Source organism: Ambystoma mexicanum, chromosome 9 (assembly GCF_040938575.1).
Source record: "Ambystoma mexicanum isolate Mex_15411 chromosome 9, UKY_AmexF1_1, whole genome shotgun sequence".
NCBI lineage: Eukaryota > Metazoa > Chordata > Amphibia > Caudata > Ambystomatidae > Ambystoma > Ambystoma mexicanum.
Genome location: NC_090931.1, coordinates 1,379,954,300 through 1,380,098,478, shown reverse-complemented (window position 1 = coordinate 1,380,098,478; position 144,179 = coordinate 1,379,954,300).

Here is a 144,179-nt window from a genome sequence, read left to right as displayed (position 1 = left end):
GGTGGAGCTGGCGGGATATCCCGAGTGACAGTGCCATTCAAGATGGTAAAGTTACAAGATTCCATGAGAACAAACCGCCAAGCAAGTCCGCTGTGATAATGTTTTCATTCGTTGGGGATGCATTTAATATTCAAATCACCTAATATCAAAGTTACAGCAAAGCAGGTTTCCAGCAAGACTCGGTCTAAAACCTGTTCTAATATAATTTGATAATTGATTGATACAACAGCGGCTTGATAAATAATGTAAACCTCTTGATCACTCCATAATGTCATGACAGTGTTCTCTGGAAGATGTCCCTTGAATAACACTTATGAGCCAAAACTCATACATAACTGTTTCCTATTACCCCAAAATTACACCGGGGCAGAAAGGGATAGGTAGACTGCAGAAAGAAGAAATTAGTCTAAAAGAAAACAAACAAATACAAGCATTCATGTGTCTAAATTCCAAAACAGTAGAGGCAAAGGCGTGAAATGTTAAAGAGAAAGTGCACACAAAAAACTTGATCAAGTACCCTTTGACTGGTCCTAAGGCCTGATTAGATTCTCTGCAGCGAACGACAACGCTTGGGAACACCAAAAGGTGAGGGCCGAAGGTTTTGAATCAATCATAACCACCGGCACAGCTCTGGGCAACCCTGCATGCCATCGTGTTTCAGCGTGGCAAGCCATTACTGAAGGGGAAAGACTATGTGCAACTCATGATTAGTCTCATCCCAGTCCTAAAAGTTGGGAATGGTCAGCTAATTTGCATTCATTTGATATTTTGGTCCAGGGTTAAAACATTTACAAAAGTCAATATTCCACATGTGATATGAATGTTTTTTTAATTGTTTTTATTATCTACTAAATGTTAGTAGAACGCAAGTATGCATTTAAAGAAACAGCACAATAATTTAAAATAAACACAGTGACAAGTGGCACAAGTCTACATTACAGTTAACCATGTGCATTATTGCTATGCACATAACAATAATGGGGAAAAGTAAAGCAGGCATGCAATTTTGCGGAAACAGGTTGTTTTGGACCACCAGGTGTCATTTATGCAACCTGGTCATATCACCTAAAACAGTGTGTTCCCTCCTAATTGGCTTACCCTCGTAGGTGGCATAGTTCAGCATAGTGCAGCAGCAGAAGGCAAAGGCTTTGAAAGGAAGAGGTGGCACCAGGAAGTCTGACCCACAGCACTTCCACAGCCATTGCATTGTGTCTCCCACCTACTATCCTGAAGTTCTAGTCTAAATCACGCCCATCGCATACGAAATTCCTCTGGTCTTAGTGGAGTCAATTAGCAGTTATACGTGTTTTGAAGGTTTTCTTTGACGGTATCAAGTTTGTGTGTGCAGTTTTGCCGAACCGACCAATTGCATATACATAAACTACGTAGCTGTATGTAGGTGGGAAGGGGTTGGTGGTGCGAGGGTGGCGACGTGAGTAGGGGTATGGGTTTGGAGAGGGCCCCTCATAACAAAAACACAAACAACTGGTCGATTTCAAGTCCACCACAATTGCACGAAAAACAAATCATAATGTATTTCAAAACAGTAGAACCCAATCAGCTTCAGCTTGCACAGGCTTGCCCTAATCAGAGTCTCTCACGGGAGGCCTGAATTGCATGGTATCAATGTTAGCCCGGCACTTTTAGAGTGCTGCAGATTATCTATTGCAGCACCACGTGACATGCTTCTGAAGGTTATGGGTACTATTGTGCAACTGTCTGGTTGCACCACAGCTCCTTTCTGCTGCTGGGAATTGGGCGGAAGAGCCTGACAGCTTTAGGATGCCATGCAGCACACACATACCAGCGTGACGATAAGTAGATGTCGGTTGGGTTACTTTGTGTGGGGTTGTGAGGATAAGTGAGTGTTTAGCAGATGGCTGAGATGTTACAGTTACAGTTACAGCCTCTAAGTGCATGGAAGGCCCAGAAGTAGTGCAGGGGTGACTGATCAAGAGAGAGCCTGGTACCCAGTGAGACTCTGAGGGTAGCCAAGCAACCGGTCGGTGTGGTAGACAGATAAGTCAGGTAGGTCAGCAGGGGATGGAGAGAGAGAAAGCAGAGGAGAAGAGGAAAGTTTTGAGATGCTTCTGGAACTTCAAGCGGTCCGGTTAAAGTTTGAGACGGGCAGGAATGCCATTTCAGAGGGAGGCAACTGCAGAGGAGAGAGATCTACCCCCACTCTCTGCCTGGGGAATCATCTGACCCATAGAGAATTGGAGATAGTGGAGCGAAGGGCTGGAGAACTAAGGTATTTAGGAATAGAGCATTGGATGTAGTGTGACCCCTGGCCCCAGAAAGCCTTGTGGACAATGCAAAGGGTCTTGAAGTTGATCCTTGCAGCCACCGGGAGCCAGTGGAGAGATTTCAGGGCTTGAGGGGTATGGTCCCTGGGCTTGAGGCCAAGGATAAGTGTCACAGTCCTGTCCGAGAGTAGTTGCAGAAGGCGTAGAGTAGTGGAAGGCAGATTGAGAAGGAGGCTGTTGCAATAGTCCACCAGAGACAGAACCAGGGCTCTGGAGACAGTGAGCTTCTGGGAGGAGGTGATAAAGGAGAGTACCTTTGGGGGGGTACAGCTGGTAGTGGGTCTTCTTTGCGATGTCCGAGATGTGAGGAGAGAAAGAGAGAGTGCTGTCGAAGATGACACCAAGGTTTTTTGCCTCACAGGAAGCCAAAGGAAGAGGGCCCAAGGAGGGCGGCCAGAGTGAGCGAGGGAAAGCGCTAGCAGGAGTCCCAATGAGAAGGATCTCAGTCTTACTGGCATTAAGGCAGAGATCGTTGGAAGCACACACATCCTGAATCGCAGATAGAGAGTCAGGAATGAGTGAGAGAGGAGAGGAGGCTAAGGGGAGTCTGGAGGAGAGCTGAGTGTCATCTGCATGACCTTGAAAGTTAGAGGAGAAGGTAGAGAGCAAAGGGGTCAAGTAGAGGATGAAAAACCAGGGTGAGAGGCTAGAGTCCTGGGAAATGCCACAGGTGTAGAGAGACGTGGCAGAGAGAAAGGAACCAAGTTGGACCTGGGAGGGGCAGTCCAAGAGGAAGGAGGTCAACCACTGCAGGGAATGATTCGTGATGCCCAGGTTCTCAGAGTCAATTGATCAGGATGGCATGGTTGACTGTGTCAAAGGCAGATGAAAGATCAAGGAGGGTGAGGACAGAAAGAAAGCTGGAATCAAGGTTAGAGATCAGGTCTTCAAGGGTGTTCAGAAAAGCAGTTTCTGTGCCTCTGGCAGCTCTAAAGCCAGACTGACGGTAATGAAGACAAGAAGCAGATTCAGTGTGGAGAGTATGCTAGGAGATGGCCAGCTTTTCCAGGAGTTTGCCCAGGAAAGGGGAGACAGAGATCATGTGATAGTTTGCTGGACAGCTAGAATCATCAGAAGTTTCTTGAGGATGGGATGCACAAGGGAGTGCTTGAACAGAAAGTGGAAAGTTCCAGTGGCGAAAGAGTAATTACAGAAATTGGTTAAGGCTGGAGACAGGATGTCAATATGATCATTGGTGATTCTGGAGGAGCAGAGGAGAACCTGTTTGAATGACACTTTCATTGATTGGACTTGTCTAGAAAGCTTATCAGGTGTTGTCAAAGAGAAAGAGGAGCAAGTAGGAGGAGTGGGAGAGTTGGCCAAACGGGGGACAAGAGAGGGAGAGGAAGAGGAGAGGGAGGACACAATGTCCTGAGCTTTAGTGGTGAAGTTAGAGGCCAGAGCCATACAGAGGGCCTGAGAGGGAACAGGAGAGCTGAAGGTAAAGACTGCAGCAGGATTGGCCAGTTCCTTACAGATTTTAAAGAGCTCAGCAGTGTTGCTAGAAGCCACAGAGATATACTCTTGAATGTGGGCTTCCTTCTTGGATTGGATAGACAGTCTGTATTGCCTTTGGAGCAGGCCGCAAGCCACTTTGTCAGAGGCTGTGCCTGAAGCCCTCCACTTCCTCTCAGTTATACCAAGATTTGCACTTGGGGTTAGGCTTCAGCCGGATTCTCATGACAGGGGAAAGGATGTCCAGAGTGTTGGAGATAGAAAGATGCAGATTTGAGAGGGTAGTGTCAGAATCTGAATCAGCTTCAGGAGTAGGAGGAGCAGAGAAAGTAGAGGCAAAGGAATCAACTGACATACACTTCAGGGGCCGAATGACCGTGGAGGTTGTGTTGTGTATGGCTTGCCTAGGCAAGAAGGAATGTTGTGATGTCATGTAGTGTTGATGCTTGAATGATGTAATGTTTGGGTGAAGGTTCTAGCCTGGTCAGTTGGTTAGCCCCCTGCCTGGGTGATGGGCATCCAGTGTTATATGTCCTACTTGTAACTTATATGTAACCTGATTGACTGCTTATAAAGATACCTATGAAGCATGTAATACACCTAGCGAGTCAACCTAAGAAGGCTGGGAGCTGCTTCATTTCATTGGCGACAAGGATGGTCTTTAAAATAAGAATCCACATATGGAAAGTTTGGTGAACCTGCTGTGGGGGGTGCAGGAAGATGGAGAAGGACAACACTGCCCCCAATACAAGTAAGGCCCATCATCCAGGGCAGCAAAAGGGGGACGAAGCGATCCCCTAGTGGAAGGATGGACTGTCTTTAAGAAAAGGTGAGAGCCCCATCATTGGAAGCATAGATAAGCTGCCCATAATGAGGGGGACGGCAAGATGTGCCCAGGGGCTGGAGAGGGGCCGTCCAAGGGTCCAAGAAATTGATGGAACATGCGCCCATAATAAGGAGGAAGGTGTCCCCACAAGCTGTGGAAAGGAGTTGTATTGCTTAGAGGAAGCTGTACCCGCTTGCTAGGAAGAGACTTGTGGAGTTTGACTGTCACTTTTGTGCGTTAATGCAGCAGGGAAGGATTGTCTAAGCTGGGCTTCACCGGAGATGTATGTATATGCGTAGGCAGTCAGGGGCATAATACAATGAGACCGCTGTGTAGAAAGCTAGTATACCTGCCGTGGTACAATTGGCAGTTGATGGCAGAGCTCTGCACTGCGTAGCTGTTTCGGACAAAGTGATGATGTTGCTATCGAGTGCAGGGAGTAGGCGGAGCCGCGGAACACTCAGGGACTGTGTAACAAACTGAACGCTTGGCTGTTGGTGATCCGTCATTGTGGATGACATGGAGCTGGGGAATGCTCAGAGTTCGTGAATATGAGATGGATGCTTTGCTGCTAGTGATCCGTCGATATGGAAACGTACCGTCCGCATCCAATTACGGAGCGGCTTGGGTGTTTAAGGAAAGGAACCTACAGTGTACACAATGTGACCAGGAAGTGCAATCGTAGTGCAGCGGTCTGCTTTGGTGTGGGAAACAGCCAGGTCAGGGATGTGGTACTCTGCGGTCGTAAGGACTGCAGCATAATAGAACTGGTTCCTGGTCACTGCTGGTATATTTTAGTGGAGGATGGATTGTGAATGCTACGCGGTCTGGCAAGGGGGTTTCTGTCATCTGCACGACGGACCTGTTTGGACATGGTCTGGACATGGTATGTCTGAGAGGCATATGGCAGTTTTAAGGAAATGGATCAATGGTCGTACAGCATGGGACAGATCCTTTTGGTTTGGTCTGAACAAGACATTGTCAGATTACTTCTCCTGAGGATACGAGCAGAGTAATTTTTGAGATTACCTGTGTTTTTTCTTACCTTTTGGGCACATATGGCTTTTAGTGGTGTCTATTGTGTAAGTGTGAATGGTTGCTGGTATAGTTTGGAAATGGTGTGAAGGGCCTAGGCTTAATTATTTTGAGGGTTTTTCAGTTTAGGGTCACGTGAGTGACATGGACTTCTAGCATTTATGTATTGGGATCTTTAGTACGATTACCAACTATGTGTTGCTCGGATGTATGGATTCTGCTGGATGGGTGAAGTTATAGAGTTAACACTCTTTGAGGATTTTCAGCGTTTAGGTGACTGAGTTGCGACATGAACTTGTAGTATTGGATTTGGTTTGGGTTTCATGTTATGGGGTGCGTATACATTAATTCACAGCTGTGCAGAATGTACAGAGCATTAACATGAACTGCATTTAGTGAGTGTGGTGAAGTATGGTGTATAGTATGGAATCCCCACATGAGTGTGGGGGTGAGGGAGGTTGGGTGTAGCGCCTTCAATCCTGTGTTATGGGTGTGGACTCTCACCTGTTTATTGCGGGGGTAGCGCCTCCAATTTATCTGGTGAGCTTGGAAAAAGCTTCTATGCCAAATGTGCAAGTGTAGATTGCTGATGGTGTGAGAGTGCCAGGTAAGCATGTTCGCCTCCAAATGTGGTCACTGGGTGCAGCGCCTTCATTCCTCTTTCTATTATGGATGGGGATGAGTTTGCCACAGGGGCATTTGGCAGGTAGCGTCTCAAATTGTGGTGTCTGGGGTAGTGCCTCCAGTACAGTAAGGGCGTTATCGAGGAAACTGTCAGGGATGGTAATTACATATGTTGTTTGTGGTGGTAGCGCCACCAGTGCAGTGTGGGTGTGACTGTAATGGAAGTTATGCATGGTTATATTATGTACATATGCTTGTGGTGGTAGAGGCACCTGTTCAGTGAGGGTGTGGCTGTGGTAGGAGTCATGCAGGGTTAATAGCTATTTTTGCTGGGTGGTAGCACCTCCAGTCAGTCGGGGTATGACTGCGAAAGTAGTCATAAATGGTTTAAAGAGGTATGTGTGTCGGGTGGTAGTGACCTGGTTTTGGTAAGGGCATGTCTGCGGAGATGGGCATGCAAGGTCACACATGTACTTCTATCTTCTGGTCATGTACCACTTCTATTTTCTTCTGTTGCACGCAGGCAGATGTTTTTGAGTGCACTGCGTGCTCATTTAAGACTTGTTCCACCTTTCAGGGTTCAGAGGGTGTCAGTGATATCTGTTGTTGGTCCCAGTGTGCCTGGCCAGTGCATCGGGAATGCTGTGAGTGGTAGTGTGGAGTGCACATGTGTGCTTCCATGGTCATGCGAGTCGGTGTGGATGGGGTGTGTAGGTGTGAGTGGAGGTGTGTCTTGTGGTGTCCGTGTGTGTTGAGAGTCAATGCAAAGAGGAGAAGTGTGTTATGTAGTGCTTTGTGTGTGTGGTGTGCTAATGTAAAGGGGGGAGATGTGTTGTGTATGGCTTGCCTGGGCAAGAAGGAATGTTGTGATGTCATGTGGAGTGCTGATGCTTGAGTGTTGGAATGTGTGGGTCAAGGTTCTAGCCTGGTCAGTTGGTTAGCCCTCTGCCTGGGTGATGGGCGGCCAGTGTTATATAACCTGATTGACTGCATAGTAAGATACCCATGAAGCATGTAATAAACCTAGCGAGTCAAACTAAGAAGGCTGGGAGCTGCTTCATTTCAGTGAAGGTAAGTGACAGTGCTGGGGTGGGCTTTACCTGAGGGATAGAGAGTTTCAGGTGAGAGGAAAGTAGAAAGTGGTCAGTCCAAGAAAGAGGAATGGCAAGAGGGTTAGAGAGGGGAATGTCTGAGGAGATGAGAACATCCAAGATATGTCCGACAGAGTGTGTCGGAACAAAGGGAAGAATGGAGAGAGAGCGCGTGTCAGAGAGGTTGCAGAAAAGCCCACAGGAGGGATTATACGCATCCAGGTGGATGTTGAGGTCTCTGAGGAGGAAAAGTTGAAAGGTAGAGGCAAGGAGAGAAGAAGAGAGGTCAGCCCATTTTGAGAGGAAGAGGGCAACCTGGCCAGGTGGCCTAGAGATAGTGGCCACAAGAGAGACTGCATGAGAGATAGAAAGCCTGCAGACCGGGCATTCAAAGGAGGAGTAGGTCTGCGTAGGAATGAAAAAAGCAGGGAGCCACTCAGGAACGATCAGAGCTACTACACCTCTGGGTCGGTTGTTTCTGGGCTCGGAGTGGATCTTGTAGCCATCAGGGAGGAGAGTGTCAAAGCTTGTGACAGAGTTATCCGTGAACCATGTCTCGGTAAGAGTCAGATCATCCAGGTCAAGTTCTTCGAGGAGGTGAAAGTGTTTGACAGCAGAGCCAGAGTTGAGAGTAGCAACGTGGATCAGGTTGCCAAATTTGAAGGACTTTGGGATGGCTACAGGCTTGAGGTGCACTCAACAGAAGTGGAAGAGGGGGCCGAGAGTGGGCAGAGGTGGAAGCAAGAGGTGGCAGAGAAGCCATCGTGGTTCTTGTAGGAGTCTTGGGAGGAGGAAGGAAGTTGATGAGGGGCACAAGGCACCTATCAAACAGGAGGAGATTGGGCTCTGGGCCCTGGACCAAGACAGTGCCATTCAGATAGACATCAATGATGACCTTGGAGGAGTGGAAGGAGGCCAAGAACACCTCCCACAGAGTGCCACCATTATTGGAAGAAAAAGAGATAAGGGGGAGAGACAAGACAATATGAAGGGTCCATAGGTCTGGTAAAGGAACGACAAAGAGGATGTTGTTGAGAGTCTGTCTGGAGGATCACTGATGTAGGTATCGGCTATAGGGGGGCCTGTGTAGAAGACCAGGATGTCCCTCTTAAACTTCTCACTTCCAGACTTAGTGAGATTATAGGAGATGGAGTAGCAGTTAGACAAGATGGGAGAAATAGAGAGCACCATAGAGGGAGTGATGGAGGAAGGTGTGAGGAGAAGGGAGCAAGAGAAGAGAGAGAGAGACACACAGCCCAGTACCACACAATGCAGAATGTGCAAAGAGGTGGGGGGAGTGTGCCAGGGTCACAATCAAAAGGGGAAGACACAGGAGCAGAAAACAAGTGACTCACAATAGTACAACGACACCCCTTGCGGTGAAAACAGGCCTAGTTTTTAAACACAGCAGCAATGTAAAACATGAAGATTCGACTTTCCTGATTTATCGCAGCAGGTTGACACTGCAGGCTCCCTGCTTCCCTAGCGGACATTGGCAGACATCATCTGGAGCTGCTTCCGAGGGAGCTGCCCTTAGCCATGGGGCCCTTTTCCGCATGTGTCTTCCTTCATTGGATCAATGAAAACCAATTCAACTATTTGAACTGGTTTTGATTTGTCCATTAAAATGCATGTTTTGTATATAACATGATTGGACCTGGTTTTCCATGGCTGATGGGACATCTATTATTTCCAGTCATTTCAATATGATAGTGAGCTGAACCTCCTCAGTTCATCAAGGCCACTGCCACCACTGCCAGACTCAACCTCCTTAACATTAGAACAATCTGCCAACACCTCACACATCACTCAGCTGAAATACCTAGGTCTAATCTTGTGCTCATCAAACATCTACTACTGTGGAGCATACTTCTTGGTCTACCCCTCTAGTCCTTAGCACCCTCCAACAAATCTCTCAACTTTGGACATGTATCATTTTCAACCTAAAAAGATCCTTCTAAAGCTATTTACCATCACCATGCTGGTCGGATCTGCATGCAAAATCACTGCTACTTGTCGAAAATCAATCCATGACCTTGCCTCACACTACCATGCTTACCCCATATCACCAGGGGCGCCTAGTACGCGGGTGCTCCAGGGCCCGCGCACCCATCGGCAGAATGAAGTGAGGGCTCTAGCCCCCACCCATGCCGCAGAGAAGAGACTCAGTATGGATGGCCCTTTGTTCCATCCATTCTGTGTCTCTCTCTGGCGAACCGGGTAAAAGCCGGGTAAAAAACAATGTTTAAAAATTGAGGGACAGATGCAAAGCAAGAGGTTGCATCTGTGCCTCCATTTATAAAAATCGTTTTGGGTGTATTTGTACATCTGTGCACCCCTCTTGACAAGAGTGGTGAACATATGTAGAGGTACACCCAAGCCAACACGATTTTTAGAAATTGAGGCACAGATGCAAAGCAAGTCTGTCTCTCAATTTCTAAAAATCGTTTTGGGTTTGGTGTATTTGTAAATCTGTGCACCCCTCTTGACAAGAGTGGTGCAAAGATGTAGAGGTACACCCAACCCAAAACGATTTTTAGAAATTGAGGGACAGAGGCTCTTGCTTTGCATTTGTCCCTCAATTTCTAAAAATCGTTTTGGGATGGGTGTATTTGTAAATCTGTGTACCCCTATTGTCAAGAGTAGTGCACAGATGTAGAGGTATACAAATCCCAAAACAATTTTTAGAAAATGAGGCAGAAATGCAAAGCAAGTCTGTCCCTCAATTTCTAAAAATCGTTTTCGGTTGGGTGTATTTGTACATCTGTGCACCTCTCTTGGCAAGAGTGGAGCACAGATGTAGAGATACACCCAACACAAAAGGATTTTTAGAAAATGAGGCAGAGATGCAAAGCAAGTCTGTCCCTCAATTCCTAAAAATTGTTTTCAGTTGCGGGTATTTGTACATCTGTGCACCCCTCTTGGCAAGAGTGGAGCACAGATGTAGAGGTACACCCAACCCAAAACGATTTTTATAAATTGAGGGACAGAGGGACAGAGGATCTTGCTTTGCATCTGTCCCTCAAGTTCGAAAAATTGTTTTGTTTTGGGTTGGGTGTACCTCTACATCTGTGTTCCCCTCTTGCATTGCATCCATTGCATCTGCGGAGGGAAGGGGCAGGGAGAGAGTAAATTAGACTGTTTGCATGTCTCTGAGTGTGCAGGTGGTGAGGGTGAATGCTATGGGTGGGGAACAATAGCGTTTTAGGGAGGGAACTCCCCTGAATTCTAAGGAGGGAAACAGCATGGGGGGGGTGGGGTTAGGTGGATCACCTTCTTGGGGTGGGGGGTTTAGCAGGGTTTGGTTATCCTGTTATCCTTGTTTAGTGTAATACCATTCAATGGGACAGTACTTGCAGGCTGCTGCAACTCTAATGGTGCAGAGCTATTGGGCTTCTATAGAGACAGAAACAGCACTTCTCAGCAGGGATGTGTAATCTATATGAGCCAGCACTTTCAAGTAGAGCTGCCATATTTGAAATGAAATTTCATGAAATTTGAAACTCCTCAGTTAGCTCGCTATACTGTTGATGGGGTAGTACTGCTGATTCCCAACAGGGCTTCTATAATTGTTGAATCCTCTCAGCAGTAATACTATGCTTTTTTTGAGGCAATGCTAGTTCATCTTAGTGAGGCTGCTATACTTTTGATGGGACAACATCAGCACTTCTCAGTTGAGCTGCTACACTCTTACAAGGCTTAGCACTTCTCAAGGGATTTATTTATTTTTATTGGTTAATTATAATGCGCGTAATACGCAGAGGTTCCTAAGCGCGGACCGAGGGATTTAACCTGTGTTGCGCGAACTGAGGGATTGAACCTGTGTTGCTCCGTGTCATCTTGCTTCCAAGGCAAGCACATTGCCCCTGAGTTATCCTCCTGAAGATCTGAAGTACATTTAATAATACAGAACCAGAACTAATGAGCAAGTCTGATTTCATCTTCATCAGAATAACTCAACACTGTCGTGGTTATACAAGAGCTAAAATATTTAAAGGGATGGAATTATTCAGAATGTAGCAGCACTATTCAATAATCCAAGGGTTTAAGCATAGTTAATATGAAAATACTACACTTCTCACCGTTGGCACAGTACTGCCACTTCTCACAGAGGCTTCTACACCTTTTATGGGGCAGCACTGATCGCGTCTACTGGACAGCTTCACTTTTAATGGCACTTCTCAATAGGGCTGCTATACTTCAATTGGAAATGACAAACACTACCCGGCAGGGAATAGCATTCACTTGATGGCACCGAAGCAGCACTTCCACCCACCACAGCTGCTTTATTTTTAATGGCACAGTGCATGTAATTCTCAGCCACTCTGCTTTACATTTAAACGGACCAAATTATCATTTCTCAGCAGGACTGCAACACTATATCATTGTGTTCTGTATGTTGAGTACTTCTTCATCACAAATGTGGATTCATGGCACTCTCCCAGTGTCTAAATAGTAGATCTGGCTCCATTATATTGGCATCAGGCATGTCCCGAGCTGCCTGCTGTCCATAAGCTGTGGCTCAGGATGTTGGAAGCCGTCATGGGGCAAGAGATAGAAGGCTTGTGCCTGTAAAATATCAGAATATATAATTGTCTTCCCAGATGGGAGACTGACTCCATCAATATACATGGGGTCACTGAGATGACCAAGAGTGAAGCTCTACATTCAATTGTGAGATTATCAGCAACAGGTTATACTATGCTCCAAGGAGTGAGGTGCCCACTCAATATATCACACTGTTTAAAGGTGTGAGACCCATCCTAAATCTTGCCCAAAGAGCCTTGGCCAGAATTACACACTGAAGAAGTGAGCATGTGATCCGAGGTCTGCAGCCCACACACGCAGGGGATTCTCATGCTCCCACTTGCAAGATTTGCACCAAATAAGTGATATTGGGCTCCAAGGTAGGAGGCACATGCACAGTTTTTGCTCTGAGGTTTGACACACTCACAGGATGGGCTGGCATTTCGTTCTCCCATCCTACTTGTGTTGCTCTGCCTTTTGAGGGCTACTACAACCTGGATGATCATAGAGGGGTGGAGTAGGGGCAGTGTTAGCCTCCTGGAATGCAACTGGGAGGTTTAAAACTCCTTCTTACTTGACTTTAGTATATGCACTACAAGCTAACCAATGTTTCCACTATCTGTGCCCGACCCCCTTGCACCACGTTGGCGACTACGTACAAATGCGGTCACATAACTGCTGGTGATGTCACTTCCTACATTTGGGCACCCCCCGGGAAATTCAAAAGTCGGCTCCCCTGCATATCACTATACTGTCCCTCTTCAACTCTCTGCTCCTTGTATCTCTACCACCTTGCAGTCCTCTGAACAGTATTTGCCTCATCTCTCTTTCCTTTCCATACTTGTACTATTCTAATGGGAAGCTGTCCACCAGAACATCAAGGCCATCACTTTGTATAGAGCCTTTTACCATTGGTATCCCAGTCCTCCTATCCTAAGTTATTCCCAAATCCCGCCCCTCTTGCAGCCGGTCCCAATGACTTCTGTTTATAAATTGTTTATAAATTGCCGATATGTAAATACCAGCCTCAGGCCCCCTACATTATAAATGTTGTTATGTCCTTTTGTCCCTGTTCCTAGTATATTTTCCCGGTTTTACCCCCTCACCAGTCGGTTTCATCATTCTATCCATCAGTGCTCCTTTGTTAGGTCACACTGTCCAAGGATTGACACTGTTCTCTGTTATTGCCTATGTTGTAAGTTATCTGGAACCTCCATGTTCTTCAATAAATAATAAATACAGTGGGCCTCATTACAAGTTTGCTGGTCTGGGAACTACGGTACTGGTAAGCTTCCCGGGACCGTAGTTCGCGGACCAGCAAACTACGAGTTGTGCTCGCGGGTGGCTTTCTGCCCGCCAGGTCGGACCTGGCGGGCAGAGCGGCACCCATGAGCACAGCATGTCGGATGCACCGGCTCCGTTCTTAACGGTGGCGGTGCATCCGGCTTCCCCATTCCCATTAGCGCTCAAATGGGAATGGGGAAGAATGTTTCCTGGTGCCCAGGAATGGGCAAATACTGGGTCCGGCATGGCCGTAATGACCTGGTAATTCCCTATTTCTAGACGCCGGAAAAAATAAAATACCGGTGGCAGTCTCGTTATGAGGCCCAAATTTCTGATGTTTCATGTTAGCGGAATATAGAATTTGCTGGCTGCATTATTCATACCAATGAGCCAAGAAGTAGAAACCAGTCCCCCATGATGGACTTTTCGCCCCCATAAAAGAACAACTCATATACTAATACATGAATACATATAGAAATTCTTTGCAAACTTTTCAGACTATCTCGCACATTTAAAAACACATGCTTACAGTTTACTACAAAATCTAGAATTCATTTATATTCATCACCAATTAATTCAACTTCTTTAGATAAGATTTTTGTTCTTATAGTCTAAATCTGAATGTCTTTTACAAACCATACACTGAAGCCAGAAGCCCTGACTTTCACAGATCTATACTCATACTTATGTCAGTATACCTTCCCATCAACAATTAAGTCACCTCACATATAATCATCAGGAAAGCTATAACTCTGATCTTTAAGGAAATGTCAGAACCATGAAGCATTTCATACCATATCTGTTCTCTTATCACATACGATATGTCATGAACAAATTCAGAAAAATATGCAATCCTCTCATTAATCATTATTGGGCACACTAGCAGCAGGTGTAGCAGCGTTTCGGTAGACCCCACAGTAGCACAGAATCTACATATATTCTGGTTCACAGGGATTCATTTCCGAATAAAGCGAATCTCAGTAGTATTCATTACATTAAACATGAACCACATTACATTATTGTGTAATTGACATGAGGGGTACTTTACAAGATATTTCTCTGAATCAGGAAACCATTTACAAACAGATACAACTTGAGAGTAAAGCTTAGAATTCATAATAATGGCATTGTTAGCTACCCAGTCAAACACTTTAATTAACAGTTTAACCTTCGCTATGAGACATTTGATTGTCACTCCAATATTTAACAGAATTTTTTCAACCTCAATTTTCAAGTTAATCATATAATCCCCTGAGGCATCATCATTCAATAATTTATACAAGGAATTTTTTTCAGCTATAACACACTTTCTGTATAACAATGTTTTTTTACATTCCATAATGCCTTTCAAAGAACAAAGACCAAACTCATACCTTATGATTTCCATTGGTATGCACTTCAGTAAATACAAAAATACCTTTTTCCAGATAGAGGCATCAATGATTTTTACAAATGGAGTGAGTTTTTCTGGGATAAATTCGAGACCATATGCCAATCTCGGAATCACCTTCAACATGTAGAAATCCCTACAAACAGTCATAGAAAATTTCCCGAATTTCCTTTCAATCACTCTCATTTGCTCGCCTGCTTCAATAGCCTTCGTTTCTAAGCAATTTTTCAAGAAACTTTGCGTCATGGTACTCGCAAAGGAATAACCCAGATACCTGAGTGCTTTCTGCAGACAAATCCCTGTTCCTTCAACAAACCACATTGGCTTCGAGCATTTCCTGTTAGTTTGTCATAGATTTATGAAAACCATTATTTGAGGATTAATTTTCAATTTCAATTCACTTATACATTTAAAAAATACATCAATAAGTCTTTGTAAAGCAATTTTTGTTTGGTCAAAGAGCAAAAAATCGTCCGCATAGGCAACCCATTTTATGTCGATCCGACCCACCTTTGGAGATAGCAGACCAGAGGATTCCAACACTTCTTTTGCTCCTGACACATAAAGATTGAATAAAATCGCTGCCAGGGCACATCCCTGCTTGAGGCCATTCCTAGACCTTATTTCTCTCTGCATCAATCCCTCATTATTAAGTCTGACCTTCAATACTGTATTGGAATAGAGATGTATAAGCATTGCAAGTAGACCTTTTTCAATATTCAATGCTGCAAGCCTTTGCTATAGTATCGGTCTATCAACCATGTTGAAGTCTGCAGACAGATCCATTGATGCAGCATACAATGGTAAGTTCCCTGGTTTCGATGCTTTCCTTTGCAAGATGGAAACAAGAAGGCCACCCACATCAGTCCCTAATCCTTTTCTAAACCCAAACTGCCGTATATCAAGGATTTAATTCTCATCCATCCACCTTATCAAATTTTCCAATACAATTGATGAGAAGATCTTGGTCTCAATGTTAATCAGTGATATAGGCCTATAGTTCATAGGTGTCTGACGGTTTCCTTTTTTAAAGATGAGGAGCACATACAATATTTTCCATGAATCTGGAATAGTCTGTGTCTTAATCACATCATTAAAGATAAAGCAGAGTATCCTGGCCCACAAGACTTCATTCTGTTTAATCATGGCACAAGACAAGTTATTTGGACCAGGAGTAGCACAAGATTTCATCGTCCTTATGGTTCGCCTAATTTTTTCAACTGATACATCTAGTACCCATTTATCATGCTCGTAAACAGGTATTGTTCCATCATGGCCCGAAGGCGCATATAGATTTTCAAAATAATCACACCACACTGTTTCGCTTATAGGGTTGATATTCATTTGAACTTGGGAAGCCTCAGTGCTGTTAATAAGGGCCCAATAATTCCTAGAGTTTGTTGTCTCTTTTATTGCCTTTAGCATGGACTCACCATCATTCTGTGATTGGGAGGCGCGATGTTGAATCCTGCAATTCTTATAACACTGCCGACTTATTCTACACAATTCATTATAAATTGCGGGGGATAGACTTTGCCTTTTGATTACACGTAGTTCTTTGTTCAACTGGGCTCTATGTTGCTTAATATCTAAGTCAAAAACGTGTTTATGTACTTTTTCTGTAATCCTCCACCTAAATTTGGTTTCACAAACCTAGACTTGATTGTAACCAATGATCCCTCAAAGGAATCAACTGAGTGTGTTTCTTTTTTGGATTCCATAGATCTTTTCTCAAAATCATGCATCATGAGGTTATTGAATTTGGCTGTCTTTGTCGGGTTCCATTTCACTCTGTTACCCCTAGTATTCACAACAGTTAGAGCAAAATGAGCATTCCAATGAGTAGTCCATTTCGTCAAACTCAGGTTTATTGCTAACATGGCATGATCACGGAACAAATTGGGTTGCACAATCATATTTTCACCTCCCTCAAGTAAATATTCACTAGAGAAAATGAAATCAATGATGGAAGGCTCACCACAAGGATTCCAAGTAGGTTTATCATTAAACACGAGTGTCAAACCCCAAGATCTTGCAAAAGTAAGCCATGCAGCACCTCTATATTTTAATAGCCAATCAATCTCACTGCTTGAAAGGTTGCAATCGGCTTTCAAGTCACCAGACATTATTATAAGACCGCCTGGCATAGATATTACCCAATCCTCTATCATAATGTTCAGTTCGTTAAACATCTTTGTCAGCATTAGATCATCATAGTCAGCACTATTCCAGTAAATATTAATCACCATTCGATCTACAGGGCAATTCATAGTTCTAATACGAAAGGTGGCGACTATACTGGACGTATTCAAATATTTTTTGGACAGCATTTTAGTGTCTTGATTATTACGAAATGCAAGAGCTAATCCTCCCTTGGGGCGCCCTCTCGGACCACAGCTCTCAAAGAGAGACACAATAACGTACCCTTCCCATAACAACGGTCCACAAGCCCATGTTTCCTGTAAGAGCACAAAATCAAAAACCTCTAGCATATTACAAACTTTCTTGTTTGCAGCTAAATGTATGTGTCCTCTTGAATTCCATGTCACAAGCTTAAAAGGGTCCCCTTCGCTAAAGGGGCTTACCCATATTCTTCAATTGATCCATTGCTTCCTTGAGTGACACAGCCAGCGTTCTCCATTCTTTCATTTCCTTTAAGGTCATTACATCATCTTGACCCTGTGAAATGACCTCTGCCCTATCGGGTTTAACAACATTTTGTGGTAATAGATCTGTGTGGTTTAGCACCTCCTTTTTACCCTGGTCATTATAATTATAGATATCAAAACCCCTCTTCTGGAGAAATCCAGCCGCTTTTAGGATAAGTGAACAAACTAAAGGTGACAGAATCACCAATCGTACAAAGTCAAACCTACGAGGATGAATGTAGTCCACCAGTTGTATGTCTGATGATGTCATAAGTGACAATTCTGGTATGTCCTTGAACAGGCTCAGAATATATGGTGTATTCAGGGTGGGAGAACCATCATCATCCAATACATGATACAGAATCAAGCTTGGCTCATTAGGAAAATGTGGCTGTCGTAAATTTACATTGGGACCACCATTGGGAACAGTATTCTGAGCCTTTCGCTCATGCATAAATTCAGTGCTATGCCCCACTCCCTGAGTCTATTGGGTGTTAAACCGATTCCTCGCTTCAGTCTCTGGGTCAACATTTCCTCCCAAATACTTCTACTTTCATGATATGCACTGATGCGTGTTCTTTCCGCAGGCTCAATATTAACAGTATCAGCTGAGATTTCGCCAATCCTCCGGGGGTAAATCATCGGCAACAGGTGTTTTCTCATCTTTCTACATTAGTATGTCCTTAATAATGGTTCGCACAAAATCCTCTGTGAGAAAATTACCTGTTGCGGCTGATTCATGTCCTTTTCTAGTGTTAGCATTATAAATATTACCAAATCCTCCATTGCGAGGTTGGACTATGCTAGCTGAGGATATCTGAAGGCCAGCTCTACTTTCGGCCGTCCCCTCGGGCATCAGAGTATTACAGCTTCCTTTTGCATTAGAACATAATTCTTTATTTTGTTCTTGCACCCCCAATGTTACCTGAACTGCCCACTTTGCCTCATCGTTGTTCCTTTCAGCAATAAAATCTGGTCCCAATTGGATAGGACTTATATTACGCCCCTCATCAGCCCTGGGCGTGATTTTTATTCGAAGCAGGGCAGCAGGATTCTTAAATAGATCAAATATATCCATCATTTCCAGTTCAAGAATTTTTAAATTCATATCAATTCGTTCGGTTACTATTTTATTTTTTAGGGCGTCTGACAAATTGTTTACAGCGTCAGAATAACCAGGCCGCAACGTCAAATTATCATGATCCACGCCTGCATCCTGCAGCGGGACCTCACATATTCTCATTTTCGCTAGCTTTTTAACGGGGGAGTCCGTTACCAAGATTGCATCACTTACCAATTGATTTCCCTGCGGTGCTGCTCACAAATTACTATCCCTCAAGAACTTGCAAGAGGATAGATTCAAAGCCCTTTGCGCTTGCGCTTGTTTACGCCTGTTTTTTTAATTTTTTGGAAATGTTTATATTAAACTGTTCATCTACATTATTAGGATCATTGCCAACTGTCGGGAGCTGTAGATCCAGTGTATTCGCTCCTGAGACCAGTGGGTCAGTTAGTTCAATCACGCTGTGGTCCTTCAGCTCTTTAACGAGCATTCCCGTCGGAATATCAGCTACCATCTGATTTAGCACATTGGGAATAGCTGTTGATTGCTGATTTTGTACATTAACGCCATCCCCTATTACTGGAGGAAACATCTTTAGAATATTTTTTGAAAACATCTCAGGCCAGGCAATTAACGCATGCATAATTTCATTTAGAATTCTGGTCTGCGTTTTGATTTCTCTTCATAACTGTGAGTCACCATCATCTTACCCCTATCATCACATGTGCAAATTCTATTATTAGTATCACCTGTTGCTGTTTCGAGATCAATGTATACATTGGGCTCAGAAATCTGTGTAATGCATCAAAGTGCTCTAATCAACCAAGCAACGTTTTTTCCCCAGACGCAAATATTGGTGGGGGGGTGTCCATAAAAGATAGACCAAGATTGATACTTATCGCTTTATTAGGGCCAGACAATCCCACAATCAGGCTATTCCTCATTATCTGTCTCTTATCTTCATTAAATAAAGATTGTGAGCCCTCTATAATGTTATGTTCTACCATTTCCTCACTTATTTGTTTGAAGGAATTTTGGGCACATTCCAATAAGTCCTCATCAGTGTCCGAGGATTCGAGGAGTGGTAGCACAACAGCATGAGCCATGCTCATCCGTCGTGTTTTAATAAAGATGGGAGGCATTGCACATTCACGTTTGCCTTCTGGTATTTTTCTTTTTTTATGTTCACGTGGCGCATACACTAAAGGTCAACATGAGATAACACCCTCATTTTCTTTCACAAAAACCTCTTAGTCAGAATCAGACACTTAATAAAATATCGTCTATTTTTTACGGGCGAACACACAAACACATGAGATTCACATGCAAATTACTTAACTGCTCGTGCCCCTTGCGTTGACCTCTGTCACTGAACCACGACGCCGGTGAAACAGCGTCGTACAGATTACCCAAAAAGCCTCTTGGGGTAATTCATAGAATTCAGCGCCCAAGTGGCGCACGCGGCTGGCGCACAGTGTGCACGTGCGAATTTCTGCGCCAGCAGCGTGCGCTAAAGTCCATTTCCGCGCACAGCGTATTCATGGATTTTAGTTTCCAAAACCAGCCGTGGCACAGAGTGGTGCAGTGACCCTTCAGCAGCGCCAGTTACGCCCCAACCCCTCCCCGTGCGCCATGCACAGCGCACAAATCCCGTACATGGTGCACAGGCCCCCAACCACGAAAACACCTGTAAAACTCCCCGCACACCCCTCCGAGTACACGTACCCCACTGCACGGGGAGTGTCACACGCGATTGGAGCAGGTACGTGTATAACAGGGGTTTGCGAGAAGTTTCACACGCGAAATGCCCTGTGGGAGTGGGGTATGTGTATTCCTGGGGTGCGCGGGAAGTTCCACATGCGATTGGAGCGGGGTACGTGTATTTCGGGCGTGCGCGGGAAGTTTCACACGCAAAATGCCCTGTGAAAGTGGGGTACATGTATTCCTGGGGTGCGTGGGAAGTTTCACACGCGATAGGCCCTGTGGAGTGGACTACATGTATTGCTGGGGCACGTGGGAAGTTTCACACGCGATAGGCCCTTTGTGAGTGGGGTACGTGTATTCCTGGGGTGCGTGGGAAGTTTCTCATGCGATAGGCCCTGTGCGAGTGGGGTACGTGTATTCCTGGGGTGCGCGGAAAAGATTCACACGCGATAGGCCTTGTGCGAGAGGGTTACGTGTATTTCTGGGGTGCGCAGGAAGTTTCAAATGCGATAGGCCCTGTGCGAGTGGGGTATGTGTATTCCTGGGGTGCGCGGGAAGTTTCACACACGATTGGAGAGGGGAATGTGTATTTCGGGGTTGCACGGGAAGTTTCACATGCGATAGGCCCTGTGCGAGTGGGGTATGTGTATTCATGGGGTGCGCAGGAAGTTTCACACGCAATAGGGCCTGTGCGAGTGGGATACCTGTATTCCTGGGGTGCGCGGGAAGTTTCACACATGATTGGAGAGGGGAATGTGTATTTCGGGGTTGCACGGGAAGTTTCACACGCGATAGGCCCTGTGCGAGTGGAGTATGTGTATTCCTGGGGTGCGCGGGAAGTTTCACACGTGATAGTCCCTGTGCGAGTGGGGTATGTGTATTCCTGGGGTGCGCGGGAAGTTTCATAGCAATTTTGCTGTCAGAGCGGGGTACGTGATTTTCGGGGGTGTGCGGGGAGTCCTACACATGAATTGGCAGTGTGGGTCCTCCCAGTTGTTCCCTCTACACCCTCCAAGGCCCCTGCAGGTAGCCCACAACACAGGGCATGCCCCCCAGCCAAGCCACATGCCACCTTGCACTACTGATCACCAACTCATGTCCTCCAGTACTCCCACCCGCCAGCAGTCAGGGGCACCTGTCAGCAGGCCCCCACTCATGTCCCCCCACACCCCCCAGTCAGGGGCACCTGCCAGCAGGCCCCCACTCATGTCCCACACATATCCCACAGCACCCCCACCCCCCAGCAGTCTGGGGTACCTGCCAGCAGGCCCCCACGCATGTCCCACACATGTCCCCAGCACCCCCAATCCCCAGCAGTCAGGGGCACCTGTCAGCAGGCCCCCACTCATGTCCCCCCACACCCCCCAGTCAGGGGCACCTGCCAGCAGGCCCCCACTCATGTCCCACACATATCCCACAGCACCCCCACCCCCAGCAGTCTGGGGCACCTGCCAGCAGGCCCCCACTCATGTCCCCCAGCACCCCCACCCCCCAGCAGTCAGGGGCACCTGCCAGCAGGCCCCCACTCATGTCCCACTCATGTCCCCCTGCACCCCCAGCCCCCAGCAGTCAGAGGCACCTGCCAGCAGGCCCCCACCCATGTCCCCCAGCACCCCCACCCCCCAGCAGTCAGGGGCTCCTGCCAGCAGGCCCCCACTCATGTCCCCCAGCACCCCCACCCCCCAGCAGTCAGGGGCACCTGCCAGCAGGCCCCCACTCATGTCCCCCAGCACCCCCACCCCCCAGCAGTCAAGGGCACCTGCCAGCAGGCCCCCACTCATGTCCCACACATGTCCCACAGCACCCCCACCCCCCAGCAGTCAGGGGCACCTGCCAGCAGGCCCCCACTCATGTCCCCCAGCACCCCCACCCCCCAGCAGTCAGGGGCACCTGCCAGCAGGCCCCCACTCATGTCCCCCAGCACCCCCACCCCCCAGCAGTCAGGGGCACCTGCCAGCAGGCCCCCACACATGTCCCCCTGCCCCCACGTCATGACGACCCTCAATCATGGGCCTAATTGCCAGCCACATCACACCCCACACCACCCCAGCCCAAAGACCCAACCAAGTATTGCATCCACCCACATAGAAATGCCCATTACATGATACAACCGGAATGGCAAGTATGTAAATGAAAACATGTCCGTCACACACACACAATGGGTGCAAGTGAATGTGAAAACCCACATCATGACATGCATGAAATCAATGAGAGAATACCACACATCGAAGTATGAAACAAAAATGTATTGAACACAAAATGAATGTAATGAAAAGAAAACACACAATAATGTGAAGAAGAAATAAAATGCAGCATGTCCAGAAAATAATCAAAAATATGAAATCAGAATCCAAAGAAATCCAAATGAAAATGTGTCAAAAGTCTCAGTCCAACAAAGCAAATCCAAGGAAAAAAAATAAGTGAAATCCATTGCTCCATGGTGAAATAAAAAAAAATAATAATAAATCCACTGTTCAACTATATACAAATCACCAATCCAGGGTCCATGAGCCCAACAAATGAAATGAAACCTACAATAAAAGACTACCTAACTATATACAAAAACGTGGTGCATTGTTCAATCACCCCAAAATAAACAAAAACAGAAAGGAAACCTAACACTATCTAACTATTTGCAATGGCAGCGGGCTAGTCCGACGGCTCACTTATTGATGTCCCGGGCCAGGGCATCATCGAACTCCTGCTCAATGTCCTGGAGGCGGTCCTCTTCCATGGCCCCAAGGGTTTGCAGGGACGACGACATGTTCACCTCCAACTCCCTGTGAATTGCCTCGAGGCACTCGGCCCATCTCAGGGCTCTCCACATGGAGTTCTCTGCCCTGACCATTGTGAGCCGTGCCTCTTCCGCCCGCTGCCGCTCCGCATCTATGGCATGGCCCAACCGCTGCCACATGGAAGACACTTCAAATCTGGGGTTCTCCTGCCCTATGGCCGATGCCTGCCCCTCCGATGTTGAAGGCCCAGAGCCATCATTGCTCCCACCATGTTGCTGCTGCTATGCCTGTGCCTGTGCCTGTGCCTGCGCCCTGGCTCTTGCTGCCTGCACGTCCTCCTCCGGCTGGGGTGCTTTTGTCGTGGTGGCCACCCCTGCTGGACGTCTGACTCCCAACTGTGGCAGGGATTTGTCCTCCACCAGCCTGGCCGCTGGATCAGGGGCAGCTCCACAGGGTACCCAGGTGACATGGAGGACGACTGGCGCGTAGGGGGTTCAGGTGAGGAGGGGGTCGCAAGAAGGTCCAGCACACAGAGGAATCCAGCACCGGTGACCCGTCCCAGTAGGTCAACGTGGTCAAAGAGGCATGTGAGACGACGTGCAGTCTCTCCACGAAAAGACTGCAGGTCACCTCGCATGCCCCATTGACGCAACGCTATCCCACTCAGGACAGGCTCAACACGGTCCCGGATAGCCACATCAGCAGGTAGAGGAAGGCCCGTTGTCGTGCACTCATCCCCTCTCTGAAAACGGGTCTGGATGTAGGCATCCCTGCTGGTGCCAGATGATGCAGTGACAGGATCAGGGACAGGATTACACACAGGCACCTCCGCGGCAGCCTGTGCTGCCTCCTGTCCCTGCACTGCACCACTAGCACCAGTGGAATCCCCACCTCCAGACCACGTGTATCCCTTCCGTGGCCTCCTCCTCCACCAAACCCCCCACCAACGTGGATGACTCCATGCCATCTTCCTCCGTTGGACCCTGTTGCCGAGGAGTCCACCTCCGACCTCTACCTCTTGGACCTACCCTCGGCAGCTGCGGCCTGGGATGTGGCACCAGACTCCTCACTCCCCGACGAGATGACAATCTGGGAGGGGAGCCGGGCCTGCGTCTCCGGCTGGTGGTGCGATCCCTGCCACTGTGCTGAACGGCACCCTCTCTGCCCTCTTCATCAGTTGATGCTGCTGACAGGGAGAGATAAAACACAGACATCAGGGCACTGTACAATGGACTGATACATACATGACAGTTTCAATGAGTGGCAGTGTCAAACTTCAGACATGGCATCACACTCCACGACACACATGTCATTTCAACTCACACACATGAGCATTTCCACAGCAATATTGCACCAGACAGCAACATCCATACACATACAACAGCATGAACAGCCGAAGGTGAGCCTGACATCACATGAAACACAGGGAGTACACTAGACATGCACACGCCACCACACTTACATGCATGTCTACATCTCCTCCAACTGTCGCAGTGATGCGATTGCCATACATGTCACATCAGGCATTCAGCCTTCTACATATCTGTGTCACATGCATCCATGTTGAATCACAGTTCCACACTTGTCAAATACACACACATGCACATGTACACAGTGCAGATACATGCAGCAGGAACCACCATCCATGTGTGACACCACAACCATGCCAACGTACATACATAGAAATTCAAACATGTGTGCTACCACACCTGCATTTGCACAGCATGCTTACCAACACATACACCATCAACGTGTCTCACACCTAAGAGGACTCACATGTGGCAGCCTCACACCCCTGTTCATACACATCCCTACATGGCCCTACGAAAACACATGTGCAACCTGCACACTACTGGCACACCACCACACACACAGCGTCCAATCAGTATGCATGTACACTTACCGCTCGACTCTAGATGGGTCTGCCTCTCAAGGACCTGGACGTGGAGCGCTGGGCATATGTGTTCCAGGACCCTCATCTGGTGGTCGGACAGGTGGCCCCGGCGCCCCTTGGCATCCGCTGCCTTCAAGAGTGGCCAGGCCTTGTTGAGGGTCCTGGACCTGAAGTCCTCGCAGCGCTTCTTGACATGGTGTAAATCACGGACTGCCACCCCCTCCGCGTTGATGGCAGTCACGATGTCCATCCAGATCCTGGTCCGTCCTTCATTGTCGGCGCGTGAACTTCCAAAGAGGGCATCATACTGCCCCAGGACTTGCTCCACCAGGACACCAACGTCCGTGGCACTGAAGCTGGTGGCCCTCTGCCTCTCTGGCTGAGGGTTGCCAGTGGTGCCAGATGGTGTTGTGCCCGACATGGCAACCCCAGAGGCAGGAGTGGGTGGGCAACTGGGTCCTGGGGCTGGGCTGTGGAGTGATGATATCCCGGTCGCGAGTCTTCGGTTCCAGCAGGGGAGGTCACAGCAACTGCACCCCTGGCTGACGTGCAGGCAGCAAATAGCAGGGCACGTGGGCAGCAGGCAGTCAGGCAGCAGCAGATGGCAGGTGGGAGCGTGCTCAGGGCTCTGGAGGGCAGTAATTTGGCCTTCTGGGCAGGTGCGTGGTCTTCCGTGTGTTGTTGCATGGCCAGCTTGATACGGAGTGATTTGGCATGTGAAAATCTTGCACGTCAGCGTGTAATTCGAGGAAAGACCCTTTGCGCGTAAGCGCGCCAGCACACATACACGGTTTCATTGGACCAAAGGCCCTTAGCGCGTAAGCGCTTCTGTGACGTGACTCGCGCAGGCGTTTCCCTCGTGACGTGGGCATAGTGGTTCAACGCACGTGAAAATACTGCATGTCTGCGTGTGAATGCGTGTAATCCAAGGAAAGGGCCTAAGTGAGGTTACGCGCGCTGGCGTTTCCCTCAGCACGGGTTAAAGGTGAGCGGGGCCAGCAGTTCGCTGTACGTGCCTTTCGTGGAGACCGACGTGTGTTGCTGCTTCGTGTTGTTTCGCGCGCCATCACAACTTCACAGCTATCAAGGACGTATCTCTTCTTTTGGCGAAGAGTATTGGCTACGTGTGTTTTTCTGCATCGCGCTAGTCTGACGGTGAGTCGCGCACGCTCTTTTTCCCACTGCGGGTACCCCTGTGTATTGCACCTGTTTTCGAGGTCATAGTAGCCTGCGTGTCCCACGCGTATGCGTTTTTTGTGTTACTGGGTGCCACCGCGTACTGCGGGAGGTTGATTCCACGCACGTAGGCTGCAGGGTTGCATGCACGGTTTTACTGCAGTTTTGGCGTGCCTGAGCGTTGTGTGATCCATCACTACATCACCGGGGTCACATACAGCCTTGCAGGTGCAGGGGGGCTGTTAACATCTTGCATCCCACCCCCTTCACCCCAATTGCCCAGGTCAATTGTGGTGTACACCTCCCATTAGAACTACTCCATCTGTGCCGGCACTACTACATCTGTGCCAAAGGTGAGGGGCGCCTCAGCTGGGCGTCCTCCTCGTGGCGGGCGTGGTAGGGGACATGGCCGGGTGACCAGGGAGTAGGGGGACCCCAGCGTGTCCAGGGTGGCTGCAGAGGGGGCGAGGCAGGGGTGCGCCACTTGAGCACGATGTTGTGCCATGTGTCGGTGCAGTTATGCCACCACCCCCTGTTGTTCCGGGAGATGTAGCTTCTGCATCTGGCACTGGCGCCCGTGTGACCCGGAAGTCCGTTTCATCGACTGCCATGGGCCCAAGGGTAGTGGTAGCTGCAGGTGCAGCTGTGGACACCACCACCCAGGCTCGGGGTCTGCCAGCGCAGGCTGCGTTGGCACTTCAAGAGCCCTTGGAAGATTTCCAACAGGCCAGGAGGGAAACCGTAGGGGCACGCAGGGCTGCCCTGACCAAGACACATGTCCCTGCGGCAGTTCTGTCATCTGCTGCCCCGAACAGCCAGGTGTTGGCAAGTGCAGGGGCAGATGCACCCAACAACACCCCGGTTGTGAGTCTGCCAACCAGGACAGTTGCGGTCAATGACCCTGCCACAGCTGATGTTGCTGCACAGGGTCCATTAGAGGGCACCCAGCTGCCACTGACACAAGTCAGGCCTTTGGTCGTCCCTCCACCTGCCACTCCCTCGGCTCAATCCACTGAACCCACTGGCCATACTGATCAGGGTGGCATTAGCCAGCCAGAGTCTGCGCCACAATCCAAGAGGAGGAAGGTTGCACCTGCAGCACAGGTTGGGACACCACACACAGCCACGACGTCCGGCACATGGAGGAAGAAGCCTTTATGCAAACAGGAACTGGACTTCCTCGTGGACTACATGTGGGACCACAGCCATAACATGCTAGTGGATGCTAATTGTCAGACTACGGCTGTCCACCGTGATACCCACTGGAAGCAAGTTGCGGAACATGTGAGTGCATTCGCCATGAGGTGCGCACGGCGCAAGAGTGAAAAAAGCATTGGAATGACCTCAAATGCCGCGCTAAGGCTAAGCGTGCCTCAAATTACAACTTGACTCTGGTGACTGGCAGTGGGCCTGCACCAGAGGAGGAAGACCTCACTCCGCATGAGTCACTCGTTGCGGAGTTCATACCATCTGAATCGGTCGAAGGAGTGGAGAGATGCCGGACTTTGATGCCCAGTCCAGTGGGTGTTGATGCGTGTTTGTTGAGGATGTGTGTGTTTTACTTGTGTGATGTGTTGTACATGACTGCCACTACATGTCACTTGTACATGGTTCTGATGTGAAGGTAATGCAATGTTTCCCTGATGCATGTCTACTCTGCTGGATGAAGGAAATGTGGAGCAGACGGGGACTGTGCGCATCACCACTATTGCACCCTACTCAAATGCTGGTTAACAGTATGCCACTCCGGTCCATGTTCCAGCTCACTGGCACTTCTGAATGTAGCGTGGGGTGTCCTTCCTCTCAGCCCAGGGACTATGCATAGCATGACTGACGTGCTTGTGTCCTCTGCCTGCAAGCGGGTACTCAATGTAGGCATGCTCCCTTGCCCCTCCACCCCCTGCTCTGCACCCCAATTCCAAATTAGCACTGGTCTGCTACAATATTGCCGTTGGGTACTTCCCTGTTCATGCCTCCTGTGTACATGCTAACATCCAGCGGCCAATCTGCCAGACATATGCTGTGTGGTACATCCTTAGTACTTGATGCAGGGTGTCTCACTTGGACTGTGCAGAGGTCAGATGCCCCGCAGGGACATGAGTGCCCATTCATGCTCCATATGCATTCCACTCATGCCCCTATGTGTCCATGACTGGATGATCACTGTAATACAAGTTCTGGATGACCTACATTGCATGGCATTTCATCTGCCTTCCCGTGTTAACTGTGGCTCAGTACTGCGTTGCACACATGTTTAGGGTCTGACAATCTGTGTGGGTCACAGGCCTCAGTCTGTTTAATGGCCAATGACTCTGTCCAACTGGTGTAGTGTCTTTTTCACACGTGGGGGTACTCCAGAGGTTTCATCATGTGTCCTGCTTACTGTCCCATCATCATTTGCTGTGTTGTCACTTGACTCACATGATGCTGTTGATACTAGTCACCACTGTCTGTCAATACACAGGTCTATGGTCAGCCTTTTGATACCATGCTAGGCATCCCTGCTTTTGCACTTGGGGGGAGGGGTGGTTTGCTTGTAGACATGCTACCCATTGAATGCACATTGCACGTGATGCCTGAAGTTGACCTTGCACTGCCTTCACATTTTCTGACACACACCATGAAGTCCTTGTACATGTAGATAGTGAGTAACATACATATTTGCTGCACTGCATAAACCCACTTCAGTGCAAACTGCCACCTTTCCACAGGTCTAATCACAGAAGCAATTTCAAGTTTACCCAGCATGCATGCCAAGTTCGATTTTGTGTGTCACATGTCTGCCTGATGTGTTTGGTGTCGGTGTGTGTGTGTGTTGTGTGCTTCTAACATGTGTAGTGACCTTTTTCCTCTCTATTTTTCAGGTGATGATGCAATGGAGCCGGAGGATGGTGTTGTCATGCCAGGCACAGGGTTGTTATCACTACATTAACCCAGCACAAGTGGGGGTCGTGGGGTGGTAGGCCATGAAAACCCCCAAGTGCTACAGCCCATCTTGTCTCTGGCTGCCTATGAGTCCAGCACTGATGAACACTCTGACGACCATGTCGAGTTGGATGAGCATCAGGTCCATATGTCAGGGGTGAGTTATTCTGATGTGGACACTCCTCTGTCCGTGACACCTGCACTGAGGAGTCAGACAGTCTTGGAACCTCCGCCCGTGGTGGATCGGGACGCAGGGTTACCCTCCACACCAGTCACTGATGTGCCTGGGACATCACGTCGATGGGGGCATGTAGTCGTGCAGCCGTGGGCCAACACAACGAGGACACCCGGTCCTAGGGTTCCGCAGGGGTCAGGCCCAGCAACGTGGTCGCCGCGTGCAACCGCTGTATACTGAGTGGGAGCAAGACATGACTGCCAATTCCAAACGCCAGCGGGCAGCAATGGAGAACATCTCTGAGAGCATGGAGCGTGTGGCCCGATCCGTGCTCCCCCCTTCTAGGCAGGTGCTTCTCCAGCAGCAGGTGGCACGGTCCACGGCCCGCTCGCTCAGGCTGGGCATGGCGGCCTCAGACAGGGCACGCCAGGCTGAAATGTTGTCTCTGCGTGAAGCAATTGCTGCTCACGCAGAGGCACACATGGAGGCCCAGAGGGAGGAGTATGCTTCCCTCAAATCCACTCTGGGTGTCCTTCTGATGTCCCAGATGGAGCGGGAAGAGGAGAGGTTGAGCTACATGCTTGCCAGGAGGTGCAGCGGTTGTCCAGCCAGGCCTTGCAGGAGGAACTCCGTGTTACACGTGCTACCTTGCAAGAGGAAGCACGTGTATCACGGGAGGTTCTGCATGCAGACCTACGTGTCATCGCCACACAGAACCAGGCTCACCCGTCCGGCAGACTTGCTGTCGACGAGGGGCAAGCTGCGGCTAGGCGTGGTCATGCTCCTGTGCCACGTCCTCCTTTCCAGGAAGAGCCAGACTCAGACGACAATCTATCTCCCACATAGGTCGGGCTGAGCAGGTGTTGAGCCCATGGAGTTTTTTTTTTTCCTCAGCATCATCACATGTGGGTGTTGAGCAGCAACCTGTACTGCCCCCTCCTGGATTCCTCCCCCCTGGGTCGTATGTGGCCATTTTTGATTTTTCTTTTAGTTTAGTTAGTTAAGTTTCTGTTTAAATAGGTAATGTAGGTTTTACATAGTTAGTGTAATTAGTTAATATAGTTTAAAATTGCTTGTCTATTGTGCTTTCATGTGATGGTGTGGTGCTTTATGGCTTTTGGAAGCATCCACTGTCTGTTCCAGCTGGGCCCTTCAAGCTTGTCTTGTGTATGTGTTTGCTGCTTGGGGTCCTTGACTCACATATGCCACTCCTGCTTCCCTTATCCATGGGCTCGCAAGGATGGTTCGGTGTAACAGCCTATTACACAAGGGCTTTGGACTGTCATATATGTGGCATGTCTACTGCTGTGGAACTTGTGTTGACACCCCTAGTGGGGATGATTGGGGTGTAATTGACCACTGTTCTTCTTTTGCTAGATGGGGTGTTTCATGATTCATGTGTACATTCATTGCTATGCATTGTGTAGTATGTTTCTTATCTTTACTGTACATGTGCTTGTTGCAATTCATGCCGTAGATAGTGTGTTACACACTTTGGCTGTGAAAGACGGACTGATGGTGTGATTTCTGATGTACGTCTCTGACATGGTCCAGTCATGAAATGCCTGAAGAGACACACACAGATGAATCAAAAGCATTAATCATGTGTTTCATGGCCTTTCTACAGGGGGATGAGCCTCCAGACCACCTTTGCCAGGAGACATGGGCCATTGGACGTCTGGAATCTGGACACGTTTGGTGGTGCCGACATGCGCATGTGTGCGCAAGCAGAGGCACAGGGATTGCGATCATACATCCGAAAACTGCTGACGTGTTTCAAGGGACTCCAGGCAAGGTGAGCAGCACAGGGGGGTCACAACACAGCAAACCTTCCACCAGGCCAGTTGCACATGCATGCTTAATATCAGCACTGACAGTGAGCTTGGACAAATATTGTTGTTTAAGCGCACAATACAGATCAGATGTGTTAGTGGACTGATGGCTAGTTGATAGCGAAAGTTGTCTGGGGCACCTGCAGGGGCAGTGGCACATACCCTCCGGTCCACCATGGGCCATTGAGGCACTTGTATTAGCCATGTAGCGTTCCGAGACATGGAAACATGGAAAAAAGCAGCTCACAGGGACAGACAGCAAGGGACATACTCGGGTGCAGTGCATTTAATTTCTGAGTTGAATTTGCAACATGCACTGCCTACTTTATTTTGGTCATGGTGGGACACGACTTGTTCTGAAGTCATTCTTTGCTATATGCGTCTGTCTACTTACCCAGGGAACATTGCATGTTGTGTGAATCGTGACACATTGGTGTTCCATTTGCCACGCACCCAGTGGCGCCTGACGTACTGCATTGACTGTGTATGAACCATCACAGGGGTAATGTTACGTATGGGTACGAAGCATCCACACAAGATTGTCTGTTTGTAGAGTAGTTTGTTACTTTGGGGCATATTTGGTGGTGTGTTTGTGTGTTTTGGGCACGCACATATTATTAACTGTGGCTCTCTTTGCAGCATTGAAGTGCTCCTGTTACCGAACCTGAGAGTGCGCAGGCAGGAGGCCAGCACTCACCCCAGAGATAAGTTTCTCTTTGACTTCCATTTAAGTAATTTGCTGCTATGTGCATGATGAACAAGTTTGGTCTAATTGTGTATGTGTTAATGTGAGTACTACATTTTTGTGCATTCCCTACTTTCCTGTGTCAATCCTACTCCCCTCTCCTGCCCCTCATTCCGGTTATCCAGTATGCCAATGCCTGTACAGACTGCATATCCCTGACCCTCCTTCCCCACCAGGGTCTCAGAGGCCTGTGTGAGTTTGATGTTGCAGGCACCCAGACCACGGTGGGGGTGGTTGGTTTGTGCCACTCCTGCGCCTGTACATGGGTGCTGTGACAGCACACATCCGTTCGTGGTGAATCATTCTATGTTATGTACCACACATGGTACACATCCTGTTGTGACATTGTTTTACTGTGCTACCTTGGTTGTTAACATCATTGTGGTAGTACTTGGCCTTTGTGGCATACTGCTACTTCAAGTCATCTACTGGAGGCTGTTCTGTTTTTTTTCCTGCCTGCAGGCTATTTGCTTGGCTTCTGTGTTGACCTGCTTTGAGTTCTCTTGGATTTGGTGCTTTTGCAAATCAAGGTGGACTCTGAGGGTGCTGGCAACTTTTTACACACAAGGTGGGAGATGGTGACAAAGGGGAAAGGTGATCCTGTGGCCAGGTGAAATTAAAGGATGAGGCTGAATAACCCAGGTGCAGTTGTTCAGTGGGTCGTGGTGATTTGTAAGGGGGGGATGTTTTGTTCTTGATAGTTGCCTTGCCCTGCAGTGTGATGGGCACCCTGACATTGTAATTGTGGTATCCTATGTACATGATGTATTCTGCTGATCAATGCCTGTTCATGTGTTGTGTTTACCTTTCAGTTGGGATAGTTGTGGTTTGACATGCTGGGGTGTACACATGGTGAATGTTCACATGTGATGTGTAGAGGAAACTGATGGTCACTTGATTGCACATGCATATGTTGAGTGCATGTCCCTACTGACCCACACACTCGCACTATTATCCACTACCTGTACAACCACCCTTCCATGTCCAGTGTACTCTCTGCCTTCTGGTGCCCACTGTGTCCCTGCAGCACATGTTCTATGAACAATTGTGGATCCTGTACATGCCTAATTTGCTTTTTGATGTAGTTTGTCGCTTAGATGTGATGCTCAGGGTGTGCATCACACACAAAGGCTGTTCACTGTGCTGTGCACTGAGCAGTGTGTTGCAGGAGGTGAACACGGCACGCAGAAGCTGCAGTGTTGATTTTGCAATGCACATTGTGCATGTAGACAGGCATTCATTGTTATGTTACAACTACAACTTTTGGAATGCATTTGGGTATGACTTATTTTGGGTGGGAGGTTGTTGGTCAGTCATTTCATCGGATTCCATGTCAGGCATCATTGTCTGATGCCAATTTACATTTTTCACATGGCAATGTGTACCTTATTGGTACTTTGTTGGTGTATGGCTATTGCTTGTCATGTTGTGGTTTGGCAGGGTTTGAGTGACATACCAGTGATAGTCATGGCCTGTTTTGCAGGTCTGTGTGATTCATACCTTGCATGTGTGCCTTTTGGTCACACAGGATTGCTTGTCTTTAAGTAGGTACGGATGCACACAATGTGGCAATTCCATGGCAACAATCTCAGGGTGGTAAGGTTGTGACAGTTGACTGTCTCTTTGTCATCATCGATTGTCATCTGATATGTGCCAGGCCTGTGTGCACTCCGCACGGTTGGGAGTTCAGGTGAAAAATGTGGCCGCAAGCTGGGTCCGGGCTGCCTCGCCACGTGCCCTACCCACTCCATGTGCAGCGCCTGTGCCTGTGGTTGGGGATGTGGGGGCACCACCATGTCCACCGGTACGCCCTGCCGTGTTGCAACATTGTGCAGGACACATGCTGCCACAATGATCCTGCACACTACTGGGGGTGCATAGAGTAGCTGCCCGCCAGAGCGGTCAAGGGAGCGGACGCGTGACTTGAGCACTCCGAATGTGCGCTCCACTATGGCCCTGGTTGCAATATGGGCGGCGTTGTATCTTACCTGGGGTGGTGTGGTGGGGTTCCGGATTGGCGTCATCATATGGTTGCTGAGAGGGTAGGCACTGTCCCCTGCAGAGGTGACAATGGTTATGATTATTGGGGTTTGTGTATTTGTGTGTGTGTGTGACATGCATGCATGTGCACGGGCATTTGTACTCACCTAGGAGCCATGTGTCGCCATGCTGCCCAGCTTCCAGGGCCCGGCTCAGGGCGGACATTCTGTATATGAAACTGTCATGGGTGGAGCCAGGGTAGTTTGCATAAACAGAGGTGATTATTCCCTTTGTATCGCATACCACCTGTACGTTGATGGAATGCCAGTGCTTGCGGTTTCGGTAGATGTGCTCAGTGGCCCTAGGTGGACGTAGGATCACATGGGTGCAATCTATGGCACCAAACACTTTGGGGACGTGTGCCACCCTGTAAAAGTCCTGGACAACGGCCTGCCTTTCTGCTGGTGTTCTGGGCATGTATATGTGCCTGCGGACTGAGGGGCGCGCTGTCATGATTGCCAAGACCTGGTGTAGGCAGTGTGACTGCGTGGCCTGTGAGACCCCCCCACTATGGCAGTAGTCCGCTGAAAAGACCCAGTGGCCAAACTATGCAGGACATTGAGCACCTTCTCCAAGGGGCTCAATGCTTGGGGGCAGAGGGTGGGGGATGTAAGGTCATCTTCCCACTCCCTGACCAGGTCTAGGATGATACGGGGTGGAAACCTATACCTGCCATAGACCTGCTTGGGGGCAGAGGGTGGGGGATGTACGGTCATCTTCCCACTCCCTGACCAGGTCTAGGATGATACGGGGTGGAAACCTATACCTGCCATAGACCTGGTCGTCAGTCATCCCAAAAAGGCTTGTCCGTGGTGAAAAAATGCGTGCCCTGGCTATTCTCCTCCTCCTGCGGTGTCCCACGATCAGTGCTGCGACAAATGGGGCATTCATCGTAGCTGTATATACGTGTTTGTTGTTTGCGCGCACTTTTATACTGTTCGCGGGGACGCTTCCACCTGCCTTCGTGTGGCGGACGCGATGACTCCTGTGCGTGTCTTTTGCCGTGCGCGGGTTTCCCGTATTCGAATCCATGAATAAGGGTTGTTCACGTGCATGTGGGCGTTCCGTGTAGTTCGCCGCAGTACTTCCCCAGTTACGCCTTCTTTTTCACACGTTATTCCCCATTCCGTGTGTTACGCCCACTGTTCCGCCCACTTTTGTTGTGTGTGCCACGCTATGTGCGCTTTTGCTTTGCGTGTAGTGCACGCCGTTTGATGACGTGTGTGCCCGCGTGTGCCATACACGGATTTGGCGCTTAACCAGTGGGAAACAAGCACAGCGCCTTCCTTGAATCGCACGTGTGTGCGTGCGCTTGCTTTCTCACGCTTGCACCACCTTGCGCCTGCTTGCGCTGGGATTTTCGGCGCACTTTTGTTCCATGAATCGGCCCCAGTCTAAATCAGACACATCGAGCGGTGACTCCACCTTCTTCCGCACATAAACACAAATGCATGCAATTCAAACACAGATTGTGCAAAGCATGCGCGCTAAAGTCTATTTCTTAATGCGGGAACATCCAACCTTCATTTACATTATGTATCAATATCCACAGCGTTTCTCCAACAATACCGAAATGCAAATTTCAACGCTCTCTTAGCAGAAGGAAACGGACAGCCATACAATATGCGTTCAATACGTAAAGAGAGTGGGGAGCTGCTAAACTGCACTGCGAGCAGCGAACAGCAAACAGGACAACTTGCAGGACCATTTGCTAGGAGCGCGCCTCCTCAGACCTCTTAATGCAAATGGGTCAGGGGATAGATGTACGTATATTTCACTTTCCTCAATGTCTATTAAGTGTTTTGCATGGAATTGGTGACCCGATCGGGTAATTGATTGTCTCTATCTGCAGAAAACTGTTAAAGATTGTATAAAACAGAGTACGAAGGCAGCAACAGGTTCCCTATCCAGGAAGAACAAACACAGATGCCTCAAAAAAGTCACGTCTCATATTGCAAAACTAGAATTTCTTTGCCAGCAATGTGAGGTTGCCAAAGCAGCCAAATGGCTGTTCGGTGTCCTTAGTCAATTCAAAGTACTATCCAACTGCTTAGTTAGGTTGCAATGTGCAGTCCCTAAAACCACTGGCGCATACTGAAGCTCCTGGTAAGGTGTATGCACATAACTGCAACTTAAAAGTAAAAAATAAAAGGCCGGTGAATGCAAAGGATATCTTTCATTGTACTGCAATGCAATCTGCAAGTGGGCAAACTCAGTAGTGGGGTGCACACAGGGCACACGTCAAGGTAGCATAAAATACACCCAACTGTGACTGAAAGACATCCAACGGGAGGTATTCTGGGCATGCTAATACACTTCTCTTAGAGAAGCAGAGGTCTGAAGTTGTCTAAGATCACACTGCGCTCCCGACACACATGTATTCAAGGCGACTGACCGTTGCATCATTCGTGCAACATCTCAGCCCACTGGAAATCGGCAGGTCACCTTTAAGAATAAGGTGATCTGTTCATTTCAAACACATGGGGCATCTAAAAACAGCACATCTTCGGCTCTATTTTTAGATGACTCATTTTTTGAATACCTGGCACAAACTCTACATTTGTTTTTTTTTTTTTAATAGTCGCAATATGAAGGGGAAAGGAATGAGAGGGGGGTGAATGGCCAGCAAAAGGAGAGTGGACCAGAGGGGGAAGCGATAGGCAAGACAGTAGAGAGGCAGCAGTGAGTCATTGGTGGGACCCTGGGCCACAAGCACAGAAGGAGTGTTAGGCTAGAGGGGGAGCAGTGGTCCAGAAAGCAGAAAGGGAACAGTTTGGCCAGAATGAGGCAGCGAGGTGCAGATTGGGAGAAAGGACGGGAGAAGAGTGTAATAGAATGAGAGGAAGGAAACAAGATGCAGGAGTGAGATAGAATGAGGGACCGAAGACTGCAGGTGGAACGGGGGCGCGTAAGGCTTTAGTTAAGAGCATGGTTAAGAATGCGGCAGCGAGTGTGGTGTGTGAGGCGTGACTTGGCAGTGTGAGAGAGCTCTGAGCACTCACATGACTGGCAGAGTGGGAGGTAAGGGAGTGTAAATTGTGATGGGGAGTTGGTGAGTGCGAGTGTGAGTGTGAGTAAATGGGATGTGTGGGTGATTGGAACATTGGAGAACATAGATGGGGAATATTTTCACCATTACAACTGTTAATGATCAATACAATTAATACAATTAAATAGGCATGTACATTAAACCAGACAAAAAGAGCAAACAATCACTGTTCTGTCAAGCCTATTAAATTGTTACAAAAGGTGCATTCCACACTGCCTCTTTCTTGCAACCTGCCAATCCTTTACCCTCCGCTCAATAACACTTGTGCCACACATATGCTGCAATAAATACAATTCTGTGCTGCAAAATTTTCTTTTTTATACTGCCAAATGTTCACTTTCATGCCACAATATCCTAGAGCGTCTTAATGAATAGCCATCACAGAATAATGACATTTATCAATTGAAGAGTATTTTTTAACAAGGATGAACATGTTTGAATGAATATATTCCTGGTTCAACAAGAATAATGTGGGTCCTTTTAATAAACATTTAGTAAGCTAGCCTGCTAAAAATGTGCTCAAAATAGAAGAAAGGATGACATTTGTGCATGCCCTATTCTCAAAGTGCAATTGAGCATAATCGGGTTGTCCTGGGCACAAAGGAAGAGGACAAAGGGGAAGCCCGCATATGTGGATGCTCATCCCTAGACAGGGGTATATACTTTCCCAAGTGACCTCTGACCTTGATTGGCTAGGCAGAAGAAAGGTGCAATTCACACAAGGTTCGTAGTAAATTACCCGTGCATTCCCAGAACCCGACGCCACCGTTGAGGCAGTATACAAGCTTTGATTTGAATGACCCTTTTCTACCAGAGTACTTTTAAACGTCTATACTCTTGGGGCCTGCACTTTGCAGAGCTCTCCTTCTGCTCATCTTACTGGAGGGCAGAGACAGCCAATGCACCACCGTCACGTGAGCAGGCCATGCTTGTTTGTTATGCATGGAAGGAAGAGCAGCAGAAGTTTGCATTCTGCCTTCAGTGCGCCCCACACATGCAAGTTGGGATTGTGGTTACTGAACCAGAATGTTGTGAAGACTTTATTAGAAATCTGCAAAACATAAAAGGGCTAATTCATAGAACTTTTAGCTTTGTGCAAAGTGACTTTACACTGCCAACAAACGCCCTGAATCACAAAGTGATGCAAAGTGTATTTATGTGGAGCAAAGTCACTTTGCACTGCAAGAGTACTCATTGCACAGCACATTTAGCATGGTGCAAAGATTACTTTTGCAGCGCAAAGTCACAATGCTCTGCAGATATACACTTTACACCAGTCTGTGAATCAGGGTACTTGTTGGCAGTGCAAATTGACTGTTCAGCAGTGTAAAGTCACTTTGAACCGTGCAAAACATTCCATGAATTGGGCCGAATTTTCTTTTTGCATGCAAAGTCACTTTGCATGATAAAAATACACTTTGCACTGTCCCATGATTAGGGTATTTGTTGGCAGTGTGAAGTCGCTTTGCATCATGTAAATAATTCTATGAATGCGGCCCTAAGTGTTTTGGTAGCTGAATTGTGGTCATTCACGTACTCTGTCACTTATGCATGCTTTCACATTTTTAGATTAAAACAGGTAATGTACAGAAGATGTCATCATCCGTGCACCAAATCCAGACGGGTCATAACATTTTTGGCAAATGTTGAAACACCTGGAGTTTCGCCCTAAATTGTTAAGGTAATGAAGGCAATGGTGTCTGCCTCAAAGTAGACCCTGCACCCCAGCCTATAAAGCCATACATGTCAGCAGCACCTGTCTGGGGTTGCCGTGTTTCCTCTTCTCAGAGGAGAATTGCCTGGAATGTGGGCGCTGGACTTCCCCACAGGAATGTTATGTCACCGAGCAGAGGGTTGAGCACATGAGTATACTGTCTACACCGGCTGATTGGGCTCTGGAACCGAGGCCAGGTCATTTGGCTGTGTCCGTTCTCAGTAGAGAGACAGTAGAGAGACTCTCAGCCTGGGAATGCCGTGAATGCGGTGAACACATACAGTATCGATGCCGCGAAAAACCCAGAACTAACCAGGTCAGCTGGCACAGGTAGGCCCTGCTTCATCAAAAAGGCGGATTAGAGCTTTCACTGCTAACCTTTTCCACAGTGCGAGTTTTGCTTTCTCGTCATTATCAGGCCACTTCTCGGTTTGGGATTATGGCTCTTTGATGGCTAACATTTCATACCTATTGATTTTGCAATGTTCACGGTGCCGGGCTGACACCGTTTCCTAATGCTGAGGCAGGTCTGTGCAGAAAAGGCCATTAAATACAAGGCCTTCATGCAGTCTCTTTCATGAAATCAAAATCCTTTCACACACACACAGACAAACTCTCATACACACAGACACAGACAAAACACACAGACACACAATCTCTCATACTCACACACACAGACAAACACACACATTGAAACCTCTCTAGTGGAGGGGCTGTTCCAATTGGCCGTTTGGAAGAAGGTCGACCTTTGATACTAGGAACCGCATATAAGATCCATTGATAAGGTTAATTGGAAGTGACGTTCAGCTTAAGATATGAGGGCGTCAAATGGTCCTGACAGCCAAATTAGTTACTTACCCTCAATCTTCCTCATCCAAGGATCTCAATCTCGCACTCAACGCCACATCATTCCAGTTGGGTCAACGTCCCCTTCCTACCTCCTCACACCATTGAAATTCCCATAGGACTATTTCCTGCCACATTGATTCTGGTAGTACAATACCATTTTGAATGAACAATGAGCCCTTTTTGCTCCATAACATTTTGGAAGTTAAAGGATCTGAGACACCATTGGATTAATTTAGCTGCACATGATTACCAAAAAGGGACCATTCTTGGAATCTGCATTTGGACCTCCAGCGTCTTCTATCCACAGTACACAGTGCACCATTGTGCAGCACTCGCTCCACTCGCTCCCTATGTAGAGCAGTGGTGTGGTGGGACGGTTATTGGGCCAAACTGTCCTCACTGTTACCATTTGATAATGGTAACAAGCCATGGTTGATCACTTACTGTGACTGCATACTCCTGCTTTCAGTCATGGCCCACAACAATGTTCCTCGAGGACTTTTCCAGACCTTAGTCATATATGTCTGTCTCTTATTGTTATGCTCACCCGGTCTCTGCGGAGGCGTTGGGTCACGGTTGCAGCCTCCCAGGAATGTGATCACCCCCGTCGGATCTCTCCCCCTGCGGATAGGCTGTGGACTCCGACAATTGGTGACTCTGCTTCTGCGCGGATATGAGAAAAGGTGAGTGTGCTGCTCGGTGACTATGGTACCTCTCAAACCTTTCTACCCAAGGTGCGATTTCTGTGGGCATGTACCAGCCCATAAGGCTCACCTGGTATTTATTGATGGTGAACTCTCCGTCCTGCTGCTTCGGGCAGGGGCGCTGGTTGATGGGATCTAGTTCCTTCACTGATCCCTGGTGGGAAACAGTCAAGTCCAGCTGTGACTGTTCTTCTCTTGATTGGTAGAAAGTGTTTCTCAATTTCTCTTGTATTTTCCTCTTTCTGTTTTTCTCCTTTCCGCTTTCTGTCTTGTATTATTACTCTCAGTTTTGTTGTTGTTTCCTGAATAACGTTTTCTCTTCTGCTTTCTTCCCAATAGATGGAATTGCGGCTCAACAGCAGCTGTGGAGGTGCAGAACGCGGCCGGGAGGAAGATAGATGAACCCGCAGTGTCCGATAATAGGTGAGTGATGATTTAAGGGAAAGCGCAAGATGGAATGGGAGCGCAACCTTATGTCTAACCTTGCTTTTGGCTTTTTCCTTGCAGGTGCTGCGGTCACGGATAAAGCGCATAGTGCTGCTGTTTCAAGAAGAAAAATTCAGCGTCCCTGAAGTCGTGAAGGTTACCTGCAGTGTCAAGATGAAGAGTACGGTGCTCCAGAAGGTTTGAAGATGAGCTGTGGTGCCAAGATGAAGAGTTTGGCGCTCCGGAAGATGTGAAGAAGACATACACACGCGAGTGCTAATTCCCCAGATGGTAAGTATGGAGGCAGGAAGCAGGATTTTCAAGGTAAGTTCAGATCCCAGGCGGCGGCGAGCGTTACGCTGCATGGATGTGCAGAAAAAACACAAAGTGTCTGCCTTGTTGATTGGAGCAGTTTATATAGCTGTGAGGGTGGGCACGCCCACTAGGCCTGGCTTGCCTGCCACAACCTGCCACTCCTAGTGAGTCAGCACATGCGAGGCAACCCAGTAAATAGCAGCCCCACCCCAGAGTACACGTGGGGCTTCTTTAAGTGATGAAAGTGTTCATGTTTAATGCACTTTGCACCCAGAATGAGGTGCTATGCTTACATTAAAAGCATTTTGTCCCCCAATAAATGTTTCTTGTTGTCTGTTATTTATGAGCCTGGCACCAAAGGTGCCTGGACTGTGTCCAACGGGGCCCTGTCTGTGTTCTTGGCCCGATGACTAATTAGGTTTGCAGAGAGTGAGCCAAGTGATTCCTGCTGAAAGCTCAGTTCCACAATGTCTTTTTTTTTTAAACTGTGGAGCTTTTTCAGCAGAGTCATTTTTGAGAAACATGCTTTTAAAGCAGGTGCTGTTTTTGCGCTAGGTACATTTTCTACTTTAATGTTGCACTGAGTTGACTTGTTTTAATTAAGCAATATGCCCCGAGTGGCGGTGGCATTACAGAGTCAGGTAATGCCCCGGGGCTGATAGTTATAGGCCCGAGAGAAGCAAGGGCCTTAACGATGGCTCCTGGGCATTACCTGACTCGGTAATGCCCCCACCGCTAGGGGCATATTGCTATTAGTACTGCGGCCTGCAAGATCTGCGAGACGGGGGTACTAAAAGCAGTTTTATCTGTCCCGAAACGCTGCAGCGTTTCGGATCAGAAAATAAAAATAAAAAAATTACTGAGAAAATGGATGCCGGGAAAGGGAAAACGGAGTCTGTTTTCCCTTTCCATGGTGGCCATCGGGAGAGGACACGCTGGGAACAATTCTGTTCCCAGCATGTCCACTCCCGAAAAAAATAAAGAGAAGAAGGTGAGTGGGCTTGGGAGCGGGTGGGGGAGGAGGAAGGGAGGGGAAAAAAAGAAAAGAAAAAAAATGTACCTGGGTCCACGGCGGGGGACGATGGAAGCCTCCAGCCGTGTGGAGGCTCGGAGCAGGGATGGCCCCACTTCGAGTCTGCACACGGCTGGAGGCTACCATCGTCCCCCACCGGGGACAAACCAGGCGGAAGGTAAGTGGGGTTGGGAGGGTTTCAAGGGAGGAGGAAAAACAACCAAAAAACAAAACATACCTGAATCCCCGACAGGGGACGAAGGCGGCCTCCTGCCGTGTGGAGGCTCGGAGCTGGGATGTTCCCGCTTCGAGCCTCCTCATTGGCTAAGGGGCTCCCACGCCCCTTACAGGGACAAAGGCGTATAATCTGAGGGAATCCTAGCTGGGTAATGCTCCGGCGAGGGCCAATCAGAATGGTTCTTTCATTCTGATTCTCACTCGCCAGGTACCAATATTGCTTATGACTAACTCTGTGTTGTCGAATTACATACAACCACAGAGGTCTAACAAAGAACTAGACAGCTAACAATCCATACTTCATGACAGCAAAAAAGGAGGCAGCTGGTTATTCCCAGCCAGTTGCCAGTCACGGGCACTATGCTGGTGTATAAGGAGCCCTAGGCAACAATGAAAAGTGACGTCGTTTTACACCAGGATGGCGCCCAGGAGTGACAAAGTTTCTGGTGGTAAATCGGCCCTCTAGTTCTTTATTAGAACTCTGAATTAAACTGAGATTCCCATCTATAATGTCCACCATTCTGCAGACAATATTGCTATCATTAGTTTTGACTTATAGGTGGTACTACATTGCCACCTATAAGTCAACACCTTTGCATTAGATTACAGCTAGGTGGGAATGGCATATGGCACATGTTGCCTGGTTATTTACTCACCCATTGACTGCCCATTGCCATTCTAATCCCTATAGTCTTTCACTCCCACTTTGAGTCCAATCTATCAATCTGAAAGACCAAACTTTAGCCTGTCAGAGTTATTTCTAAGCAGTCGGCTGAGAGTTCATGGCTTAGTTGCAAGTTGTACATGGCTAATGGTATAACAAACATGCAGGGGTGTTGCTAGGTCTGGAAAAGATCCACGGCTACACTAATGTTGGGACTGTCGGGACTTGGGTCTAGCTATTCTTTTGGTTGTAGACACTGAGATTCTATGCAGGGCTACAACCAAAAGACCCAGGGCTATGGCCAGCTAATCCCCCGCCTAGAAACACCTCTGCAAACATCTCTTAACCAAGTGTGGCTTCAACCACTTCATTATTATCTTGTCCTTGTACACAGTTGAAACTCCTGAATAGCTTTAGGCACTGGCTTAACCCGCATTTTACTACTAACCAGAATACATAACTACACTTCTGTCATGCTCTCAGGCATCAGGAGATTACATCTACTATCTATGAGACTTATCAGACCATAAAAACTCATGGTTATTTTCTACAGCTGTACTGACCGCAAAGGTTGAAACTACTCATTCGCCTGTCTTATGAAAACCTGGCAAGGTTAGTTTAAACGTGAAAGTACATTTTGCAAAAGGGGTCCCAACTACTGAGTTATTATTGTATATGTATGTTTTTTACATGTGGCGAGGTTAACCTTTTATCTTTCTGTGTGCATGAAAGCTAATATGTATTGAATTCTAGGCTAACTGGAACACTAAAGTAAGATATCCCATACATAATTAACTACACTTTGATACCTATGAAATTGTAAAATTGGCTCCCATCGCGCTGCCAACCCCAGTTAGTTATGCAGTGTGTGCAACATGAACCCCTCGTAGTCATGGGGACCTTTCCTGATAACCCTAACCTTCCCCCTACTTATTACTTTAACTAACAAATCAGAATCATCTTCTTGAGGAACAATCCCACAAACATCTCTCAAACTGGTCTCAAGATGGTCATACTCCTCTGCTGAACAAACCCAATTCATACCCCCATCATTCCTGCAATCTACCCACTACTCCATACAAGCATGCCAATTTGGTGGAGGACACAAGACACCTTCAGTTTGAGTACCCATATGGGATGAAGTGGTGGTAGCCCTACCCTTAGACAGGGTTACGGTCATCATGGCAGCACCTGATGGTATTTGGCAAGAGCAGAAATATAGAATTAATTGACAAGAACAAAAACGAAAAAGAATAAAGTCAAAAATAGGTAACATGATTTTTGCAGCGAAGCTCAACCAAGAAGGCACCCACGATAACAGAGAGCCGGTGATCCCAGTCTCAATTTTCATGATCACTTTCAGTTTATGCAGAGCAGCAATAGTTCTGGTAAGCATCCTGTTTCCAGTATCATTGAGCGGCGCAAACGTACAACAGATATTCCCTTTCATCCGGCATACTCCACCTTTCACTGCTGTTAGGAGGTCAAATATATACTGGTTTTGCAGTGTCATAAGGCTGAGTGCCCTCAGTTCTTCCCTAATGGCACTGAATGCTCATCCTGACACATTCATAAACATATCAGTGCATACCTGGTCACCTGGAGCCATTTGGCATTGGCCACTGCTTGGGCACCAGGTGCCAGGAGGTAGGCAAAGAAGGTCTCTGTGTGGCTAAACAGCCAATATCAATCAGGAATGTCTGCTAAACCCTGTGATAATGCTGCTGAAAGAGTGTGTCCTGTGTTGCAATTGTTTGTGATTTTTACCATCAAACATAGGCTTTAATTTATCCATATAAGGTGGGGAAAGGGACGCAAGGAGCACAGGGCACAAAGAGGGCACAGGTGTAACTTTGGGCACTGAACGGGCCATAATCAGGTGCTCTTCCAGGGACACAAGGACAGGCAAATTAAGGGTAGAGAAATTGCACACACCTTGCCAGGCTGGAGGCAATTGTCTGTATTCATTCTGTTCACAGGTCCCAAAAATATCAAGAAGAGCAGCCTTCCCTCAGCCAGTTCTCTGAAGTGAAGTGTGCACTGCAGTTCCCATTTGTGCAAATGGGCACGGTGCCATTGCCTTTAAAACACCAGGAAAAATGGGTAAGTGTCTGTATCTTAACAGGATTTTCAGGCTCGTTGAGTCAAGTTAGATACTGCATAGTATCTCTCCATACTGTCCCACACTCTTTGTTAATTTGTGCCACCCCTTCGCCTGAGAATCCCATCATTCCTTGAGCTCTGCAACTCTTCACATCTTGCTCCCATCAGATTTTAGAAATAATAGTCCTTTCCGAGGTCAATTGAACTCTTTGAACACACATAATATGTTTGTGTTCTGTATGCTCTCCAATGTAACACTCATCATCAATTGGTATGATTGATGCTGTAATTGACTGCCCTTTACATTGCCCTCAAACCCTACACAGGGCTAGATGCCCTAGGCATAGGGTATCTTCTACCTTTACCTCAATCTGGAATAATACCATAGGATCACCAGAAGCATGGGGGATGAGAGAGCAGATGTAGCAATATCCTAAAGATCTCTCTCTTCCCACCTTCCTCTTATGGCTATACATGTGTTATCCACTGTGAAACCATGTGCTTTCATTGTAGGATCCAATGCATAATCATCATTATTAAAAAGATAATTATCAACATTTCTTTTCACTCTTGACATTTTCATTTAAATACCCCCTTTTTATACCACAAAAAAAAATAGTCCATTGGGGCCCCTCTGCGATAATGAACACGGCCCATTGACCTGTTCTTTGGGAAGGTACCCACTCGAGAGTCCACAGCCACACTTAAGTTCACTGTACCTTTCACAGATGGGAAATATCCAATTGCATATCAGTCTTTGTCCTGCCCAAATGGCAAGTCTAGCACCAAAATGCTACGGCAATTCCTTTCTGAACAAGAGTACCAACAGCAATCCTATACACGTGTTTCAGCCTTGTTGGGTCACCTCAGTGAGGTGTAGCTGTGCCTCTCTAAGCACAGTGAGCAAGGGGTCCGCGTTTGGATGACCCTAGGAAACTTAGGGCGACTAAACCTAAGTCTCTTAAATAATCAAAAAATAGTCCATAGCTGCCCCTCTGTGAGAACAAACACGCCCCATTGACCTGTTCTTTGGAAAGGTACCCACTAGAGAGTCTGCAGCCACACTTAAGCTCACTGTATCTTTCACAGGTGGGAAATAGCAATTTGCATATCAGTCTTTTTCACCCACATGGGCAGTCCAGCACAGAAATGCTATGGCAATTCACTTCTGAACAAGAGTACCAACAGCAATCCCATACATGTGTTTCAGCATTGTTGGGCTGCCACAGTGAGGTGAAGCTGTGCCTTTCTAAGCACAGTGAGCAAGGGGTCGATATCTGGATGACCCTAGGAAACATAGGGTGACTTAACCTAATTCTCTTAAATAATCAAAAAATAGTCCATAGGTGCCCCTATGCGAGAAAGAACACAGCCCATTCACCTGTTCTTTGGGAAGGTTTCTACTCGAGAGTCTGCAGCCACACTTTAGCTTTAGCTCAGTCTACCTTTCAAAGATGGGAAATATCCATTTGCACATCAGTCTTTGTCCCGCCCACATGGGTAGTCCAGCACCGAAATGCTATGGGAATTCCCTTCTGAATAAGAGTGCCAACAGCAACAACATACACGTGTTTCAGCCTTGTTGGGCCTCATCAGTGAGGTGGAGCTGTGCCTCTCTAAGCATAGTGAGCAAGGGGTCCATGTCTTGATGACCGTAGGAAACTTAGGATGGCTAAAACGAAGTCCCTTAAATAATAAAAGAATAATCCATAGGACCACCTCTCCACTAACGAACACGGCCCATTGACCTTTTCATTGGGCAGTTACCCACTCGAGAGTCCACAGCCACAATTTAGCTCACTGTACCTTTCACAGATGGGAAATATCCATTTTCATATCAGTCTTTGTCCCACCCACATGGGCAATCCAGCACCGAAATGCTATGACAATTCCCTTTTGTACAAGAGTACATACAGCAACCTCACATATGTGTTTCAGACTTATTGGGCTTCATCAGTGAGGTGGAGCTGTGCCTCTCAAAGAACAGTGAGCAAGGGGTCCACGTCTGGATGACCCTAGTCAATAAATAGTCCATAGGCGCCACTCTGCGAGAATGAACACGGCCCATTGACCTGTTCTTTGGGAAGGTACCCACTCGATAGTCCGCATCCACCCTTTAGCTCACTGTACCTTTCACAGATGGGAAATAACCATTTCCATATCAGTCTTTGTCCTGCTCACATGGGCAGTCCAGCACCGAAATGCTATGGCAATTCCCTTCTGAACGAGAGTACCAACAGCAACCGCATACATGTGGTTCAGTCTTGTTGGGTACCCTCAGTGAAGCCAAGTTTTCATCAACTGCACTTAGGATTTCCATCAGGCTCGCCAGTCGCTCATCTTTTCCCCCTTCTTCTGTCCAGGGGGTTCTGTTCTGATACTCCAATGGGTTCCAGGTTCGTCCTCAGGGAATCCAGGGTTCTGGGAATCCAGCTCCAGGAGCGCTGGTGAGGCAATTTGTTAATATCTAAATAAAAAGAGAAATAGAGAGATTAAGTACCAAGTAAACATACTTTTTTGTATTGCCATTACTCCATCTCCCTTCACAACCTGGAAGATATATTTTTTAATATACAATATACAAACATTACACAACACCTCAATCTCATTCTCTTTCAAGCAAATTAATGGATTAAACATAATGAAAACATACAATTCAGACACATCTCCCATTTGTTCTACCTATATGGAAACCAAAATATAAAAAAAAAACAATACTGCAAATCTAAAAGCTTTTACTAATGCCCCCTTTAAAAAAAATGCATTTTCACGCCTCACATCCATACTCTTATCCACATCCATCCATACTCGTATGGTCCTTTTTTACTGCTTGAAATAAATACTCCATTCACACCTACTCACTTTGCATCCCCAGTTGAGCAAATGCTATCTATTTTCCTCCTTGGACTCCAAGGTAACAAATACACCTTTCACACCCTATTGACTTCTTCAGCTTCCTCCAGCCTTTTCATCTCATGTTTTGGGTGAAATGGCTTGATTTGGTTAACATGGAAAATTGTTCCATAGCCAAAATTCCTTCTTTTATCACTATTCTGTACACCACAGGTGATATTTTGCCCACAATGTTGTATGGACCGCATCAGATGCAAGTCATTTTGCATTTTTATGTTTCCCTTTCCAATAATTGAATGTATACACCTGATCGCCTACTTCATACTCCCTCACATATGTCTTCTTATCATAGTATGATTTTGCACTGTCATTGGCTTTTTCCAGATTCTGCTGTGCCAATGCAAATACATGTTGCAAGTGCTTTCTCAGCTGTTCCGCATATTTGTGAATTGTGGCTGCATTTACCAGAACTTGTTCATTGGTCTGGTATAGCAAATGTTGTGGCAAAACCATCTTCCTGCCTGTTAGAATCTCATGTGGACTGAGGTTTGTGGATCTGGACAGTGTGGACGCAGAAGGAGTCACAAATCCCACCTGGACCGTGCCTCAGCTACAACAATTTTCAAAATATCAATGATTGATCTGTTACAATGTTCCACAACTACAGAAGAAGAGGGCCAATATGAAATGTGCAATTTCCTTTTTACACCCAAGATTATCCACATTCTTTTCATCACTGCACTGGTGAAGTGACTCTCACAGCCTGATTCTATCCTTTGGGCAAGCCAAACCTAGAGAAAATATGGTTTACTAACAATGTGGCTGCTTTTTGCGCACTGCAATCACGTCCCTGAATGCATTCTAGCCACTTGTACATTAACAAAGTGACCGTTAACATATACCTGTTTCCCAGTGCTGACCTTTGCACAGGACCAATAAAACCGATTTGCAGATCTGACCATGGAAATGTCAGACCTCGTTTCATTAATGGGGCTCTGTGTGTTGGGGAAGTATGTTGAATCTGCAAACATACCAAGCATCCTCTTTTATATAATTTTAGATCTTGGGACATGTGTGGCAAATAAGCTTTATTCTTTTCGGATTTCAAATCTTTTCTGGGAACATCTGTGGCCCGCAGTTATGGCATCATAGGCATGATGAAGCATTTGTCCCTGGAATAAAAAAGGTACCACCCCTTGAATTTAGCCTGGCAGATTCTCAAATCGTCGGTCCATCCTGTAAACACCTTCTCTTTTTAGCAGAACCCTCAACTCTTCTTTCCATTTGAAGTCCTGCTCAGTCAGAGGATTTTGCTCTGCATCTAGCAAATGGTCATATAATAGTCCTAAAATGGGATCTTCTTTTTGTGCCTTGACTAAGTTCTGACCAGGGGAATCAAAACTCCACTGTGTCACACAGGCTGATCAACCTTTCTCTGAGTTTTGGAGCATGTTATTGCATCCACCTGGATTTCACCAAGTAGGTCCTCAATAGGAAACAACTCCCCCATCACAACCCCAATATTAGATAACTGATCTGCATTGTCATTCCCTTCCTTGTCTTCCCCTGGTGTTTTCAAATGACCTTGTATCTTCCTCCGATGAATGATCATGTCATTTTCTGAAACAACTTTATCTATGGCTTGAATCATTTTGCGATGTTTCAGTGGATTCTTGTTATAAGTGATCATTCCTCTCTATTTCTACCTGGCTAAGTACTCTACAAAACTATTTTAGGCATAATCAGAGACTAAAACTATTTCTTTTAATTTACTTTCTACCACTCTGGATATTGCTTTATACATGGCAGCCAGTTCTGCAATTTGACCTCATTTCGGTCCCAAACTCATGCTTACCCCTGGAATGCCACTACACTTGACCCACAAAATTCCTATTCCTGCCAACAATTCTTTTTCAGAAACATCTCCTATGTGGTATGCACATCCATCCACGTACATAGTCGGGAGATCCCTGTATGTTTTTTCCTTGAATGCCTTAAGCGGAGATTGTTCAAAGCCAGTTAAATTATTTTCTAGTGCTGTGTCATCAGAATCCCAGGCAGCTGCACATTCATGTACATCTCCCAGCCTCTGAGCAATGGGGCTCTCTTTATTCTGTTGATATCTCACTTCCACTGGGAATCCCTGCAACGTCAATTTTCATGATGTGATTCTTGACTGGGCCAAATTCCCTGGCCTGATTATTTTACTTTGTAAAAATTGTAGAGGCTGATGACTTGTTTCAATAATAGGGCAGAAAAACTTTAATGTCCAGACAGTGGTCAAAGGTGCTTTCTCACATTTGCTAAACTTGGTCTCTACCTAGGACAATGGGGGTCATTCCGAGGTTGGAGGTAAGGGATTACCAGCGCCTGTAATGGTGCCTATGCCGGTAATCCCTTAAATCCGTATTCCGAGTTCCCTTTGCGGGTCCCACTTTACCTCCTGCTTTTAGCAGGAGTAAATTACGGGACCCGCAAAGTGACCTTGGAGTAAATTACGGCACCGTAATTTACGGTGCCGTAATTTACTCCTTCCCCATTCCCATTGAGCCCTATGGGGCTGAAATGGGAATGGGGAAGGGCAAAAGGTGAATGGGGAATTTCCGGTCCCTCCACCCCTGGAATGGACCGGAAATTACTCCATTCACCATGGAGGAGTAGGAGCGGTTTTGGAGGCAACCATGGAGTAATTTACTCCATGGTTACCTCCAACCTCGGAATGACCCCCAATGCCTTGCTGGCAAATGCACTGGTTTTGTTATTTGCATCATGTTTCTGGTACAGGACAGCTGACATGCACAGAACTGTCAATCCTATCTCTATTAAGACATCTTGATTCTTTATTGGATACATTAAACATGGGGCTTTCTTCAAACAGTTCTTTAATTTGACCACTGCCTTGCTTTGCTCCTTTCCCCATAAGCAGGTGACCCCTTGCTTCAATAATTTAGTTAAAGGTTGTGTGATTTCTGCATACTCTACAATTAATTTCCTGTTGTAACTCATCATTCCTGAAAAAACACTTCAGGCCTTTTAGGTTGATGGGATCTTTTATTTTCTTTTGTGGATTTAACCCATGCACTGTTACTTAATTTCGTAGAAAGGTTACCCATTTCTACACCACTGAACTTTCTGTAAAGATACTTTTGCTCCAGTCTTTTGTAACTGACCAAGCACGTGTCTAATTCATTGAAGTGACTTTGTGAGTGACTTTGTGAGTCCTCATTTTTGATTAGCACATCATACACATAAATCACAGTTCCCCTCTCAGCTGCATCTGGGAGCGCTTTACTTAGGAATATCCCACACTCACTTCCACCATTGATATAGCCAAAGGTGGTACAAACCCATGCATACTGTTATCAGTTAAAGGAGAAGGCAATTAGGCTTTGTATATCTTTAGCTACTGGCACACATCAGTACGCTGTTGTAAGATCCAAAGTGGTAAATATCTTTAACCCTTGAACCTGTGTAAGGCCCTGATCAATCAATTGAAGAGGCCACCTTGAAACAGGTACCATCTTGTTTAGTTCTCTTAAGTCTACACACAAGCACCATTGGCCATTGGGCTTAAGCACACCTAATATGGGAGTATTTGAAATACTGTGGATAGGCCTAAACATTCCTCTGGATTCCACATATTCCATTATTTCTGGTAGGTAATTGCAGACAGGCCAAGGGTAACCTATATTGTTGCACACATAATTGTTTGCTACCATACCCTTTTGGTAGTGTGGCAACATGCAAATCGGTAAGCCCACCATCATAGGTTTCTTTAGCAAATACCTTGTTAAACTCTGTCAAACATGTTATTAATTGGTCTTTTCCTCCGGATGTATGCAAAATGAATTTGCTCCTCAACCATGTTAGAGAATTCTGGAAATTCCTCCAAAAATACGGACCTCTGTACTTTCCTCTAGTTGTGTGGCAGTGTCTCTTTGGAGACACGCCACCGTCAGGTATCTTGGCAAATTAGCCACCATTTCAATTTGCTGTATTTTACCTTGCTGTTCTTCTCTTTTAGATTCATCCACTTGAAAAAGGGTGCTCTTATCCTGATAACAGCATATCACATCTTTTGGTTCGGACATCCCTTGTTATTCACCAGTGTCCTAATGGGGCCATCCCCAATCTCTACTACTGGTGTATATTCACATTCTAAACCTTGTTGTCTCATGGATTCATTGATGCACACAAATGCATTGGGTCCTTTCATCTGTTGTCCTTCTCTGTACTTTAATGCTATTGCAAATTGTCTGGTGAACGCAGGAATAGTAACATTCTTCTTCACCTGAAGTTCAATTGCATATGGAATCATTTGGGCACACTAATAAACTTGCCTTTTCTTCTCAAATTCGGGTGCGGCTCCACCAAGCCTAGACCAAACATTTGTATTCAAGATATCTAAAACCATGCCCATTTTGTGAATGATGTAATTTCCCAAACATAATTCATTTTTGCTTCCACTTACAATCCAAACTTTGTGGTGAATGCTTGTGGAGCCAATAGTAACTCTCAACATGTACCTTCGCATAATTCTTTGCCCCAGTCCAGGGTCATCCAGCCCAAAGGCCATCCCCTCTCTATCAAGCATTTGTTTAAACATATTTTCATTCATGAAATTCTTTTCTTGCTCAAGGGAAATCACTGCCTCAATCATTTCTGCTTCTCATTCATGTGCACCGGGATCCAGGCCTGCTCTTCTTCCATGTGTATCTTTGAAATGGTTGACATTTGTTTTTCTTAATCTGACTCTACGACAACATTTGGTTTTCAAATTTCCTCATTTAGATAAAAACGCATTAGTTTTCATCTATCCGTGTCTGACAATTTTTCTTGGGGTTCAGTAAAATCTCTACAGATTGCTTTTCCTTTTCTCCTTATTCTGAAGATACACTTCCACTGCAGTTTATGATCTATTAATGTTATGAAATTCCTTTACACTGTTACTCTGGTTTATTGCCTTTTTAGATTTCACAGGATTTTTGGTCAAAGGCCATAAAACCCCATGTAACCCTTCAATAAGAGGTGACAGTCTCCTGAGGCAATGTGTTCCTATAAAGAATGTATCTCATTAATGCGGCTGACTACTACTTCCTGTCTCATACTATGTTTCCCTATCTTGATGTCAACTTCAGTACCACCCTCCTCTGGTATTTCTTCCCCATTGAAGTTATGCACAGAGCCCTCACTTTGCCTCAATATCAGCATGTTCTGTGGGGATTTTCCCTCAGTTATGCTCTGCATTCATTTCTTTATTATCACCGTTTCCTGGGCACCTGCCTCAATCATTGCCAATGCATTGCACCTCTCTTCAATAGTGATAGGGGCATAATATCTATTCTCACATTCTTTCAGCACATAGGAAATGTGAATTGTTACTGATTTCAGGGCTTACTTTTCTTAGGCCTGACTGGCTTCTTGCTAGGAAAAGGAGTATATGCAATGGGATTTTACCCCCCTTTTTCCCTATCTCTCTGTGTATCTCTTTATGTATGTGTTCTTTGTCTTGAGGACTCATTTGAAGAGTAGTCACTGACTACCCCCCTGTGTCTGGACCACCAGGGTCCATCCCCCTTTTTCTCTACTGCTTTCCCCCCATTGCCTGGTTCCTTCCATTTACCTCAATTCCGAAACCTAGTGATTCTGTATTTACACAAGTGTCATGTGGCAGCATGTCAGTTTCTGGTGTGTGACACTTACCTTCATTTTGCACGGTACCAGTCATTTCAGCCTCCTGAGACAACTGTGACTGACCTGCACCTATCTCTTGGGGGCATTCTCATTTCTGTGGAGATATGAACAGTATTTTGGTTATCGAATAAAGACAAATGGTCACATGTTTCTGTCTTTTCATGTATCATTGTCAGAAACCATCATTTGTTTCATAGCATGTGTTTCATCATTTTCAGATTGCACATTATTTTTTAGATTATCTTCAGACCTTTTGCTCTCTTGTTTTTCTTGATCATTTTTCCTTTCCTGTTCCTCATTTTCACAAATTTGAATGGTCTTTTTCAAATCTATGTTAAACCACACACCCTTCATGTGTGTGTTATTGTTGCCTACCTCACTTTCATCTGTTTGTTTTCTCCAAGCAAGTCAGTGTTTTCATTCAAAGGCAATTCATGGTCCTCTGTGTTCTCATCATGGCAAGGATGACTAACTAGTCACTTATTGTCACCCTGTACAAGATCTCTCCTGTGAAAATCTGCACCTGCATTTGATTGCTGACTTTGCACTGCACACAATTTCCCTATTTTCTCTGACAACATTTTACCCTGAACCTCTAAGCACTGGAACCTGGCCATATCCATAAACTCATCCCTTTGTGCTCTAGGCCGATAATGGTTGAATTCACCCTGATCAGGCTTGTTCTGGTACCTTTCAGGAGACTGGTTTCTGTTCGTGTTTTCCGTGAATTTGTGTGACACAGGAGGTGGGGGAGCATGGGGTGACCATCTTTGATCATGGTCAACCTGCGGTGGGGACTGATTATATTGACAAGGTACATAGTTTACATTCTGTCTTTCATGTGGGAGAAAAGGTTCCCTCTGTTGACTTACATTTTCAATGAACCTATCTACATATCTTGGTCTCACATGATTGCCATATACCATCGTGGCAGGGTCAAACCTACTATAGGCCCCCATTGCTTGAAATGGGCCATTATACATCTGATTCTGGGTGTTATTTAGCTCTGGCATATCATAGTGAAATCCTGCCTTGAGAGAATTACCAAGTTACCAAACACTAATGTATGTATTGCTGTCATTGGGTTCTATGAATTGGAACACAGGGTGTTGGGGTGGTGCCCTTGGTGCAGCCCTGCCCCTCTGATTGTGTGGTCATTTTTTTTATTTATTTGAGTTTGAGCTGTCTCTAATGGCATCTTTCCAGATTTCACCTCCAAAATTGTAGGTGTAGATTATTTGGGTTTTTGTCTAGATTCCTTAATCTTAGTCTCTTCCTTCTCATGGGTTATTATTTTATGAATCTTGGCAGCTTGTTCAATGATCCATTCTAAGTGTCTCTCTCTCTCTGTCTCTCTCTCTCTGTCTCTCTCTCTCTCTCTCTCTCTCTCTCTCTCTGTCAGATTCACGCACTAGCTGAGACACAATATCTCACTGGGGCCCTTAGAAATAAGCAGTCTTATATTCTATTGAGTGAGGGTCATATGCCACATCAAAGCGTTGACATGCTCTCTTTAAATTTTGTAGGAACTGGAGAGGAGACATATTTGGCTGTACTGACAGGTCATAAGCAGCCTTTTTCACCTCTTATATAAAATGATATGGTGAGAATTGCCATCTAATCTCTTTCACCAATCTTCCCAAGAAAGATTTTGTTGCTGATTTTGGCCTCGAATAGCACTGGCAGATGCAGGGTCGAGGGTAAAATGAGGGTAGGATGAAAATAACGGATATAATGTGCCCTAGGAATTTCAAGTATTTGACAAATGTCAGTTACAACCTGATCTTCAATACAACTATCTGACCCTTTTCGAATTGTTTGACCAAAGCCTTGATAGCCTTCAATATCTTCAGTGCATTGTGTGGTATGCGGCCCAGTGCGGTGCCTTGTGTAGTGCTTTGTGTAGTGCTTTGTATTGGGGCGGCAGACTCAGCCTCCAAAATTGGAGAGCAGCTAGTTCTTGCTGGTTGAAAAACAGGTGGCCCATCTCCGTGATTGTGACTTCATTCATTCTCAGTGAAAGTACTCCCCTTTTGCTTACAGGGATTTTATAACGGCTCCGTGCGCTTATCATGCCTGACACTGATTTCTCTTCTTACTACCCTGCACTGGGCTTGTAAATCCTGAATTTGACTGTAAAGGGCCAAATACTCTCTTCTCAATTGAACTTCTCCTTGCATTTCAGTAGTCTGGGTATTGTAATAATCAGCTGTTTGAACTTTCCTATCGTTTTCATCCATAAGTCTAGAGATGTTATCTTCTAATGATTGCAATTTCATGGTCTTTTCACTGCCAGCAGTCCTGAGCATCTGAATTTCCACAAACTCTATGGCCCTATAATCCCAGACACTGCCTAAAATGATTTTTAAATGCATTAACTCTTCCTCACTTTCTGTAAACTGTTTGTCTTTCGGAATCAGTTGTGAAGTGGCATCATCAAATTTGGCTCATAGTTGCATATCGAGCTCCTTTGTTCCAACTCAGCTTGCACTTGCAACAATTTTTCACGCTCTGTGGCCAAGTCACACTGTAATCCAGTAATTACATCAAATTTGTTTTCCCACAACTTAATGAGTTTATGTAATGTGAACCACAGCTTGGCACACAAAAGGATAAGACAGTCAACGTCTTGTTTCCGGTCTCCAACCTGGAAGTGACAGAGGAGACACGTTTGCAAAATGCCCCCTTTCACAAAACTCTCACCGGGATTTTACTTTTCCACTTCACTGTTGATTCTAGCTAGACAAATGAATAAAGTCTCAGATGATCAGATTGCTAAAGCAAATCATTTTGTCTCCAGATATCTAGACAGATCAGTAAATTCAGCTTCAATTTCTGACATTTTGGCACCCAATGGCAGTAAAACAATACAGAGAAATTCAGTGTGCACCCAGCACAATCACGACTGCATCCCACACAATTCACTCCAGGTAGGAACAGAGCTAAGTAAACAAAGTTGAAAGTTCACCTAGTGCAACACAATATAGCTATGCTATGCTATGCAAAGCCAAGCCCAGAAATTGCTTTACAGATCCCTGCCAACTCAACCACGGACGTACTTCTTTTACTCGCACATCTTCATACATCATCTACGCGCATCTTAGAGAAATTGCGCTCGATGCTGCCTGTCCCTATGTGCAATACAAGTCTTTATGCTATATGCCGGTAATGCTGTCTCCTCATATATATTGTATGCCTCATATACCGGTACTATGTTCCATTCTATACATTTGCATTTGTGGAAATACACATAACATGTTTGAATTGTGCCTTTTTGCTTGATATTCTCCACAAATCGGTCATAGGTTGATCATTTTGGCTCTCTACATCACATCAGTAGGGAAGCCAACCGCCTACAGCTAACCTATATAGGCTGTGCCTATGTGAACTGTAAGCCTTTCTGCTGATGGCCTGTAATGCTGTTTACGCATGTACACTGTATGCCTTTAGACCTTTGTACTACGCTCTATTATTCATATTGCTGCATTTTGGGAAATACCCCTAACTTGCTCGGACTGTACACAATATCTACTACTAATCTGGCATATGTCGCTCCTTGGCACCTAACATTAGATCAGTAGTGAAAACAACAGCCTCCAGTAAACTGCCCATCTTTTGACAGTAGCTACTCTATCGATATCCTGCCCTATCCGGTATACCAAGCTAGGGAGACCAATTAAGCATCTAGCCATTTATACGATGGCCACATATTAGCCTGTTCCCCTTGACTTACCTGTCTAGACTACACGTAGTCACCTACCTGTACCGGACTACCGCTAGCCCAGAGACAAACTGGCCTGCCAAACTTGCAAGTCATGCCTATATACTATATCACACCCTTACCGAACTAGTCTGTTCTAATAACTGCTACATTGGCCTCCCTAACCACTTTATTCCTACTCGCATTAGCTAGGCCTGACATTCATGAAAAATGGACAACCCACTTATGACCATGCAACCTTATCCAATATGAACTACTCATTTATATTTATGTCTACCTCACTGCCTCACCTCATCATAACTCCATAGCACCTACCTACTTCCTGCCACCATGCTTACCACAGACTACTAAGCACTATACAGCTATCGATACCAATGTCCTCACACCGATCCAATGGATTGAACGCTTTGCCTCCAAACCTGTTCCCAACCAACCTTGCCCATCTACTATCTGGAACCTTAGACTGGGTTCCAGATTCAGACATACCTCCCCACTTGCCCCCAATGTCACAGCTTTAATCAGACCCAAATCTGCATCCACCAGGGCTACTAAGAAGAAGACATTGAAAACCACATAATGCTATAATCAACAATACTAATACCCCTATCCAAGGAGCACTCATCGATGCCAGATCACTAACGGCACATGCATTAGACATTGCCAACATTATCATCTCTAACCAGCTTGACTTCCTGGCCATAACAGAAACTTGGCTTCATTCTGCAGCTGGGCCTTCTTTATCCCTAGTCATCCCTAACAACTACACCATCACCAGACTTGAGAGAGAAATCTTCAAAGGTGGTGGAGTCACTGGTATATCTAAGAATCAATTAGGGCTAAGAGCTGTGCCTCATACCCCTCTTCCATCAGCAGAACTGTTATCATTGAAGCTCCCCCGCTCAGCTTCACGCACCTTAAAAATTCATCTGTGATACAAACCTCCAGGCCCAATCTTGTCCTTCAAGGTATCTTACAATTCCTCTCCACTAATATGAAACCTAGCTCACAAATTTTATTTCTTGGGGATTTCCAACTAGGTTTCGTAAACGCTAATGATAACATTGCCACCACCTTAGCCAACTCGATAGCAGAACGCGTCACCAAACCTACACGCAATAACGGCAGAATCTTAGATTGGATCGCTGACCTCAATTGTGAGACAAACATCCTCACCAACGTACCATGTGCCTGGACAGACCAACATTTTGTCTCGTTCACCCTTCAATCTAGTACCCATCTAAACTTGCCTACTGTTATAGTGCCACAGACTTTAACTAGAAACAAAAAGAACATAACAACAGAGAATTTACTACCTCTCATAACCGATCGTCAACTACCCACACACTAACTTAGACCCATCTACATTTGTTGACCTATACAATCTAACACTTAACCAAGACATTGACACCATAGCTCCTTTCAAACTACGTAAAGCCAAGCCTCTAGCACACCTCAAATTTGGGTTTACCCCAAGTCTCAAAAACTCTATGTAGCATCAAAAGAAGAGCAGAAACAGCATGGAAAAACCACCCTTTCGACACCAACAAATACTTATATGTAGAAACTGCCAACCGTTACAAGGCTGCCATCCCCCAATCCAAAAGCGACACATATAACAACAGAATTACCAATGCCAAATCTGGTACTAGAGATATTTTCACTATCCTTAAAGAGCTTGAATCACCCACGCCTCCCACCGAATCTTGCTCTAAGGACAAGGCTTGGTGCACCAAGATAAAAGCACCACTTCTAGACAAAATATCGATGCTACAATACAAAATTGAAAAGAAAAAAATTAGCATTGCCTCTGAATTCGCCCCTCCTAAGCCTAAACCTTCAACTCCTAAACCTGGCAGACTCTTCAACTTCACCTCTCTGTCCTTTAAAGAGGTGGACAAAATAATATCTAGCCTTAAACCATCACGCTGTCAAGCCGTCATTTGCCCTGCAAATATCATAAAAAATGTAGCTAAAGAACTTGCACCTTCCATCACTTCCTTCATAAACGCTTCATTCAAAACCAGCACCATCCCATCCAACCGGAAAGGCGCCTGGGTCCTACCCTTACTATAAAACAAAAGAAACAACCTTGACCTTGATATCCCCACAAACTACAGGCCCATTACCACGGTGCCATTTATTACTGAAGATAATAGATAGGGCAACATATTTACAAATACAAGCACATCTAGAAACCAAGAATCTTCTGGGCATGTGGCAATCTGAGTTCAGACCTAGTCACGGCAATGAAACCGCGCTGTTAGGCCTAAAAGCCCAAAAAGATGACCAAAAAGATAAAGGGAACATATCACCCCTTCTGCTGTTAGATTTATCAGCAGCCTTTGACCTTGTCAGCCATGAAGTAATGTGCAACCATCTCACTTCATCAACCCACTTTTCTGACAAGGTCACAGCCTGGATACAATCTTTCCTTGACAGCAGAACAATGAGCGTCTTCTCACCTACAGCCTCGTCGGACCAAGTACCAGTGACCTGTGGAGTACTATAAGGGTCCTGCGTTTCCTCGACTCTGTATAATATTTTTACTAAGCCTTTGTTTGACGACCATGATCACTTGGGTGTCACCTACACTAACTATGCAGATGACACACAAGTCCTCATACCTATTACTGGGAATTACGACTTGGACATCAAACTACTTAATAGAATATACATACTCATTCAGGCATGGATGGCTAACCATGGACTCTGCCTCAATGATGAGAAGACAGAACTACTTCTTAACTGCTCCCAAGTTAAACTAACCAAACTTGACTCTAGATATACTTCCTTTAACATAGACAGCATTAATATTTCAGTCTCCAAGGAAGTCAGGACATTAGGACTCTATCTCGACTCCTCATTAACCCTGACTAAGCAAATAAACGCGGCAGCCTCTGCTACAACCTATTCTTGCAAGCTCATAAACGCTAGTAGACCCTTCCTTTCAACAACAAGTTGCTCCACTCTAGCTAGAGCACTCATCCTATCTAAATTGGACTATTGGAAAACACTCTACCTAGGTACTAATATGTGAGATTTGAGCAAGCTTCAAGTTCTGCAAAATATTGCGCTTAAATTCGCCTTCAATATTCCAAGATCACGCCAAATTTCAGAAAACAGACGTAACGTGCGTTGGCTCTCGATTAAGAACTGGATCTCCTTGAAAACTCTCACACTTTCCCACAACAGCCTAACTAGCTCAGTGCCTAAATATCTCACAGACAGGTTTACTAAAAACCAATCCGACCGGCCCACCGGAGATGCTCAACTATATTGCCTTGATCTAACGTGAAATCTGGGGGCAGTTGCTTCCCCGTCCTGGTGTCCAAATTATGGAACTCCATACCTTTTGACCGAAGAATTGAGCCTTCACTGCCCCGCTTCAGAAAGCATGTAAAAAACTGGCTTACCACTCAGGAGAATCAATAAACCTATCTGCCCCTAGACTCACTGAATAGCTCTCACCTTTACTGCACCTACAACTGTGTTGTTTAATAATGATCCACCAACTTATGCGTTCATCATCTGTCGGCTTTTCTGTATCTAACGGGTTGTTGTATATAACCTTTCTTTCCTGCCTACCATACTGGTACCTGTATTATATTGTATCTAGACATTGTAACCATTTATTGTAACAATATAATATTGTTAATGTAATCTGTCTGCTGCTTTTTGCATTTACTGTGTGGCTATATAGCACCTTTTACTGCCTACCACATTGTTATTTGCATTATATTGTATCTAGACACTGTAACCACATATTGTAACATTATGGGGCTCATTACGACTGTGGCGGCTACGGAATGAACAGTGCTGGTAAGGGACCGGCACCGTTCATTCCGGGGCACCACATTACCATTTCTGCCATGTGTCCCGCTCTGTACGCTAGCAGACTAGGATGCTAACAACGGGCCCGTTGTTAGCATCCTCCCCATTCCCATTGAGCCCCATGGGGGCTCAATGGGAATGGGGACGCATTGGGTCCAGATCCCGTGAAAGGGAATTACCTGGCCCTCCAAGGTTGGAATGGCCCGATAAGTCCCCTTTTGTGGGACCTGAGTTTGGAGGTAGCCATGCCGGTAATGACGGCATAGCTACCTATAAACTCGTAATGAGGCCCTATGTTTCTTAAGCAATGCGCCCAATATCCTGAGGGTCAGGTACACTAACCAAATAAACAATTCAATTCTATTCAATTCAATTCAACCATATATTTGTAAGGTATTTTGGGGGTGTTGTTAGCTTGCCACAAAACAAGAGGCTAGACTAACATATGGGTCACTTGCTGAAGCAAGAGCAGGACCACAACGTTTTTCTCCATACTGTCCCACACTATTTATTTATTTGTGGCACCCCTTCTTCTCATTCATCCAGCTCTGCAACCCTTCACCCCTTGCTCCTATCACATTTATTTTTAAAAAATAGTTCCTTCCAAGGACAATTGAACTCTTTGAACACAGCTAATCTATTTTTGTTCTGTAAGCTCTGCAATTGAACACTCATCATCACTTGGTATGATTGATGCCGTAATTTACTGCCCTTTACACTGCCCTCCAACCCTACACAGGGCTAGGTGCACTAGGCACAGGGTATTTGCTACCTCCACCTCACTCAGTAATAATGCCCTAGGATCACCAGCAAAATGGGGATGAGAGAGCAGATGTAGCAATATCCTACAGACCTTATCTCTCTCTTCCCACCTTCCTCATATGACTATACCATGTGTTATCCACTGAAAACCATGTGCTTTCCTTGTAGGATCTAATTCATCATCATCATTATTAAAAAGATTATTATCAACATTTCTTTTTATTCTCAACATTTTCTCCTCAGACTTCATAAAACTAGACAATTTCCCCTTTTTCTACTAGTTGACATCCTCAGAAATGATGACCCAAGGACCAAGAAATCCAGAAAAACATTAACTTTTTTTCCCAGTACACAAAAATTATTTCAATTCCAGATCTCAATGTGCACCCCCATTTACATTGCCAAGAACGGTGAGTCCTTAGGGCATACTAAAACTCTATGCCTGCTATTGCTACTGTGCAGGTGGAGAGCTACCAGAATCCCTTCCAGTATCCCCTAGGTGGATCCAACTCATTTTGCACTACACCTTCTTGGCAGTCAGAATCTCGTAGATCACGCTGTGCGGCCCTTGGAAATGCTGCTCGTTCCAACGATGCACAAAGGTCGGCATATAGATGTGGTCTCCAGGGAGAAGCTGTGTTTTGCACTTATCATTGGTAGTGTCACAGTTTTCTCCTGTTGTCTGTTGGTGATAAGACACAGCTTGTGTAGATATAATCTTAACACTTTTCGTTAATCCTGTGAGGTATTCCCTAAACTCCACTCCTAGGACAGCTGTGATCGTGTCTGCGTCTGATGTCATATTGTAGGGTATTTCTTTTTTTTCTCCCTAGTTTGCCACTCAACACAGGGCTAGACTCACATAAGGGTCACTTGCTGAAGTAAAAGCAGGACTTCTTGTGCATTAGGGGCACAAATTATTTGCCTTATTTGTATTGTATTGGTGACTCAGTGTAATTATTAAGAATGACATGATTTGTTTATAACATGGAGCACAGCTCTTCACACCTTACAGAAATAATATGTCACACAGTAAATAGTCATGGACAGTCTTACTTATTTAATAGGATGCTTTCTAAATCAGAATAAAAGCACCTGCAGGTATACACGTTATGCAATCATTTTACAGTGTAGGTGAGCTGAGAGCAAAGAAATGTACACTCATTTATTGACAAATGCTGGTTTCATAAACTGTCAAAAATGATGCAATGCATTATTGTCAGTAGCAATTTTAGAACACTTTCTGCTCTCTGATCCCAGGCTAACTTTCCCTCCATCTGCCTGGAAAATTATTGCTGCTCCGCCCCCTTATTCTAAACTTGGCAGAACCCACTGTGCAAACAACCTTGAGGAATAACTGATTGCTCTTAGCTCTGAGAGCAGTAACTTCTTTTTTTATTATTATTTTTTGGCAACTAATCTTTCGTAGAGAAATGCACTTCACTTGCAAATGTTGAACAAATAGACTTTGAGATGCCTGACATGATTTTCTTTTCTCATATGCAAAACTCACTTCTGCTAAATTCTGTCGCACTCAAGCACAATGAAATGTCCTCACTCGGTACGGTTATGCTTACCCAAATATGTCCAAAAGGACCGTGCTTGCAACGCCGGCAAGAGATGCCGCTCCATAGCCCTGGCTGCTTGGCTGTCTCTCTCCCCCTCCTTCTACTATCGCAGCAGGAAATGCCTCTTTACCATAGCCAGCCCTGGTCTGTCTGTCTCCTCTCGCTGCCACACTCCTTCTTCTATCGCAGCAGTAAATATTCCAGCCCAGCCTTTATCGGATTGCACCTTTTTAACTCTTCCAATTGTCCTCCTTTCAAAGTATATCCCCCTAAAGAAGACATACAATATCCCTGCCTCTCGCAGTGATGTCATCCTATCAATCATAAACTCCCTCTCAATCAGCCAGCCCCCCTAGAACCTTCCAGAATGTTAACATATACCCCTTTCCTTTCACCATTTCAGCTCAGCTACCCGATGGCCTATCTGTACCATTTTTCCTTCCAGCTTTCTCCTTTGTAAGCTTTAAACAATGGCCTGTTTCATACATAATTGCTTCACACATTCCTCACAAACATCTCCATTGCAAAAGCAGTTTTTTATAAATGTATTTCCCAAGAAACGTCATTAGGCCTGTGCTTGTAGCCCCATGAAGACAGCCAGTTTGTACCAATGGTTTGCACCAAGGAACTATGGACTGAGCTGCCTCTAATATTATTAAAGGGTTAAATATTAGTAGGTAAAATGTTAGTAGTAAGTAATAGTTATTCCTAAATTTCATTGCAACTCAGTCCACACTATACCATAGAATAGTGCACTATGCTATGGTATCTGCAACTATGCAATGCTGAATTGAAACCCCCTTTTGTTTTGTTTTATATGAATTCACAGCACTGTCTCACTTCAGACTCACACCAGAGTCTCCTGTACAAACTATCATAATAGTTAATCGTACTTCAGACTCATTCACTGTACTTGTCTATACCACAAATACCTCACTTTGGTTTTTACTTGAATTCTACCTTTCACACATACACGGAAGACAACATTTAATCAAAACCACTTGCCGGACAATATTTCTGAGATATTCCCACTACTCGAGCACAGGAGGGGTGCAATGCTTTCCACTACAGTACTACTGCTCTCGCTTCTCTCTCTTTAATTAGTATGACCTAGTCTACTAGATGATCGTATTTTCCTGACAACAGGACGTTTCCCCTTCACTACTTTGACTAACCAAGAAGACCGAGGTGAGGGGGCCTCCTGCAGAGCCAATGCAAGGGAATGTCAGAAAGGTATCTACTTTTGGACATACCATAAGATTCCAGCCCACCCTTAAGCAAGGGTTCCAGCCAACCAGACAAGCAATCTAAAGGGTATCAGGACAAGCCTCACACTGGGCGTTCATGGTAAGATACCCCCTAATACCTCTAAAATAACAAACTAGGTAAGAAATACATACAGTGGGCTAAAAACACAGAGCAGTTACAACACTCTATCCAAAACATCCACTTTTCCAATCCGTGCAACCTCAACTCATTTCACACGCACACTCCAATTCTACCCTTACCAAAAACCCTTAAATCAAAGACACAACACCTTTTTTAACACATATTTCCCCCTTGCCTTACACCCCAAATGTGCACTCACATGAACCCGAGGCACTACGATGTGGTGCTGCATCAATTCGTCCTGCACAGCTAGGCCACGGCACCACGTCTCTGAGGAGCAAATGTTCCTTTAACCAATTTGGCATCTGCAGTCCTCTTTTTCACTGTGCATGGAAGACTGGTCCCCGTTGTGAGGTGCTACAGCTGAGAGGTGTGGACAGAAGACCCCCAATGTTTCAGAAAGCCTGGGCTCCAACCCAGGCTTGCCAAATGTGCAAATGGGCCTTTTATCACCTTAACCCAAACAGGCTCACCACTTAAGAAGTGAGTACACTGTTGTACATAATGCAAGTTTATTGTATGGGGGTGCAGTTGGATGGTGTTGCAGGACCAAACTACCCCAAGTCTCAACACACCACATCAGTACACATCTGTTGTACAGTTGTGCAACAGTTAAAACACTCCTAAATACGTTATTGAATCAACCCCCAAATATGATTGGACAAAATCCTCATAAAAGAAATCCCATCTTTTTCCAATTCATAAGTTTTCTTTGGCCCGTTTTATCTTACTAATCATCTTCAGATCATATTCATAACACACGTCTTCTTATGATTCACCCGTATTAAGTAATGCGCCAACACATGGTTAAACATTGGTATTGAAACATAATTCATTACCAGCAATAACTGGCCTAAGCCGTACAAACCCTAACTCTTGATTTGCACAAGGCTCGCATGAATATTCCCTGCGGCATGAGGAAGGCTGGGTGAATGATTTATCTTTGTTAGTAATGCTATCGCATTCCCCAGGTTATCGTTACAAAATCTCTCACTTCATCGCACAATTGAAACTCCTGAATAACTTTAGGCACTGACTTACCCTGTGTTTTACTAATGACTAAAATAAATAACAAAATAACTTCTGTCATACTCTCAGGCAGCAGGAGATTAATTCTACTATCTACGAGATTTATCGGACCATAAACACTCATGGCTGTTTTCTACAGCTGAACGGACTGTGAAGGTTGAAGTTACTCATTCACCTGCCTGCTGAACACCTGACAAGGTTAGTTTAAAAGTCAAAGTACATTTTGCAAAACTGGTCCCAACTACCGTTTTATTATTGTATATGTATGTTTTTACATTTGGTGAGTTTAACACTTCATCTTTCTGCAGACATGCAAGTTAATACAATTTAATTTCTAGACCAACAGGAACACTAAAGTAACATATTCCATCGATATGGACTACACTTTATTTGTTTTATTTATTTATTTGTTATTTATTTCAGTGCACAAAGCCTGGAGGCATTTAGGCGCTAGTTACAGATAGTGCAAGATACATTATTAAAAGTGCATGAATAAGGATATGATTACAGACAAAGTAGGTATGAGTATACATCTTAGCAAGACTGCACTTCATGTAACAGGGGGCTATGGTGAGTATGTAGTAAAATCAAAAGTAGATACAGAGAAATGCATAACTTTTCAAGGCCCACCACATGTTACTAGGGGCTACAAGGCGAAAGTTATACAATTAGACATTCACTATGGTGGAATAAGGGCACAGTTAGGGTCAATTTTCCATAATTCAGCGGTAAAGCAAAGCTTGGCAAGGGCCACATCACAAGCAGTGGGGGCTACAAAGCATGAGTTATACAATTAGTCATTCATTGGGGTACAGACTGGTGAAGCCTCACCTCTAGTTGCAGGAGGCTACTTCAGGCAGCATTAGAGTCAAGCAGGTATGGTAGCACAGACTGGCAAAGCCTTGCCTCAATTTGCAGGGGGCTACATCAGGCAGCATTAGATTCAAGTAGGTATGGCAGCATAGACTGGCAAAGCCTTGCCTCAGGTTGCAAGGGGCTACATCAGCGGCCTTTTTTATACCAGGTAATCACAGGGAGGCATAGCTTAGTGGGGATGTAGCTAATAGCAGAAGGCGCAGCTGCAGTGAAAGAAGAAGAAGGAGAGGAAGCAGATGAAGTGATCAGGCAAGGAGGAGAGAGTGATATGCTCTGCTTTTGCTTACCAGATCAAGCTGGAAAACTGTGGGGCCTAGAGTTTAAAAGGTTTCATAATATGTTCGGTGGTGGCTGCTCTTCCATGCTCTGATAGGTTTGGACAGGGCCTTTAGTGTGGGCCTTTTGTGGGGGCCAGTGTTCCATGCCTGCCAGCTTGTAGTTGGCTATAAGTGTAGTCAGGAAACCAATCGGGATCTTTGTTTTCTCTGCATCACTATGGCGACCAAGTCAGCCCTCGGAGGCACGCCGGTGCCAAGGATGATGGCGGCCATTAGTGAATGAAAAAGAAAGCATTGGGGCAAAAGGCGATGAGAGCGCATACTTGAAGTTGATGCATAGTGAGGCATGAGGCCTTCAAATGTTAGTGCTCGTGCAGGATTTAAAGATGCACGGAGCTGCCATGATAAATTGAAAGCACATTAACAGAAATGAGAGATAAACATGGAATGATGCCTAGGAAATTACAACATGGCACCCATCTCACTCGCACCCCCCCCCCCAGTTAGTCATACGGTGCACACAACATGAACCCCTCATAATCATGGGGACCTTTCCTATATTTGCACAAGGGTATCTTGTCAATTTACTCTTTGGCCAGTATTTGATTTACACAAAGAACTCAACTGAACTGAAAATGAGCCTCATTGTGACCACTGGTGGAGATTTTCAAATGCAAATTAGACTTCTTTACTTCATCCAATGCAGACTAAAGTTTACTGTTAATTGGACTTTGTCAGTTGTGCCTTAAATGAGACCCAGGGCAATCACTTTTAGTTGAGCCTCAATTGAATTGAGCTCAACTTCATTTTAGGCTCACCCAGTTGAACATGAATTGAGCCTCACAACTTGAACATTAATTGTGCCTCAGCAGTGGTTATAATTGAGGATTAATTGAGCCTCACCTATTGAGTCCTAGCTGATCCTCAAACCTGAGCATTAGTTGAGTCTCTGATTGAACCAAGTGCCCCTCTTTGGCCCCTTCATTTGGCCTCCTGCCGCCCTTTGTAAAGCTCTGACCCTCCTACTCTTTAAGTTCACATTCCTCCTGACACTCATACTGAGGGAGACATAAAACCCCAAATGCAGGTCGCTCTGATACAATAGCTCATTAATAGCAACCCAGCCCCCTGGTAGTCATTCATAGACATAGTGGTCAATAATCACCTCCTCAGCTGCTTACACCACTAAGCTCATCAACCTCAGTAGAACATTTATATCCACAAACAACTTGCCCAGGCCATTAGCAGCAGCAAACTGGACTATTGTAATGCCATTCTCTCAGGCACCTCATCAAAGAATCTCACTAAACTCCAACTGATTCAAAACATTGTCCTCTGGGCAATCTGGGGCTTGAAGCACTCAGACCACATCTCCCATTCTAGGCGAGAGGCCCACTTACTACCAATTAAAGCCCTCATTAAGTTCAACACCCTCTCCATCACTCACAGATACATCCATAACACTGAACCTGCCTTCCTCAATCAACGGATTTCTAAAAAAACACAGCTGCAATGCCTACGATCATTCACCACACAAGTCCTAGCCATCCATAGATTCACTAGGAAACGAGCTGGGGGAACTAGCTTCACCGTCACTGCCCCCACCCTCTGGAATGCGCTCCCTCTCCACATCCGAGAAGAACCATCCTACCTCATCTTTTGAAAAGAACTCAAGACTCTGCTTTTTGACAAATATGATTAGCTGCTCCTAATCCTCTGTTTGCTCATTTACCTATTTTGACTGTTTCTGTACCTAATAATGTACTTGCCTACTGGGCCAAGATCAGCTCTGTGATACTTACAGGTTTGGGCGCTGCATATAGATGCAATAAATAAATACATAAGAACATTGTGTAAACAGACTTTATTTCAGCCCCAAACTATACTGAATATCAAGACATTTCAAGCGAACTGTGTACATACATGCGCACCGGCACCTGTAAATACTAACTTTTGGAAATATTTCAGAATTTCTACACTGAGACCTGGACATGTGCAATCTTCCTTGGGTATCACTAAGAAAGAGCTGAGTCCAATGTAGAATGAACCTAAAGAAGTAATATTGCCTCCGCTGCCTGACATTTGGGTAGTGGCTCGAGAACAGTGAAAAGGAAGACCCCCTTCCCAAAACCCACCCAGATCCATCCCCATCGGCCTGCAGTTTTTGGCCTTCAAACAGCCTTTCTCCAAATGCTTTAGAATGCACCTCCTATGATCCTTCAGCATTGACTATGCTGAGAAGGGTTGATGGTAGTTGTAGTACAAAACACTTGCAGAGCCAAAGGTTGCAGATCAATGGAATAATGCATCACTGCCAAACTTGTGAGTGGGTTAAGTGTTAAGGCCCTTTTGACTTTGGCTTAACTTTAATGCAGCTGATTTTTCCTCTACACACCCATGGAGATTTGCAGTCCTTCTCAGGCATCACCATAAATGTTCTGTGGCACAAGAAGCATTGGCACAGAGAAACATATATGTATCAGGGTTGTTTTACCTAGGCCGAAGAGTTTGTGACGGAAACAACTGCAGATTTTTTGTTGGTACATAGTCATTTTTCAAAGGTACCATGTTGAACTGAATATTAAGATTGTTTCATATATTGAGTAATACGTATGTTATAAGTATGTAGAAGGTGTTAATAACGAGAGTTTGCCATATTAATACCAAAGAGATCAAAACAAATATCATTTGTGAGCATTTCCTGAAACATGAGAAAATACATGCAAGCTGATTGGATAGAAAATAACGCGAGACTCAGGTTACAGGAAGAGTAAAAGAATCCGTTGAGAGAAAAGTCTGTTAGACCGTCTACATAGTGATTGTGAGGAGACAAGTAACGAGTATGCTATTATAACGAAAGCAGAGTGGGAAAGAAAGGGTTAATTTGTGGATAAATTAACGTGCTTGAGGTAAGACAGACTAACGTAGTTACCTAATGTAATAACTAATAATTATAACATGTACAGAAAATACGGACATTGATTAATCAATGGTTAAACTTTGTGTTTTATCAATATAGGAGTTAAAGAAATGTAGAAGGCAAATTACATTATTTTGCACAATGGAACAAAGCAATTGTATCAATCTGGTTATACATCATTTGGAAATATATTTATTAATATAGGAGTTAAAGAAATGTAGATGGCAAATTACATGATTTCGCACAATGGAACAAAGCAATTGTATCAATCTGGTTATAAATAATTTGGAAATATATTTATTAATATAGGAGTTAAAGAAATGTAGAAGGCAAATTACATGATTTTGCACAATGGAACAAAGCAATTGTATCAATCTGCTTACATATAATTTGGAAAGAATTATTGCAGACAAAAGTTGGTGGAAATGTGTGGAGTATCAAAAGTTAGATTGCAGAGGTAAGTGTGCCCAGTAAATGACAATATTTATGCACAAAAACAAACCTAGTATTTCAGAAATGGAAATTAAGAAAAAAATAACCTAACTGAAAAGAAGGCCAAATGAGGATGCTGGAACAAGAGGCCAAATACTTAGACAAATATTGTGCAAACTGCTGCTGCATTTGCCTGAAGAAATGCCATGTGCAAAAACGGCAGGTGATTTACCAGAAAAAATCCAAAATGAATGTGCCAACAATCCCAAAAAGCATTACATATTTTATAATACCTGAACATCTAAATTTAACACTACATGGAGAAAGGTTTTTGTACCACGAAAGTGAAAATTTGGACAACAAATATCTGATATTTGCTAGTGAAGAAAATCTACAAAGGTTGATAAAAAGCGAACAGTGGATGATGGATGGAACCATTTGCACAATTCTACAGCATTCATGCAGAAATAGAAAAAGAGGTGTTTCCTCTTGTATACATCCTAATGTATAACAGAACAGAAAAACGCTACCGTTAGGTTTTCAAAAAAATAAAGGAAAACATACCAGATCCCTGCACAAATCCCCCAAAATGTAACATGGATTTTGAGATATTTGCTATTAACACTATGAAATTCGTTTCTAAACAAACAGAAATACAGGGATGTTACTTTCACTATAATCAGGCTTTATCGCAAAATGTACAGAAATATGTACTACATCAAATGTATATTTCAGACATTGAATTTCAATCCTACATTAAAAAACTATGTGCACTAACATTTGCACCGAAAGCAGAATTAATAAATGCATACATGTCCACAGTGACTGAAATCTGACATCAGCACCATGAAAGCCAACTGAAACCTTTCCTAAACTACTTTGAGGAGACATGGATAGGGGCACAAACTACATTTGGGAGGAAACAACCAAAAGTGCAAATAGACTACTGGAATTGCTATGCAGCCATTTTAGAGGAAACACCAAAAAAACAGTAACAAACTTGAAGGCTGACGCCAGAGCCTTAATGCATCAATGGGAAACAGAAAACCAACCATTTGGAAATGTATAACAGCAACACAGAATGAGCAGGGTATTCAGGAAAACAGCATCATTCAGGAAAAAAGTGGCACAAATCTGCATAAAAGAACATCAAAAAGTGTGCAAAACATGAACAAATTATGAGAAAGAGCAGAACTATTTGAAACAGTTACCTGACTACATAATAGGCATGGCATTAAACATAAACTCTGTAATCTTTTAAGGTGCATATAGAACCATAATGATAAAAGAAACAGAAATAACCCACTCATTGTTTGTATAAAAACATGTTAGTATTGGCTAAAATATACATTAGAAATAATAAGAGTAAATATGTACTTACAGAGGAAGGAGCCCTAAGAAATGCCACCCAAATCCAAGGAAAACATAATAAATATCCATCCAAGGAACCTGAATCCAAAACGGTGGAAAAATATAAGAAAACACCCGAGAAACAACGAGAAAATCCATCCAAGAATGGCAACCCAAATTAAACGAAAACAGAAAAAAAGTAAATAATCCACAGAAGATAAATAACATGACACTTGAAGACGTGAGCAGGACTTCCAAATCCATTGAAAAAGAACAATGCATCGGAGAAACCGGAATCCAAATCCAAATCCCTGAAAACATTACAAAATCCCCCAAATCCTCTGCGAAATGTAGAATCAGACGATTGCACCACGCAAAGAAGAGTTCCACAACCATCAGGGAAGAAAAAAACAATCCAAAATATGCGTAAAAAAATCCCCAAAAAATAAAAAATCCATGGATAAACGATTTACATCCAAAAGTCTAACAGCCCTGTGGTGAAAGGGCTGGACTAATCTGCTGTTAGGCTGTGGCGAGTGGAGTGGAGTGCTCCTGTTTTCTCAACCAACGGTCACTGTGAATTGGAGAGGTGCGTGTGCCTTTAAGGTACCAAGAACTGCTGACCTTAAAAGACCGCCTCTAGCGCCCTGGTGGCGTAAGCCCTGTGGTGAAAGGGCTGGACTAATCTGCTGTTAGGCTGTGGCGAGTGGAGTGGCGTGCTCCTGTTTTCTCAACCAACGGTCACTGTGAACTGGAGAGGTGCGTGTGCCTTTAAGGGACCAAGAACTGCTGACCTTAAAAGGCTGCCTCTTGCGCCCTTGTGGCATAAGCCCTGTGGTGAAAGGGCTGTACTAATCTGCTGTTAGGCTGTTTGGTGAGTGGCACCGACGCCGATAGCTAATGGCGTCACCAGTGCTTAGAACACGGGCACAGAAGAAACGTGAAGGCCTTGTGATAAGGGTGAAAATGGAGTCCGCAGCACTGCAAACCTGACTTGCGCAAGAAAAGTAAGTTGTTTCTATTCATGCACCTCCACAAGTGAAGAGCACATTGAAGAGCCTTGTGTGGTTGTTAATACCATTAACATTAACAATTCTGATAAAACTGACATTGGGGACCGCTTATGTGCCGTGTATAATCAACTTCCACAAAGTTGTGGGGAGGTTACTGGATCGGTAGCAGACCCGACGTTGAACAGGAACGTTTGTCATGGCCAGGTTAAGGGAAAAGCATTTCCTCTTCCCCCTATGGATAGTGGTGTTGCTGCTGGGTCAGGACCCTGACAGAGTTCCTTACATTCAGATGAACTTGAGCACAATCATTGTGATCACTTACCTGGGGTGTCTCTGATCCGGGGTGATCCGCGTGCTCTGTTGGGTGCGGGGGGTCCTGTGTTGGGGATGTGTGGAGGCGTCTGCTGCCCAAGCCTGCCAGTACTTCTGGCCTCGGCGGGCGGTGGAGCCGGCACCGGAGGGCGAGCGCGTCACCCTCGGATGACGATGGGCGCATGCGTGGTGCGCTCTCTGAGGAGAATTCTGATTGTTCCATCCGCAGGCACAGTGGCACGCTCTGCTCGAGTGGGCGGGCTCCTCCCCCCGCGACAGGCAAAGTCACGGCTGGAGCTGTGGGCTCTGCTGGAGGTGCTCTGGTGGCGGCGGAGAGGGGGGGTGCCAGTTTTGGGCAAGGGCTCAACCTCAGGATCTTCGGCTCCTCGAAAAGAATTACGAGCCGAGGTGCGTTACACTGACAAACTCAATGATGAAGTATTCTGCCCCTCGACTGGTCTGCCAAAGGATTCCAGTGTATCTGAATGGCAGGTAAGAACACTAGCAACAGAAGAGCTGGTGGGTCTCAGGCAAGATGAGCGCCGAGACTCGATAGAGGTTGTGAATAACATACTGCATACCATGATTGCCATGAATAAAATATGCAGCAGTAATCTAAAAAGGGGTAACACTCTGCACAATGAAATACAGCAAACACAAAAAGTAGCCCTAAAATGGTAGAATACACAACTAACTGAGCCAAATGAGGATATATGGGCAAATGTACAATATAAACATACCAAGCAGTCTATTTGTGCCCCTAATGAGAGGATATGTGAGTCCTCTTTCCAGGACTCGTCATTTAACCAAATGAATTAATAAAAGAGAGCTGCCAACACCAGACGTCCTGAAACTGAATCAATGCTTCTGAATATGCAAAATTCACAGTCTAGTAGTACGAGTTTCCTAGTAAATTGTGATCTATCTGACTCGTCCTTTATTGAACGCCCCTTTCCGAAAATAAGAAGGGGCAGACTTCCAAAGCAAAATAAAGTAAAGAAGCGTACTATAAAGGCCAAGAAAGTGGAGGCTAACGAATTTGATCTAACAATGGACCTACAAACCACAATAATATCCTCACTTGCTATTTCCATGGCCCCTTTCACAAAGTTATACGAACACTTGAACGAATCAATGAAAGACTCCAGAACACTGTTAGCATTACTGAACACTAAAGTTGCTCACTTGGAACAAATTTGCAACCAATCTTCCTGTAATGTCAACAAAGGCTTAAAAGACATGGACGCGTCACTCAAAGCTCTATGTGAGCAAAAGAGAAATTACTCCATGGACAAAAAACTTTTGGCTGAAGTTGCCCACGAAGCACTAGCCTTATTTAAATATGAAGGTCTAACTCGTATAGGACCGCAACATAGTAATGACCTAAATAGTAGGTATACTATACAAAGAAGTTTGACCTTACCTCTAACTGAGTGCTCTGAGCCAAAAGTATTGAACGCCGGAGCCATTAGGGATGCAATATCGAATGTAATGGAGAAGTCACCTAACGTGTCGGAAGAGTGTGTGTCAACTGCTCAGGTCCACGTGATTGATCTTACCAACAGTAAAGAGTTGGTTCAAGCTAGTCAAGTTCACTTGAACACAGCTGGCACTATGACGCGTTCAGAGTGACGACAAGTAAGTATTTCACCCGAGTGCGAAAACATTGTCGACGTCTCATTCAATATGGCCTTTGAACAGGCAGGAGCCTGTAAGAGGCAGTTCCATTTTGTCCACCAAAGACCGACATCATCGAATACGACCCCTCAATCCAACAAGGAAGAAAATGCACCTATTATTATTAAGGGTGCATAAAAGCTAAATGTATTCTCAATTTTTGGAGGTACTCCAGTAAACTGTAAGAATCCGGTGGAAGCTAAACCCAAACCCACAAAGATGGCTAAAAAATCAAAGAACTTATTGATCAAGAAAATCAATAAAAATACGGGAGCAAGAACATTTTTGAGGAATTTAAACTTCGTTCAAATAGTGACGAAAGAATTAAATAAACCCAAATTGAAAGAAAACATACAAAGACCGGAGCCGCAAAAGGAAGTTGTTTCGCTCCAACCTGTGAAGGAGACCGAAAAATCGTACAATGACATCTCTGAAAAACTCCTGAACATGTCTACATATGCCTAAATGCAGCGATGGGAAACAGAAAACCAACCATTTGGAAATGTATAACAACAATACAGAATGAGCAGGGTATCCATGAAAACAGAATCATTCAGAAAATAACAAATCTGCATAAAAGAACATCAAAAAGTGTGCAAAAAATGAACAAATTACGAGAAAGAGCAGAACAATTTGGAAGAGTTACCTGACTACATAATAGGCATGGCATTAAACATAAACTTTGGAGTCTTTTAAGGTGCATATCAAGAACCATGATGATAAAAGAAACAGAAATAACCCACTCATTGTTTGTATAAAAACATGCTAGTATTGGTTAAAATATACATTAGAAATAATAAGAGTAAATATGTACTTACAGAGAAAGGAGCCCCAAGAAATGTCAACTAGATCCAAGGAAAATGTAATAAATGTCCATCCAAGGAACCTGAATCCAAAACCATGGAAAGATTTAAGGAAACACCTGAGAAACAATGAGAGAATCCATCCAAGAACAGCAATCCAAATGAAACGAAAACAGAAAAAAAAAATGAATAATCCATAGAAGGTGAAGAATATGACACTTAAAGAACACGAACAGGACTTCAAAATCCATTGAAGAAGAACAATCCTTCAAAGAGACAGGAATCCAAATCCGAAATCCATGAAAACATAAAAAAACTGCAAAATCCTCTGCGAAATGTAGAATCAGACGATTGCACCACGTAAAGAAGAGTTCCAAAACCATCAGGGAAGAAAAAAAACATTAAGAAAATGCATTCAACCCCCCCAAAAAATTGAAAACACATAAAATCCACAGAGAAACAAAGGACCAGATGCTTGCACCAGCCGAAGAAAAAAACGTCTATCAGAAAAGATGGCAGCACTGGATATTCTCAATAGAAAAAACAAATACGAATACCATCTATTGGAGAAACATGGACATTACAATAAAATGCATCATTTAACACAAGTTAAAATATACTTGTATAAAAATAAACATGAACTTATTGAATAAAATTGGTTAAATTATGGAATCATTAATAATTACAGCTATAAATAAAGAAAAAGAAGATTGAAAGGGAAGAATTAGAGAAAAACAGGTATTAATTTGTTTAAATTACAATTCGAGATTTTGTATCAGTAAAACTGCCTAAAAACGAACACTTGGTTTAGTAGGTCTTTTATTCTAAGTCTTGTTTGATGATTCCATATATATGACTGCCAAAACATATGCATTGAGACTGTGGCTTGAGCACAGTGATGAGAAAGATACCAAAGATGCTCCTCTAGTGCCAGTATCCACCCTGTGCATAGTTTGATCATTGTTAAATCGCATGATGGAGCATCAACTCTTAATGGTCAGTTGGGCCAGCGCATCTTCACCGAGACTGCCTGGTGAAAGGCACTTTGGAAAGTGGTTCGGATTGGTCCAGGATGTCCCTACTTCTACCCCTCCCCTCTTGGCTGCTCCAACTTAATACACCTTCCCCCTATTACACCATATGACACCTTTACAGCTCAAATTTGCTCACTAATCTCGGATCCAGCTCTCCCTCCATAGTCATCCTTCTGGACCTTTCCTCCGCCTTTGGCACTGTCAATCATGCCACCCTGATAAATCAATTCTGTGACACCCTTGGCATCAGGGACCTGGCTCTGGACTGGATGACCTCCTTGTTCTCTGACCGACCCACTAAGGTTCAACTGAACCCTTTTCTCTCCACCATCTCACTCTCCACCTGTGGTGTCCCTAAGGGCTCTATCCTCTCGCTGTGGCTCTTCACCATCTACTTGGCCCCTCTAGCCCATTTGATATTCACCTTCTCTCCTAACTTCCAGTGTTATGCAGATGACATAAGGCTTTCCTTCAAGCTACCCTCCTCTGCCTCTTTCTCTTTCCTTGCTCATTCCTGAATGCCTCTCTGCTATTCAGGCATGGTGAACTACCAACGATCTCTGCCTTAAGGCCAGTAACACAGATATCCTTCTCTTTGGGACCCTTGCTCCTTCTTCCCCACCACAATCTGGCTGCCCTCCATGGGCCCCCTCACATCACTGTTCTGTGAAGCATAAAACCTTGGTGTCATGTTCGACTCCTCTCTCTCCTTCTCCGCTCACATCTCAGAACTTGCCAAGAAGGCCCACTTTCAACTGCACGTCCTCAGAGGTATTCTCCTCTTCCTCACATTCTTCCAGAAACCCAATGTCCCCAGAGCACTAGTTCTTTCCAGGCTGGACTACTGCAACAGTCTCTTTCCATAATGTGCCTAACTCCTCCCTTCGCCCCCTTCAACTAATCCAGAATAGGACTGCAAAATGGATCCTTGGCCTCAAGCCCAGGGACTGCACCTCCCCAGCCCTTAAGTCTCTTCACTGTCTCCCGGTTGCTGCAAGGATTAAGTGCAAGACCCTCTGCATCATCCGGAAGGCTTTCTGGGACCTGGAATCCCACTCCATCCAACTCGCTCTCCCGAAATACCTCCCTGCTAGAGCCCTTTGGTCATCTAGTTCTAACTCTCTGCAGATCAAACATTTTTCCCAGCAGAACATGGGCAAAATCTCTCTCCCCTGTAGGTGCCTCACTCTGTAATGGCCTCCTTGCCCCTACCATACTTGAGCCGGATCACCTTAAGTTCCTGAAGCTCCTTAAAACCTTCACTTTTTCTTTTTCCTTCCCCCTCCCCTGCTAATTTCCCCCTCTGCCCTTGACTGGCCACCTAGTTCCTTCAGAGTCATACAGGGCACCAGCAGCCCCCCCCCTCTGTCCAGTCGACCTGCACTTGACTGGTCGACCTGGAGCCATTCCAACCCCCCGCCTCACACTTATGTTGTGGTCCCCTTTCCCCTGCTTTCTCGTCTTCCCCTGACCCTGTCCAACTGGCCTCCCCTGGCACTCTCATTCCCATGGGCCCTTCTGCTTTGTTCCTGCATGTTCCCCTACCTCCTCCCTGCTCTTCTCATTACTGCAATTTAACGATCAGAACGTCACAAGACCTAGTAAGATTGCTCCGTTTTTTTGGCTCCCCTTTCCCCACCCTTAACCCTGTTGCACTTCGAAATACTTTTGTATAGGTGAATTATAAATAACCAATAAATAAATAAACCTGACAAATAACTTGCTCACACAAACAAAACCGCCAAGTCAGCTTCACCACCCCAAAAACAAACTGCTATCACACCTCCTTGCCTCTCCAAACACACAATTTCTCACATAAACATACGCACATAAAGCTCACAAAAAATCGAATCTCCCCATACATATCTTTACCCCCTTCCATTAGACATGCACCTACCTCTTCATCCCCCCCACGCACTCCCCTATCCTCACCCATCACCACAATCCTCCTCCTCACACACCTCTCCACCAGACACCTCTCCACCACAGACACACACCCCACCCGCACACACATACCTTGTGCCCTTCTAACCAGGCATGCTCAACCATCTTCCTTACTCTGAGACACAAAGCTTACCCCTCCAGCAATCTCTGCCTCCTTCCACAGAAGCCCTGCCACTCCTTTTACTTTACTTTTCTTTATTGTTTTTTATAGGGCTGAAAACAGGGCCACAGGCATAATAGCGCTCACATGACAAACAACAAACATGACATAAACCTAATAAGGCATCAGCAGGGGAAAGACTATCAGAGAATCAGTGGAACGCAACTGTTTTTAATCCATGTTTAAAGTTGGCCAATGAGGGAAAGGTCCTTTGATCTGGAGAAAGGCCATTCCAGATTATTTTTGCTGCGTCACTGCGTCACTATTGTTGCGGCCCACTGGATAACAACGTTAAGGTTGGCCCTGGGTAACTGTAGGAGGCCCAGATTATTAAATCTCAGCACCTTTCGTACAGGCAGCCAGGAGAGGAGACTCTGCTTGATAAATATCCGGGCATCTCTGTAGCCCCCTGACAGCCTTCGTCATTTGATGGAGTATAGATCCGGATCTATCCAGGTCAGCATTAATGTGTTGAAATCGCTGCCCCATGACACAGGTATCGAGGGGTAGAGTGACAATAGGACAATCAGTTCCGCGTAGAAGTCCGGGCCATCTATATTAGGCCTGTACAAATATAGTAGGATTATTTCCTGGCCCAGAAGAAATACGTGCTATAGTACATATTGTCCCTGTGGGTCTGAACGTGCTTCAATGTGAGCGTATTGTAACGACTTATGTATGATGGTCAAGACCCCTCTGCACTGAGTTGAATAGGTGAAATAGCGCTGCGCGCCCCAGCTTCTGGTGAATCTTTCACAGTTCTTGGTGAGTGTGTGAGTTTCTTTTAGGAACAGAATGTGTACCTTATGTCGCTCTGTGCAGTTGGAGACGGCGCATCTTAGCAGACCACGCATATTCCAGCTCATGAAACTTACTAGTTCAGCCTCCATTGGGCCAGATTGTGATATAGTAACTAAGTGTCGATGGTGTAGATGTCAAACCATGCAATAGTTGAACCATACGATACTGTCGCAGCATATTAATCAATACCCTTACGCCCAGCACATTTTCATTAACTACCCCAAAATCCCCACCTTCCTCCCCCATCCCTCTCCCAGTCATAGGAATGAATTGTCCCCTTGAACTTTCCCAACAGCAATTGCAACCTTGAATGGGGGGGCTGTAGGTCGAACGCAGCCCGGCATCAACAGCAAAAAATAGGGTATCACAAAACTCTAGTGATGTGTATTTCCCAGTGTGCAGTCACCAATTGATCAAACATTGTCGATAACATAATGTAGACACCCTGGTGTCTACGGTCGATCCTTGCCTGCAGTGGTATACTATTCAGGATCTATGGATAGGGATGCTGTGAGTTGTATGAACGTTAGCCAAGGTCATCCCGGAAAGGGCTCATCGATGAATCTCATGGCATCCTCCGGGTTGGTAAAGAATCTACTTTATTACAGTGTTCTATACGCAACTTAGCTGGAAAAAGCAAGGCGTACTTCACGCTATGGTCGCAAAGTTTTCTTTTGACAGCCATGAATGACTTGTGTTCCGGTGTACTGATGATGAAAAGTCTGAGTATAGGTGAACTCTGGCAGAGCCCAGTAGTAACTCCCTCTTTGCCCTGCGAGCGCACAGCAAAGTATCCCGTTCTCGATAGTTTAGCATGCGGGATCTTATTGGGTGGGGTGGGCGCCAGACTTAGGATTGGGGACCAATCAATTGCAAAGTGCAGTGACAGCTTGGCACTGTCAAGGAGCGCCATGAGGGTACGCTCCATGTAGTCCTCCACAGGCCCTGCAATGTTGTCTTCGGGGATCCCAATACTTTGCAGGTTGTTGCGACGGGACCTCGATTCGAGGTCATCGTTCCTCTTGCTGATGTACTGTACCTGCCTCATGAGTGAAATGATGGCAGCCCTTAGTGTACTGTCCACATCTTCGGTTGCCTGCACTCTGGACACTACCTCTGTGATGCTGGCGTCGGATCTGTCCGTACAGGATTTTATCAAGGTGCTCGATCTGCTCATGTCATCTATTTTGGCATGCAGGGCTGGTAACCCCTCGCGCATGTACTCCATCATGTGGTATCATCCGCTGGGCTCATGTTGTTCGGTCGCTCCACTAGCAGCCTCCTCAGTGTCTGCTGTTTCCCCCATAGCCTTGGGTGCTGGTTTAGCAAACATATTGATCAAGCTCTGTTTCTTGTCAGCGCCTTTAGTCTTTGTGTCGCTGGCCAGTAGTAATGGGTTACTGTGGCAGTGGTGTCGGGTGGGATCAGCAGGGTAGGGCTTCTTGAGAAATGATATGATATGATATGATATGATATGGCATTTGTAACGCGCCTATACACAAGTGTTTCAAGGCGCGACGAGGCAGGGAGGGGGGGACAAGGGGAAGACAGACAACGATCCTACTAGGCCAGGTGTCATTCAGACCGCGCAAGTGCAGGGGTAAGGGAAAAAGTGCAAGGGGAAGGGGGGGGAGTGCAGAACAAATAAGTAGAATAGAAATAAAATAATAAATAAATAGGGCCAGCTGGTGGCAAGTGAAGGTAAGTGCAGACAAGTGCTGGGGGGGGGGGGCTGTAGTGATACAGAGACAGTCCCGCAGTGCAGGGCTTGCCAGGGAGGCAGTGCAAGTGAAGAGTGACTGGGCCCAGGACCGAGGTCGGTGAGAGTGGCCCAGTTGCAGAATCAGTGCAGTTTTGGTGCAGTTCTGTTCTGGATGAGTTGCAGAGGGCGGAGAGTGGAGGCAGGCAGATTAAGATAGAGGCTGTTACAGTAGTCCAGCTTCGAGAGAACCAGGGCTCGGGAGACAGTGAGCTTCTGGGGGAAGGAGAGGAAGGGAAGAATACCTCTGAGGAGGTGCAGCTGGTAATGTGACTTCTTAGAGACGTCAGATATATGAGGAGAGAAGGAGAGTGTGGAGTCGAAGATGACCCCGAGGTTTTTTGCCTTGCAGGTAGGAGCAGGAAGAGCAGGAAATGTGGGTATCAAGTTGAGATTGGCAGGGAAGTATCTGCACAGAACCTGGCCTTGCATGGAGGCTCCTCTGTGTTGTTCCCTGTGTTTTTCCCTCCAGTAGGCTGGGGCAGGTGGCAGCAATGCCGGCACAGGTCCTGAGCAGAGGTAAATTACATTGTCAGGGGGTCCCCCAGGGTGCCAGGGTCCTAGCTTTCCACTGCTGTGTGCCAATCAAGTGCTAGCCCCAAGCCACAATGGAGTGCAGGGGCTTGTGGTGGAGGTGTCCTGGGAGTAGGACTTAATGCTGCATTGTGGAGTGATCCTCTGTCCACTGCAGCCGAAAGGATAAGTGCGCCACCTAATGCTCACTATAGCCTGGTGGGGTGGGCTGTGGGGTACAAGGGCCCAGGTTGCAGATGTATATCACGGCAGGCGTGCAACACCGAAGGATTTGGGAGTGCTCTGATGGATGGGGCGAGCTAGGAGCACATCGAAGGAGCCCGCCAGTTGGCCAGTGCTGCCCCGGTATGCAGGTTGGGGGATGGCAGTGGCCACCGCACACCGTGCAGTTTCACTCATCGTCTCCACTGGGAGTCCCTGCATCGCTGAGTGCCAAGTTGATTCAGTGGCGCCAGACAGGCGCGGGAGGGCAGAGTGGCAGGCAAGTCGATGCCATGATGTTGGGCCTGTGATATTTCTCGCCGCACGGACCGGTGGTGGTGCCCGCAGTCCCCAGCTGATGCCAGGCATGGCACAAGGTATGCCGCTCAGCTCTTTAGCACCGCTGACCGCAATGCACAGAAGGGGTGAAGGGTGTGTGGTCAGGTCACTCCCCTTGCGCAGCCCAGGGTTAGATGAGGTCTTGTATGCACGATCCAGGGTCAGGCAGATTCAAGAGCTGGCTGACTCGATTCCAGATGTACCCAGGCCTGGCAGTCAATTTGCACGGTGTTCAGCACCCAGTTGCTGGCGATATTATTTGTTAGATGATGCCGGGCTGCAGAGTTTTACGCAGTGACAACCATCTTGTTCGAGCGCAACCGCGCCTACATATAATGTAGGTTATACCTGTGTTAATATGTCTATGAATTTTGCACTGTATGTGATAACTGTTTGATATTTTTTAATGTATAGCATCTATATTGACATGGTTGGAAAATACATGGAATGCCAAAGCATATAGAAGTGGTGTATAGTATATACGGAATCGCCATGTCCACTTGTGTTGTTTGACAGTATCTTGAGTCCTGCAATGGACAGGGAATAGCCACGTGCCACGCTTTTTACGAATATTCTAAGTTTATTTACATACATATTGATTATAACACATGCTATTGCACATTTAATTTTGACTGTTTTTATCAACAGTGATAAGGGTGTGCAGGGGACCGGAGTGTCCATAACTTAAGGGCATTAATAGTTTCTTTTCATGACATTAGCGACTTCATGGGCCAAAGTTCCTTGTTTCTCTTCAGCACCCTAAACAAACTAATGTTGTTAATACTCAGATTAAAGACATTTTAACACTGCTGTGCGCTGTGCCCCCCCTATTTTTAGACTTGTTTTTTTTATCCAAGATACATTTTGACAGGTACTTATGTCTTTGAGTTGTACTTTTTTGTCATCCATCCTTAAAATATGAAATACAGTTGTCATGATTCCCCGCAAGTCTTTTCATTCATATAGCAATGTCATTCTTTGAATCTGATAACTAATACAGGCATACTTACAAGTCCTTAAATTTCAAGGTCCCTCCCCATCTTTGAAGAATAAAACGCTGAGTTCACCTCAAACATTTGATTTGAATGTGAAAAACATAACTCTGTAGCAATGTTCTCAATGCGCCGCTTGACAAAATCGGTTTTCAGTTTTTTATTGTAAATGATATACAAATAAAAGAGGCAAATGGGGCTCCAAGTCTAGGGGTGTTCTGTATAAACCTTCCAGCATCCTTGAAGGGGACTCCCACCTTCTTAGTCAGTGCTCCCTATTACAAATGCTCTGGCTACTATGCATCCTTCGATAGCCAGGGTACCCCTACTGTCTAATCGCTCCCTGCCTTGGGGAGGCCCTTAATGCTGTAGCCATCTAACTCCCTCATGGAAATTATATTTGAACCAGTGGGAAGTCAGATTTTCATGGCATGTTTTTCCTCCTGATGACCACCTACCAACCATTTACTCACACTCTTTTTGATAAGCTCTGAGCAATACCTACAGAGCCAATTGTCAGTCATTTTGTGTTTGGAATTGCATTTAGATGGTTAAACTGATTTATGAGCAGAGAAAGTAGTACCTCAAGTGATGAAGCTCAAAGGCCTCAGTTCTCTGTCTATTTTCATTGTAGCTGCAACCTTACTCCTGGATCTGTGTGGCTTGAGAATGTGAGACCAATTTTAAGAGAGGGCAAGATGTTTATGTTACTGGAGCATGGAGCATTCTGGTACAAGGCTGGGGAGTTTTGACAAGATAAAGCTGGGCAGATGGTAAAGTCTGCGAGTTTGTGCACTCTATGCAACCCGCTATAACGTATGTTTGCATTTGGAGGCTGTACCTCCTGAAATGATGAACTGGGCCATATAGGGCCATGCTTTTATCATATTTAAGTAGCTGTGTTCTTCTAAAATAAGAAGAAATTCCTTATCAAACTTTGGTGCACTAGAGTCATTTGTGAGTTTCTTCTTTCCACTGCACATTGCAGGCACCAAACTGGGGGTTCAGAGGAGAGGTGTTTTCCTGCCAGACCATATAATTCTCCCTATGCCTGTCTCCTCTCTGCTACACCCTTACCTCTGTCTCTCTGTGTGTCTCCTCTCCACACTCCACTCCATATTGTGGTGTTATAACTCTCTCCACCATGCCCTGGGTCTACTCTCCATCACCCTCCTGATCTCTTCCTCTCTACACCCCTTCTCCTGATCTTATCCACTTCCTTCTAGATCTGCCCACACTACACCTGCCCCTACTCAACCCAACTTGCCCTCTCTCTCTCTCCCTCTCTCTGTCTCTCTCTCTCTCTTTCTCTCTCTCTCTCTCCCCCTCTTCCCTTCTCTCAAACTCCTACTCTTAAAGCCCTCCTTCTCCCCTTCCAATATTACTGTCAAACACTCTATCACTCACACACGATTGGAACAACTTTCTCAATCCCAACAGGTTACCTTAATTCCCTCCAAAAGTCTCTTCAAAATTCTCCTACACATGGTCCATACTCTCTTGTATATTGATCTTCATCTAGCCCATCCAACCTCGCCAAGACGCCGCTCACTGACAACTGACTCTGTTTATAGCCCTTGCCCTCTTGTCTAGAAGCTTCTCTCAAATCCCATTGAGTACATGTGTCAGCTGCTTCACAAGGACAATCTCTTTCTATGCCAATTCTTCTTCCATCTCCTTCTCATTTGGGATGGAATTTCCCTAGGAAGTCTTCACCAGGGCCTTTAGCTTTCCATCTTTTCAGTTGCCATGTGCATCCAGCCTGCCACACAGTGGCTGGCATTGTTTGCTCTCTGTTTCCCTCCCAGCCTAAGTAAATCAATGGCCACAAATGCTTTGGGCAGAGGTCCCTGGTCTCCGTAGGGCTTTTTTGTCCTCTGCTGATTCCAGAACCATAACTGCTGCTCCCGTGCTCCTCTGTGGTATGCCTGGCTGCTTCTAGTAGGTGTTTGGTTTCCCATTCGACTTTGGAATGGGGATACCAAGTCCATTTCCATTTGTTTAAGCAGTCTGTTCTTACTGTTCCATGCTTTGTCTTGGCCGTTGGATCCAGGTATATTGCGGTACTTGTAGTTTTATTCTCCATGGTTCTGCTGCCATTATTTATCAAAATAGTGTGACAAATTGGATTCTGCTCTCCAGAAATACAAGGATGAGTAGGGTTAACATGGCCCACTCAGCCCTCATACTCCTTCAAACCAACACACAACACAATCATAAAGGTATATGTATACCAGGGATCGTTAAGAGATATACCTCCTTTGTCTTTTGTGTTGATGTGGGCTGAGGGTAGGCTATGCTCTTAAGCGAGGTGTGAAGGTGAACCTGTAGTGGCCCAAACAACAAACTATCACAGTCCAAAACAAAGGGAATATCTAATTGGGGATCTATAAAAATATGTATACTGTAATCAAACACAGCATCTGCATCTATCTATTCATCAAAAACCGAGCCCAAAGGAAGAACAGAGAAGATGCAACAGATTGGAGAAAGTAGCACTCTGAGCATATTTCCAGGGCTGGCAGGTAAATCACCAGCCACAAAAAAGGATATATTGGCAGAAAACAGGAGTGATCATGACCCAAACATTCTCTAGGGTCCAAGTGACCCAAAGGAGCACTTCAGTGTCAACGGTGCCTGGATTCAGATCTTGGTGGGATTACGCAGTCAGACCCAATGTTGAAAGTAGATACTAGCGGATGAAGCACAGTTTGGGCACGTTGGATCGTGAGGTTCTCAGCAGCAAGTGGGCGCTGAGTAGGGACAAACGTGGGTGTATCTGTGAGGTGGAAGGGCGGCTCACAAAGATGCAGGTCGGGCGGTCTCAGGAATGCTTCACAGTTGGCCAGGTCAAGTCAGGCTTTAGCCACCAGTGGTTTGAGGCAGTGAGCGACCGCCATCAAACTGGTGATCTTGGGTGCGTTGATGTGCGAACAAACCGGCAAGAAATTTCAGGGGCTAGCTGGGTCGAGCCATGGTTGTATTCCCTGGTTAGAGTCGGCGTGTGACTTTCCATTGATTCAGTTCGGGTCCCGGCATTGAACCGTCACTTTTGGCCTAGCAAGTGATGAGCTTTAGCTAAAACACAATGCTGTGTTGAGCTGGATGAAAGTGCAAGCAAGTTTAAAGTGGTGGAGGAGAACAGTAATCAGTGCCAGTGACTTCCCTCTTTTTCCAGGTGAGGTGAAAACTGAACAACTGGTTTGGTGCGGTAGAACAAGGAGCTTGAGATGGTCTGGCACTCCCCTTGCTGTGAGGCCCACTCAGGGGGACTCAAGGACAGGATGGCTCCATGCACCGTCTTCTCTCCCAGCTCAGCAGATTCCGGTGCAAATTGGTGTAACCTGATCCACAGCAAAGGTTACTCCAATGTGCCCTGGGAGTGGTAGGGAACAGATCGTCCTTCTGTCTTCAGCTATTCTTTCTTCACCTCGGGCTGAGTGTTTTGGAAAGAGCAATTTTCCCAAAGGAAATCCATTGAGATCTTCAGAACAAATCTGCTGACTTAAAGGATCTAAGAGAATCTGAGTGAATCTCTTGAAGGAGTGGCAGACCCCTTCTTTTAAAGGCAAAAATCCTCTGGGATTGGTCTGCAGCTAAACTGCTTTAGCAGTCAAATCCTGCCTCTTCGATGGAGTGTACTTTGCCCTTCTGTTGTCACACCCAAAGTACTTTGCTCCAGTGGATGCAGATGGGACAGGAAAGAGACAGATCCTTTGTACCTATCATAATCCTGACCCAATCCCTTCTCACTGAGAACAGAGACCTTAAGAAATGCACAACCTGGTGTGAGGCTACTCCCTTGAATGGGTGTGCTACTTTGCTCCTTTGATGCCCTAGCCCAGGACAGCTGCCTACTGAGCGACTGTCTCAGACGTAGGGTATTACCAGCCCCCAGAAAGAGATCCAAGAGGAGACCCGGCCCTCCAGGTTCCTCCCCTGTCATTTGCGGGCTATGCCCGGCTGACCAGAATACACATCACCTTCCAGAGCACAGGTGCTGAAACATGTGCAATATTAATTGGAATGTGGCAGCTGTGATCATAAGTAGTACCAGGCACTATGCCTAAACTCAAGCATAGCTTTATTTTAGAGATTATCCTGCCACCATCATGGACTTCTTATGATCATTGTCATTTTGGTGCAGGGATGCATATCTTAAATGCCATCCATGTGTGGCAGACACTTCTACTATCGCTGTCACCTGAGCATCTATGACATCTGAACCTGCCCTGTGGCATGGGCAGGCGCTGTGACTCATGATATGGAGGCAGCTGGGCACAGATACATTCTAGGCTTTTGGCCTGGAGTTGGTGAAAGGGGAATTTGATCAGCAGATTACACTGAGATGGAACTACCAGCATCATTTTATTATTCAATGAAAATCAAAAAAGCCAGGGCTTTGCACACTTGTCAGATGGCAGCTCCTCACAGAGGTTCAAGGGAGCCTATTTCAAGATGGTAGCTTTAGTATCTCGGGAGAAGAGAAAGGCCTGACCGGGATAGAGACTGATAGGTATTGCAACAGGGAAAGCAATACGAAGGTACAGACATGGCTCCTCAAATACTGGGGAGCAGGGGTGGGGATCCCCATCAGCTCACCCACGCCACCTCTGTGGTAGGTCTGGATTTAGTCTGGCCCAGGCAGACCATTTCCCACATGTTGGGAGGGAACCTTGGCCTCTCCTTGACAGGGTCAAACCCGAGGCCCTGTCAATAAAGCAAGTTACACACACGATTCAGCAGCCTGCTCATTAACCCCTGACAGGTATTTCAGGTATTGGAGGCTGTCATGTGCAGGATCTGCACTGATCTTTGCTGAAGATCGAAACCCAAATGTCTAAGAGATACAAGCAGAGCAATACAATGGCATACCACATATATTTTGGGTCAATCAAAAGATATACACATGCACCCACATTTTCAAATAGAACGTCTAAAAAAGAAAGTGTTCTGCCAATCAGAGGCGTTGCTAGAGGGGACTAAGGGGGCTATAGCCCCGGGTCTTTTAGTTCTAGCCCCGGATAGAAGCTCAGGGGTTACAACCAAAAAGGCTAGCTAGACCCCAGTCCCGACAGTCTCCAAAATAGCATAGCCCCGGATCTTTTCCAGATCTAGCAACACCCCTTCCTGGCATTTTTAAAATTTAGACTATGTACGCTTTGTTTACCCGAGGCCTACCACCCAGTCAGTGAGTATTGCTTACTCTGATTCCTGTGGAATGTCAGTAGGATTTATCCTGATGCTATGACCAGCATTCGGGCAGTTCCTGGGAAATACCCCTGCAGCCCTACACCCAGGGGAGGTAGAATTGGAAATAACCACATGAATGAGAAGAAATCTAGTTTGCAGTGCCTTTTTAAAGTGTTCACAGGTGATTCTAGGCTCCTCTCCATATATGAATATCTGCATACAGAAGAGATCAGCAGTGTTGTCAGCCATTGACCCCCCCCCAGCTAACCCACTATTGATATTAGCAGAGCACACCTTTACTTTAGCTGCACAGGAGAAGTACAGCCAATCCATTAGAATCACGCATTTGCATGGAAATTAGAATACTCATGCTTCAGAGCATGGAGTCGTTGCTAAATTGTCCATGCACTGCCTTCCTTCCTTCCTTAGCGCTCTGTGCTCAGTATTTGGAAGGCAGCCATCTTGAGTCTCAGTGCTTATCTTTCATTTTACGCTTGATAGATGATGCTATTGATCTGAGAGAATTCTCTCTCTGGAAATCCTCGTTAAGACAGGAATTTACAGAGCGAAAAATGTGTACTATATGTTGATGACACTAGCAAGTAGTGTGGATTTTTATTTTGTACTTTGCCGCGCTCCCTTTAGGATCTTGCGCTACAGCAATCTAGTCAGTCTCTTTCTTGCTGGTTATGTGAAAAATGATAATTTGATTCAATACAACCAATAACCAACATCTTCCAAGAGAGAGCACTGCATGTGTCATTTATCGGTATCCGCATAAAATGTCAATTTAAAAATGGTGAATGTGTGTTTACTGCGCATTCGGCGGCCAACACAATTCTGAATCCCCTTACACCAAAAAAGGGGAGCACAGCGGTTGAGGGGTTGTGTCGCCTGCTGCCCTTGTTTGGTGCAATGGGTTTGGCGGTTGCGGGGGACAAAAAAGTAAAAAGTAAACGAAAAAGGACCCTGCGGCGCCAGTTCCGACCAAGATGGCAGGCACAGAAGAGAGTCGACGGCACACACAGAGGTGTGCCGCCGAAAGGTAAGTAGATACATAAGAGGGAAGCAGTCTTGGGGAAGCAGGAACAAGTCATCTGTGTGATCACTGCGCCTCACAGTTTTGTAGTCAGCATTTTCTTTTTCTGAATTTTTGCCGGCGCAGTGATCACATAGATCCCCATTTATCAAGGTGTAGAGAGGAACAGTTTGCGATTCATATGCATTAATTATTGCTAGAAATATGGTGATGTACATGGCCTTCGTATATCTTTGAAGAAATCATAATACCCATAATTTCACATTGTATGAATGTATGCATGGATTTATGTGCAAATCTAGCTGGCCAGCAATGGATCGCAAATTGAAAGTCAAGGGGGCTGAAATAGGGTTATGATATGATAAGTCATTTATAACGCACCTGTACATAAGTGTTTCTAGGGGCGACAAGACAAGGGAGGGAAGACAGTGCGAGGTCAAGACAAACGATCTTACTAGGGGTTGTGTCATTCAGATCGTGCAAGTGCGAGAACAAGAAGCGCAGGGTGAAAGTGAGGGGGGAAGTGCAAGGGAGAGGGGAGGGGAAATCAGGACAGCAATGCTCTAAGTTAGTGCAGCCAGGACACTGCGGCTCTGGGTAGTGCAAGGAGAAGGGACTGAAGGGTTACAGTTACAGCCCCTAAGTCCGTGGTTCAGAAATGCAGTGCAATTTCCCCAGCTACAGAGTTTCTCTAGCCCCACAAAGTGACTCATCTCCTTTGCAATTAACACACGTCAGACTTCATGTGACTTGTGGTTTTCTTCATTATTATTTCCTGATGAAAAAGCATCTAGTTGATGAGGCTTTGGGTGGCCTCTTGGGACGTTTTAATAACATCCATAATATGTTATGATTTTATTTTTCATTCGCAATTATCTTTTTATTACACAATCAAATACTTTTTCAGTCCACACCTAAAGAAATAGATAACGGACCTGATTGATAAAAAGTTGTCCAATGGGATTGTGCCATTGTAAAATGATTTTTGTAAATCAGGCCCACTGGTTTTTCGGCAGATCAACAGTGATATAAGCATATCAAGAATTGTAAATATTATTGACCATACAAGGTTATAAATAGCTTATTATTCTTCATGATTTAATGGAATGCACATCATTACCTTGCAATCTGATCTTTTTCAGCGGCAGCAAAGATAGGTGGCAGTGACAGCCAATCACATAGAAAAAACAATTATTTCTCAAAACAACCACGTTGCTCTTTTTCCAAAGAGAACAGCACTTCCCTTTACAACACATTTCATATAAATTCGAAAAACTAAAATAGCATAAACAGAACCAGTGCAAATTATAAAACCTGTGGATTTGACTATAAAAACTTTATTTCTTTTTATTGAAAATGTGTAAGGCACCTATAGATAAATGGTGTTTGAAGGTGCCACAAGTCAAAACAGGGGGAGGAACTAGGGAGAAGATAACAATAACGGTCCTACTAGGCCATGTGACATTCAGATCGTGCAAGTGCAGTAGCAAGAAGTGCGAGGGAGAGGGGGTGCCAGTCTGTGAGAATGCAAAGTGCTAGGGTGGGACGGGAATTGCAGGGTAAAGAGGAGAGAGTGCAAGTGAAAGGGGGGTTGGAGTGGGAGAGAGGGCCAAATGGGCTAGGTAGGTACTACAGAGAGGCCAGAAGGGCAAATACTAGGGATTGCATGGGTTTCAGGGGGTGATGTTCCACATGCTAAGTGTGAGGAGGGGGTGGACTGTGCGGGGGTCTTCGTGCCCTTTAGCACTTAGGGGGAACCAGGTAGCCAGTTACTGTGACAGACGGGGGGTGCTAGCAGGGGAGGGGGAGATGGAAGAAAGAAGAGAAAAGGAGGGTGTTAGGCAGAATCCTGTGCAGTGCCCTTAGGGATCACTACACATAATTAAGACTACAGGTGGCAATACAAGTTTTACCTTTGGTACAAGCCTGTACTACTATGTCAGAGTGGTAACAGTGGCGGAGCAGCCAGGCTTATCTCAAGAGTATATGAGCAGTAGCAGAGATTACACAAATAGACCACAATTACTGTGACTGAAGCAAACACTGACTCAAGGTTTCAGGTAGAAAAATAGAAGTACATTCATTTTTAAACCATTTGTTATAAATACAACACTTCTATTAAATTTAAAACCACACGAAAAATATACTACAACTAACCAATTCACTTTGTACAGTATGTCTCAAGGTAAGTACCCTGTGTTTGAATGGACCGGTGTAATCAACAAAACACGTTACCGTGAATACAATTGCGATCACTTTTTGACAGTTAGGTCTACTGAATAAATGCGTATCCGTAACATGAAATGCTACCGGGGCAAAAACACACTTATCACCTGAGATACCCAGAGGGAGTTGGAGGCAAAAATCACAGGCAATATTATAGTTAGGCAGACAGAATCGAGAATCACTCGTTGACAGGAATTCAAGAGTCAGAGGGCCGGAGCCAGGGTCAAGTGACACCAGGAGCCTGTTGTCGAGGGTCACAGATTCAGAAAGTTCAGGATTCAACGTAGCCAAGAGTACTTTGATATTGTCAATGTTTGGAAGCAAAAGTTATAAGAAGGAGGGAAAGCAAGGGCAAGCCTTGGAGATGAAGAAAAGGTGTTCACCCTGTTTCCTCAAGCAGAACACAGTACCTTATTCCAATGGTGCAGCTGGTGCCCTGGCAGTTGTTCCTGATGGTTTCCCGCAGACCCACGGTTCTGGAGCTTCAAGGTGAAGGAGGACGTCTGAAGGGATCTGCACCAGACAGGGATGAGGCCGGCAGCAGCGACGGTGAATAAAAGGTGTTCTCCTTAAAAACAGGAGAGGCTCTTCAAATTGCTATCCGGACCACTACAGCAGTGTGCAGCGATTTTGACCAAGGAAGAGGATCCTCCGGCTGTGGAAGATGAGCTGGTTATCTCCACCAAGCTCAAGGGAAGAAGACTCGGACTGGATCTTCTATGGTCGACGAAGGATAGATAGCTCAGGACTGCAGCAGGGCTTCACCGGGAAGGGATAGTTGCAGCAGTCATCGTTCTCTCTGCTTCGCTTCGGTTCCTTGTAGTTCCAGTGGCGACTCTGACTTCTAGTCCAAGAGACCTGCATTTTATGCGCAAAACCCCCATTCACACAGCCTGGCTGTCAATCACCCAGCAGGGGGGTTGTCCGGCCTGGACAACCACCTCAGCCAATCATGGCAAAGTGCGAGTTGGGTTTCCTGGGATACCCTGTTGCGGGGTGACTACACCCCTCCTTCACATTCAGCCCACCTAGACACCCAGCGCCAAGTGGAGGGCTTCTCTGCAGAAGTCCGCCAAAAGACGGTGAACAAAGAAGGCGAACCTTGTTTGCTGCACAAAGTAAAACACAAGAAGGACTTTAACAAAAATAAATGGCGAATAAACCCGATCGGAGCCAAGAGAAAGACAATTTGGTCAAGCGGGTTTATGTTCCAGGCTAATATAATAGCCTAAAACAATACCACGTTTATCTAATATAATCGCGGTAGAAAAGTTAGGGTAGATACCACTGCCACCAGCCAAGTCTAAATGTTAAAAGAGCGAAACAATGCTCTAGGAGGTACAGATAAAAAGGGATACGAAGTAACCCTTTCCAGTACTCCATGGAAGATGGGATGTACTGGATCTGTGGTAGATTGACATCAGAATTTTGGTGGTGACTTCCTGCTCTGTGCTCAATGGAAAAATCAAATCCTTGAAGGCAGATTGACCATCTGAGTAACTTTGGGTTTTCCCCTTTCATTTGCATCAGCCATCTCAAGGGTTGGTGGTCAGTCTGAATAATGAAGGTAGATCCATACAAGTATGGTCTAAACCTCTTCAGTGACCACACAATAGCAAAGCATTCTCTTTCTATTTTTGCCCACCTTGTCTCAGGATCCTTTAACTTCCTGATGATGAAACAAATGGGGCGTTCCCTACCTTTCTCATCCAGTTGACTAAGGACTGCACCTATACCTACATTAGAAGCATCAGTTTGTACAATGAAGGGTTGGTGATAGTCAGGAGCTCTTAGGACTGGAGCTTGACAAAGGGCTTTCTTTAGACCTTCAAAGGCTTGATTGCACTCATCATTCCACCTGACCTTTTTTAGGAAATTTGGGAGAAGAGATGACATTCACGAGAGAAGCTATGGTCCCATAGTTCTCTATGAAGTTCCTGTAAGACCCAGTGAGACCTAAGAAGGCTCTCACTTGGGTTTGAGTAGTAGGGGTGGCCCAGTTTTGTACAGCTTGTACTTTGCTAGGCAATGGCCTTATTTCACCTCCTCCTACCTCATGTCCAAGGTAGACCACTGAACTCTGACCAATTTCACATTTGCTTGCCTTTATGGTCAGATGGGCCTGTTCAAGAGCCTGCAATACATAACCTAGGTGTTCAACATGTTCTTTCCATGTAGGGCTGAACCCTGCAATGTCATCCAAGTATGCCATGCAGAAGTCCTCCATCCCATTCAGAACTTGATTGACCATCCTCTGAAATGTAGCAGGTGCAGTCTTTAGTCCATAAGGCATTACCTTGAATTGGTAGAGGCCAGCTGGGGTGGAAAATGCTGTTTTTCTCCTTGGCATGGTCTGTCAGGGCTATTTGCCAATAGCCTGACGTTAGGTCAAATGTGCTGAGGTACTTGGCTGCACCAAGTTTGTCCACCAGCTCATCTGTCCTAGGCAAAGGATGGGCATCAGTCTTTGTGACTGCATTTAGAGCTCTATAGTCCATGCAGAACCTCAAATCTTTGGATCCTACCTTTGGTACAAGCACAACTGGGCTAGACCATGGGCTAGTAGGGATCTCTATAACCCCGAGATCAAGCATCTTGTTGACCTCATTCCTTATGTGGGATCTTACATTGTCTGACATTCTGTACCCCCTGCTTTTGAAAGGCAATCAGTCACCAGTGAGTATGTCATGCTGGCCCCAATGGGTCAAGCCTGGTGAGAGTGAGAACAGGGAGGCAAACTGATTTAACAGTAACTTGCACTCATCCTGATGGTCAGCTGTTAGACTGGAAGAGAGATTAACTCCTTCCACTTGCTCATCTAAAGGTAAGCCTCGGAGGAGGTCAGGCAGAAGTTCACTCTCCTCCTCCTTCTTCTGAGCTGAAACTAGAAGCAAAGCTCCTATGTCAGGTCTGGAGCGATAAGCCTTTAAACAGTTGGTGTGAAACACTCTGGGAGCCTCCTTAGGGTTACCTTCGTCCACCAGATAGTTCACCTCTCCAAGTTTACCCACCACCTTGAAGGGTCCTATCCATTTGTTCCGCAAGGCCCTCTGCCTTGTTGGGACCATAACAAGAACAAGGTGGTCTTGAGTAAACTCAACCATGTTAGCCTTCTGGTTGTGCCAATGCTTGACCAGAGCTTGGCCAGCCTTCACGTTATCACTTGCCTCGGCCATCATGTGTGACATTCTCCTCCGGAGACCTATCACATAGTCAGTCACTCTGACTGGCTTGGGGGAAGGAACACTCTCCAACCCCTCCTTAATCAGGGCCAGTGGACCTCTGATTGGATGGCCATAGAGAAGTTCAAAGGGACTGAGTCCTACTCCCTCCTGAGGGACTTCTCTATATGCAAAGAGAAGGCATGGCAGTAGAAGGTCCCACTTTCTTCTAAGGGGCTCTTTTAAAGCACCTACCATGCTCTTCATAGTTCTGTTAAACCTCTCTACCAACCCATTGGTTTGGGGATTGGTAGGCAGTTGAGAACGTGTAGGTGACTCCACAGGTTTTCCACATGGTTTGCATGTAGTGGGACATAAAATGTGACCCCCTGTCAGATATCACCTCCTTAGGAAAACCTACCCTGGTAAAAATACCAAGTAGGGCCTTAGCCACAGCCAGGGCCGTAACAGTCCTCGTAGGTATGGCTTCAGGAAATCTAGTGGCATGGTCCACTACAACCAGGATGAACCTGTTGCCTGAAAATGTGGGAGGGTCAGGAGGACCAACAATGTCAATCCCAACCCTCTCAAAAGGAACTCCCACCACTGGGAGAGGCACCAAGGGTACCACATTCTTGGCCCCACTCTTACCAGACGTTTGGCAAGTGTGGCAGCTTCTGCAGAATTTGTCTACTTCTGAACCCATCTTAGGCCAGTAGAAGTGAAGAGAGAGCCTTTCCTTGGTCTTCTTAAAACTTAAGTGACCAGCCAAAGGTACCTCATGGGCTAACTGCAGAAACTGGAGTTGGTTCACTAGAGGTAGTACAAGTCTTTTGCAGTCTCCAGGGGTTGACTCGGTTGGTTCACCTTAGAAGAGGCCATCCTCCCAGTGTAACCTATACTTCCCAGGCTCAGTCCCATTGAGCTGAGAAGCTGCCTGTAGGCAAAGACCTCCTAAGGTAGGCCACTCTCTTTGTCCTTTGCTGAAATCTTGCCTGTTGGGTCCACCTTCTGCCAGTAAAGACTGCAGCTCAGGATAGTCAACAGGGTCAAGATCTCCTACCATAGTAAGATCTTCTTCTAGATCTGATTCCTCAGTATCTAGTTGAACCATACAGGGTTGAACCTCACACTCAGCCTCAGCTGGTGAAGGAGTCACAGATGTGACTTTGAACAGTAGTGGAGATGTCCTTCTAGGCACAGGAGTGCTTGCTGGTTTCTTGCTGGCAGACTTGGGTTTCCCCTTTGTCTCTTTCTGACCTGCAATAGCAGTAAGTAAGTCCTGTGCACTTGGGGTGATAGTTTCCTCTATCATGTCCCCAGGAGAGCCTCTCAAGGTTCTCTCCCTTGCAGACCTAGTGAGCTCCTGCTTCCTTCTGCTGGAGGGCCTGGGGGTACTGGACACAACTCCAAGAGTTTTAAGGTCATTACCCAACAGGACCCTCCCAGGTATGTTATTTTGCACACTTACAGGTATTCTGACAGTCATGTCATTACACTGGAAGAGAGCTGGTAACTGGGGAACCATTTGCACAGGGCATCCAGCTAACTTGGTTAGGTGTTTGGGTGCCTTAGCAACATCCTCCACCTTGAAAAAAACATTCATCAACCACAGTTATGCTGGCTCCAGGTTCTCTGATGGCAGGGGTTTCCTGACCATTCACAAGAACACTATCTTTGTCATACTCTTTAGTATTATCTGGGATTGAGTTATAGACTTCTAAGTTCTGCTGTTACCAAAGACCCAAGGACACTAAAGAAATACTAGCTGAGACTCCCATGGGCTCATCAGCTAGTAACTGACAGAATCCACTGGCTATAGGTACTTCATCCACCCAGGAGAAGGCCAAGGAGACAGTGTTGATCCCTGAAGGTTTATCCTTACACCTGGGATCTCCTTTCACATGGTCAGGTAACCCACAAACAAAACATTTTCCAAATGCTCTTTGGAATGGGGGTTTGCTCTGACTTCCATCTGTTGTAGAACCAGGTGGTACACTAGCCTGATTCGGTTTACCTTGTGGCTTACCCTGGTAATGTTTGTGGCCCTCCTTTGGATTGGAATTATTGGAATTCTCTTTGTTGTCTTTCTTTGGCTGCTTCCCCTCATCCTTCTTCTGAGTTGCCCCAGAATCCTTGTGAGTAGCCACGTTGGCAACCCATAAATCAGCAGCCTTAGCTAGTTTCTTTGGATCTATCTCCTTTGAATCAGCCAAGTGTTGTCTAAGCTCAAGAGAGCAGATATCAGAAATAGACTCCAATATTACAAGATTCCTCAAACCTTCATAAGTGTTCACTTTGTAACCCTTAACCCAACCATCTAAGTTTTTCAAACATTCACACACCCAGGTAGCACAAGGGGTACCATCATGCTTTTTGAGGGTTCTAAACCTCTTAAGATAAGGGGAAGGGGTCTTCCCAAATCTAGCTATTAATGCTAGCTTCACACACTCATAATCCTGTTTATCCTCCTCCCCCAACTCCATTACCACATCACTTGCAACAGGGGGAAGCCTAGAGAAAAGCCAGGGAATCAGCTGATTCCCTGAGATACCTTGAATCCCATGATTGTACTCGAACATTGCTAACCAATCCAAAACATCAAGTTTAGTCTCATACATAACAATCATTTCCTTTGGCATACAGAGTCTCTTACGGTTGGAAGACCTAGAAGACTCTGGGAGAGAAGCATTTTCTAGGGAAATGTTTTTTATTTCTATTTCATGATTCAGCTCCATTTCTCTGAGCCTTAACTCTTGATGTTTCATGGCGGTTTGTGCATCAATACGTTTCACTTCCAATTCAAGTCTCATTTTATCAAGTGCAATAAATTCAGGAGTAAGTGTAGGACCTGTGGGGGTCTCTGTGGACAGAGGTTGTGCATTCTGAGCAGGCAAAGGAGTTGTAGGGTTTCCTAACAAGGACTCATCTACTTGTTCAAAATTAACACTCTCAGAATCAGAAACATCGGTATCCACATTTGCTGGAAGGGTAGGACCTTCTGACCCACTCTCCAGACTTTGTTTTCCTATTAACTTTGCAATCAATTCAGATCTCTTTCCTTTACCAGAGAGACTCCTCTCTCTACACATGGTTCTTAAAACCTCAGCAGTGTAGTTCAAGAGACCCTCTTCAGTGTAGTTTCCCATATTTGACATGATTTCTTAGTTAAATAGAATTAGTGGTGTTAGCCTTGTGGTTAGTTGAACCCAAGCAATAGCAGCACTCTAAGTGTAATCACTCTACTTTCAAATCCTCACCGCTGTACACCACTGTTAGGCAGAATCCTGTGCAGTGCCCTTAGGGACCACTACACACAATTAAGAGTACAGGTGGCAATACAAGTTTTACCTTTGGTACAAGCCTGTACTACTATCTCAAAGTGGTAGCAGTGGCGGAGCAGCCAGGCTTATCTCAAGAGTATATGAGCAGTTGCAGAGATTACACAAATATCCACAATTACTGTGACTCAAGCAAACACTGACTCAAGGTTTCAGGTAGAAAAATATAAGTACATTTATTTTTAAACCATTTGTTAGAAACACAACACTTCTATTCAATTTAAAAACCACACGAAAAATATACTACAACTAACCAATTCACTTTGTACAGTATGTCTCAAGGTAAGTACCCTGTGTTTGAATGGACCGTTGTTATCAACAAAACACGTTACCGTGAATACAATTGCGATCACTTTTTGACAGTTCGGTCTACTGAATAAACGCGTATCCGTAACATGAAATGCTACCGGGGCAAAACACACACTTAGCAACTGATATACCCAGAGGGAGTTGGAGGCAAAAATCACAGGCAATATTATAGTTAGGCAGACAGAATCGAGAATCACTCGTTGACAGGAGTTCAAGAGTCAGAGGGCCGGAGCCAGGGTCAAGTGACAACGGGGGAAGGTGTTGTCGAGGATCACACAGTCAGACAGTTCACGATTCAATGTAGCTAAGAGTATTTTGATATTGTCAATGTTCGGAAGCAAAAGTTATAAGAAGGAGGGAAAACAAGGGCAAGCCTTGGAGATGAAGAAAAAGGGTTCACCCTGTTTCCTCAAGCAGAACACAGTACCTTGTTCCAATGGTGCAGCTGGTGCCCTGGCAGTTGTTCCCGCCCCTTTCCCGCAGACCCACAGCTCCTGGAGCTTTCGAGGTGAAGGAGGACGTCTGAAGGGGTCTGCACCAGACAGAGATGAGGCCGGCTGCAGCAACAGTGCATAAAAGGTGCGCTCCTTAAAAACAGGAGAGGCTCTTCAGATGGCTATCCAGACCACTACAGCAGTGTGCAGCGATTTCGACCAAGGAAGAGGATCCTCTGGCTGTGGAAGATGAGCTGGTTATCCCCACCAAGCTCAAGGAAGAAGACTCCTGACTGGATCTTCTCTGGTCGACGAAGGATAGATAGCTCAGGACTGAAGCAGGGCTTCACCGGGACGGGATAGTTGCAGCAGTTGTCGTTCTCTCGCTTCTCTTCGGTTCCTTGTAGTTCCAGTGGCGACTCTGACTTCTAGCCCAAGAGACCTGCCTTTTATGCGCAAAACCCCCATTCACACAGCCTGGCTGTCAATCACCCAGCAGGGGGGTTGTCCGGCCTGGACAACCACCTCAGCCAATCATGGCAAAGTGCTACTTGGGTTTCCTTGGATACCCTGTGCCGGGGTGACTACACCCCTCCTTCACATTCAGCCCACCTAGACACCCAGGCCCCAAGAGGAGGGCTTCTCTGCAGAAGCCCACCAAAAGACGGTGAACAAAGAAGGCGAACCTGGTTTGCCACACAAAGTAAAACACAAGAAGGACTTTAACAAAAAGAAATGGCGAATAAACCCGACCGGAGCCAAGAGAAAGACAATTTGGTCAAGCGGGTTTATGTTCGAGGCTAATATAATAGCCTAAAACAATACCACGTTTATCTAATATAATCACGGTGGAAAAGGTACGGTAGATACCACTGCCACCAGCCAAGTCTAAATGTTAAAAGAGCGAAACAATGCTGTAGAAGGTACAGATAAAAAGGGATACGAAGTAACCCTTTCCAGTACTCCATGGAAGATGGGGTGTACTGGATTTGTGGTAGATTGACTAAGTAAAGTTAATGGCAACTTTACCCTTTTCTGGGGGATGGTAGTCAGCCTCAGAAATGGAGTCGGTGGGAAGTCTCAAAGACAACCCTGTGCCACTGCACTGAAGGTGCTGTGTGACACACAAAAGAAGTGGTGCACTCCAGAGTCCACAATCACAAAAACAGAGGAAATACACATGGCAGAACACAGGTAAGAGTGGGGGAAAAGCTCACACTCTTACCAAGTGGAAACAAATAAACTCCAGAGGTCCAGCAAAGCTACTGGGGTCTCACTAGGTGAGGGAAATTAGCCATCAATGAGAATTCTCCCTAACAGAGGGTCTTGAGGAGCTTTCGGAACTTAAGGAGATCTGGCTCAAGCCTGAGATGGGCAGGGAGACCATTCCAGAGAGAGGCTCCTATGGAAGAGAGAGATCTAACCCCCAATCTCAGCTTAGAGAGGCATCTGATCTGCAGAGAATGGGAGCAAGAAGACCAAATGGCTCTAGCAGGGAGGTATTTAGGGAGAGAGGGTTGGATGTAGTGGGATCTTAGGCCCCAGAAAGCCTTGTGAATGATGCAGAGCGCCTTGAACCTGATCCTAGCAGCAACCGTGAGCCAGTGGAGAGATTTTCGGGCTTGAGAGAGGCAGTCCCTGGGCTTGAGGCCAAGGATAAGTCTTGCAGTCCTATTCTGGATTAGTTGGAGGGGGTAGAGGGAGGATAAAGGTAGATTAAGGAAGAGGCTGTTGCAGTAGTCCAGCCTAGAAAGGACCAGAGCTCTGGAGACATTGAGTTTCTGGGGAAGGTGAGGAAAGAAAGGATGTGTTTGAGGGGGTTCAGCTGATAGTGGGTCTTCTTGGCAAGGTCTGTAATCTGAGGGGAGAAGAAGAGAGAGAAGATAATGACACTAAGTTTTTTTGCCTCACAAGAGGGTGAGGGGAGGGGGCCAATAGAGGGAAGCCTGATGGTAGGAGGGAGGGATGGAGCTGGGGCCCCAATGAGAAGGATCCGAGTCTTACTGGCATTAAGTCAGAGATCATTAGCAACACACAACACTGTGTCTCTGATGGTAGGAAATTGCAGCAGGAGTGTTATGGTTTGGCAATAATTAGTGAATTGCAGCGTTGGAGTCCTGACTCTGGAGCGGTTTTTAGTGTTTCTGTGTTCCTCCAGTCTAACCTCAATAAACTACAAACTATTCAAAATAATGCCATAAGGGCAGCCCTCAATATTCCCAGATGGTCCCATATCTCCACTTTCAGATCTGACCTTCGCTGGCTCCCGGTAAAACACAGATTGCCTTGAAAACGCTAGCCTTGACACACAAATGCCTGAACAACGATGCCGCACCCTACCTCTCATCGCGCCTTGCACTTCATTCCTCCTCCCGTCCTATCAGATCAGCCCAAATTCACAGCCTAATTCTGACAAGATTCAAACTCCAAAAAGCGGGTGGCGTGAGCTTCCCTGTCCTAGCTCCCAAACTGTGGAACACTCTGCCTACCCACATAAGAACTGAACCGTCCTTTCTAATTTTCAAAAACAAAGCCAAAGCTTGGCTGTTCACCCAGAAAGCATAAGGTTCCACGCCAGGTGGTTCCTTATCTGTATATATTTCATTTGTGTATATATGTATGTATGTATGTATGTATGTATGTATGTATGTATGCCACACTGTATCGTTCTTAATTTGTAGCCTGCTCTTATGCACTAACTGTAAATCTCGCCCTGTGTATATTGATGTAACCTGTACCTCAAGATTATGCACCCAGTTGCCCACAGGTCTGGTGCGCTTTACAAATAAATCAAACTCCAAACTTCTGGCTCCTGTGGTTTCTACGGTTTGATGTGTAGAGGAACAGAGTGTGGAGAATAGAGAGTCTTGGCTTTTGCTCTGGTAGCTCCACCAGCTCAGTAGGTTTGCTTTACTGTAATTCTGGGCCCACGGAGAAACAACGGCAACAGTTATAGTAGCTGGGAAATAAGTACGGATCAGATGTAAGTCTGACCACCTAAAATATAAACACACCTGGGTGTACTGATTTATTGTTTTATCCTGCTCCTTTGCCTAGCCCCGCCTAAATAGCAATAAGACTTTAAAGTTTTAAATGTTTTGGACTTGTTGATGTGCTACCAGTAAAAGAGGGGCAATTCTTCCAGTGTGGCAGATTGTGAGTCATACAGCAGCCTGGTAAATAAAAAGGAGTAGGCACCCTGAGAGAGCGGCAATCTGCTTGTGGCGATTTGATGTCAATCAGTTTATCCAAATAAACCAGCAGAGCACAGTGAATTGCCCCAATCATCAGCGGTTGCCTTCTGGACCCTGTGCAATCTGAGGAATTCTTGCTCAGTGTGCGGTGGATTGCAGTGATCATCTTGGGCTGCTTGTTTGACTGGAAATTATCCTGCTTGAATGAGTGTTTACCTGGAATTAGACATCATTGGGTTCACTTGTGGCAGCTTAATTTGATACATTTGGTAAATCCCAGTGTATTTGGTATTCCCACGCCCAGATGGCATAAAGTCTCAGGAGTGGTAGTAAATTAATGGAGCCTGAAATAATTCTATTGACAAGTAAAAGGACCAAAAAAATGGTTTGGACAAATCGCTCACTGTCGGCAGGTTCTGTGCAATTGACATCATTTTTGCAACAACAGACTGATGCACAGTCTAAAAGCTATCTGGCACAGACTGTGGCAGGAAGGGTAGTAAAATATGAACTTCATCAGAAATCAGGTATATTGTCCCGCAAGAGGTAGACTGTTTGGCAGCATCCCTGATGGGCCCTATGCCTGATTTGGGAACTGTTTCTAGTGGTACTGTAAACGTCAATTGTCAAGAAGTAGTTCTGGCTTCAAGTGCTTCACGTTCTTTGGAGTATTTTGACGCAGAGAAAATATTAGATTGTCAGAATATAGATTTTGAACCCAATTCATGGAGTTATTTGTGAAGAAAATAGGGAACTTGCGCGCCAAACTGCGAGCGTCAGTTTGTTGATTCATGGAATTGAATACGCCTGATTTTCCTTGGACTGGCGTGGATTTCACAGTGGCCCGGAACGCCCCTGTCAGTGGCTGAGTGCCTTTCGTAAGACAAGACGCACAGCATGGCTTGCAAATAGGGCCGGGAAGGGCCGGAAAACATGGGGAAGACCATGCGAAAAAGTGGGCGTTACGAGGGACGGCCCGCTGGCAGTCCATTGCACGCCCACTATTACGTGAAACAATACGTATTCAGGGATCCGACGGCGCAACCTCCCGGCAGGGGAATGGCCATGCAAAGCCCTCACTCCATCCGCCACCTGAAGGCAGGCGTACAGACACTGTGCATAGTATTCACTGTGCAGGGGTAAGATTGGGAGTCAGATTAAGGGGTGCGTGCACACAGCCGGGGTTCCGCTATAACCTAAGGGTGCTCATACGCAGTGAAGCGGGGTGCAGGAACGGTTTACAGGGGTTCCCACGCAAGATTTTTAGAGTTTTACCCGAGTTACAGTAAATTGTTTGCATGCTTTTGGGTGGCCGGTACAAGTTACGGGGCATCCTGCGCAGGGTCCCCGAGATGCAGGTCTAATTGCGGGGGACCCCACACACTGTTTTGAGGGTGCATATATTCACACCCGGGGGGCACGCAAAGGTGGCTGTTTTTGGCTGCTTTGATTAGCGTGGGGGCATGTCAGGGATTTCTGACCGCGACTTGCATATACAGTTACTTTGCGCAAACAATTCCATTAATACGCGGAGCACACAGAAAATCGTCTGCACACATGCTCGCACAGTGATGTTTTTGGTGCATGGGCTTCACAGGATTTCTGCACACTTTTCCCCAAATCGGGCCCTTAATCTCAGACGTATCTATGCTTGCTCCTGTTGTTTCACACGGGATAGCAAAAAATGTTTGATTGTCCATTGATTTTGGTTTTACTTGTAGTGCTGCATGGGACAGAAGGGAGGAAGTTGCCGTATTCAGAACAACTCCAAAAACAGTGACACAGTCATCTCCAATATTATTTGATAAATCCATGAGACCTACAACGTAGTTTTTGATGGAGAAGTCGTACTCTACTCATGTGCAAATAGGGCACCATGGTGACTTTCTCCTGGAAAACCATGCCCAAACTGTGCAGGCCTCAATACAGGGGGAACCAATTATTGCTGTCGTTTATTGTTTGGGTTTTGTCAAGGATCCTGAACAAAATGGATAAAGGCCACAACTTAGTCCATTATGAATTATGTGAATTCGTGCTGCATTGCGTGACTTATGCACACAAATTAATTTTATAGAGCGATGTTATGTTAATGTAATATATAGTGCGCAATGTACACCCAAAGGTATCTTGGCGCTAGAGAGGGAGGCCAGTAGTCATCAACCAAGAGTAAATAAGCTAAAAAGGACATGTTTTGAGCACTTTCCTGAAAGACAAGTAATTAGACAGGTTTTTTACTGTCAGTGGTAAGTAATTCCACATTTGAGCGGCGACAACTGAAAAAACACGTCTGCCAATGCGTGACTTACAAAAATTCGGAACCAGTAGCAGACCGGCCAAAAGGTGAGCGCAAGGGGCGAGTGGGGAGATACTGGGTACATTTGGACTGGATGCACTCTGCCCCCTGTGCAGGCAGCGCCCAATGTATCATACAGAGTGCCTTAAACTTGATCTGCTCTTTGACAGGATGTGTTTGGCAAGTGCCACTTTAATGATAAAGGTGGCTATGGAACAACAAACAGGATCTATGGGGGTGCCTGTGTGTGACCCAGTGAACATTAAGATAATAGTTGTTGATAAGGGTTAGCAGACCCTTTTAAATTCTGACCACAGTATTAGCCCATTGGAGGTAACAAATAATATCCTTTCCACTATGGGGTCCAAGGAAAGACAAGAAACAATGGCTGAACAATGCATTGAGGCTCCCAAGATGATGGCTGATGTCAAAAAATATCACATTAAAGGAGCATCTTTAGAGATAGAAGATTTTCCTGAGAGACTATGTTATCAACCACAGAAAAAGAAATCAAAGAACGTGAACAGTATGCTACAACAGGGAAGAAAGGGCTCACCGAAATGTCTACATTCCCTGAAATTTGAAATGGGTTCAGTGATGGAGGGAAAATGAAGAAGAATCTTTGGGGAAAGGTCCCTCAAAAGTAACATAATTAAAAGATGCCTCTGAAAAGATGTCTCCTATAGCATGGCACCAGACAGTGGGCTATGAACAAGAGCCATTATCAAACCACCCAAGTAAATATAAAAAGGCATTTAGTGGCCTGACCACGAATTCTTCAAAACCCATTAGGGCCAGTTTCCTTGGCCAATTCAAATTTAACATCCCCCCACTTGAATATTCAGACGGAAGAGGATTTAGATTCCATATTAGAGCACATAGAATAAGATCAAACTGTAACTGAGGTTGCAAAGGTTGTGGAAGAAGTCGGTCTGAGAGCACTAACTATGCCCCTCCCATCTTTGTCATCAAATGCAGCACCGTCTATACCAGGCACCCAATACATGTGGGCCTTGGTTAATGAGTTCCTGCTCATCCTTTCATTGGAAGATGAGAGATATAAATTGATTGCTCAGTTGGGGAAGAGACCTACTGATTTGCTTAACGACCCAGCCCAACAAGAATACAAAAGGATGAATCAATGTACACTTCCACAAATTGGGCACTTGCCCTTAGGGGCATTGAACCACAGCTTAGAATGTGCTGAGGGTCAGAAGGGGGGTGTATTATTTAGGCAATAGGACTCCAGTAGGGGGGGCATTACTGGTCAGACCATAGTTAGAAGCCAGAGCAAAGCCCGAAGCACCATGGGCTGCCCGTAATTACAGCAGTAGCAAGGGTCATCTAAAAATATCATTAGCAAAATGGTCCACACTGTGTTTTGTTCTTCAAAATATTAGAAGAAAGTTAACTTGTAGTGATTGCGTATATCTACATGGATATCACCCTGGGTAGCACCAAAAGCAGGAAAATCCTAAACATTGGGTTATTTCAAATTGAGCCAAGAATGTTTTGAGGATTTTCAATATGCTAAAAAAAAGTGTGTAAAAAAGATAAAGGGAGAAGTCTTAAACTGCTAAAATCTATTAACAGGTTGTTCATTTATTCACTAATGAAGGGATAGAACACAAACCAGTGTAGTGACATAAAAGCAATACAATTCAAACAAGAAAGAGTCAAAAGGAAAAATACAATAAAACTCAAACAACGTCAATTATTTGTGACTTGTAGTGATACGTACATATGAACGTAAATAAGCATACAATGATTATTAATAGATGAACAAAAGAATTTGTACAAAATTTGCTGTTGTGGGCACCAATTAATTCACTGAGTCTAAATTATTAGTAGCCCAGTTGGTGATCAATTTCATCAAACATTGGGTACTCTGACCATTAGGTTTATACTTAAGAGAACTAATATCTATTTCTTCATTAGTTCTTAGTGTCCATTTTGGAGTCAGTCCAAAGGCCAGTGCGTGGTGTATGTTTCATAAATTAGGAATGAAGCACTTTTGTCTCGCAGATTCTGCACCAGTTTGAATGCAAATCTGGGAGTAGGTTCATTAGGTAGACAAAGTTTGTCTAGAGCACAGTATTTGTTGATCGGGCAGCCATTTCTATGTCAAAGAATGGAGGCAAGTATATACCAACTAGGTGAAAAGTTATTAGATAATTATGCATCTGATTGATGCTGAATCAATGCTTTAAAATCTCCAAACTAGCGACATGTCACGTGTTTGGTCATTATTAAAATGTGTTGAACAACAGAGCACTATGCAAGTGCAACCAATAGTGGAATCTGTGTGGGAGCGGTATTGTAAGACCCTTTATCACATTTTTAAGAATTCTGACGGTGATTGGTTTATTACTGTAATGCATAATGTTTCACCTCCCTGGTATATACTTGACATTGATTTAGATGATATCCGATGTGCAATTTTAAAAGCAAAAACCTCAAATGCCTCTGGACTGGATGGCACTTCCAACATGAGGTTCAAATCTGATCCATCGCTTTGGGCAAACGTTTTGTTTGATATATAGAATAACATCATACGATATCACACTTTTCCATGTTCTTGGAAGGATGGAACAGTGGTTGCTATCTTTAAGTTAGGGGATTGGTTGAATACTGCCAATTATCGGCCGATATCACTGCTGGATGCATCCTATACAATCTTCTCTATGTTTATCTTGCGAGCCCTTAACATTTTGGCGGGGCAATCAACATGTTTAGACTATAAACAATCAGGGTTTAAAAAGGGATCTAACATCTCCCTAAATTCCCTTGTGTTGCGTCAATTGACAAATCAGGCCCGGGAGGCAAATCAACATTTATACTTTGCCTTTTTGGATATATGTAAGGACTTTGATTGTGTCAATAGATCCAAAATGTGGGAAATTATGTGATTACAGGGTTGCCCTTCTCGGTTAGCTATGCTTCATGAACTTCACTCAGACACAGGCCTCCAGATCAAGTTGGATCAGCAGGGAATTCTATCCAACTGGGTCTTTAGTAAGCTGGGTGTTCGCCAGGGATGTGTGCTGTCCCAGCTTTCTATTTAATATGTACATTTCTGACATTGGTGATAGCCTCAGGAGTGTTGATGCAAACCCTCCTAGATTGGGAACACACAGGAACGATTATGCAAATGATTTGGTGTTAATTGATTATGCACCAATCAGACTCCAATGTTCACTGGAGGATTTTAATCTATTTTCCAAAGGCATAGGCCTGGAAGTTAACATACCCAAACCTAAAGTCCTGGTAATGAATCCCTTTAACAACTATTTAAGGAGAAAATCTTATAACTGTCTAGTTGAAAATCAGAAACTGGGTGTTGTAAAACATTTCAAATATCTGGATGTCTGATTTTGTAATAAGAAGTCTCAACTAGAACATGATGCCCATAATAAAGCCAATATGGCAAATGCACAGCGCAGCTTTGATTACTCAATAAGCAGTATGGGTGTTTCTCACTGATTCCTCGGGTTACTATGTATAACCAGAAGATTAAACCAAGGTTGATTCATGGTGCAGAGACATTAGAGGAATGTTGGGATTGGGTAAAGACAGAACTGGTAATCTGGAAGAGGGGTTTGGGCCTCCCTTTGAGTACACGTTTGGCAGCAATTCACCATGAACTGGGGTTAATTTCTATACAGGACCGCATCGACTGGCGACGGTTACAGTTAGTTCGATCACTACTATTACCGCCAGAGAATACTCTGTCAAACACAAAGATCTGAGGAATAATAGCTTGTGTAAAGCATTGAGTAAATAGGTGAGTTTTGTTTACATATCCTCACCAAAATGGATTCTAATGAGGCTGAGATCTTATGTAATCCTTGTAGGGTAAAGAAAAAACTCTTAGAACAGGATTGGATCGCTAATAGCAGCTTGTTGGCGAGTTATGAAGTGTATGATCATTTTTACGGTGATGTAAAATCTTTTAAGGTCATACAACATTGCTAGAGTTACTCAGTCAAAGGACTCGATGTGTCTGTTAGAGCAGAGATGCAAAAGAGTTTGTGGTAATGAACGTGCCTTCGCCTCACAGGCAGCGACGATGTGGAATAAAATCCCTGTGGAGATGCGCTGAGAAGAAAACAATTGGGCCTTTAGGAAAAGCTCAAGACATTGCTGTTTATTTTGATTTTTATATGGTTGTCTATCTGATGTCCTGTTTGTGTCTGCGCCCTGATGCCTCTGGGCTATGGTGCAATATAAATAAATAAACATAAACATAAATAAACAACCAAATCTGCAAAAACACATCTCAAGATCATATAGAACTGTTCTGTTAAGAATTAAACTTAACCTTTATCCTACCAACAAGGTTATGGGAGCAAGAGTGAGAATTGTTAGAATGGAAAGGCAATGGGGGTCATTACGACCCTGCTGGTACGGTAACAACGGTGCCGCTATGTTTACCGGCACCGTTGTTACCGGAACGGCAGAGTACAAGTTTGCAGGCCAGTTGCCCTCCCGCGAGAGGAAAGGCACCCACTTGCAGACTTTGACGGTAGCACCGTCACCATTGTGAATGGTGCCGGTGCTACCCTCTTCCTCATTGCAATTGAGTCCTATGGGACTCGAATGGGAATGGGGAGTTATATTTTCCGGTGCCTGGCTTCTGAGTCCACTGGGGCTTTAATGCCCCGGTAATTCCTCAAAGCCAGGCATCGGAAAAAAACACAACTCCGGTGGCAGCGGTGCCGTCTTTACCGGCATGGCTACCGCCGGGGTCGTAATGAGACCCTATGAAATTTCTGCCATACTGATATTGAGACGCTGAAAAATCTGATGATCTCTGTTTTGATAGTAATTCTCTTAGAAGTATTTGGGAGATATATGACAAAAGCTTTAATTCTGACTTGGGAGTGTATGTGGCATAGTTTGTTAACAAACCCAGCTGATATGTTGTCTGTAGCTGTAATCAGATATGTCAACCTAATCTTCAAGGCTAATTTTTGCCTTTTTGACTGTGGTTGACACGCTACCATCTGCTTAGTCTGTTATAAAACATGCATTATAGATGAAATAAAATAGTTGCTAATAGATACATAGGGCCTCATCACGAGTTGGGTGGTAGCGCTGGCGCTATTACCGCCAGTGCTATTAGCCTTACCGCCAAACCCCCCAGCGCTATAAGCACTGGATCACGGGTTTGGCGGAACAGTTAGTGCCCATTCCCCATTGGGCCCATTCGGGAATTCCTCATTCCCCATTGGGTACAATGGGGAAAATTTACACTAATACCGCTGGCAGATTTCCTGCCGGCGGTAATAGCGCCAAAAATCGGCAAATCCACCAAGGCCATGATCTGGCGGACCCTTAAATGCAGTGGTAATAGCTCTACCGCCGCATTTAAGGGTTACCGCCAGACTCGTGATGAAGCCCATAGTACTTTTTATCTCTCAGGTAGTACTTCAAGAAAGAGCTTTAATAAGTTACTCTTTGCACTTTTCACGCTGCACTTTATGATCATGCTGCTGCATATGTTTATGATATGAAATATTGGTATCTGTTTTTGCGCAGACAGCAAGCATACATCAAGAAGTAATTTAGTATGAATTCTGTTTTATCGGTTTTGGTATGCCTTGGTGATCATGAAATCGTTTTTATACGTGTATATTCTCTTTTTAAGGGGGGAAGAGTGTTTTGGTTATTTAAAAGCTATAATTATGTGAAGCTGTTTTAAAGATTTGAGTGTATTCTGTTTGTGTATATCATATTGTGAAATGTCTTTTGATAATCCATGACACAAAAAAAATACATCAATAAAAAGAGCAGTTTAATGTATGCAAAATTGAAAAATAATAAGTGATCACACACTCTCTCTCTCTCTCTCTGATAACCTCAAAAAAACCTCTAAAATCCTGCTCCTAGGGGACCTCAACCTGGGACTGAATTACCCCAAAGACACACATACCTCAGCCGTCAATAAAGCCCTGGTCACTATTGGATTCTTGCAAACCATCTCTAGCCCTACGCACACAAAGGGCTGCATCCTGGTTTGGGTTTCACAGCACAACTGCCCTCTCAGCCCCCCGCTGATCTCGCCACTGCCCTGGTCCGATCACCACTGCATCTCCTTTAACCTTATCACCTCTAAGGACCCTCAACCACGCTCCATCCCCCTTCCAGCTGCACTTTCACGCAGCTCTAAACTCCTCACTCACGTCAACCTAGCTCCTCATCTCAAGGTACTAACAACTTCAAAAGGACTATATACCAGGACGTTGATAAAAAAAAAGAAGCACTGTAATGCCTGATTCACCCAAGACCTCTTACAGATGCGTGCACAAAAACAAATTGCCCTCACTACCTGGGTCAATTAACCCGACAGTAGTTACCAGAACAGAACCGCCTTTAAAACAATCTCTAAACTCTACAAAACGGCCATCTCCAATGCCAAAGCCACATCTTACAATACCAGGATTACCAATGCTAAATCTGGTAACCGCAAAAACCTTCTGCCCCACCCTCACCAATTGTGAAGGATGAATCTTGGTGCAACGCCATCCAATCTGCCATGCAAAAAAAAAAAAAACTTGAGACCCTACAGGCCAAAATCCTTGCCCACCAAAAGGAGATCACCAAACTGATCACAAGTTCTGAAAAATCCCATACCAACTCATCCCCGTCATTCAACTTCAGAGATATGAGTGAAACAGAGGTCATCTCACTCCTCCAAACCATCAAACCCTCCAACTGTAAAGGTGATGTCCCCCCAGCACAAGTCATCAAGGACTGTGCCCCATCCCTAGCACCCATCATCACGGCATTCATTAATGCCTCCGCTTGCCCCAGGCAACTATAGGCCCATTACCACTGTACCATTTCTACTGAAAATACTGGCTAAAGCAGCCTATCTGCAAGTTCTGAAATTCCTAGAGGAAAACCCCATCCGTGGACTCAGGGTTCAGGCCGCGTCATGGAACAGAAACAGCTCTCCTTGACCTCAAAAACCAAATCGATGACCTCAGAGATGCCAGAAAACCCATGCTCCTTCTGCTCCTCGATCTGTCAGCCGCCTTTGACTTGGTCAATCACAAAACCCTATGCCAACACTTATCCTCTGTTGCTAACTTCTCGGACAAGGCTTGCAAATGGATTGACTCTTTTCTTAAAGATAGAGCTATGAAGGTCTTTTCTGACTCCGCCTGCGCCGACCCAAGTACTATCAAATGCTGGCTTCTGCAAGGGTCCAGCACAGCCCTCACCCTCTGCAACCTCTTCACGAGGCCCTTGTTTCAAATATTGGACTTCCTGGGCATCTCATACACAAACTATGCAGATGACACCCAGGGACTGATCCCCCTCTCTGGTGATTACCTGTCTAAACAGTGAGAAGACTGAGCTTCTGCTGGTGGGTTCGCCCTCCACCCTGAGTAAGCTGGGCACTGAATACTCCTCATTCACCATTGACAACATTCCCATCTCCAGCTCACCCTCCATCAAAACTCTAGGGGTCTTCTTAGAAGCTGACATGACCATGAACAGGCAGACCAATGCCATAGCCTCCACATCAGCCTACCACTCAAAACTTATCAACGCAGTCCGACCTTTCCTTTCCTTTCCCAACAAAATTGCCTAACCCTCGCCAGGGCCATCATAGGATCAAGGATCGACTACTGCAATGCCCTATTCATAGGTACGTCTGCCAAGAATGTTGCCAAACTCCAAGTTGTTCAAAACAACACACTCAGAGCTGCACAGGTCTTTCGCGTAAAGATTTCAGAACTCAGCAGACAGGTCCACTGGATCCCAGTTAAGCAAAGGATCACTTTCAAAGCCCTAGCTCTGTCTCACAAGTGTCTCCACAACCTCGCTCCTCCTTATCTTGCACAAAGAATCACCAAACCCTCTACTTACAAACCATCCATATCTCAGTACTCTAACCTGCTATCTGTCCCTAGAACTCGCAAAGCCTGTGCAGGCGGCTCTAGTTTCCCTTCAGTCGCACCCACCCTGTGGAATGCCGTCCCTCCACGCCTCAGGCTCATTGACTCTCACTCAGAGTTTCGCAAAGCAATCAAAACGAACCTCTTTGTCTGATGTACTCTGTAAAGTAACATACTATATTCTAGAAATGTGTGGCCCTGTAAAATTAGCAAGTTATTTCATGGGTGGCGTCATTGTAACCCTCACGTAAGCCTCTGTTAGCCTTCTTACAGCACCTCGATGCCCATGGGCTGCTAGCACGCTCTACAAATCCAAATAAATAAATATGTTCCCCTTGAAATTGTGCACATGGAGCAAGAAATGTATTTTTTAGCTAATTTGCATACCCACCATGCATTCATTGGTCATGCAACTCGTGGTGAAGTTTCATACATGGCTACTGAGTGGGGCTGTGTCTGTGTGCTTGCTAGCTGAAATTGACTATTCTAGTCTCCCAGTTAGGGTAGACAGTTTTTTCACACATGTTTTAAACCATTACTCTGATGATAGTTGGTCAAATGAATCACTACATAAGCATTCGTTTAGCATTACTTAGTTGTGTGTGGAACAGCAGGAGGTTACGGACATACTGACTGTGCATTGCAATGAGGGGTTCTCTGCAAAATTGAACAACTATGCAAATGTAGTAATGCTGGATGGAAATGAAGCGAACTACACATCTGTAAAGATTACAAAACTTCAACTGCACGAAATGTGAATAAACTACTTTCAAAGCATATTAATTCCATTCAAATTCTTTTCTCATCAAGTGAGTGGAATGTGAAATTATGGTATAACACTTCCCTATATGTAATTGATAATTGGACTGAACTACCTCCTGACATTAAGTTCCCTCTGTACCTGAACGCCTGTCACCGGAGAAGTTCCCTCTGTACCTGAACGCCTGTCACCGGAGACCTTCTCTAACCTTCAACTGCTGGAGCCGCTCCGCACTCAAACTGGTCCCATCGCCACAGAATGGTAGCTTCGGTGCCTCAACCCCTATTGCACCCAAATTATCCTTTGCCTCAATGATCCCCTTGCAGACGCTGCCCAATACTTCTGGGAAACCTTGACCTCTAGAACAGGTCTTCATCCATCCTAAACCAAATACAGCGCGGAATTCTTAACTGCTCTGGGCAGAAACCAGCAGAGATCACAGACGGCACGTTGCCATTTTGTATCACAGGTAGTGTTTCTGACCCAAAGCCTGTTATGAATGTAGCTTGCCAAATTGTCCATAGCTCTGCTGACAGGTTTATTGCATGGCAATCTGCACACATCCATGGTGGGATGGCGAGGGGCTTTTGGAACAGACAAGAGTAGCCATGTAGTGGCCCTCCACCCTCTTCAAAATGGATATGAAGGTCTAAAACATACCCACATGGAACAGAAGCAAAAACCATGGCTTCCTGTGGTGCTTCCTGCCATGCTGCAAATGAATGGCAGAGGGGTCACTGCCATTTTATTTGTTGATGCAAAGCAAATCACTAGCTATGCAACGTGGCAACGATGCATGTGTGCAAATGCCAAAATAGCTGGTATGACAAAAAGACTTGAGTCTCTGACACAAAAAATGCAATTGCAGGTATGCTCAACTCAACAAAGACAGCTCATCCTGCATTGTTGAACAGAGGGTCCCAAGAATGCCTCTCCTCACTGCTAGATTGACAAATACACAGAAAGGTATCCTCTCAGCCAACGATACAGACCGAATCCGATACATGTCTTCACAGGTATAAGGGAAGAAACGGAGACCGTGGCCAGGAATACCTTGATGGGCAGTCTCGATTAAGCACCAAGAAGCCACGATGCTGACGTCCTTAGTGACACCACGACATAGCAGTTTTCGTCATGAAGCACACTCGCAGTCCTTCACTTCATTACATAAACACACATTTGCATACACGAAGAACATGCTTGCACATTTCTATAGCTAGAGGACAGATACATATACATACTGTCAATGCATTTATTATTTGTATCAGTAGCCAAATACAGTAACGCTGAACCGCAAGGCAACAAGAGATCCTGAGCAAGCTTGCTGATCCGTAAAACCAATAAGCCTATGGAACTTAAGGAGTATATATGGAACCTGATAGAACCATGCATGACTAACCTATAGGAAACTTAGTATAACACGAACAATGCAGAAACCACATTATAAGTTTAGGAAAACTACAGATGGCCTCAAGCCTCAGAGCCTGAGATGAGAAGAGCTGATTCATGCTGCAAGACATGCAAGCTGAGGTGACAGCCAAGGTGAGAGATATACAGTCGCATTCCAAACAGTAGACGACAAGGGGACTGTTAGGCAGAAACCTGTGCAGTTCCCTCTGGGACCACTGCAAAAGATTTAAGACTACAGGTGTTGGCAGTAAACCCACTTGGTAGCAGTCTGCACCACACAGATTCACTGTGGTAGCTGTGGCTGAGCAGTCAGACTTCCGTCAAGAAGAGTTAGATAGTATACAGAGGATACACAATAGGTACAGAGGCACAGTAGTACAAGCAAACACTGACCAGAGCTAGGTGTAAAAGTATAAACTTATTTATTAAAGGCACACTCATAAATTACACTAGCACAGAAAAAGGTAAGAAAGTCAAAACACAGTTACTATTACTCATATGTACATCCCTAGTCAATTGTTGGACAATTCTAAGTTAACACCACTTTTTTCCAAACAGAGGTGAGCGCTTAACGTTAGATGGTACTCCAACAAGTTATTAAAAGGGAGGGAAAAGGCAGAAATAAAGAGAGCAGTAAGGTAAAACACTATTCACATAAGGTTAGAAAGAGCAGTCAATTGTGGAACAAGGAGAATTAGTTCGGGGCCCGCTTTAGAGGGAGCCAGGCGAAAATGTGCCCAAGATCACACAATGTCACAAGTCTTTGCAGGTGAGTAGAAAAGGTTTTACTACGTTCAGAAAAGTTTAGTTAGGGTGTCCCAGGCCTATCCAGGTTCGAGAGCCGAGGGCTAAATCTACCCCGTACAATCGGTAGCAAGGGAGGCCGGGCGGAACATAGTACCTTTAAAAGTGGAAAGGATCCTCCAGCAGTGGTAGTCGTTCCTGGTAGTGGGTGCAAGTCACGGTGTCGTCCAGAGGAAGAGGTGATCTCGAGGTGGAGGAAAGCTGAAGGTCGTTGCACTACCAGGGATGAGGCCAGCCGTGGAGTTTTCCGCACACAAAGGATTTTACCCCTCTTTCGCGGTTGAGGTAAAAAGTGGTATCCCGGTTGCCGGGGTGCTTGGCACAGGCAAGACGGCCACGAGATGCTTCGGGACGGCGAAAAGAAGGCAGCAACTGGTTGTCCCCACCAGTTAAGGGAAGAAGACTCTCCGGCGGGAGATCTCCTCTGTCGTCGGGAAAAGTGGTGAGACGGTTCCGCAGGGCTCCACCGGTGGTGTCGTCTTGGCAGGTCGGCTCGGCTTCTCCCTCTTCGGCTTCTTAGGTCCTGTGGCGCCTTCTGAAGAACCAGTCCCAAAAACCCTGCTTTTATGCAGCAAACCCCCATTCATACAGGCTAGCTGTCACTCGAACATGCTGAGTGGTGAGCGGGGTGGCTCACCACTTGGGCCAATCACACTAGAGTGCGACATGAGTTGGCAAGGCAACTCAGTCCAGGGTGCCTAAACCCCCTCCCACACCCCCTGTGGTACCCAGACAGAATGGCACCACTGTGGAGGGCTTCTGTGCAGAAGCCCGCCAAAAGTGGAACAAAGGCTCGACTCGGGTTCAGGGTTACTGAAGTGAACCTAGACGCCATTTTGGCGGCGAGTTCTGGCAAAAAATCCCAACCGGTGAATTTATATTAAATAAATAAACCGGCGGTATCTTTAACATTGCACCAAAAAGTGGTGCATTAAAATCAATGGGAAATCCCATTGGGAAATATTCCGGTGGAATATTTCCGTGGTATCCACTGCCACCAGCCAGAACTCGGCGAGGGGGGGACGGGACAGTACCCCCCTCGACAACAGACCCAGGGGCAATCTAATTGCCCCTACCAGTACTTCCACAATAAGATGGTTTGTACTGGTTAAGTTCCTAAATTAAGACTAGTAAAGTCAATGGTGACTTTACAGACCCAGGGAGACAGTAGTCAGTCCCAGGGTGTGGAGTCTATGTTTGGGGGTCTCTATGACACCCCTGTGTTACTGCACTGAGGGTGCTGTGTAACACACATTCAAAAACCAATGATAGCCTATGGGGAAAAATTACCCTAGAGCCCATAAGCACATATCAAGTCACAGGAACACTCAAAAATCATGTCCAAGAGTGAGGGTAAAAGAGTCTCACTCTTGGCAGGAAAAAGAAATAAACCCCAAAAATCCAGCAAAGCTGCTGGGGGACTCACTAGGTTAGGAAATTCAGCCTAAACAGAGAATTCTCCCTAACACTCGCCCCCCTCAGACTAAGGGACAGGAGGATTTAATTCACTCCTGGATGAACCTCATACCTCTAGTCGATGACATACATCCTAGAGAGTCCATCAGCATTTTGATGGTGACACCCTGACCTGTGCTCAATGGTGAAATCAAACCCTTGGAGGCAGATTGACCATCTCAATAGTTTTGGATTTTCCCCTTTCATTTGCATTAACCATCTCAAGGGTTGGTGGTCAGTCTGAATGACAAAAGTAGAACCATACAAGTATGGCCTAAACTTCTTCAGTGCCCACACAATAGCAAAGCATTCTCTTTCGATTGTTGCCCACCTTGTTTCAGGATCCTTCAGTTTTCTACTGATGAAGCAAATGGGGTGTTCCCTACCCTTCTCATCCAGTTGGCTAAGAACTGCACCTATACCTACATTGGAAGCATCAGTTTGTACAATGAAAGTTTGGTGGTAGTCAGGAGCTCTGAGTACTGGAGCTTGGCAAAGAGCTTTCTTCAGGTTTTCAAAGGCCTGATTGCATTCCTCATTCCATTTGACCTTCTTAGGGAATTTTGGAGAGGAGATCACATTCAGAGGAGAAGCTATGGTCCCATAGTTCTCAATGAAATTCCTGTAGTACCCAGTGAGGCCTAAGAAGGCTCTCACCTGGGTCTGAGTAGTAGGTGTTGTCCAATTTTGCACAGCTTCAATCTTGCTGAGCAAAGGCCTTATTTCTCCACCTCCTACCTCATGTCCAAGGTAGACCACTTTACTCTGACCAATTTGGCACTTGCTTGCCTTTATGGTCAGATTGGCCTGCTCAAGAGCCTGCAAAACATGTCCTAAGTGGGTCACATGTTCTTCCCAGGAGTGGCTGAAGACTGCAATGTCATCCAAGTATGCCATGCGGAAGTCCTCCATCCCAGCTAGAACTTGGTTCACCATCCTTTGGAATGTTGCAGGTGCATTTTTCAGTCCAAAAGGCATAACCTTGAATTGGTATAGGCCAACTGGGGTAGAACATGCAGTGTTCTCCTTGGCATGTTCTGTCAGGGCTATTTGCCAATAGCCCGACGTAAGGTCCAGTGTGCTGAGGTACTTGGCTGCACCAAGTTTATCCATCAACTCATCTGTCCTTGGCAAAGGGTGGGCATCAGTCTTGGTGACTGCATTAAGAGCTCTATAGTCCACACAGAATCTCAACTCTTTGGATCCTGCCTTTGGTACTAACACCACTGGGCTAGACCATGGACTAGTAGAGGGCTCTATTACCCCGAGATCAAGCATCTTCTTGACCTCCCCTTTGATGTGGGTTCTGACATGTTCTGACATTCTATATCCTCTGCTTTTGACTGGCAGACAGTCACCAGTGAGTATTTCGTGCTGTCCCCAAGGGGTCAAGCCTGGTGAAAGTGAGAACAGGGGGGCAAACTGATTTAACATAGCTTTGCACTCCTCCTGTTGCTCAGGGGTCAGATCTGAAGAGAGATTAACTCCTTCAACCTTTTCGTCCAAAGGTAAGCCTCTCAGGAGGTCAGGTAGAGCTTCACTCTCCTCCTCCTCTTCTGATGAAGCTAGAAGCAATGCTCCTACTTCTGGTCTAGAGACATAGGCTTTGAGGCGGTTGGTGTGGAAGACTCTGGGAGCTTCCCTGGGTTTGCCCAGATCCACCAGATAGTTGACCTCTCCAAGTTTTCCCACAACCTTGAAGGGTCCCATCCATTTGTCTTGCAAGGCCCTCTGCCTTGTTGGAAGCATAACTAGAACTAGCTGGTCTTGAGTAAACTCAACCATGTTAGCCTTCTGATCATGCCAATGTTTGATCAGAGCTTGGCCAGCTTTCAAGTTGTCACTTGCTTCTGCCATCATGTGTGACATTCTCCTTCGGAGACCTATCACATAGTCAGTCACTCTGACTGGCTTGGGGGAAGGAGCACTCTCCAACCCCTCCTTAATCAGGGCCAAGGGGCCTCTGACGGGATGGCCATAGAGAAGTTCAAAGGGAGAATAACTGTAACGCTCACCTGATTCCCGTAGAGGCGCCGGTCTTGACTGGGCGTATACCGTATCTTCAAAGGTGATGTGTAGCACACGGCTGGCTCTTTGGGCTGGACCCCTGTGCACTGTATGTCTGACTCGAAGGGTAAGGTGTCTGCAGATAGAAAATATGGGATTAATGAACTGGGTTATTGAATGTCTCTCTCTTCTTCCCTTTCTCTTCTCCTGTAGAACCCCAAAGGTTAACGCGCTCACCTTAGGTAAGTGAATGCCGTGCTCTCCATCTGCTTCGGGGCAGGGTGCTGTAACCAGTTTCTTCACTGGATAAGGGGAGCAGGCCTCTTGACTTCAGAGGACTGCTGTCCGTCGTTTACTTCACGAACGGTAAGTTTCGAGTAATTCTAATGTCTTTAAAAGTATTTAGTAATGATGTCTCTTGTTTTGCAGGGCTCCAGCGATGGCGGATGGCGGGCTGAAGTGAGTTGAAGATGGAGCCCGTGTGATGAATAGAAGCGCCTGGAAGCACGTAAGTAAGCGCTTGTTGCCTGCTTCACGATGCGCTCTAACTGTCTTTTTCTTTTGCAGGTACAAGTTCGGAGCGGCTGCAGGGTGCCGAAATACCCACTGGGTTAGATGTGGAAAGGAGTAATGGCACGTGAGTATTAAAGTTCCCCAATGTCTTTAAACGCACCTTGTTTTGTCTTTCAGATGCGGGATGCAGCGCCGAAGGCCTTCGGAGCGTGCGAAGAGTTGGTAAGCTTTTGTCTTTCTGATGCCGGAATGCAGTGCGAAGACCTCCGGAGCGCACGAAGAGTAGGTAAGCCTTTGTCTTTCAGATGCCGGAATGCAGCGCGAGGCGTTGGTGACAGCCGATGGGTCAGGTAAGTGAAGCGCTGTCACTGAAGACCGTAATGCTAACCTGTTCTTTCTTGTCTTTATAGGTGTTGCTGAAGACTGGATTCAGGATGGTAAGCCTTTTTCCTTAGGCCCAGGATCAGATGCAGAAGACACGATGAGCGTTCTGCTGCAGAGGATGCAGAATAACGCAAAGCAAGATTCATCCATCGGGTGTGGTTTAAATAGTCTCCTGTAGTGCTTAGGTGTCTCCTTCCACAGCCATGCCTAGGAAAGAAAAGAGTTCCTGCTTTCCAGAAGAGTTCCAGTGTTCTGAACCTAGGGAGTGGCTCCTGCCCCACCCAACAGGAAAAGTAGTTCCAAACAGAAGAGGATCAGAGGCTCAACTGGCAGGCAAGTAAGCAGCATGGTCTGCTGCAGGTAAGTCCACCCAAGCATTATCAGCCCGGCGCTTCCAGCGCTGGGACTGGGCATATTTATGAGCCTGGTGCCACTGGCGCCAGGACTGGGTCCAAAAGGTCCCAATTGGGACTGGATGGCACTCGGAACCTGGGTTATGGATCTGCTTCCAAGGGAGTTGGGAAAACCCTGACCTTTTGGAAGCAGAGATCATGACAGTACCCCCCCTCAAGGCCCCTCCCAAACCGGACTTCTCCGGGGGTTTTGGCTTGTCAGGAAATGTTCGGTGAAATCTTTTGATTAGGCGAGGAGCGTGGACATATTCAGCAGGTTCCCAGGATCTCTCTTGGGGGCCGTAGCCTTTCCAGTCAATTAGGTAAAATAGTTTAGATTTGGAGATCTTGGAGTCCAGAATGCTTTTGACTTCAAACTCGAGTTCTCCATCAACTAGGATAGGTTTTGGAGATTTAGTTAGTCGGGTTTGAGGTTGCACGGGTTTTAATAGAGAGACGTGGAAGACCGGATGTATCTTCATGTGCGGGGGCAAGTCCAACTTGACCGCTACTGGGTTTACTATGGTAGTGATGGAATAGGGACCAAGGTATCTTGGGTTGAATGTACATGGCCCTTTTAGAGGTAGATATTTGGTGGATAACCAGACTTGATCCCCTACTTGATATTGAGGGGCTTCCTTCCGATGTTGATCTGCTCCTTTCTTGTATTGTTCTTTAGCCCTTTGAAGGTGAGAAACAGCTTCTTTAAAGGCTTGGGTGATTGTAGAATGCAGGTAGTCTACTGCTGGTGTTTCAAGATCTTGGAGGGGATCCAACTCCGAGGTTCGAGGGTGACTGCCGTATAAAAGAAAAAACGGGGTTTTCCGAGTCCCCGAATGGACAGAGTTATTGTAGGCATATTCGGCTATCCAAAGGATGTCTTTCCAAATTTGTTCAGTTTGTTGCAGCATGCAGCGTAAATACTGTTCCAGAGTTTGATTGGTCCTCTCGGTTTGTCCGTCGGTCTGAGGGTGGTGACTGGTCGATAGTCTCACATCAATTTGAGCCGACCGACAGCAACTTCGCCAAAAATGAGAAATAAATTGACTACCTCGATCTGATATTAGAACCGAAGGAAAACCGTGCAGTCGGACGATGTTTTCAAGAAATTCTCGGGCCAGAGTTGCTGCTGTTGGCAAGCCTTTGAGCGGAATGAAATGCGCCATCTTGGAGAATAAGTCCACGATTACTAGAATCGTATTGTATCCGGAGCATGGAGGTAGATCGGTGATGAAGTCCATAGAAAGCGTATGCCAAGGACAAGGTGGGATGTCAATAGGGCGTAAGAGGCCTGCTGGTCTTTCCTTTTGACTCTTGTTTTGGGCGCATACTCCACAGGACATTATAAAGTCTCTGATATCTTTTTTCCAAGACGGCCACCAGAAGTAGCGCTTGATCTTTTCTGAGGTCTTGGCCATACCGGGATGTCCTTCCATTAAAGAATCGTGATAACAAGAGATTACTTTTTTCTGTAAATCTGTGCTGGGCAGGTATAATCGTTCTTGGAAATACAACAAGTTGTCCTTTACTGCAAAGCCTTTCCCTGCAAAGGCCAATTCTGTATGTCTGCTGGAGTTACAAGTTGCCTGGCTTTATCCTTAACTTCCTCTATGGATTGTGTGGCGATTACACCCAGAATTCTTTGTTCGGGAATGATTGGTACAGGTTTAGGGTTGATCAAGTGTTCTTCCACTCCCATCCGAGAAAGGGCATCGGCTTTACCGTTTTTTGTACCAGGTCGATAGGTAATTATGAAGTCAAACTCGGCAAAGAATAATGCCCAACGGAGTTGTCTAGAGGATTGGGCTTTTGCAGTTTTCAAATATTGCAGGTTTCGGTGATCCGTAATCACAGTAACGGTGTGTCGGGCCCCCAGCAGATAATGCCGCCAAGCCTTAAAAGCAGACTTGATAGCCAGAAGTTCCTTGTCAGTAATCGTGTAATTGATTTCAGGAGGCGAGAATTTGCGGGACCAAAATACCACGGGATGCAACTGATTGGTTACCGGGTCCTTTTGTGATAGAACTGCCCCCATGGCAAGGCTTGAAGCATCAGTTACCACGATGTAGGGAAGTTCGGGGCGAGGATGTTTCAAGATTGGTGCAGAGATACATTTAGTCTTCAAATCCTGGAAAGCTTGTTCCGCCTCGGTAGACCATTCAAAACGTTTGTTTTTCTTTAACAAGGCAGTGATGGGCTGGACTATTCGAGAAAATTCGGGGATAAACCTGCGGTAAAAGTTAGCGAAGCCTAACATGCTTTGCACACCTTTTACGGAGGATGGTGATGGCCATTTGAGAACTGCATCGACCTTCTTTGAATCCATACGCACTCCGCTAGGTGATAATATGAATCCCAAGAATTCAACTTCAGTCACGTTGAAAACACATTTTTCCAACTTAGCGAAAAGTTTGTGTTGACGCAATCTTTCGAGGACCATTTTCACGTGTTTCCGATGTTCAGATTCCGATGAAGAATAAACGAGGATGTCGTCAATGTAAACAACAACACACACATCTATGAGCTCTCTGAGGACATCGTTCATAAAATATTGAAAGGCGGCCGGGGCATTGCAAAGTCCGAAGGGCATGACCTGATATTCAAATAGCCCATATTTGGTGCGGAAGGCCGTCTTCCATTCATCGCCCTCTTTTATTCGAACCAAGTGGTAGGCTCCTCTAAGATCCAACTTTGTATATATGCATGCTTTTCTGACCTGGTCCAGGAGTTCAGGGATCAAAGGTAACGGATATCTATTCTTGACGGTGATCTGGTTCAGGGAGCGATAATCTATACAAGTTCTAAGGTCTCCTTCCTTTTTTGGAACGAAGAACAAAGCTGAAGAAGCAGGGGACTTGGAAGGACGAATAAACCCATTTGCCAGGTATTGATCCAGGTATTGGCGAAGGTGAAGGTTCTCAGGCTCGGTGAGGGCATAAATTCTACTACAAGGAGGAGTAGATCCAGGTATCAGGTCTATCTGGCAGTCATAAGACCTATGAGGAGGTAGAGAGTTAGCCTGATCCTTCCTGAAAACATCTTGGTATTCTAGGTATTCGGGAGGTAACTGGGGAGTCTCTGAAGAAATTGCTGCCAGTGCAACACCAGGTGGAGGGTGACAAGTAGAGACACATTCTGGAAACTGGACCGTTCTTGCTCTCCAATCGATCAGAGGATTGTGTTTCTCTAACCAAGGTATTCCTAGAATAATCTGAAACTGAGGGGCATTTATCACATCGAACACGATCTTCTCATGGTGTCCATCTTGACTTACGAGCATCACTTCTTGAGTGGTATGCGTTACTGGTCCGGAGGCTATCTCCGTCCCATCCACCGTAGTAATGACGTCCTTTACAGCCTTGGGACAAAGAATTAGATTCATCCTCAAAACCATTTCATGATCCACATAATTGCCGATGGCACCGCTGTCGACGTAAGCTTCAATTGCATGTAATCGATCCGGATTATCAGGGCTAATGAGGACCATAGGTATCACGAAATGCGAGGTCACGGAACTGGTTTTCACGCTCGGCAAGAGGACCTCTATTCTTGTCGGGCGAGGTCGTTTCCCTGCTCAGAGTTTGTAACTTTGCTAACTGCAGCTCCTACTGCCTTCTTGGCAGGTTTCACCGGACAGTCTCGAAGAAAGTGCCCTGAGTTTCCGCAATAGAGGCATAATTGCAACTGTTTTCTCCTTTCCCGCTCCTTTTGTGTTAGAGGACCTTTCAGGCCCCCTATTTGCATGGGTTCCCCGGAGTCTACTCCTTTGGAAGGAGTTGGCGGTTTGGAAAATACTCGAGCATCAAACTTGGAACGATCGGCCTTCCTGTTCTGCAGTCTGTGATCTATTTGAACGACTAAGTCTATATAGTCCGAACAATCTTGTGGGGGATTCACTACTTGGGCTAACACATCTTTGAGCTCTCCACGTAGACCTCTATAAAACAGCGTAATCCTTTTGTCCTCAGGCCATTGAGTTTCCACTATCAGTCTGTTGAAAGATGCAATATAAGCCAAAAGGTCTTGATTACCTTGTCGCAACGAAAGAAGCTCATTGTCCAAGGCCTGCCCCTGTGAATGTCTTGCGAAAAGTTTTTCCATACTGAGCTGAAAAGCTTGAAAATCATGGAGGACCGGATCATCTTGATTTACTAGAGGGATCGACCAGTCTGCCGCATTACCACTAAGGTACGAAAGCACGAAAGCTACTTTAGCTTGATCAGTTGGAAATGCTGCTGGCCGGCATAAGAAATGCAACCGGCACTGATTGATAAATACTGCAAACCTCTTTGGAATCACCAGAAAATCGTTCGGGCGGAGCCAGAGGTACATTCCCAGGAGGTTGATCTGCACTGGATTCATAGAGGATGTAGAAGGAAGATTTCCCCCAGATGCAGGTAACGGGGTCTGTCCGGCTTGTGACTGTAGCAATTGTCTAGCGAGATCATCTGTTCGCTCCTTGGAAATAATCAGTTCCCTTCTTAGAGCGTTCGTTTCCTGATGGGCTGCATGCACTTCTACCCTTAGTTCCCCAAGTAACTGGGCTAGCTGGTCGGTATCCGAGGTTTCCATAGCGCCTGGATGGGAGTTTTGCAGTAGGCTTTGCGTTCTGTAACGCTCACCTGATTCCCGTAGAGGCGCCGGTCTTGACTGGGCGTATACCGTATCTTCAAACGTGAGGTGTAGCACACGGCTGGCTCTTTGGGCTGGACCCCTGTGCACTGTATGTCTGACTCGAAGGGTAAGGTGTCTGCAGATAGAAAATATGGGATTAATGAACTGGGTTATTGAATGTCTCTCTCTTCTTCCCTTTCTCTTCTCCTGTAGAACCCCAAAGGTTAACGCGCTCACCTTAGGTAAGTGAACGCTGTGCTCTCCATCTGCTTCGGGGCAGGGTGCTGTAACCAGTTTCTTCACTGGATAAGGGGAGCAGACCTCTTGACTTCAGAGGAATGCTGTCCGTCGTTTACTTCACGAACGGTAAATTTCGAGTAATTCTAATGTCTTTAAAAGTCTTTAGTAATGATGTCTCTTGTTTTGCAGGGTTCCGGCGATGGCGGATGTCGGGCTGAAGTGAGTTGAAGATGGAGCCCGTGTGATGAATAGAAGCGCCTGGAAGCACGTAAGTAAGCGCTTGTTGCCTGCTTCACGATGCGCTCTAACTGTCTTTTTCTTTTGCAGGTACAAGTTCGGAGCGGCTGCAGGGTGCCGAAATACCCACTGGGTTAGATGTTGAAAGGAGTAATGGCACGTGAGTATTAAAGTTCCCCAATGTCTTTAAACGCACCTTGTTTTGTCTTTCAGATGCGGGATGCAGCGCCGAAGGCCTCCGGAGCGTGCGAAGAGTTGGTAAGCTTTTGTCTTTCAGATGCCGGAATGCAGTGCGAAGACCTCCGGAGCGCACGAAGAGTAGGTAAGCCTTTGTCTTTCAGATGCCGGAATGCAGCACGAGGCGTTGGTGACAGCCGATGGGTCAGGTAAGTGAAGCGCTGTCACTGAAGACCGTAATGCTAACCTGTTTTTTCTTGTCTTTATAGGTGTTGCTGAAGACTGGATTCAGGATGGTAAGCCTTTTTCCTTAGGCCCAGGATCAGATGCAGAAGACACGATGAGCGTTCTGCTGCAGAGGATGCAGAATAACGCAAAGCAAGATTCATCCATCGGGTGTGGTTTAAATAGTCTCCTGTAGTGCTTAGGTGTCTCCTTCCACAGCCACGCCTAGGAAAGAAAAGAGTTCCTGCTTTCCAGAAGAGTTCCAGTGTTCTGAACCTAGGGAGTGGCTCCTGCCCCACCCAACAGGAAAAGTAGTTCCAAACAGAAGAGGATCAGAGGCTCAACTGGCAGGCAAGTAAGCAGCATGGTCTGCTGCAGGTAAGTCCACCCAAGCATTATCAGCCCGGTGCTTCCAGCGCTGGGACTGGGCATATTTATGAGCCTGGTGCCACTGGCGCCAGGACTGGGTCCAAAAGGTCCCAATTGGGACTGGATGGCACTCGGAACCTGGGTTATGGATCTGCTTCCAAGGGAGTTGGGAAAACCCTGACCTTTTGGAAGCAGAGATCATGACAGTACCCCCCCTCAAGGCCCCTCCCAAACCGGACTTCTCCGGGGGTTTTGGCTTGTCAGGAAATGTTCGGTGAAATCTTTTGATTAGGCGAGGAGCGTGGACATATTCAGCAGGTTCCCAGGATCTCTCTTGGGGGCCGTAGCCTTTCCAGTCAATTAGGTAAAATAGTTTAGATTTGGAGATCTTGGAGTCCAGAATGCTTTTGACTTCAAACTCGAGTTCTCCATCAACTAGGATAGGTTTTGGAGATTTAGTTAGTCGGGTTTGAGGTTGCACGGGTTTTAATAGAGAGACGTGGAAGACCGGATGTATCTTCAAGTGCGGGGGCAAGTCCAACTTGACCGCTACTGGGTTTACTATGGTAGTGATGGAATAGGGACCAAGGTATCTTGGGTTGAATGTACGTGGCCCTTTTAGAGGTAGATATTTGGTGGATAACCAGACTTGATCCCCTACTTGATATTGAGGGGCTTCCTTCCGATGTTGATCTGCTCCTTTCTTGTATTGTTATTTAGCCCTTTGAAGGTGAGAAACAGCTTCTTTAAAGGCTTGGGTGATAGTAGAATGCAGGTAGTCTACTGCTGGTGTTTCAAGATCTTGGAGGGGATCCAACTCCGAGGTTCGAGGGTGACTGCCGTATAAAAGAAAAAACGGGGTTTTCCCAGTTCCCGAATGGACAGAGTTATTGTAGGCATATTCGGCTATCCAAAGGATGTCTTTCCAAATTTTTTCAGTTTGTTGCAGCATGCAGCGTAAATACTGTTCCAGAGTTTGATTGGTCCTCTCGGTTTGTCCGTCGGTCTGAGGGTGGTGACTGGTCGATAGTCTCACATCAATTTGAGCCGACCGACAGCAACTTCGCCAAAAATGAGAAATAAATTGACTACCTCGATCTGATATTAGAACCGAAGGAAAACCGTGCAGTCGGACGATGTTTTCAAGAAATTCTCGGGCCAGAGTTGCTGCTGTTGGCAAGCCTTTGAGCGGAATGAAATGCGCCATCTTGGAGAATAAGTCCACGATTACTAGAATCGTATTGTATCCGGAGCATGGAGGTAGATCGGTGATGAAGTCCATAGAAAGCGTATGCCAAGGACGAGGTGGGATGTCAATAGGGCGTAAGAGGCCTGCTGGTCTTTCCTTTTGACTCTTGTTTTGGGCGCATACTCCACAGGACATTATAAAGTCTGTGATATCTTTTTTCCAAGACGGCCACCAGAAGTAGCGCTTGATCTTTTCTGAGGTCTTGGCCATACCGGGATGTCCTTCCATTAAAGAATCGTGATAACAAGAGATTACTTTTTTCTGTAAATCTGTGCTGGGCAGGTATAATCGTTCTTGGAAATACAACAAGTTGTCCTTTACTGCAAAGCCTTTCCCTGCAAACGCCAATTCTGTATGTCTGCTGGAGTTACAAGTTGCATGGCTTTATCCTTAACTTCCTCTATGGATTGTGTGGCGATTACACCCAGAATTCTTTGTTCGGGAATGATTGGTACAGGTTTAGGGTTGATCAAGTGTTCTTCCACTCCCATCCGAGAAAGGGCATCGGCTTTACCGTTTTTTGTACCAGGTCGATAGGTAATTATGAAGTCAAACTCAGCAAAGAATAATGCCCAACGGAGTTGTCTAGAGGATTGGGCTTTTGCAGTTTTCAAATATTGCAGGTTTCGGTGATCCGTAATCACAGTAACGGTGTGTCGGGCCCCCAGCAGATAATGCCGCCAAGCCTTAAAAGCAGACTTGATAGCCAGAAGTTCCTTGTCAGTAATCGTGTAATTGATTTCAGGAGGCGAGAATTTGTGGGACCAAAATACCACGGGATGCAACTGATTGGTTACCGGGTCCTTTTGTGATAGAACTGCCCCCATGGCAATGCTTGAAGCATCAGTTTCCACGATGTAGGGAAGTTCGGGGCGAGGATGTTTCAAGATTGGTGCAGAGATACATTTAGTCTTCAAATCCTGGAAAGCTTGTTCCGCCTCGGTAGACCATTCAAAACGTTTGTTTTTCTTTAACAAGGCAGTGATGGGCTGGACTATTCGAGAAAATTCGGGGATAAACCTGAGGTAAAAGTTAGCGAAGCCTAACATGCTTTGCACACCTTTTACGGAGGATGGTGATGGCCATTTGAGAACTGCATCGACCTTCTTTGAATCCATACGCACTCCGCTAGGTGATAATATGAATCCCAAGAATTCAACTTCAGTCACGTTGAAAACACATTTTTCCAACTTAGCGAAAAGTTTGTGTTGACGCAATCTTTCGAGGACCATTTTCACGTGTTTCCGATGTTCAGATTCCGATGAAGAATAAACGAGGATGTCGTCAATGTAAACAACAACACACACATCTATGAGCTCTCTGAGGACATTGTTCATAAAATATTGAAAGGCGGCCGGGGCATTGCAAAGTCCGAAGGGCATGACCTGATATTCAAATAGCCCATATTTGGTGCGGAAGGCCGTCTTCCATTCATCGCCCTCTTTTATTCGAACCAAGTGGTAGGCTCCTCTAAGATCCAACTTTGTATATATGCATGCTTTTCTGACCTGGTCCAGGAGTTCAGGGATCAAAGGTAACGGATATCTATTCTTGACGGTGATCTGGTTCAGGGAGCGATAATCTATACAAGTTCTAAGGTCTCCTTCCTTTTTTGGAACGAAGAACAAAGCTGAAGAAGCAGGGGACTTGGAAGGACGAATAAACCCATTTGCCAGGTATTGATCCAGGTATTGGTGAAGGTGAAGGTTCTCAGGCTCGGTGAGGGCATAAATTCTACTATAAGGAGGAGTAGATCCAGGTATCAGGTCTATCTGGCAGTCATAAGACCTATGAGGAGGTAGAGAGTTAGCCTGATCCTTCCTGAAAACATCTTGGTATTCTAGGTATTCGGGAGGTAACTGGGGAGTCTCTGAAGAAATTGCTGCCAGTGCAACACCAGGTGGAGGGTGACAAGTAGAGACACATTCTGGAAACTGGACCGTTCTTGCTCTCCAATCGATCAGAGGATTGTGTTTCTCTAACCAAGGTATTCCTAGAATAATCTGAAACTGAGGGGCATTGATCACATCGAACACGATCTTCTCATGGTGTCCATCTTGACTTACGAGCATCACTTCTTGAGTGGTATGCGTTACTGGTCCGGAGGCTATCTCCGTCCCATCCACCGTAGTAATGACGTCCTTTACAGCCTTGGGACAAAGAGTTAGATTCATCCTCAAAACCATTTCATGATCCACATAATTGCCGATGGCACCGCTGTCGACGTAAGCTTCAATTGCATGTAATCGATCTGGATTATCAGGGCTAATGAGGACCATAGGTATCACGAAATGCGAGTTCACGGAACTGGTTTTCACGCTCGGCAAGAGGACCTCTATTCTTGTCGGGCGAGGTTGTTTCCCTGCTCAGAGTTTGTAACTTTGCTAACTGCAGCTCCTACTGCCTTCTTGGCAGGTTTCACCGGACAGTCTCGAAGAAAGTGCCCTGAGTTTCCGCAATAGAGGCATAATTGCAACTGTTTTCTCCTTTCCCGCTCCTTTTGTGTTAGAGGACCTTTCAGGCCCCCTATTTGCATGGGTTCCCCGGAGTCTACTCCTTTGGAAGGAGTTGGCGGTTTGGAAAATACTCGAGCATCAAACTTGGAACGATCGGCCTTCCTGTTCTGCAGTCTGTGATCTATTTGAACGACTAAGTCTATATAGTCCGAACAATCTTGTGGGGGATTCACTACTTGGGCTAACACATCTTTGAGCTCTCCACGTAGACCTCTATAAAACAGCGTAATCCTTTTTTCCTCAGGCCATTGAGTTTCCACTATCAGTCTGTTGAAAGATGCAATATAAGCCAAAAGGTCTTGATTACCTTGTCGCAACGAAAGAAGCTCATTGTCCAAGGCCTGCCCCTGTGAATGTCTTGCGAAAAGTTTTTCCATACTGAGCTGAAAAGCTTGAAAATCATGGAGGACCGGATCATCTTGATTTACTAGAGGGATCGACCAGTCTGCCGCATTACCACTAAGGTACGAAAGCACGAAAGCTACTTTAGCTTGATCAGTTGGAAATGCTGCTGGCCGGCATAAGAAATGCAACCGGCACTGATTGATAAATACTGCAAACCTCTTTGGGTCACCAGAAAATCGTTCGGGCGGAGCCAGAGGTACATTCCCAGGAGGTTGATCTGCACTGGATTCATAGAGGATGTAGAAGGAAGATTTCCCCCAGATGCGGGTAACGGGGTCTGTCCGGCTTGTGACTGTAGCAATTGTCTAGCGAGATCATCTGTTCGCTCCTTGGAAATAATCAGTTCCCTTCTTAGAGCGTTCGTTTCCTGACGGGCTGCATGCACTTCTACCCTTAGTTCCCCAAGTAACTGGGCTAGCTGGTCGGTATCCGAGGTTTCCATAGCGCCTGGATGGGAGTTTTGCGGTAGGCTTTGCGTTCTGTAACGCTCACCCGATTCCCGTAGAGGCACCGGTCTTGACTGGGCGTATACCGTATCTTCAAACGTGAGGTGTAGCACACGGCTGGCTCTTTGGGCTGGACCCCTGTGCACTGTATGTCTGACTCGAAGGGTAAGGTGTCTGCAGATAGAAAATATGGGATTAATGAACTGGGTTATTGAATGTCTCTCTCTTCTTCCCTTTCTCTTCTCCTGTAGAACCCCAAAGGTTAACGCGCTCACCTTAGGTAAGTGAACGCCGTGCTCTCCATCTGCTTTGGGGCAGGGTGCTGTAACCAGTTTCTTCACTGGATAAGGGGAGCAGACCTCTTGACTTCAGAGGAATGCTGTCAGTCGTTTACTTCACGAACGGTAAGTTTCGAGTAATTCTAATGTCTTTAAAAGTCTTTAGTAATGATGTCTCTTGTTTTGCAGGGTTCCGGCGATGGCGGATGTCGGGCTGAAGTGAGTTGAAGATGGAGCCCGTGTGATGAATAGAAGCGCCTGGAAGCACGTAAGTAAGCGCTTGTTGCCTGCTTCACGATGCGCTCTAACTGTCTTTTTCTTTTGCAGGTATAAGTTCGGAGCGGCTGCAGGGTGCCGAAATACCCACTGGGTTAGATGTTGAAAGGAGTAATGGCACGTGAGTATTAAAGTTCCCCAATGTCTTTAAACGCACCTTGTTTTGTCTTTCAGATGCGGGATGCAGCGCCGAAGGCCTCCGGAGCGTGCGAAGAGTTGGTAAGCTTTTGTCTTTCAGATGCCGGAATGCAGTGCGAAGACCTCCGGAGCGCACGAAGAGTAGGTAAGCCTTTGTCTTTCAGATGCCGGAATGCAGCGCGAGGCGTTGGTGACAGCCGATGGGTCAGGTAAGTGAAGCGCTGTCACTGAAGACCGTAATGCTAACCTGTTCTTTCTTGTCTTTATAAGTGTTGCTGTAGACTGGATTCAGGATGGTAAGCCTTTTTCCTTAGGCCCAGGATCAGATGCAGAAGACACGATGAGCGTTCTGCTGCAGAGGATGCAGAATAACGCAAAGCAAGATTCATCCATCGGGTGTGGTTTAAATAGTCTCCTGTAGTGCTTAGGTGTCTCCTTCCACAGCCACGCCTAGGAAAGAAAAGAGTTCCTGCTTTCCAGAAGAGTTCCAGTGTTCTGAACCTAGGGAGTGGCTCCTGCCCCACCCAACAGGAAAAGTAGTTCCAAACAGAAGAGGATCAGAGGCTCAACTGGCAGGCAAGTAAGCAGCATGGTCTGCTGCAGGTAAGTCCACCCAAGCATTATCAGCCCGGCGCTTCCAGCGCTGGGACTGGGCATATTTATGAGCCTGGTGCCACTGGCGCCAGGACTGGGTCCAAAAGGTCCCAATTGGGACTGGATGGCACTCGGAACCTGGGTTATGGATCTGCTTCCAAGGGAGTTGGGAAAACCCTGACCTTTTGGAAGCAGAGATCATGACAATAACCTACTCCCTCCTGAGGGACTTCTCTATAAGCAAAGAGAAGGCATGGCAGTAGAAGGTCCCACTTCTTCTTAAGGGGTTCTTCTAAAGCACCTATCATGCTCTTCATAGTTCTGTTAAATCTTTCTACCAACCCGTTTGTCTGAGGGTGGTAGGCGGTTGAGAACTTGTAGCTGACTCCGCAGGTTTTCCACATGGCTTTCATGTAGTTGGACATAAAATTTGACCCCCTGTCAGAGATCACCTCCTTAGGAAACCCAACCCTGGTAAAGATACCAAGGAGGGCCTTAGCCACAGCCTGAGCTGTAACAGTCCTCATAGGAATTGCCTCAGGGTACCTAGTAGCATGGTCTACTACAACAAGGATAAACCTGTTGCCCGAGGAGGTTGGGGGATCAAGGGGACCAACAATGTCAATCCCTACCCTCTCAAATGGGACTCCCACAACTGGGAGAGGCACTAAAGGTGCCACATTCTTGGAACCCACCTTACCAGAAGTCTGGCAGGTATGGCAGCTCCTGCAATATCTATCTACTTCAGCCCCCATCTTTGGCCAATAAAAGCAGAGAGAAAGCCTTTCCTTGGTCTTCTTGAAACTCAAGTGACCAGCCAAAGGAATCTCATGGGCTAGTTGCAAGAACTGTTGTCTGTTCTCTTGGGGCACTACCAGGTGTTGGTAGGCTCCAGGTTCAGATTCGGTCGGTTCACTGTAGAAGAGGCCATCTTCCCAGTGTAACCTATACTTCCCAGGCTCTTGCCCATCAGCCTGAGAAGCTGCCTGCTGGCGAAGACCCTCCAGAGTTGGACATTCTCTATGTCCCTTACGGAAAGCTGTCCTGCTGGGTCCACCTTCTGCCAGTAAAGACTGCAGCTCAGGATGGTCAGCCGGGTCCAGGTCTCCAATAAGTTCTGGGCCTCCTACTAGCTCTTCTTCAGAGTCTAGTTCAACCAAACAGGGTTGTACCTCCCTCTCAGCCTCAGCTGGAGGTGGAGTTACAGGTGTAACTTTGGAAAACCTCGGGGAAGTCCTTGTTGGAAGCACTGGAGTGCTTGCTGTAGACTTTTTCCTAGGAGTCTTGGGTTGCCCCTTTGCTCCTGATCTGGTAGTTACTGCAGGAAGTTGCTCCAGTGGGAGAGGAGTGATTTCTGTCATCATCTCCTGAGATAAACCTCTCAGGGTTTTCTCTCTTGCAGGTTTTGTGAGCTCCTGTAACCTTTTACTAGGAGGTCTGGGGGTGTGTGACACAACTCCAAGAGCTTTCAGGTCATTTCCCAACAGAACCCTTCCTGGCACTTCACATTGTATACTGACAGGTATCTTCACAGCCATATCATTACACTGGATGAGAACTGGTAACTGGGGACACATCTGCACAGGCCCTCCAGCTAACTTGGTGAGGCATTTGGGTGCCTTAGCAACATCCTCTGCCTTGAAAAATGATTCATCCACCACAGTTATGCTGGCCCCAGTGTCCCTGATGGCAGGAGTCTCCTGACCATTCACTTGGACACTGTCCTTATAATACTCTTTAGTATTATCTGGGATAGAATTATATACATCTAAATTCTGTTGTTCCCACAACCCCAGAGAGACTAAAGAAACACTGGCTGAGACTCCAGTGGGTTCATCAGCCAGTAGTAGAAAGTTTCCACTTGCCATAGTGACTTCCTCCTCTGGAGCGAAGGCTAAGGAGACAAGCTGGACCCCTGAAGGTTTACCCTTACATCTGGGATCTCCTTTCACATGGTCAGTAGCCTTACAAACATAACAGGCCCCAAAGGTCCTTTGGAATGGAGGCTTGTTCTGACCTCCTTCTGGTTTAGCACCAGAAGGTATACTATTCTGCTGTGGTTTCCCAGGTGGCTTACCCTTATGGTTTTGTTTAGGGCCCTCTTTGGAATTAGAATTATTAGAATTCTCTTTGGAGTCTTTCTTAGGCTGTCTTCCCTCATCCTTCTTCTGAGTTACCCCAGAATCCTTGTGAGTAGCCCTATTGGCAACCCACAAGTCAGCAGCCTTAGCTAGTTTCCTAAGATCTAATTCCCGTGAATCACCAAGTGCTGTCTGAGCTCAGGAGAGCAGGCATCATAAATTGACTCCATCATTACAAGATTTCTCATTCCTTCATAAGTGTTCACTTTGTAACCCTTAATCCATCCCTCTAAGTTTTCCAACCCTTCACACACCCAGGTAGCCTAAGGGGTTCCATCATGCTTTTTGAGGCTCCTAAACCTCTTAAGATACTGGGAAGGGGTCTTCCCAAACCTAGCTATCAAAGCTAGTTTCACACATTCATACTCTTTCCTATCCTCCTCCCCCAACTCCATTACCGCATCAGTTGCAACAGGGGGGAGCCTAGAGAACAACCAGGTGAGTAACTCATTACCTGTGATGTTCTGGAGCCCATGATTATACTCAAACATAGACAACCAATCCAACACATCCAACTTAGGCTCATACATACCAATCAATTCCTTAGGCATCCCGGGTCTTTTAGGACTGGAACTTCTAGAGGAGCCAGAGAGAGAAGCATTCTCAACAGACAATTTCTTCATTTCTAGCTCATGCTTGAGCTCCATTTCCCTTAGCCTTAGTTCTTGTTGTTTGTGTTCTGTTTGAGCACTAATTCTTCTATGCTCTAATTCTAGTTTCATTTTCTCTAGTTCAAAGTATTGAGGGTTAAATGTGGGACCTGGTAAAGGTCCAGTAGGTACAGCTGGTAAGGCAGAGGGAGGCCTAGAGGGAACATCCATTGCAGTTTCATCTTCCTCTTCTGGTTCTGACCCAAGATCATCAATACTTTGTTCAATATCAATATCATTGCTGTTCTCTACATTTGCTGGAGTGGTAGGTTCCTCTGAACCATCATCCAGACTTTGGTTTTCTAACAACCTTTCTATTAGCTCCATTTTCTTTCCTTTAGTCATGAGATTCTTATGCTTACAGAGAAGTCTTAGACAATCAGCAGTTTTTGTAGCAAGGGACTCTTGACTATAACTTTCCATAGTAGACAGGTTAAAAATGACTTTTTCTTTCTTGTGCTTAAGCTTTGTGGTTAGTTGCACTAAGGTATCTCAAAAGTACTCTAAAGTGTATACTCAATACAAATCCCACCGCTGTACACCAGTGTTAGGCAGAAACCTGTGCAGTTCCCTCTGGGACCACTGCAAAAGATTTAAGACTACAGGTGTTGGCAGTAACCCACTTGGTAGCAGTCTGCATCACACAGATTCACTGTGGTAGCTGTGGCTGAGCAGTCAGACTTCCCTCAAGAAGAGTTAGATAGTATACCGAGGATACACAATAGGTACAGAGGCACAGTAGTACAAGCAAACACTGACCAGAGCTAGGTGTAAAAGTATAAACTTATTTATTAAAGGCACACTCATAAATTACACTAGCACAGAAAAAGGTAAGAAAGTCAAAACACAGTTACTACTACTCATATGTACATCCCTAGTCAATTGTTGGACAATTCTAAGTTAACACCACTTATTTCCAAACAGAGGTGAGCGCTTAACGTTAGATGGTACTCCAACAAGTTATTAAAAGGGAGGGAAAAGGCAGAAATAAAGAGAGCAGTAAGGTAAAACACTATTCACATAAGGTTAGAAAGAGCAGTCAATTGTGGAACAAGGAGAATTAGTTCGGGGCCCGCTTTAGAGGGAGCCAGACGAAAATGTGCCCAAGATCACACAATGTCACAAGTCTTTGCAGGTGAGTAGAAAAGGTTTTACTACGTTCAGAAAAGTTTAGTTAGGATGTCCCAGGCCTATCCAGGTTCAAGAGCCGAGGGCTAAATCTACCCCGTACAATCGGTAGCAAGGGAGGCCGGGCGGAACACAGTACCTTTAAAAGTGGAAAGGATCCTCCAGCGGTGGTAGTCGTTCCTGGTAGTGAGTGCAAGTCGCGGCGTCGCCCAGAGGAAGAGGTGATCTCGACGTGGAGGAAAGCTGAAGGTCGTTGCACTACCAGGGATGAGGCCAGCCGTGGAGTTTTCCGCACACAAAGGATTTTACCCCTCTTTCGCGGTTGAGGTAAAAAGTGGTATCCCGGTTGCCGGGGTGCTTGGCACAGGCAAGACGGCCACGAGATGCTTCGGGACGGTGAAAAGAAGGCAGCAACTGGTTGTCCCCACCAGTTAAGGGAAGAAGACTCTCTGGCGGGAGATCTCCTCTGTCGTCGGGAAAAGTGGTGAGACGGTTCCGCAGGGCTCCACCGGTGGTGTCGTCTTGGCAGGTTGGCTCGGCTTCTCCCTCTTCGGCTTCTTAGGTCCTGTGGCGACTTCTGAAGAACCAGTCCCAAAAACACTGCTTTTATGCAGCAAACCCCCATTCATACAGCCTAGCTGTCACTCAAACATGCTAAGTGGTGAGCGGGGTGGCTCACCACTTGGGCCAATCACACTAGAGTGCGACATGAGTTGGCAAGGCAACTCAGTCCAGGGTGCCTAAACCCCCTCCCACACCCCCTGTGGTACCCAGACAGAATGGCACCACTGTGGAGGGCTTCTGTGCAGAAGCCCGCCAAAAGTGGAACAAAGGCTCGACTCGGGTTCAGGGTTACTGAAGTGAACCAAGACGCCATTTTGGCGGCAATTTCTGGCAAAAAATCCCAACCGGTGAATTTATATTAAATAAATAAACCGGCGGTATCTTTAACATTGCACCAAAAAGTGGTGCATTAAAATCAATGGGAAATCCCATTGGGAAATATTCCGGTGGAATATTTCCGTGGTATCCCCTGCCACCAGCCAGAACTCGGCGAGGGGGGGACGGGAAAGTACCCCCCTCGACAACAGATCCAGGGGCAATCTAATTGCCCCTACCAGTACTTCCAAAATAAGATGGTTTGTACTGGTTAAGTTCCTAAGTTAAGACTAGTAAAGTCAATGGTGACTTTACAGACCCAGGGAGACAGTAGTCAGTCCCAGGGTGTGGAGTCTATGTTTGGGGGTCTCTATGACACCCCTGTGTTACTGCACTGAGGGTGCTGTGTAACACACATTCAAAAACCAATGATAGCCTATGGGGAAAAATTACCCCAGAGCCCATAAGCACATATCAAGTCACAGGAACACTCACAAATCGTGTCCAAGAGTGAGGGTAAAAGAGTCTCACTCTTGGCAGGAAAAAGAAATAAACCCCAAAAATCCAGCAAAGCTGCTGGGGGACTCACTAGGTTAGGAAATTCAGCCTAAACAGAGAATTCTCCCTAACAGGGACCTGCTGCAGAAAAATTGAATAAATCCTCGTAAATGCAAGCACAAGAACATGATTTTGTGGTCTCTAAACACATGATGCAGCCGAGCCAGACAATGGACATTCACGCGTGGTGGGAAAGCAAAGCCAATCCCAGCAAAGTCAGACGAGGAAAGCAACAAGTGTTGCAATGTTGGATCATGCTCTTATAAGCAAAGGTGGTACATTACAAGTCACAATACAGACACAATCGTTCACATCACCTTGAAGAGGTGCACAGAGGGCTAGAACTGAATTGAGTTCAGGGCTGGGGGAGATGAGCCCTAACCAATCACAGCTTAGAAATGCAGGGCTAGATGACAAGGGGCAAGAACCAATGGTAAACCCATTATTCTGCAACAATCTAATAGATAGTTTATTGGGGACGGGACAGCCCAGCCTCGTGACATGCAAGGGCCAGTAGAATAACCTCTATAGGGGACTTCCATAGGTAGTAGTACTCTCGAAGCCCAATCCTTTGTGGGGATAGTTTTTTCTTTGGAGAAGGGCCCAGGAAATGAGGTAACATGTGTACAAAACTGAATCGCACACCATGGAGAGCTGAGAAGTACTGGAGAATCTCATTTGTTTTGTATGAACCCTGTTTGTTGGATTTGCAATAAACCGCAGTTCTAACTTGCCGTTGGCTGAGTCCTTTGTTTATTCTGGGGAGGGAAGATGGGCCTTTCAGAGTCAGGCGGACCCCCAGCCGTCCTCTGGTATACCTGGGAAAACTACCTCAACATTGTGGAGACCTCACACGACCACCACGTTCCCCAGCCCCAGAGCATATAATCCGCTCCAGAAAGCTAACCATAGTTAAGAATATTAACTATTGCAATTCAAGGAAAGGAAACTGAATCACTGTCTATTATGTATGCTGACATGAAAATGGGAACTAGGTATTTAAACCAAAAATGTATTTTCCTTGACAAGAGTTAAGTATTTTAGTTCATTACAGAGGTGGAGTTACAGGTAAAGAGGATGTGGTCAGCCCTAAGGATAAGGGGCATATCAGCCACAAGTATTCCCTTAAAAATAAGTGAATACACTCAACAAAGAATAATTGGAAGTACACATTCTCCATATAAAAACATGAAAAGTATACCATCATGTAGGGTCCTGCCCCCCTGCTTTCATCCACACAGCTCAATGGATATGTTTGGATTATCATGACACGTATGTAACAGGAAGAAGCTGAGCCACAACCACTGCTTGGTCTGAAGAGGTGAACATGACTGTGTCTCCTACTGTGCATGAATGCAAATTATGCAGGTGCAAAGAAATACACGGTATGAACACATTTCTGTTTTAGAGTAAACAACATATTTGTATTTGCTTATAAAATACTGTCCTTGGATATGGACCTTACTTTTTTTACTCACTGAAAATTGAAACTGAAAACTCCTTTTAGCATTAAACGTTGAATCTGCAAGCAGTGTATTGCAATCTGGTCACACCCATAGCACTGCTGAGGTGTGCTGTTATTAACCCCCTTCCTTAACTCATTATAATTAATTCCAAGAAGTGTGCCCGCTAATGGGTATCACCAAATGCATCTGCTGCAACGTGACATTTCATGACTAATATCAGTTTTCAAATCAAGGTCCAATGTAATTATAATCGCTCTATGAATAACAATGGCCAATTAAGCAGCCTTGGCCTGATCTGTTGTTTTAATGAGAATCTATAAAGGAACTGGTATGACCTATTTCTCTTCAATAGATAAAACAGAACTTTACCTTATGCTTGTATGTTTCAGATGACAAATACTCAAAAAGCTATTTTAAAGCAAACAAAAAAGTTTCAATGTCAGTGTTAGTGCAAGGTTGCGCATAACACATCAATTGAGATAGAATGATGATGTAAGAAAGTACAAGTGCACTCTCTTGCTTTCTTAACAGCATGCTATGTTGTAGTGAATGCAGTTCTAGAGAGCACAAGCACCCCTATAGGCTGTACCAAAGCTGTTGCCAGAAACAGGGCAACAGGGCTAGAAAGAGTTGTGCCTTACTTGGACATCCCCCTTTCTAAAAATGACAGTTAATTATCTTTATAATCCACAGTTTGGGTCATTCTCCATCTTCTCTACTTTTTCTGCTAACAATCTAGTGCTCTACTTTGCCTCAAAAATTGCCAACACTCAAAATACCCTTCTATCCCCCACCTGCTCACATTTCTCACCATTTCTACCCTCCTCGCCTGTGACAATGGCTTCCTTTGCCCCACTCATTCTCATTCGAAAGAGATTCTTTATCTCCACTTATGGTTTCTCCTATCAACTATTTTCTGATGACACTCAGATCTCCTTCTCCTTTCTCTCTTTATCTGACGAGGTATGATCAAAATGTCCAGACTGTCTCTCCACCATCAAATGCTGGATGGAATCTTGCTCACTCATGTGCAACTCCACTAAGACGGAAGGTCTCTACTTCCCAGTCAAGCAGGCTAACTCTTCCTTTCCCGCTCTTCTATTCTTTTCTCCTGACAGCCTTCCCTACTCTGCTTCTGCTGGTGACCTCGGTGTCATAACTTATCCAACATCTCAGCTCTTCCTCTCCAAATCGGCCACTGTGGCCAGACTTATTCCCCTAAACATCAGAACAATAAGACATATTCTTCCCTTTAACACTGCTAAGTACTCTCGATATCCCTCCCAACTATTCTTTTTCACCTCGCGACAAAGTCCTCAATTTTGCTGTCCGTTCACTCTTCAACCTTCCCAGCTTCAGCTCCACCTCCTCAGTCCATCGTTATTTAGGCCGTGTATCTATGAGAAAGAGGGCAAAGTATAAACTATTTCTCATCATCCTCAAAACTACACACACTCTTGTTCCCAACCTAAGTATCAGCCCATACTCTCCCCCTCACTCCCTATGATCATCCTCGGATCACCGCCTTGCCAGCTCTCCTGCCCCTTATGCTCCCTCTCCTTTCCGCTCGCTTCCTCTCCTTGATTCCCTACTCTGGAATGCTCTTCCTCCCCCTCCCAGCACTACTCCCACTCTACCTCTTTTGAAATCCAGCATCATGGCTCTCCTCCTTTCTGAAGAAACACTTGCATAGCATTCTACACCACCACATCTTCCTGTTCTTCTCTCCCCTACCGCTATACAACAACCCGACAGTCCTTATCCCTCACCACTTCATCCCAAAACATAGCACTTTCTCCACTATCCCGTTCCTATAACATGCTCTAATGTCCTTGTCCCTGATTCATGTTTCTACCTCCACTGCTTCATCGGGTCTTAAACTCACATCTGCTCATTCTCACCCACCTGTAACTCAGTGTTTTGTAAGCATGTATGTACCAGAAATTCATTGGTTTCCCTGTAATTTTCATTACATAAATACAAATAAAAAAAAAACAATGATGTGCACTTGAGTTAAGGGTCCAAGCAAAGCAAGGATGCTTAATCAAGAGCTTGATTACACCCTTACTAGCCAGAGCGTTGCAGCCTGTGGAAGCTTTAAGACCATTTGTATCTATGAAACAGTGTGGGTGTCAATGCAACCAGGAAGAGAAGCCCTCCTTAAGTTTACATTACAGTAAGGCAATGGCAACTAAAAGGATTAGTACATACTAGGTATGTTGAGGAAGCTTCAACAAACAAAAAAATAAAAATAAGCACAAAACGAAAGAGGGACCATTGAAATGGATGGTGCAGCATGCTTATACCAGTGAATACAGCCCATGTTCCGAACATGTTGATTGATGGGCGCCATCTCTCAGGGTGCTAACATGTAGATATGCACACAACTGGACCTAACAACAGCATGTTTGTGGCATGACTAGTTGGCAAGTTCTCACTAAGCCAAGAGATCTGTTGAAAATATAGTGGTTGAAACATTTGAATGTACAAGTCACAAACAGAGAGATCTAACCCACTTTGAAGGGGCGTATAAATCCATGGTGGGCTGGGACAGTGTTGTTACCCAGGACATGAATTGCCAGTGCAGACATACGGGCATGGGTGACTGCTTTTGGTACAGGAGTTCCATTGCTGGGGTTTTGATGGAGGGTCGGTCCGCCTCTGTGTCCTAATGAAGAGAGAGCACGTTGCCCAAGTATGCAGTATGTATATACAGAGGTGGCACAGGTTAGTCTTTGGGCTTCCCTAGGTGAAGTTATGGAAAAACGATGCAGATAGTCACATGCACTGTATCACATGTGTGATTGAAGACTCCATTTTGTAAAGCGTGATGGCATTCATAAAGAGAAGCAATGCAGGAACCCCAGTAGCCTGATGCCCAGGCATTACCAATAATCCATAGCATAGGATGTAAACTCACATCGCTCTCGCTAGAGCTCTCTGAGCTAAATTAGTCACAGGCACATGGGTGCAAACCCACAGTAAAGAGATGCACTGAGAAAGGGACCAAAACAACATTGATTTACCCTGATGCCTGCTTACACTGCAGAGACCTCGACAGCATTAGACAAACTGATTGTACTTTAGTTCTTGTCCCTGTTATGTCAATGCACACCTGCCAGCATGCATTACATAACACAAAGATACAATTACTAAAAACATCCTTTGCACTCTTCATAATTGGCAAGATGCCTCCAACAAAGCAGGACTGAATCTGGAAATTACAGAGGCAAGATGTGTTCCCTGTGAGACACAGACCACCAGTGTAGCAGCCCCAAAGGGAGATTTTGTGGGGTAAACTGCGGAACCACTGGTTCAAATATGTTTCATGGCTGTGGGTTTGAAATCTGAGGTTTACAGGGGTGCAGTTGAAGTAAGGACCTAACTTCTTGGTCCATATCTTAGAACATACCTGGGTAAGCACATGCCACAACAGGGAGCTAGGCGTGTGTCCTGCCTATGCAGGTTCCCCTTGATTCCTGATGAAGGAGAAGAGTTTTGCACCATGATCTGGTCATCCATCTCACTGATATCACTAGAGGGACAGACTATGTGAAACATAGAATACCAGGTAACAGGAATAGCAGTCATCTCAGAAGGAAAGTAGGTGGGAGGACACTTCATAGACATAGTGTTCTCATTAGTATATCAGATGCCCGGGAGCAACAAGGTCAGTAATCAACTTACCCCGCATGGGTGGCTTAGTGATCTGTAAGAACGGCCATAGACATTTTCCATTAGGATGTGGACTCAACTGAGCATAGTGAGGGAGACCAAGCCAACCAAGGGTGGTTTGGGAGGTTCTCTTCCCTAGGAAATGTTTAAAATAATGAGTTATATATACTTCAATGTACTGCGGAACGTAATTGATATTCTGTTATTTACTACTTTCACACTGTTATTGTCCACTGCTTCAAAGCATCATCAATTGATACAATAAGATCTGAATGTCTGCATACATTAATGATACATATCATACTATGACGCATACTTGGATTGTCTTCTAAAGGGAATGATAATAAATGCTAATTTCTTGTACAATTCATATCTATTTCATCATATTTTCATCATATTTTCAAAAACAAAAGCTATTTCCTATCTAAGCACATGATTAAGGAAAAACAATCCACTAGCATATCCATGTGCTCGACATGTTCTAAACACATAACAAGTATTCAAACATAGAGAGAATTTATTTCTTTCATAGCGCATTCATATAAATAGATAAAGAAATGTAACTGTGGAATTCCACGACATGTACATGTTTCAGTCCATCTCTTGCCCATAGCGCACAGATTTTCATCAAAGGGTAACAATTAAGTCCTTAATGCACCCTGCATGTTATCCTCCTGAGGCCGGGCATGTTTGACTGATGTTTTAAAGAGACGTAGATTGGTTAATGCACTTTAGTGTATTACCTAAATCAAGCCTATGTATGTTATGCATTCTATGATAAATAATTATTATTTGATATCATTCACAAAGACTAACGTGTTCTTTATATCAAGATATTTGTCATCACTAGATGTAGATGTTGGGAAGTTGTAGCATAAATTGATGATAAATGTGATACTAGATTTGCTGTCAAGTAGAAGGGCTGCAACACTATTGCATCCTTCAAAATGTATTGTTGTCAGAGGATCGCCAAGTGGTATTGGTTTATCTCCAACATTCTTCATCATTTCAGGTGGGCCATACACATAATGCATTGCGACCCTGTTGTGAACTATTGATGTATATATGTGTATACATATAGATACACATATTAGTATCCATGATTCCTTATCATCAGGGATCAGCATATCTCTTTCGATATTCTAGTGATTTAGGAGACCAAATGGCAACCCAGAACGTTTTTCCATTGTCTTTCTCCAAATGATTGTTTTTTTGTCCAACTTTTGGTCCGTTTGTTAGATGTACTCATTAAATGTTAAAATGTATTTTGAGTAATGTTCCCCATTGTGTAATTATCTGCACTGCTTAGGCTGTTGACCTGTAATAACCAAACCATTAACAATGCATGAAATTGCACTAAACATGCCATTTCTTTCAATTACATAACACGGGGGCCCTATTTCTGAAAAATTGCAATGATTACTACCATATATAAGAAAGGTGAGATGGGTGATCCAGCTGATTATAGTCCCACTCTACTCTTGGATGCAGTTGGTAAGGTCTTCGCTGAGGTCTTCTTGGTTATAAATAAGGAACTGGAAAGACAGGGGGCTGTTCTGTCTTTAACATTGGGGGTTCTGAGAGGAGGCCGGTTCCACTGAGCATGGTTTATGCTTTATGATGCTTATGCTGACATATGTACAACTTCATGAGGACTTCTAGGATATGGGTTTTATCAACCTGGAAGCTGCTTTAGACTTCGGGAGGTACTTTGGGGAGAAAGGATGCACCCAGACTGGATAGGCTTATTGAGATAATTGCACGCGGGCTCAAGGGTAATTGTGAGGCTGAGACCTAGTAGGGACCTTTGTGAGTAATTTGAGTTACCCCAGTGTATGGCACCTATCCATCACCCCTATATTTTTCAACATATGTATCAATGATGCTGATGGGTGGTTGCAGAGCAGGGGAAGACACACGGAAGATGGGTAGCACCTATGCTTCTACTCTTTTTTATATGATGCAGTGAACATTTCCCAAATGGAGAGAGGCATGGGGAAACTCCTCATGGGATTTGACACTAGCTGTCAGCTAAACCAACATGATTCATGGTCCAAATCTAAGATCTTGGTCATAAGCAGGCAGCAGATGCGTAAATCTGAGATTAGTGTGGTACGGCGGCTCTTGATGAAGTGCCATGCTATGCTTACTTGGAGGTCAGGTTCTCTAACACTGGGCCATGGAACGCCTATGTTGAGGAAAGCAATGTGACACTGAGGTTCCCCATCCCGGGAGAACTATAATAGAAAGGTAGTAGCAGGCGCACTGTATGC